This window comes from Psittacula echo (genome assembly GCF_963264785.1).
Source record: "Psittacula echo genome assembly, chromosome: 4".
NCBI classification, from domain to species: Eukaryota; Metazoa; Chordata; class Aves; order Psittaciformes; family Psittacidae; genus Psittacula; species Psittacula echo.
The window spans coordinates 65352849-65497027 of NC_137738.1; the positions used below are offsets into that span (position 1 = coordinate 65352849).

At 41.9% G+C, this 144179-nt stretch overlaps 2 protein-coding genes across 2 annotated transcripts; one reads left to right on the plus strand and one right to left on the minus strand.

Annotated features, from left to right (window-relative positions):
* The first annotated feature begins 16179 nt into the window (after positions 1-16179).
* FBXL4 (F-box and leucine rich repeat protein 4) lies at positions 16180-77830 on the plus strand. Its single transcript, XM_080616952.1, has 9 exons — positions 16180-16205; positions 21829-22001; positions 22812-23401; positions 33476-33821; positions 40776-41020; positions 49380-49593; positions 66067-66138; positions 68107-68419; positions 75939-77830. The coding sequence occupies exons 3-9, from the start codon at positions 22893-22895 to the stop codon at positions 76100-76102; spliced, it is 1863 nt and encodes a 620-aa protein (XP_080473078.1). The 5' UTR covers positions 16180-16205; positions 21829-22001; positions 22812-22892; the 3' UTR covers positions 76103-77830.
* A 22071-nt stretch (positions 77831-99901) lies between these two features.
* POU3F2 (POU class 3 homeobox 2) lies at positions 99902-102350 on the minus strand (the record flags this gene model as incomplete). The annotated part of the gene is given in 2 exon segments (XM_080616249.1): positions 99902-101263; positions 101265-102350. Coding segments are annotated over 2 exon segments (1314 nt in total). The 3' UTR covers positions 99902-101035.
* Between the last annotated feature and the right edge of the window lie 41829 nt (positions 102351-144179).

Genomic DNA, 144179 nt, shown 5'->3' on the forward strand with positions numbered 1-144179 from the left:
GTCCAGCAGCTGCTGCTGAGAGGGGCAGATGGGAGGGCAGGAAGAGGAGCTCTATCTGTGCTTACAGCACTGCGTCCCAATAAGGCAGAGCATCAATCAATCTCACTATTGCAAAATAGCTAGTGCAGTAATGGGTGCTGGACTGGACTGGAAAGAAACAATATTCTGATTTTGTCACCTTCTTAATCCTGGTTGATCTGTGGGCCACAGGGGCTCCTCCACTCCCTGCCCTCTGTAGCTGCTCTCCTTTGACAACCTTGCTCAATGGCTATGGTCTGCACCACCATGCACACTTTGCACATTAAATACATTTTCTCCCACCAGTGAGCCACCATCTCCCTCTCTTGGCTACATTGTTCATCTGATCCTATACGGCACAGGCATAAGAGCAGTACAAATGTAGGAAATGTTGAGACTGCAGCATCAGAGAGTGCTTCCCAGCTCCTAAACTTGCCTAGCACCCAACCAAAGTCTGGACTGCACAGAAGCAGGGGAGTTACGATGTCTTCCATCAGGACCCCTGAGGGCACCTGCCCTGTGGTCAAGGCACAGCTGTGTGGATGATTTACTCTTTTTGCACATAGGGAATTGCCAGAGATCATGACAGACTTTTCACTCTGCAGAAGGAGCATAAAAAGCAGGAATCAGTATCTGGCTCACTGACAAAAATATTTCAGGCCAAATGACTCACCTCAGGAGGAGTCAGACAAAGCTTTTCAGAGGACATGACTTACAAGAGAATTCATTAGCTGGGATTTATTTATTTTTCAGGGCTTGTTGAGCTTTTTTTAGCTATTACACAGCAAATCTGCATACACAAAGAACACAGACTTCAGATTCATGAGGTTTAAGTACAGACTGCATAAATGGTCGCTTGTGATTTCACCACAGAGGAAGAGAAAGCAGTTCTTTAGAATCTTATTGTTGCTCAGGTCATAAGACCCTGATGCTTGTTTATGTGAAGATGGCAAGCCGAGCACTTGCCTCTGGTTATAAACACATCATTTGTGAAAGCATCAATCCTGAAAGAAGAGTTTTCTTCTTCTGAGAACTGTCTCCTTTTTCCCTTGGTTCTTCAGTTGAAGCTTTGCCAATGAGGTCAAGTAGACAGCAGTCTCACAAAACTGAGAGTCACCTAATGTACTTGGTGTATTCATAACTCTTGACGGTTTCTAAATATACTGCTAGAGAAGGACCAGAGTGCTCAGGAAAAGACCATGGTGATAAAAATGTGAACATGCAGTACAAATAGCCAGATACAGAGTAAGATGTAATAAAATGGGCTACTTGGAGCATAACTCCAAAAGTCACATTACCTTGAAATTCTTCACATTCTCTACAATACTTTATAACTTAAGTCCTTCAAACATTTACTGCAGCACAAACTATGTATGTCAGAATAAACTCATAACTTTCTCTGGATACCACTGAAAATTAACTGGTGCATTTGCCTGAAATTTGGGATATAATAATATGTGGCATTTCCAATGAAATGTCTCCTTTTGCCATAATAACTATAAGTGATTATATTATACAGTATTCAGGAAGAACCTCCCCAGTGAATTAAAAGAATAGGAAACTGCTTAACATGTATTGATATTTTTTCCCTTTAAGAAGTCATATAACAGATTTGTTGGGTAGTTTGTTCTGTAACATTTTGTATTTTCAGAACTACCTCTTTACACTGGACAGAGAATGATTTAATATCTGCTTGTGATAAAATTGCAGGCCGCATATCATTGCTGCTTCACTAAAATATGATTTGACATAGTTGGAATTAAACTCTAAAAACAACAGTTCCAGACTGACAATTTTTGGATACTTTGTAAGTCCATTCTAATTAACTGATTTTCCTATAGATAATATGACTGCAAACAAAACACATTTACAAAAAGCATTTGTGTTTTGAATTTTAAGTTTGCTGGTAAAAACCTAACCAGAGTATCAGATTTAAAAAAAAAAAAAAGTTGAATTCTTCTGTTCTTGAGTGTTAATTGGGGTTTGCTTGTCATAATGAAGGGTAATACAGAAGGTGATCTAAAGACACTTCTCATAACCACTTGCAAAAGGCACTTTCACTACTACTGCTAGCCTGATTTACACATTTCACTAGGCTTACATAGTATTTCTATGTTTATCTGTAGCAGAAGTGAAGAAAAGCCATAAATAATGTAGGAAGTCTCCTAGTTATAAAGAAAAATATACAGTAGAAAACAAAATAAAAAAAATATATATATTTTACCAGTGGGCTACAGCTGCATTTTACAATTACAAGGAATTGTAATAGCTTGATGAGATAAATCATATAGCTTGTCTAAACATACCAAGGTGAGCTGGAAAAATAAAATAGAACTTTTTTCTGTAAATAGTTCTTGTCCTGGGACCAGATCTCATAGTCTACTACAAGGTAAAAACAGCAGCAGCAGAGGAGGATCAGAGGGGAGATGTGAGGAAGGTGTTAGGTGCCCAAGAAGCAAAGGTCTGCTGTGCACTATTTTCCTGCCAACAGCAGTGTGTGGCTGTAGGATTTGAATGGTCTCAGCTGGGTGAAGAAGAAATGCTCACGAACAAAGCTGGAAAGTTCAAAAATGGTGTGCAATTTATCTAAGCAACTTTACTTACTTGGATTCAGCTTGCAAAGCTTGGTGCTTAAACAGGATATATAGTCCCAATTTTGGGTGTTGTTATGGGCAATTATCCCTGGTTGGATAAAAATGAGGCAGAATTTGTGCCTCCTACTGCATATACCTAAGTATGAAAAGTTGGGTTCTAAATATTTGCCTTCCTGGCTCAGAACAATTATCAGACATTATAGCTTACAAATAACAGCCATGTGTTTTAATGTATTTAATTTTACTGGCCTGACTTTCATATATTTTAAGAGCTTTCTACCTCTCCTTGGCAGCATAAGAAATTTATCTTGCCAGAGGGATATAAAAGGTCTGTAAACGAAAATCAGGGCTCTGTTATTCTATTCCTGAACATCAAGGTCTCAGGTATTAGGCTGTTTGAGATTATTGTTACCTATGCAACCTTAATGTGAAAGTGAAATCATGCAATGAAGAATGTGCTAGGATGAGTGAAATATTTCCCCTTTCTGTTGTTGTGTTTTGTTTCCTTGCAGTTAAGAGAAGCATAAAATGTGCAATTGAATCCTGTTTGGTTGATATTAAGATAATAATTTCATTCACATACTCATACAAACAATGCTGCAATGAAAACTGGATACATTCCTGCAGCCTATGAAAACCTGTAGTAAATAGGCCTACTCTAAATTAACTCATAAAACCTTTCCAATTATACATGGTACAAAGGGTAAAGGAGAGTGATAGCAGGAAATTCCTTTTGCCTCATGCTACGGGTTTGGAAATGTAGTGACATCATTCCTACTGCCAAACACTAGAGGAGATCATAATGGGGTATAATTGTTGCTTGCTCATTTGATTGAACTCCAAAACTGTATCAAATAACACTTAATTATATACATAGAATACCATTACAGAAGAGAACTCGGAACTGAGAGCTCAGTGTAAGCAGAAGCATTTAATAATTATACAGCTCCTGTAGATGCAAACAGATAACTTGCTGCTAATTAGTCTGGAATTTCATGCTCACAATATCCTAAGTAAATCTAGTAAAAATTAGTTGGGAGCCTGAACATACAGTTTTACTATAGCTCCATCTGGTACGTGCCCTCCAATTACCCAGCACGTTGGCTAGCTGTTTGAGAGACGCATTTGATATCTAGCCAAGTTTAAAGGTCTGCTGGAGGTAAAACAATGCCCACCCTTTTACAAGGGGATCATTGTTGCTCAACAATAAAGCTCTCTGGCTTATTTGAATGTCAACAATTCAGAAAAGTTGATGTTTGGAGCCATCAAATAAAATGTTTTTGTGAAACAGTTTATTATTTCAGTGGTAATTATTTGAATCATTCATGGTAAAGGATGTTTGCTAATGAGAGCTTGGCTGCTGTAAATTCCAGGGAGACTGAATGCTCTTTGTGCTGACAAAAAGGCCCAAATCACTGGAGAGCAACTGACTGGACAAATCATTCATCTATGCAAATGCCAGCTGAAATGGTCAGATGCATTTATTACCCTCCTCATTATAGTAAACAAGGCAGAAATCGTGACTGGCAGTTATCAACTTGCCCTGAAGTGTGATTTGTTCTTCTACCACTATTTAAATGAGAGGAAGAAAGGCATGCCACCAGGGACTTTGTCAGTTTATAAAAGAGTAAATGTCACACAGCCCAGTGCTTAAAGACTTTTGATTGACAAATGTTTTATTTGACATATCAAACAATAATGGTTTTCATATCAAATAGTCCATATTTGTTAGCAAAAATTTAACCCTTGGAAGAGAAAGAACTCATTTTTCAGAATGCTCTGAATTCAGATGGGAAGTTACAAGTAAAAAACTAACTAGTGGGACTGGAAAAGACTCACAGTTCTGTAGAAAGATGTCTTTAACAGATGCTTCAAATGAACTGCTGTCTTTGTTGCTTCAAGAGAGCATCTCACATTGGGATGGATAATAGCATGTAACAGAAGGAAATAAAGACTGATTTATTATGATTTATTAATTTTTTCCTAAAGGAAATGCAATGGAAGTTTGGGAGATTAAACAGGACCTGCCTTATCCTAAGCTGTGCTCCTAGAACACTGATGTTTGTATTAAGAGAGGATATAGCCCAGTTTGTTAGGGGAATGTATGAGTTTAATAACCAGAAATAGTACTGGGAAAAAAAAAAAAACAAACCTAAAAAACCCCAAAATGAACAACCAAAAAACCCAAACAAAAAAGCAAACAAGAACACAAATCAGAATTCTTATTTGTATTAGGAGTATGTATTTATTGCTACTTTCCATTTTAGCGAACACATGCTTTTGTGTTGGTGGTCTGTCACTACTGAATATGAACCGATTATGATATAAATGGCTCTAAGACTCTGCATAAATATTTAAAAAATCATGCACCCTCTGGTATTAAACAAGGTAGAAGTTACATGTGATTACATGATGCTTCACATCATTAGCTGATGAAGTCTTTTCACTTCCATTAGTTCATGCAAGGACCAGATGGAAAAAGCATGTATGCTCTATCCAAATGTGAATGTACATTTTGGTTGTTTGAGAATTATTTCCTTCAGCTTTATAAAAGCGGGAGGACAAACTCTGAGTCACATCCTTTAAACCTTTTCCATCCAGAACAATAAACTGGGTCTCAAGAATGAGATCATGAAGCTGAGGAAAAATCAGAGATCATTAGGTATTGCAAGAGAAGAATAAAGCTTGGAGAAGGACTGAGGAGGACTTGGGGGTGTTGGTCGATGAGAAAATGAACGTGAGCCAACCTCAGTGTGTGCTTGCAGCCCAGAAAGCCAACCATATCCTGGGCTGCATCAAAAGGAGTGTGACCAGCAGGTCGAAGGAGGTGATCCTGCCCCTCTACTATGCTCTCGTGAGACCTCACTTGGAGTATTGTGTGCAGTTCTGGTGTCCTCAACATAAAAAGGACATGGAACTGTTGGAACAAGTCCGTGTCCTCAACATAAGAAGGACATGGAACTGTTGGAACAAGTCCAGAGGAGGGCCACGAGGATGATCAGGGGACTGGAGCACCTCCCATATGAAGATAGGCTGAGAAAGATGGGGCTGTTCAGCCTGGAGAAGAGAAGGCTGCGTGGAGACCTCATAGCAGCCTTCCAGTATCTGAAGGGGAGCTGTAGGGATGCTGGGGATGGACTATTCATTAGGGACTGTAGTGACAGGACAAGGGGTAATGGGTTAAAACTTAAACAGGGGAAGTTTGGACATAAGGAAGAGATTCTTTCCTGTGAGGGTGGTGAGGCACTGGAATGGGTTGCCCAGGGAGGTTGTGAATGCTCCATCCTTGGCGGTGTTCAAGGCCAGGTTGGATGAGGCCTTGGGTGGCATGGTTTAGTGTGAGGTGTCCCTGCCCATGGCAGGGGGTTGTAACTAGATGATCTTAAGGTCCTTTCCAACCCTAACTATTCTATGATTCTATGATGATTTTTTGGGGGGTGGGTATTTAAATGCTGGTGTGTTTCAGTGCTCCCATCAGTCCATGGTCCTATCTGGCCATCTTCTAACCTACGCATAGTGTTGAAAAGAGATTCTACAATTCAGGTAGCATGGCAAAGAAGTACTAAGTATGAAAGAAGCAAGAAAAAGCATATCAGAAAGATGTTCTGGGTTATCTGGGAAATATAACGTGATTTTAATAATTGTATGAATATGAATAATATTGCTTATTAGCTAGCATGATAGAGGGAGGAATTAAAAACAAACAATGTCTGTATAATACTTTATGGCTCTTGTGAATCAAACATTAACTGATTCATTTTCTCATTAGCTCTGTGAAGTAGCATCATTACTCCTCCTTCATGATGGGAGAGCATCTGCATAGATAGATAAGTGATAGATATGTAAGGTCACTCAGCTGGCTGGAGCAGACATAGGTGTTATTACCTAGAGCATCTGATTTGCACTTGTGTGCGTAGCTATTATTGCATGCTAGGAGTATGTACAGAGACATTTCCTATGTGCTCAAAATGGATCACCACAGCATTAACTTGTACTGCATACCTCTGCTATGAACACTTAAAGGCCCCTGCCTTTTAAAATCATGAAAAAGCACTTGTCACCGTGACTATCACTACTGCATTAGAAAAACAGGATTTTCCATTCCAACCTAAAATAATGATTCTTAATTCCAGTATCCAGTGTGTAGAAGGCACTTCTACTGCTTCAGAGGAAAATCCTTGGCCCGTCAGGCTCTGCTGCCCTGCATGTGAAAGGAAACATTCTCCACAACGACTTCTGGTGAGATCTACCTTCAAGATGCAACGCTACATTATTGCTGATCACAAAATATTCCAACAGTAGTATTTGATTTTGTCACATCATATAAAGATGACTATCAGCAGATAATTATTGCAAATACAGGGAAGAAAACATTCCCATTTTTTTCTGACATAGCTTCTACTATTAGACCTATGTGCCTGCTTCCATTCTATTCTTACTGTAATCAGAATACACATATTAAAAAACAAAAAGTCATTTGTTACCAGCATCCTCTTTATAGGCTTTTTGAGATTACCTCCTGTACTAGCACCTGGCCTGGTCTTATTTATGGGGGCCCCTGTTTATGGGGGTTCTTTCTATGCCCCCATATTCCCCTTTTATCATCCTCATGCTCCTGATTTCTTCCTCAGTCTTTTAGATGCTGGTGTGTTTAAATGCTCCCATCGGTCCACCATTCTAGCTGTCATAAATCTCTTTCAGATGCACCACATCACTGCAGAGCCGTTGCTTCTGCAGGTCTGGAGGGTGCTGTCACAGAAGGCTGATTTAACACAGTGGAAGAGGCAGACAAACAGCTAGCTGCAGAGACAGGACAGGCCAGTGAAGCTCTGTAAAAGCTATAAACAGCATTCCTGGTTTCAAGGATTTTGCAACTGAAGAAGGCAAGGTGCTAATGAGGCAGGGAGGAGCACCTGCTCTTTGATGACATTGCTGGCCTCCACCTTCTTCACTGAAGAAAAAGTTAAAGGAGTTGATTAATATAGTTCAGGAAGGTTTCAGGATTAATTTTCAGGAATGTGAAGTAATCAACATTTTCTCAAGCAGTTAGTATATTCAGTCAATAACAATGCCACCTTCAGAACTAACTATGTGCTCAGAATACATGATCATCGGGAAGCCAGGGACAGGACAACACTCAGTTTTAAAGGGTTATAATAATACAAGAGGGAAAAATATCACTAACAATGCTGAATATCTTTCATTAATGCATACTGGAAGCTAACAGCAGGCAGCAAAAAAACCCCAACCCTGTTTAATTTTACTGGTTATTCCAAGTAAGCTGGTGTCCCCTCAGTGGAGGTGAGCAGGCTGTATGCACATAAGCAGTGTTCTGTGCATTCTAAGCCTTCTTGAACCGCTCAAGAGCTGCAGATATCACTGCAGCTTCAGGCTTGGACTGATGATCTCTACCTATGTCCTCCAAACAGTAAGGAAAGTTATAGATTTAAAAAAAAAAAAAAAAAAAAATTCAAATCAAGCAGTGCTCTTCTGGTGAAAACACTGCATTTAAAAGCTAAGAATGAAATTGCTCTGCCATGAAAAACATATTCCAGTGTTTTTAACAACTGCACACTGTTACCTTGCTTTTGGATGAACTAATTAATTACAGCACCAGTAACTCACTGGCAAATCACCAGCATGATATGTTTGAGGAAAAAGCTCCAGGAAGGACTGATCTCCCTACGATTTTCCTTAAGTGACTTTAAAACGGGGTAATTCCAGTCACTTCAAAGGAGTTACCTTCAATCAGAAGTGTACAAATCAGTACAGAAGTAGGCCAAATATTTCAAATATATTTGTAGTCAAAAACTACTTAGCAGTCACAATTATGTGAAATCATTGGCAGATGTGCCAAACAGCCTGAAACTGGACGGAGAATGGAACAAATAAAACAAACTGTGAAGACATTTCTACATTTAAAAAATTGTTCCTTACACAGTCGGATCTGTATCCAATACAAAGATATTAATACTAATCTTTTCATTATTCAGAATTCTTTTAGCAACAGCATCCAAATTAATATAACCATCTATTTCCATGTAAGTGGGAATTCATGCTAATTGTACATTAATTCCCAGGATGAATAATTGAGGTATCAGATGCAACAGCTCAAGAAACTAAATCTTGCTTAGTGCTAAAGTAACAAGTTACAAGCCTTATGTTAATCAAGAAAACTATACATAGGTCTGCATTAACATACCAGGAATCAATCCACAACTGATAAAATCACAGACCATGCACATTTAACAGTGTGCCACTCTATCATACTTAACTCAGTCTGAACACATCAGTGCTTTATAGTTTAACAGTGCTGGTAATTTTATAGCTAGGACCCATAACCTCTCATTATGTTATGAGTCCTTTTTCCAAAGTGATAATGATGTGTAGATATGGAAAAAGAATGATTTTAAAATGAAGCCTATCTTTTCTTGTTTGAGATCAGATAGCATTTAATCCCACATCCCTGCATTTCTCCCTGGCAATGTTGTATGGAGAACTTATATGTAGATGTCCTGCCCATTATGTTTCCTCTGTGTACTTGTATGACATGATATTGCTTGATGTTGCTGCCTATTCACCCTCCCTTTGTAAATGTTACCTAGATCACAAACCTACTTCATCAGCTGTGGAAACCAGCCAAATTCCTGCAAGAAAATATGGTAATTTCAAAAGCTAAACCATGCAAAATAGAAGTGAGCTAGCTAAATAAACTAAGATCTAAGGGCTGGAGAACTACTTGTAACCAACAGCTCACTTGTTTCTGACTAGCCGTTAAGACAGAGCATTCAGCTCAAAAGGTAGAAAATTCCAGTACAGTTAGTAGACAAGAATAATGAAAAAAAAAAACAAACCCCACATTAAACAAAAAAAAGCCAAAAACCAAACGACCCAGATTCTTGGCTTTTATATTCTGATTGTTTGAATGCCAACATGACATCCATGCATACTTCTAAACTGACTTGGTTCAGTTGTTTCTATTACTGTAGCAAATTCATTCCTAAACAGAGAATGCTTGGGTCAAATATCTGGCTGTGTTATTTTCTATTTGCACTGTATCCGTACTTAAGGGACTTTCACAAATTAAAGAGATCAAAAATGCTTCCTGCAGTGGGGTAGAGGGGATGTATGTGTGTGTGTGTACAAATATGCATATTTATAAACATGCATACACAGTGCAATTTTGAGCTGCTGGTATAGCAGGAAAAGGAAAGTGGCTACAAGCTTCTAGTTAGAAGCTGAAGCTCATTAAATCTGTCCTGAAGCTGGCTGCTAAAAGCTTACATATTCAGGGAAGTGGCAGTCTGTTTTCTTACACATTATCTGCTGGAAACAAAAAGTTAATAATATACAGCAAGCACTAAAGTGTCCTAATTTTTCATGGGTACATTTTCTTACATTGTCTTTTAATACATCACTTTTACTTTTCATACTTGTATGATATGTTTAACAGTGGAAAATGGTAATAAATCAACATATGGTTTTACTAATAGCGTATTTACATGGCTGAAAGCACCTTTTCTGCATGCAGTGGATGCACATGCTATTTCTATAAGAAAACTTCTGCACATTTGATCCATTGTGTTGGAAGCCTAAGAAATCAGTTGCAAAGCACCACCTCCACCTTCTCCATTCATTGCCACTGATAACGATGCTCACATTGATCTGATTGCAACAGCAATATGAACTTCATAATACTTCTCATAGTTTTCCAGGCTTCTAACCCTTGGATGGAATCATCTTACTGTTTAGCATCTGTAACTTCGTCCCTGCTGAGCTCTGATTTGATGGATCATGGCATTGCAAAATGGGGCAGCAGTGGATGAGCCACAGACAGTTTTGTACTCATGGAATACAACTGACCTATAAAAAATATCTCTGGCCATATGAACATATTCTAAAGGGTTTAAAATAGTTACGTGATGCTTGATGAGAGGCTAACAACATCTTTCTGTGAGGTTAAATGACATACAACTATTGAAATCAATATGGCTCAGATGTGCAAACACTAAGGTACTGCACTGCAGCTGTATCCATTCCCTTGGGTTTTGTGATAAAAAAGCGCACAGTGTGGACGTTGCACACGTCTATCTCAAAGCTACCAGTCATCTGCTCCTTGCTGCCAGTCAGTTCATAAAGCCATTTACACAAGAAAACATGAAATGTCTGATATATTTCTAAAGAAAAACCACTGGCATGATAGAGGAGACTAGAGCTGATTAACAATTACTACCAATCAATATCATAAGCCTGATAAAACACAGTCCTGCTAACTCTTAGAATTTCCCTTTTGTGGATGATTTTCTGGCAAAGAACAGCCACATACCCAGATCAGCAAGTGCCTACGTAGAGTTCGACATGAACCAAGGGACAACTAAAGGTGAAGGAGGACAGGAGCGAGGCGCTGGGAGTAACAATCCCAGCAAGATAAGAAGGAGCTGGAATTTACTGTTACTAAATTGTGGACTGTGGACAAGCTTTGAAGGTCAGGTTCTCATACTTGTGCTTAACCAATTATATGTTAGTCGTTAAGGGCCTTAAAGACATACATCCAATCACAATGTGCCAAGTTATTGTAAGCAACTTTAAGCAATAGTATATAAAGAGTTAGTTTTCTATAATAAATGGCTTTTGTCTGATCACATTGATCTCTGACTGAGTCCATTCCGTGACACCCTTTCATCACAAAATTACAATAAGACCTTGCTAAAATGCACCTTGCAGCTCCCTAGTTGTTACGAAGAAGGAATCAATGGTCCCTGTTCCTTGAACATACATGCCCGTGACAGTCTCCTGCACTCCTAGCAGGCTGCAAGGAAAACCTAGAGACTAGAAGCAGCCAGCAGTGCACCAGAAGCACTTAGCTTTAGAAATCTGACATTCAGAAGGTTAAAGCAATGGGTCCAGTTTGAAGAAAGTAAGTAGTTTTCCTAAATTGCCTCTGGGAAAGTTTTTACCGCAGAGGCACCTAGAGCATTTACTTGTCTGCCAGAACAGAAAAATGGTGGTAGCCCAAGGGCTAAGGGAAATTCCTACTTTTTAGATTGTTATTCAGGTTCCAATTTTATTGTATATCTTGCTAAAATGTTGCTCAGGTTTTACATTCCCATCCTTAAATTTCAGTTGAATTCAGGAACAAACTGTGCAGTGTCAACACAAAAGCTTAATAAGATTGTATCTATCTCTGTCTCTTTAGATCCCTTTATGAAGCCTACTGCTGGTTAAAATTAGCGTATTATCCTGACTGGATCCTAGTGCTGCTGACAAAGGATTTGGATTTAAAACTTGTCTGAGGATTCTTGCACAACAACCTCCTTGTGTATGGTGAATTTTACTATCTCAGATTCCCTAACTCTCACTAAAAACATCACAAAGCCTTCAGTCAGCACATCCTTTCCAGGCTTTAGAATTATTGCTCATAGTTCTGCAGAAAGACAAAATAGAAAGAGGAAAGATTTTTAACCACGATATGTACAGGTAATGCTGTATTTTGATAAATTAAGATTTTCTCATTCTTTAGGCTTTTTTACCTTAAAGCTTAATTACGTATCATGTGGAGTGCTCCCACAGTTAAGGGCAGTTCTAAGCCATTGAAATCCTGGAATTGTTATTGTTACATGATTTGATACGTAGTACACTAGGTACTTCAGAGGAGACATAGCAAGGTGTTGCCCTTGTCCCAGTGAGTCTACAGTCCAAATTCTGTGTCACCTACTAAGAACCAATGCCAAGTAGCAGAGATACAAATGAAATACTGCAGCAGTTTAATTGTGCATGAAATTTAAGCACATACTTGTACTGTGGCACGTTCTTCTCTTTATCTTTTAATAAAAGTACAGCAAAACAAAGATAAAATGCAGCAAATATGATTAACTATGCAATACGGCATTTTCAGAGGGCATGTCAGAGAGACGATGCCATGGCAAAATATTGTTACATGGAAAAAAAATCATATGGAATAAAAATTTCATCAACAGAGATCAAGCTGACACAGAAACTGGCTCATGGAAACACCTACAAACGTGTTTAAATTTCCTTGGTCAGGAGTCTCATTGACTTAGTATACTTTCTTTTCCACTTCAAAGAATATATGTAATTTCACATATCAAAAAGCAATAATGCCGGTCCAAGAGGCAGTGAGATGTTTCCTATGCTGGGTTAATATCCTGGATGCAGAGGAAGCCAGAGGGAACAACTCACACCAGTAGCAACGGCATTATGCATATCCACTCCGTGCTGCTCTGCAGTTAACACTTGGATACGTTTGTTGTACTAAAGATACCTCATTGATTAAAATGATTTTGTTATTTTTAGAGATCAATTTAACACTTTTAAATATAAAGCTTTGCAAAGTGATAACAAAGTTCAGATTACTCGGAGCAGGAACTGAAGACTTACAAGCCAGGTAGTTTTTTTGCATGATTTGTTTATTTACAAAGGGTCTTCTCACTCCACACATGAGAAATAGTGACACAGGCCTTTCTGGTTTTCTGCAAACATAACTAAAGTGTTACCCTGTTTTCACGAGGAACTATCTCCTAATTAATGCTGTCTCCTATCCCAAGGCTCAGGTAAGATGGTTCTTCATTCTCACTAAAAATCCCTTTGCTACAAGTGCTTTTTTAAGGATCACCTTGCCAGAAAAGCGGATCTGGATGTCTTCTGGGAGTGCAAAATGTAAAAGAGCCTTGGAGCAACAACCAACAGACACAATAGCTGACATAGTGGGATCTTTACTTCCTCCTACAAAAAATTCCCTTCTGGACATTTTTATCAGTCATCACAATGGTGCCTTGTGGTGACAAGTGAGCTAAAATACCTGACTGTGGATCCAAGACCCACCCATACGTATTGGGAATTAAAAGTAATTGAAATGTCACTAGCCATAGAATACTCGTACGTGCCTTTGGTATACACACAGACATAACTTAAATAAATTTCAGCGTGCCAGTGATATGGCCATTCCATTCTTTATGCCTAATTTTGAAATAACAATATTCTACTGACTTCAGTAAGATTTACCCTAAAAAGCAAGCCATAGTACCGCATACCATAAGGAAGGGAAGCAGCATGCTGCTAAGACATGAATTTGGTGATTATAAAGTTTCATTAATACACACAAAAGGGAAGTCTCACTGTTAATTTACAAGGCTTCCTGTACTGTTCTGGCAGTGTATTTCCTTTCAACACAGAGGACCATTTCTGGAACATATTCTATGCCTAGTTTTACTGCTGATGTGTACATAGAAGTATATATAAAGTGTTTATGTGTTATAGCTCACTGGAAATTATCTGTCAGCTCCAGATATGGGTAACTGTTGAAAAAAAGCAGATCATCAATTGATTTTTCCAAAGGTGGTGGAATGACAATTTGACAGTAATTTGGAGCACATATTGAATGCACATAGCTTGAACTTGAGACAGCAGCCTAGACAAAAAGGACACTGTTACCCAATGTCTTCTGTCCTCTTCAACAAATACTAGTCCCTCTGCAGTTTTAAAATGCTCTCTGCTGCTGGACAACCTCTGTGAATAACAGCAGAGTTGGGTCTGTAATTTGTCTTGATTAGTAGGGATGTGTTCATACACAGCACATCCTATTTGCTGTCTGAAAGCCTGAGTATGGTCTATGCCAAGCAGAGAGAGATGTACCTCCAAACAGTGGTATCTTCCATGTATCTTGGGCACCTGTTGTAGGAGTGAATGCAATAGGCTGGATCACCTGGAGCTATCCATGTGTCCCAATGAATTATAGAATGATCCTAGCAGACTAGATCTAACACATAACCTTTACAAAGCTAAATTTAGATGAATCTGTGATAATTCCAGCCTCTGTGAGATGGCAATGAGCAGACTAAGAGAAAAAGTTTTCATATCTGTCTGTATTCTACACCGAAGCAGAACTCAGTCTCAATACAGTCTTAAACACAGGGTAGGAATGATTCAGGCAAATATAGACCTCTGTACTGATATATCCCCTAGTTGCCTGCTTTTTCTTTATAGTCAATAGGCAGAAATAGAAACTTCTCCATCTCTGTTCTTAGGTGACATATTTAATGCTAAAGTAGAAGTCTTAAATAGGTTAGACAAATTGCCCCTTACAAGTGTTCCCTTTCCCTTCATTACATTCAGAAAGGGAGGATAGCACGATATGTACAAAACTTAAAATGAAAACAATAATGTAAACAAAATAAATCTCAAAAAACCCATCTTCATGCCTAACCTATTTTCTGACTCAAACTTATTCATAGTCTTATTCTGACATCTTTTTTTTGTAGTAAGAATATAAATTTTGAGGTGGCCACTGCCTGGGAAGGTGATTATTAAAATCACCTTTATAAGCACCCTGTAGCTAGTACCTTACTGCAGGATAGAAGTGAGGTTAAAAGAGGCAGAAAGGCATAACCACCACCACCACTTAAAACTGAAGAGCCTACCTTCTTCTTCCACAGAAATAATGCCTTAAACTGCTGTTTAAAAATGGTACAGTGGCACCCTACGCACATAAAACTTGTCTGTATGTACAGGTATTTCTGTACATGCACACATGTGCAGGCAGCTATATGAATCACCTATATAAACTGTTCACCCTGGCATATCCACTTGTGGAGGGCAGCGCCTGTCTGCCACTACACTTAGCAACAGAGGGCACTATATCTGAAATATATGGAGTTTTATATTTTGAATGCATTAAAAATGTATAGAATTTGTATTAAAGCATTATACAAAAAGTATCTTAGATTACAAGTATTTTTAATCTTTTCTGGATTTTTTAGAATTAAATTTTTACCAATTAGTCAGGCAGCATCATCACTCTTTTCTACCGTAACTACACAGTCACAGGCACCATCTAACACGGAGCATTTCTGGACACATGAGGAGGCTAGGCATGTGGATAGCAGTATCAGCAATTGTTACAAGAGCTGGGATCAGAAATGGGGGTTGAAAGCACAAATGCTTGGGCATGCATACTGAATTAAAGGACATGGAAGCAAAACACACTTGCAATATGCCTGTTAGGGAACCAAGAGGCACTAAGGTTCGCTAGCTGGAGCAAGCACTCATTAAGATCAATTAAAATCAGGGCTGGCCTTCTGACACTCCAGGGACTCAAAACATCACGTTAAAAGCATGAACTGGTTGGGCTGCGACTAGGGCAGGACTTACGAACCGCTTGATGAAAAGCTCTGGGAGAAACCAGCCTAGGGCTTGCCAAGGGCAGGTGGGCAGCACCCGCCTCACCACGACACAAGCCACAGAGGGCTGGATCACAAACAATAACAAAACAATAGCCCCACACCGCCGCTCGCTTCATTTTGCAACTAAAACAAAGGGACGCCGGTCCGGTCCGGTCCGGGCGCTCCCGCCGCCTCCCTCAGCGAAGCGCACACCACCCACCGCGGCCGTTAACGGTCGCTCCTTCCTTCCTCCCTCCCTCCCTCCCGCCCGCGCTGAAGCGCCGTCCCGCCGACGCTCGCGCCCGCAGCCCCGCCCCTTCCTCCGGCGCCCCGCCCCCGCCGCCGTTGCGGGGCTTCCGGCGGCGCGTGTCGCGGCGGTGGCACGCGGCCCGAGGTGCTCCGCCCTCCGGACGGGGTAGGGTGGTGGCTGCGCTCGCGCGCGCGCGGGGTGGGAGGGGAAGGGAAGGGGGCCGCGCTGGCCACCGGGGCCCCTCCCGTCGGGACGTGGCCCGGTGAGCGCGATGGCGGGCTCGGGGGCAGCCCCGTGCGGTGCCGATCCTGGTCCTGTGCGGCGGGTGAGGCCGGCCGCAGGTGTGTGCCCGCCCAATGGCCGGGCCGCAGGGACGGCTCCCCGGCGGTGGTTCGGTGGTTGTCGGTGCCGGGGCGGGCTGCTGTCTGGGCGGCGGGGAGGGGACCGGGCGGCGGTGGGGGCGCCAGGCAGCCCCGCCTGCTCCGCGGTGGGGGAGCCCCACCGGTGCCCGTGGGTCTCGATGAGACCTGACCCTTCGAAGGTCCGTGTCGGCAGGGAGCGCGGGCACCCCGGGAGTGCGACATTAGGGGAGGAGATGGGGCACAGCGGAGGAGCCATTGTAGGAGCCGGCAGCGCCGGGGTGTCGTCTCCTATGCCTGTCCCAGTAGCGCCGGGCTCCCCACAGGTGTTCAGTGCTGCGCGGTACCTGTTGTGTTACACGAGTTGCACCTCCCTGCCCCAGTTGACCCGTCACGACACGACAGAAGCGCAGGGCGGGAGCTCAGCTGGCAGTACTTCCGTATTTGTTATTTTAGTACGTGTTTCGGGGCGCTTCACTTGGTGTGACTTGTTATTTATCGTAGCGCAGGCTGGTGATTGGACGGTGGGAGATAGTTCCGTGGCCTAATCCGCTCTGGTCAGGGCAGTGGGGAGGCGGCTGACATACAGAGTATGCTTGCATTGAGAGGTGGTACAACATGGTGAAGGGAAAATGGAAACACAGATGCACTTCAGTTGATTATTGAGAGTAGCATTGAATGGGGATATTTTTACTTTTTTTTCTGCATGAGGAGGAGAGTTTCACCATAGGTGGAAGGGCAGCTGGTTTGATGCTAGTAACTTCAGGCTCTCTGTAGAATGACCCGTTTTAAAAAAGGGGCTACCTGATGATTTACCCATAGTGAGAAACAATTACTTATATGTGAATTGTGTGTGTCAACAACGGTCACCCTTGCCGTGTTGCAGATGCCTGAGGAACTTTTGTCTGTTTTGTGCTGTGATGCTAACACTGTGCAGTGAGCTCTGCTCCTAGCAGGAAGGAATGGGCAGTCAGTGAAGTAATCTGAAATTACTGGATTTCCTATGTTTTAATGCTCATGATGGCACCACAAACAAGATTTTAAATAGATGTAATTGTCATGATGTTCCATTATTTTTCAAACTGTAAATTTATAAGTCCCAAATGGCTGCTCATAGTGCCATAACACAAAAAGAAACACAGCAAATAGGGCCTGAGTTTAAAGTGTGCTTAAAGAGCTTATTAATTTTTAATTAATATTAGCTTCTGGTTTCAATAAGTTGAGTGTAGATGTTAGTATAATCTAGGTAATTAACAGTGAGAGATACTAACCTGTGGTAAAAATACTCTGGTTTAGCCTGTAATGTACAGATCCGGTATTCCCTCTGTTCATTAATGTACAAAGATAATTGAGAGATTTACCATCTTTTATCTAAGACATGTATATTAAATTGCATTAATCTTTCTTCAGAGATAATACAATCTATTGCTTTTGTCATTTATATGTTCTTTGTAATTTGTCGGTGTTGTTGTTTCATTTATAGTCAAATGAAAGAAAACTCGGCACAGTAGTCCCAAGTGTGAGATTAGCAAAGCTGGTGTAAAGGGGAATTAATACCTCTGTGGCTTTAAAAATCAAACCTGATGTGTATACATGACTTGTAGGTACATGTGCTTTTCAAATAGTACAAATTCTTGTCTAACACATGCTTTGCCAGGGATGGTTAAGGGCATCATTTCAGGAGGAAATATAAAATAGATTTGTGTACATAAAATCCCTGTAAAGAGGGGCAAAATAGAAGAAGACTGAAAAGATCTATGGCTTTTGAATGCTTTAGTTTAATTAGTGCCTGTTCCCATGAAATCTGTACAGAATCCATAAGACATTTTCCTTTATATAGGTTTGTTGTGTTTGAAAGAAGTGAATTACAGTCTTAGAAGACTTTATGTATAGTATGAAGGGAAGAAGAGTTAATCATAATAGAAAAAGGGTATTTCCTCATGTAATTGAAATAGCTGTCAGTTAAGTAACGATCTGAATAGGAGAGACTGTAAGTAAAGTGATGGGCTGTAATGTATTTTGAAAGAAGGTGGCATCTCTCTCTCCTAGGAAAGTTTTATGCCACGCCTAGTCCGGTCTGGTTCTCTGAAGTCCTGTCTATTTTGTGAACTCAAAGGTAACATTCCATGGCCCTTTGCGCTGGTCTGACTTGAGGGTCTTGCAGTCTTACTGCCTCTTAGGGCCAGCACTCATTTTTGTTAACTAGCAGTGAGTTATTTCAGGGGAATGAACAGACTGAACCCTACACTTGCTTGCAGGAGTGGTTTGTGTCTGGGTGGGAGAGCCCTGATATTCCTCAGAATTGCTGGCTGGAGAGGTGGCTGAGGAGCGGAGAGGGATGAGTCTGCATGGGCGTGAGGTGGGAGGGCAGAGCTCAGGCAGCCCCAAGAGGCCAGGGGTGAGACACAGTCTGGAAGTGCAAAATGGGCAGGTAGGCCTGGGACAGCAACTCACAATGTTGCTGTGCATTCGTAGTGCATTGCTTTTTGTTTCTGACTGAACAGTTAACACCCTCAGTGCTAGTCTGTGGTGGCCACTGGAGTTCCTGATGTTTAATAGTGCCATTTCAGTCTGTTTAGTGATATATTGACAGAAAAAAATGATTATATGAAAGAAGCCAAATAAAAGGAAAGAAGTAGAAGGCTGCTTCTTGGGAGGAGGATAATAAGACACAGTTAAAAGAAACCTTTATTAAGCTTCAGTTTGGCATAATTATGCCTGTACAAGTAGAAATCAATAATATGCAACAGGCCAAAGACGCTGTCAGCTATTGGAAGGTATAGTTGCATAGGCCTAAATGGATGTCTTAAAAGTAATCAAGCAGTCTGGGGGAGGGGGAATTTTTCCACATAAACTTTGCATGTACATGAACTGCTCCATTCCAGCACTGTTTATCTTAACTCTTTGTATAGGCCTGAGTCTGCATTTTAATCTTTTTTTGCAAAGTTAAGTCCCTTTAGTTGGAAACCAGCTTGACCTGTGGTAGTTCCTGAAGAAATCTCTCCATATCATCTGGCCCGACTGATCCGTATTTAATGTAATTCTTGCACTGGCTTATTATCCTTTAACCTTCTGAGCAATTTTTCTTTGGTCTTTTAACTGTACACAATTTTTGACACTTCTTTTAAAATGCCAAAAGAAGAGTTCTTATTTGTATTGTAGTCCTAATGCTCATTTTCCTTCTTTTTTAATAATTTTCTCTTTCCTCTTACTGGAAACTAATCTACTAAATTCTATATTGCTTTTAACTCTTTGGAAGTAATTTACCTCCAGTTGTATTGTTTAAACTAATACGTTTTTATGAAAGCTGTATGCTCCTCCCTGTTTCTTCCTACTTACTTACTTTTCAGCCTGTTGACCAACGTTAGCCAAAATTGACAAAGTGGTGTAAGTGTCAAAGATACCAATTTTTTCCAGGCTTTATGAAAATAATTTCCATTTCTGCTAATGGAAAATTTGCCGCATGATTTCAAGTTACCTGCTCTGTTAGACCTGGCTTAAACTAGCCAGCTAGTTGATGCCTAGCTCTGAACCAGTTGGTGGTTGAGCTGCTCTTTGACAAGCTGATAAGGAGCACAGCTGAGTTTTACAACAGTGCTTTAAGAGCTCCTGGCTGTGGCCAGAGGAAGCCTGGAGTTTGCAATGCAAACGTGAAGTGTAGTGTGTATGTGAGAAGTGTAGGATGTGTATGTGAGATAAGTGATTCGTACCTGATCTTGAAATACCTCATATTCTTAAAATTGAGCTCTGTAAAGCTATAATTTCCATGGAGCAGCCTTCAAAACATGTTAATTAGTGAAATTTTGAGTTAGAAGCTGGTGTATATTCTGGTTTATATGTGATTCCAGGGTTTGACAGCAGTAAGTTTGTTGAAGTTTAATGTCTGTTGGCATATTCTGTAAATAGATTTTTCTTTTTAAGAGGGAAAAATCCAGGAAGAGGATGTATTTGTAATCTTCATTTACATCTTACAGCAGCTCCATGCTGTAAAGATAAAATAACAGTTTTCAGTTTGGAGTTCTTTTGTTTCTTGGGGTGGATTTCTTTTTGTGTTTTGTTTTTCGGTTTGTTGTTGTTTTGGGGTTTTTTGATTGGTGTTTTTTTGGGTTTTTTTGTGAGGAGGAGAGATTGGGGGTTGTGGTGCTTTTATTCCCGGTGCCCTTTCTAAAAAGTAGTTCAACAGGATGTTTGGGGGAAATGTGACATTATTGGGTTTTGGCATTTCAGGAGAGCTTGAAGTGGATCCAGCATACTGTCTTATGCATTCCCTTCTGCACTGAATGTCAGGGGTAATTCATGTTGCTGACAGCTATGTCAACATGTGAAACTGAGTGAAGGACAAGAACTAAACAAAAAGCTAATAATAGAAGAGGCATGAAAGTGAAAAGTGAACACTTTTTAGTAAACTTTCTCACTGTCACAAGTAAGAGGGTCAAATAGTGCAGCCTGTCCTTATCTGTTACCACAAGCTCCTTCTTGTTGGCAATGTTCAAGCCAAAGAGAGCTGTTATGTGCATTTTGTCATTATGGGAAACAAGCAATTTACCTAAGAAAAAAACCTCTGGGTTTATGTAGAGACATACAAAAGTAATTCTGATTAATCTCAATTTGTTCAGTTATTTACCCTACTTCAAAAGCTCTATGAAGAATGGTACCCATTGCACACATCAGTTTGTCTGCCAGGCAATAAGAGGCAACATGGTAGTTGTTGTTTGATGCATCTTTTGCAGTAGAAGAGTCAGCTCTGTTGGTTCAGTGATTTACTGCACTATGTATCCTGTGGTAAACTAACTGGCGACTCCAGTACAGGCTGTTGAAGAAATGTTGATTCTATTTTGAGACGTGCTTAGTCATCCCTGTTTTGACCTCTTAACAGGTTACAGGCATTACTTGTTTTTCTTTCCTAGTAAAGCTGATGAACAAGTTAATCAGAAGGCCAGTTTGTGAGAAAGTTTGTAGTGCTAGAGGATGTGAATTCTGGAGTGCTGTGTTATTGCCCAAGTGTGTTGTGTACTGCTAGCAGTAATCAGAGAAAATGTTCTGCATTTATTGTGTTAGTAAATCTAAAAGTTTACATCATGCAGATATGAAGTGGCTGCTATATATGGGACAAGCATATGTAAGAGGATCTTTACTAGTAGGGAATATGATACAGCCCGAGGACAACATTCAGCTATAAATATTTCTTCACACCTGTTGTAAATAGAAAACTTTACTAAAGAGTCTTGCTTTCAATTTGACTTTCTCTAATTGCTAAACCTGCTTGTATGTTTGTCTTGTGATTTGGTGTAGGCTGTGTAAACTACATCTGTACCTTAATTATTAGTATGTTTTGTGTTGATTTTTTAGGTGGCCTAGCAGCATGCAGATCTAGTACATTTTGTGTTTAACTGGGTTGTTACATAAATTAAAATATTTTCTCTTATCAGAAGTAAAATGCTTTCTATGGGGACTTCAGCTTCTGATGCCAAGACTCTTTTGAAGACTTACTTTGTTGCTTGGCTTAAACGAAGATGATGTTGTTAATGAATTCTGAGCATCCTTCAGGAGGCTGGTGATCCTTCTATTGTTGGTGAATGCTGTCATGGACAACTTTCAAAGGGTAAAGGCAGTGGTTTTGTGAGTGTTTCAGGCTAGTGCTCTGATATAGGAAGCAGTGGGTTAATTTTTTGGTTTATATTAACTGCCCAAAGCTCAACTTTTTTCACTCTTAAAACTGTTCACAAATCATGGGAACAAATTAGATAACAGTTTGCTGGAGCGGCTGTCCAGCTTTCTACATGAGCTATCTTTAAGAGTTTATTTTTTCCCCAGATTCTAGCATAATATAGATACACTTGAGCTAGCTTTAAATGAACTAATTTGGGTCTAGTGAGTCTTACTGCAAAATATAAGCAGTGAAGTAACTTAGGTTTTGTTGAGCTGTTTGCTGCTACAGCCGTACTTCAGTACTTTGTTTAGAAGTCAGTTTTATTTTAAGTATTTTGAAACTATACTATGGATAATTTTAGCTGTACCTTCAGATACTCTTCTACAGTTGTTTACTGCAAAGGCCAGATTTCATTTCATACTTGATTTCATTTCATACTTGATCTCATTTCCATAAGTTGATGCAAGATTTTTTTTTTTCCTTTTAATAAATCTCTGAAAATAATGCTTTATGTAATCATTAGCCTTTTGTTGCTTGAGGGCTAGTTTTGGCTAATGTTTCTTCATAGTCTTTTTTTTAAACACAGTAAATGGGAAGCTGCACATAATTGCCTCTAACTAAATAATTGTCTTAAAATAAAATGTAGTAGTTTATTGCTGGTTTAGTAGCAGTATTTTGTTTAAGACAATATCTAAAGGAGTACACTTTGCTTTCTAAGAATGCTTTATCTGCCTACTATGTTTATTCATTCTGTTTTATCAGCTCTTTTCCAAAACACCACAAGCAGTTAATGCACCTTATAAAGGACTCCTGACCTTTTGCATCTTCCCAAGTCAGATCTAGATGTCACCAGTGTTTCCCATGTTAACAGTTCTGAGCATGTTTTACTATATGTGCCTTCGGCGCCGAGCTAGGACAGCGACGAGAGGAGAAATGAACAGCCGGAGGGCTATTGAATCAAACACCCGAGCCTTACCTATCAATGTTGAAATAGTTCAGTATGCCAAAGAAGTGTTGGATTTCAGCTCTCACTATGGTAGTGAAAACAGCATGTCATATACCATGTGGAATTTAGCAGGTATTCCTAATGTGTACCCTAGTTCTGGTGACTTTACTCAGACTGCGGTCTTTCGAACTTATGGAACCTGGTGGGATCGTTGCCCTAGTGCTCGACTGCCGTTCAAGAGGACACCACCGACCTTCTGTAGCCAGGATTACGTGGAACTCGCTTTTGAGGAACCAGTTTATCCCACTGCAGTGCACATTCTGGAAACGTATCATCCTGGAGCTGTAGTCAGGATTTTGGCATGCTCTGCAAACCCTTACTCACAAAATCTGCCAGCTGAAGTAAGGTAATTTTTTTTTTCTCCTTTATGCTTTCCTGTAAGATGTTAAATGCTACAAATAATGCTGTGTAGCAACCTTTACTTCCTAGTACTTCTGTTTTATATCTGATCCACTGATGTTTCCTCTATTTCTGTATGTTTTTAAAACTCTGGTGACATGTTTTGATAGCAACTTGAGATGTGGGGTTTTTTTGTAGGAATTAATGCAGATCCTAATTACATTCGTGTAATGATAGTTTTTGTGTTGGAATTTTAATGAGTAATAATTATTATGTATGTACAAAAATCACTTTTGAAGTGACATTTCCGAGTTCTTCTCTTTCTCCAATAAGAAAAGCAAATGGTGTAGGAGAGGCTGAGGATTCATGATTGCTGTATCATCCTTCTCCAAGTAGCCATAAACTTTCTTCTGGCTGCATATGTTAGGTTTTATGTATAGTACAATCAAGCACTGTAAGTGTTCGTACGGAAATGGGGCGAAACACAGAAGCACAGAACAGTTGGACAAAAGGTGATGCTATTTGTCTGATCTTTATTTGTGGTATGATCAAAGGGTGTTAGCCACACATTCTTACACTTGCTTCATAAACTAAAAGAAGCCGATTTGATCTTGTTGGTTTTCCTCGTAGTAGGAAGTCATGATGCAATTTCATTTTGGGGGCAGGAAGATGGAGACCTGGAAATTGGTAAGATAATAAAGAAAAACACTGTACAGGGTGTGAAGCTCTTAGTGAGGAGATGAGGAAATAGAAATGGAAGGAGAAAGAGAACAGGTAAAAGCATAGTGGGGAAGAACACGGGGAAAAGCCATCAGTATATGCAGTCAAAGCATTCTGTATACATCAAAAAGACACTAAATAACCCATAAAAGAAAACTGATGGAAGAAAGACTATCCTCTAGAAAATAAGATGCCAAACAAATACTGTATTCCTTTAAAATGCACGCTGTGGTGGTATAAGCACTGTTAGCTTGGATACTGGGTGATTTTTTTCCTGACTTGCCTGTTACAGAGGCAACTAAAAAGCATACTTTGAGGTCTAATTTAGTATCCCATGCTTGCTAATACTAGGCCATTGATGTTTATTCAAAATCCCTAGAAAATCAGGTGTCACGTTATATATTCAAAATTCCCGATTAGTATATTTTGTGTGGTTCTGCCACTTACTGTTTTTTGGTGCTGTTGTTTTACAGCACTCTGATAAGTATGTACTGTATAGCTCTAAAGTAAACATCCGAATTAAAGGGACAGTGATAGATCAAACTAATAATAATAGGCCATCTAGCTTCGGAAGTAGGAGAAGTGTGTTTGGCACTGTAATACAGAACTTATTTATGGAATGATATGTGGTGAAGGCAGCTTTTAAGACTTTTGAACTTAGAACCTATTTGTGAAATGATTTTTGGTCAATTACTCTGTGAACTTTCATTTTACGACTTTATTTTATGATGTAGCGCAAATTTATGAAGATATTTCTGTAACTTGATAATACTGCTTTAGAGTAATAGTAAGATTGTGTGCTGCAGGATGGTATGAAGGTATAGTTCTGAGTAATAAGCTAATGCTGTTTTATAGAAATGCCTGTTTAGGTTTTGGCTCTTAAAATACTACTTCTTGTAGTTTTGTGTAAAGACCAATAAGCGTTGTAGGAAAGCTTAAGAAGTGTTAACTGAAAGAGCTATTTGGTAAGGAGCCTTATGAATAAAATAATTTCAGAGTGTTAAAAGAAGGTGAAAGTAAAAATACTTAAAAATACTAGTATGAAACTTCTTGGATGTGCTTTATGACTGCGCTTGGGGTGTGGACAGAGCTAGACCTCAGGCTTTCCGTTTTCGTTATAAATAAGGATGAACTTTCTGTAGGACCCTGCTTTTGAATTTGTAGGCAAGAGTATCTTCTGTTCTGCCTACCTACGTTAACAGTATCTTGGTTAGAAGAAGGTTGTCTCAGGGAGCCTCAGAAGAAGTTGTCTGTGCTGCATCTTCAGGACTTGTCAGTTTTGATGCTAGGAAAGTGTTAGACTTTTTTTGTTTGTTTCCTTTTGGCTTACCTTTCCTCAGCAGGGCTTGTCTGTTGAGAGCTGCACATTTGGTTTGGCTCTTTCTTCTGAAAGAGACAAACATGTCTTAATGTCTCGAAGGGAAGATAAAGGAACTCTTTCTCCACATGAGGTATGCAATACTTTTCCTCTGTTCATTCGCTCCCCTTTATAAGGGGAATATGAAGAGTTGCAAGAATGTGGTCTCTTTTCTGCTTCAGTTCTTGGACCCTTGTTTTCATTTCCAAAAATTTTCTGAGGTATCAACTAAGAATTATGTTTTTTGAAGGTGAAATGCTGCTGATAATCTCAGTTATTCTGTGTTGAATTGATGTTTTGGACTTGAAGAACTGTTGTACTATTTCCTTCTGTTAAAAAGGCCCTGTATGAATTACTAGGACACTTAGAATTTGTCTTCCTCCTCTTTCTGTTTTGATGCAAAATTTTAAATCATCTTATTCCCTAAAAACCTTAAAGTACTGTTTTGTTTTATCTGCTGACTCTGGATCTGTTTCTTTCTGAACACCAGTGTAGAAAAGGCAGGTCATTAGAAAAGTTCCTTTTCATCAGTTCTTACTTTGATATGAAGAAAAGACCATATTAATGGTGAATTCAAAAATGTTGAGAGGAAAAAGTCTCTTGAGACTTGTTTAAATGTTATGTTTAGTGGATTATACTAGTTGAGCTGAGTAGTCTTTTTATTCTTTGTTTAATATTTAAAACATCAGCTTATCCAAGACTGCTGTATGCAAAAACCTTTAACTTACAAGAGGCTCTGTAAGGACATGGACCACCACAGCCCTCACTCAAGGGGACTTTATATAATCTTGTAGAAAAGTGGCTATAGCTCACATTGGCCAGTGTGTTGCTGTTGCTCACTTTATGCTTCAATTGTCTGAAAAACACACAGGTGTTCAGAAAAAGGTTTTTAGTCATGTTCCTCGGTTGCTGGTGCACTGAATACTGCTATCAGTTACAGCTTTGTATGGTGCTTTCTCAGATCAGCTTTATTCAGAGCCATTTTTAGAGGTGGGATCAGCTCTTCAGCAGTTAATGTGAAATTACTTTCAACTAACTTCCAGCAATTTGAGATTTCTCTGTCTTCTCATAACTTTTGCTGCTTTAAACAGAGAAGACTTTACATCACTCTCTTCTGCATAAAACAATTTTTAAAAATCGTAAATGTCATAGAAACTGCTGTATTTACACATGAAGACCTGTGCTTTTCATCAGTGCCGCTTACACGTTGACTGTTGAGAAGTGTTTGGTTGTTTCTTAAACTATATTAACATTATGTTGGTATCCATGTATAGATTTGTTACATGAATTATCTGAGTGCAGAAAATTCAAGCAAAAATTAATAATCGGAAATTAAGGCAGTATTGTAGCATAGAGTCTCAGTTGTTATATGGTGAAGGAATCCACCCCTTTCTTGTGTTGTGTTCTACTATTGTTATACTAGTGTAGCCTTGAGATTTTTGTGTTGTTGTCCTGGGTTCAGCAGTAGCAGTCAGTTTTTCTCCTTCTTAGTAGCTGCTGCAGCACTGTGTTTTTGACTTTCAGCCTGGGAACAAAGCTGATAACACAGATGTTTAGACTGACCAAGGACTTTGTGAGTCTCATGCTCTGCCAGGGAGGAGGAGAAGCCGGGAGGAAGCAGAGACAGGACACCTGACCCAAACTAGCCAAAGAGGTATTCCATACCACAGCACGTCATGCCCAGGAGGTAGAACTGAGAGTTCCGGGAAGGGCTGGATCACTGCAGGGTGGGGGTGAGGTACCGGTTGGTGAGCGGTTGTATTCTCTTCCTTGTTATTTCCTTTATCATTATTACTATTAGTGGTAGCAGTAGTGATTTGTGTTATACCTTAGTTATTAAACTGTTCTTATCTCAACCCATGGGAGTTGCATTCTTTTGATTCTCCTCCCCGTCCCTCCAGAAGCGGAGGGAAGAAAGGTGTGGGGGGAAGTAGACTGCGTGGTTCTGATTTACGACCTGGGCTTAAACCACGACAGTTGTGGTGCACATTCTCTGTACTTAGGGTTTGTTGACAGCATGTGGCCCTCTTTGGGCAGTGGAAGAACTGGCTTAGAACTGCAGGGACTCTTAACTCATGTAGGTTATAGCGACACTATATATTCATGTGCTTTTATAAAAAGCTTAAAACTAGAGATTCCTAACTAGTCTGAGATGTGTGGCTGTGCTTGGGGTAATGTTTCATAGCATATAGGTGCTAGAGAGTGTCCAAAGAGGTGGGACAAAGCTGGTAAAGCTCTAGAGCACAAGTTTTATGAGAAGCGTTTGAAGGATCTGGATTTGTTTATCCTGGAGAAGAGAAGGCTCCGGGGGGACTTTATTGCTCTCTGCAACTACCTGAAAGGAGGTTATAGCCAGGTGGTGGTCGGGCTCTTGTCCCAAATAATAAGCAACAGGCTTTGAGTTGCACCAGAAGAGGCTTAGATTGGAAAATTAGGAAAAATTTCATCACCAAAAGGGTTGTCAAGGACTGAACAGACTGCCCAGGGAAGTGGTGGAGTCACCATCCCTGGAGGTTATTTAAAAGACATGTAGATGTAGCGCTTAAGGACATGGTTTAGTGGTGGACTTGTCAGTGCTGGGTTAACAGTTGGACGCGATTTTAAAGGTTTCAAAATCTTTAGACTAACCTAAAAGAATTCTATGATTCTGTATGTCCTTATGCTATGCAATGTGATTGCTTCCTTAGTAGGTTGAAGATTGTTTTGTGATTTATTTTATTTTGTTTTTAGTTCTTCCACAGATAAAGTGTAACACTAATTAGGTGGTTTCTCACAGGTGAAATACTATGATCATTTGACTGGCTGGGAACAGTTCCATTATGACTTGTGTGTTCCTCCCATTTATTTCTATTTAATTTGATTTATTTCATCTTAGATTTTTTTCTAGATGCTCTTTTGAGCAAAACTCTGAGTTTGATTTGTAGCTGAACGGCTCGGCGCTGTGTTTGCTGCTTGCGGGATTCCTTTTGCTTTCTAAAGGTCCTGAAGGCACCTAAGATGCTGCTGCTATCATCAACACATTAGAGTGTGATAAGGCACCTTCAGGGCTGTATCTCACCTATGGGTAAGATACACCTTAAGTTCTAGCCATTTGAATCCTTACTTATAACTTGTTTTGACATCTTCAGGGAAACAGCTTTTTCTTGTCCAGATGCCTGTCATAGAAGAATGAAATCTGGGTTCATGGGACATAAGCTTTTTATGGTGTTCTCAAAAATGACTATGTGGAGAGGGCAGTTATTTGAAATACCTCTTGCTATTTTAAATGCCCTGAACATTCTTGGAGTCCTGTCTGCTCTCTCTGGTATTTCAGAATTGAATTCTTTAAGTGGAAAGGAAAATCTGCTGCATATTCCCTCATAGTAATTAGACTGCTGTGAACTCTGCTTATCACGTTGATTGGAATGTTCTAACATTGTTCTTATGTCTTATGTTCATGTTTTCCCTGCATTTTGTATTTATGAACTCACAGCTGTGGGCAGGGGTGGACTTCCCAGGTTATGTGGAACCTAGTGTGCTGAAGCATCTCTGGCATGTTAGCAGGCAGGAGATGTTTTCTTGTTAGTAGCCTACAGATTATTTACAGAGCACTTGCTTTGGTAAGAGCAGATGGGATGTATTTATAATGAAACAAAGAAATACAAAATGAAGTATAATCTTTTGTAAATAAGTGAAATCAGTTCTGCTTTGTGGTTAAGTAACGTTGAGCTTGGTAGCTTTGCAACAACAGCAGTGAAGAAGTATCTTAGGTAAATGTTTTACAGTAACCAGCTAGAACCAAACTAGTGTTTGCTGTCATGACAATGGGACTTTCCAAACCTAAAGTTCAGCCAAAGGCTGAAGTGAGGAAGAAGATGAGGAAGAAATGACCACCAGGGGTCCCAAAGACCACTACCACATTATTGTACACATGTGGAAAGAATTTTCTAGAAATGTGATGTCATTGTTTAGAGACCTGATGCATATATATAACATGTAATGATTATGTATGTTAATCAACAGCATAAACACGGTTTGTTTGATGCTTGGAGGGGACACACTAGGAGGAGCTATTCCCGGTGTCTCCCAGTGCCACAATAAAGAATGCCTGCTTGTCAACTTAAACTTTGTTGGCAAGTTTTTGGAGTCTTTCTATGAATCAATAATCACTTCACGATTATAAGTGTAGCAGAAGTTGCAATTTCAGCAAAGGTGTGATCATATTATTCTCTGAGTTTCCTTACTTTTATTCTCCAAGTTTCCTTATGTTCTCCTTGTTGGTCTATCTGAAACTTTCTTTTCTTTTGGTTTTTGACACAGCTTTAAATTTCTTGGGACAGGGTGTTTATTTTTTGTGCTTGAATCGCACATAGTGCTTTATTCATTTTCTACACCAATCTCAATTTTATAATGCAAGAAATCTTAGCAGATTGCAGGCAGAGTTTAATCTTGTCTTACTGAAGAGAAATCTGATTATGTTTCCTAGGAGCCACTTTTCCAAAGAATCTTTCTTATTATATATTTTCTTCAGAAGTAACCAGGTCTACTCAGGCATCATCTTAGGCATTAAAAAGCTTTCCAAAAGCATTAGGTCAAGAAAAAAATTAAACAAGCATTAAGTATGTGCACTCATTTGACACAAACCTTGCAAGTATGTTTCTCAGCCTGAAAATCACTAGACTGTATTTTACTTCACAGCGGAAAATACAGGGTTTTTTAAATGACAGATTTAAAAGATGCAGGGTTTTATTTTTTTTTTAACCACATAGGTGTGTGTATGGAGTCTTTAGTATCAGAAATCTGAGCAGAGTGAGTTTCTGATTATTTTGTTGAGGTGGAGAGAAATCTAATGGGAAAACTGAGTCTATTAAACCTGAATGGAAAATACTCACTTAAAACCCTCATTTTCTTCAGTTGCTAGAGAAAATAATTCTGCCTTTCATTCAGGCTTTGAATGGCACTGTAAAGACTGAGGCTTTCTAGCACATTGCTGATGAAAGTTTCTTGTTGCACTAAAAGTGCTTTGATATCTTCAATCAGCTGTTACTGTGTATCTTCAAGACTTGGGGACAAGCGATGTCCTACCTTCAGTCATTTGATTCAGCTTGATTTTTTGAGAGCTGCCTAGTTAACTCAAGGGGGAGAGGAAAATTTTATGGAGTTTTTTACAGGTATGTGTTGGGATTCAGATTCTCTTTGTGTTGGGTTAAATAGTTTATGAGCACCTTAAGCTTGAAACAGTTGTAGGCAAACTTACTAGGGAAGTTGATTTTGGTACACTTTCAAACCAGGACTGACTGTCAAAATGTCTCTTATGAAAGGTTTTGGAATGGATGACCAGAACAAAAAAACGCTCCAGAACAGAAGTAGTGCAGTTCTTACTGAAGCCTCTTGGAAATTTATACTTTTCTTACCCAACTGTGAAGTCTTCGCTACCATTCAGATCACATGTAGCCCAGTTAAGTGTCAGATCCTAGATGAGGAGACCACTTCCAATTGCAGTAATGAGTGTATTAAGAGTACGTCTACACAGGAAGAATTTGCCAACCCTGACTCAGATCAGTTGCTGTGGCCTGTTCTTGTGTGTGGTGCCACCAAGGCAGAGAAGAACCATCAGATCAACCTGATAGACTTGAAGGTTTCCGTTTCAAGCAACAGCTAATTCCTTTAAAGTTAGATTAGTGGGCTGTTGATGAAAACAGTATGACAAGGACAGTGGAAAATTGTCACCGGTCTTGTTCGTCAGTACTGGGTATGTAATATGGAGTTTCACAAGACTATAAGTTCATGCTATGTGTCTTTCCTTTTCTCTAATTTATTACAAAGACTGGAATCTTGAGATGCTGCTTGTTGAAGGAGATTATTGCTTTGCAGCTTGATGGACCTAGACCTTCAGATGCCTTATTTTTTTCCAGAGCTCTGCTACCGCTAGATAATACTCTCTCCAGGGCACCAAAGGAGAAGTCAATAACTGAGATATATTCTGTTGAAAGCTGATGGTGCAGTGTGTGCTAAATTAGTGAAAATATAGCCTTGAGTTTCCCTAAGGATAGTTTCAGTGGGTATATGAAAGCGTCTAAGCAAAATGTCAAATGGTGATCTCGATGTGTTCAAGAAAGGTCATGTGCATTGCCAACATAAAGTATTTGCATAGGGAATCAACCTGTGTGAGCGGGTGTGACAGTGTGACTATATCTGCTACATTCTGCCATGAGTTGACTTTCATTTCCTAAATAGATGAGATCTCTCAGTAATAAGTCTGGCTTGTAAGACCTGTTAACTTTAGGGTGGAGTTGTCCACTCTCCTACATTGGTACTTTCTGATGTGCCATATATTCACCAGTCCTGCATGTTTAGTTTCACTCCATTACTTTTTCTTTTTCTCCTTTGACATAAGACTTGTGCAGGCCTCCTGTTCTTCTGTAAGGTATTTGTGGAAAGCGGCATGATGTAAGATAGGAAAATCTATCTGTACATATCTGAAAATGTCCATTGTGAAATGGAGGTTTCAGCCAATATAGATTAATTTTCCTATCCTTGAAATAGTAGCAACTATCAAGCTTCTAAGCCTTATTAGTATGTGTGCTGTGTTTTAATGAAAGCCCTTACATGCACTTCCTATTTTTCACTTTCTGCCATGATGGACAAAGTATTTGGTGCTGGAAAATAAAGCATGTGTTTGTGGTTTGGTTGTTTGGGTTTTATTTCCAATTAATTTTTTTTTCTCCCACTGTGTGCTCTGCAATATATGTCAGTGTTGAACAATACTTACAAATTCAGAGGAGTAGTATGTTAGGGAAAGCCAAGATGCTGAGGTGCTAAGGAGCAGATACAGCATTTCTGAGACTCTGTGTGACAGGACAAGTAGCCTGAGAGAAATCCTTGAAGCTGGAACTAGAGTCATCAGAAAGAGAGGGAGTAAATGTGGAACTTGTCTGGCTTATGCGTATGGGATGCAGAATAAAGGGATTAGTGGCAGTGGTTGCTGGAGGCTTCCTTTAGGAATTAACTGGACTTGAGGGAGGAAAAGATGGGCATCAGTGACTGAAGGACCTCTAAAATCCATTCACTGGATGAGGACCCACGCAGGTATAAAAAAACATGTGTCTGTTTTCAGGACTATGGGCAAGTTTGGGAGCACTGAAGACCTAATGAATATAGGACTTGATTCTCCAGATTACTCAATTGGCAGCAGGTTTCACTACTGTTTACTCGAGAATATTTGAGGTCTGTGTGTGCAATTAAGGTCATAAGTGTGGTTGTTGTGTGTGTGCCCTGAACCTCCTTCTGTCACTGGACCAAAGAGGAGAAAAGCTTTTCAGTTTAGCAGTTTGGAAGTTCTATGTTTATTTGCAAAGGACCCTTTCAAAAATTATTTGAAGAGTCTGCCTTTTTTGTAATTTGACAGTGAATTACTTTTAAAAGGAATAGTTTGCTTGCCTAGACAGATAAAGTGTATATTATTTTTTATATATTAAATTATATATATAAAATATATATATTAAAAATGTGCATTGCTGCTATATGAACAGGTTTGATGTTCTGTGAACAGTAGGGGGTTATTATTATTATTATTATTAAAACCTTTTGTGGGAAATAAGAGATGTCAGCTGACTGGATATTTGTGCTACATGGCAAGACTGCTGCCTGCATACTTACACTAACACACTATCATTGCAAAGTCATCTGTAATCCGTTTGTTATGATTACCTGTGAGATGTTAGAACAGCTTGTGCATGAATAACAGTACTCTATGACTATGTACTCATGACTATGAGTATGCAGCTTGGTTTGTTAGCGTTGCAGAGAAAACATGCTGAGATGATTAATCAGTTTGCCCTGTTAAATTCCTGTTAGGATACTTACAAAATCTAGGGAAATAATAATTCTCATTGTCTTTTCAACAATGTTTCTTACTAGTTGAAGACTTGTAACAGAGAAACCCTCTTACTGTATGCAGGAATTGCTTTAGTAACTTTGATTCTAATCCCTATGCTGTCTGTATGTGTGATTTTTCCTTTACAGATGGGAGATCCTTTGGGCCGAGGCACCTACAAAGGTGAATGGTCCTCAGGCACGGCAGTTCACACCTTGTATCAAACAGATAAACTTTCCCACAAACTTAATCCGACTGGAAGTGAACAGCTCTCTTCTGGACTATTACACTGAATTGGACGCAGTGGTACTACATGGTGTGAAAGAGAGACCTGTGCTTTCACTTAAGACTTCAATGATTGATATGAACGATATAGATGAGGAGGAGGATGAAGAAAGGTATGGCTGTGGAACGGACACCCTGAATAAACAGTTCAGCATTGTTACCCTCAGGGAATGGCCGACTAACGGATATTTTGATAAACTGCCTTATGAGGTAAGAAGGGCGTGTTTACACTGAATATATGTCTCGTTCGTTAAAGGTGTGTTACAGGGTACCAGTCAAGATTGTTTTTTCCAGTTCCCTACATTCTTTTATGAGTCTCCTGCAGTTATTGTGTAGTTATGCCTGAATTATGTAAGTCAATTTACTTCCATCCTGAAATAAGCTGGGCTTGCACATAATGGAAGGAAACCTTCACCTGCCGGTCAGACCTCTTGACTTGGGCATAGGCATGATTATTCCTGCTCTTCAGAGTACTGCAGTCTGCCAGAAGAAGTGTTTGTTTACTGCAGTAACTCATCAACTGCTCCAGAGTGCTTGGGGCTCGAATTGGACTCGCTTTTGAAAGTGAAGGGAGGATAGTGAGAGATGCTGTCACTGATTGTAGGGCACTCTCAGAAATGCATCATCAAATAGAATTTTGGTTTTGTCACATATTTTGTCTCTAAGTACCCCAGTGTCATATATGAAGGCCATGGTTAGGTGACTGTGTGCTCAAGTAACCTGCAGAAGTTTGCTGTGCTTGTAAAGAGGAAAGAGACAATATAACAGCTCTCTCCATCTTTCTCCTATGTGCATTTTCTCTTTTAAGTCTTCAGAGTTTGATTTTTTTTGTTGCTGCAGTGGAATAATAAATGAGGATACTGGATTCATCCTGAGTTAGCTCTAGTGATGGTTTCTTTTTCCTCAGTCCGTACAGCGTGCAACGTATTTTACTGATGGTGCTTGTATTATAAGTACTGAAGTAAAGACAGTACTTTGCCTATGCAAAGGTGCAGCTGATTCCAGAACATCTTAAAACATAAAACTGTTTGAAAGTTTAAGAATATATTTGTTCTAGTCATTCGAAGAAGTTAATTTTAGAGAAAAACTTCATTTAAATCTAGGAAATCTTGTTTGAAAAGTCTGGATAAATTGGTTTATAACGTACTAGACTACTAGAGAGATTGATTAATCTCTTTTCTGCCCACATGATTGCACATATTAAGATTATAATTTAGGAAGTATTTGTGTGGTCTTTTTACTCCTATAAACTTCTGTCTCCATGTACTTTATTGTGCTTTTCTGCTTTTCTGTTTGTGTACCTGTTTGTTTCTGTTTTTTAACATGTTTGGTTTCATGAATGCATTTATATAGTCTGTCAATACCAAGCACGTTGTTTTTTGCTTTGTTTTTTTTTTTCTTCGGCTTTAATTTAAAGAACCTGAAAATACGGATAGAAAATTTGTCAGAAAACTACAAAATACTATTCCTGGACTGGTTTTGTGACAGCAGAAATCCCAGTCTCCTATTTTCTTAGTCCAGCTGGAAGGTTTGGATATCAGAACAACAAAAATGTTGTACTTTGTAGTATGACAATTTTTTTTATCATACCAGATACGGAAACAGTACTTTGCATGCTGGCTTCAAGACTGACAAGTGTCAGATTTTACTGGGAAGTGTTCAGACGTTGTAATGAAGAAGTAAGGCAACAACTGCTGACTCCTTCCAGTTTTGATTGATACATTACATGAAAAATTGTATCTTTTTAGATGTTCATGTTGATTGTGAACATGTAACTGGCCTAAGTCTTCACACATATGCCTGTTCCTTATTTGAGCTGTTTCAGGCTTTTTCGTACTACTGTCCATAATTCACCAAATACACAGGCTGAATGGTCTTCCATGCTAATCTTAAAGTAGATAGCGGTTCCTCCAGCCTTTGTTTTGTCTTCATTGTCTTTCTGAAACTTCCATAGACTATCCTTTCATAGACTGTGTTTTTTCTCAAAATGGCATTAGGAATGGCTTGCTGCAGTGTGAGTTCTACATTGCTCCTGCTCCAAAAGAGAAAAATGCTTGGCTCCTGGGGCACAGACTTCCTTAGAAGACAGTGTAAAATCTTGGGTGAGCTAGGGGAGAGAATTTTCCTTCCCTGCTCATGAACAGTGTTAATCAGGCCTTAGTAGCTGTGATGTGCTATCATCTGTTCTCCATAACTGCCTTAAAATTGAGGGGGGATTTTCCAGGACACGCTTCATGTGTTTCTGCCCAGATATCTTTGACTGACTTGTGCTGCTCGTAAAGTGGAAGGAATAAAGCTTAGTCTTAGTTGGCTTTACAGAAGCCCTTGAGACCTGATGGCCTGAACAAGTTAAAAACCTTTGAGAAAGGTGAGGAATACCTGCCACAGCTTAACTGTTGTGCAGTTTGAGACTCACCAACATGTGCCATGTACCAAGAATTTAACTTCTGTTCTCCAGAGAGGAGAGTCAGAAGAAATCCTGTCTGCTGCAGTCCAAAAGACTTTTTTATATATATATAAATTTTTTAATATGAAAAGATACAAATAACATCTTTATCATTCCCCAAAGCCAGTTTTTTCTGAAAGCTGCCCAAAGATTTTTGACCTGCCCATGTCAGGGGAAGTGAATTTCACTGCTAAATGTGGATTTGGCACCTGTGTTCCAGGAAGACAGGTTTTGAATGTAAGATCTGCATCTCTTATGATACTTTGATAAAAGGGTCAGAGCAATAAGCAGGAGCTTTTTTAAGTGTCATACCACCCTTTTTACCTCAACGGTAAGTTTCTTACATCTTTTATACTTGTAGGCTTTCAGATAGCCAGCAAGATTTTATGCCTCTTTTTGAAAAGGGAAACTCATGAGGGTCCTTAAAAGCTAATAACCATATGCACAAGATTCCCTTCAATTCATGGCCCATATACTGCCAGCTGCTATAGCAGAGTAGGCTCTGAGCAGTGGCACATGGGAGAAGATCTCTCTAGCTTTAGTCCTCCTGGAGTCTTGATTAATTGACTGTGCAGTCTGTCGATAAGATCTTTTTTTGTTCTTTGTATCAGGAAGGGGCTTAAAACCTGTACAGCCTTCCGTTGCTGAGAGGATCAGAGCCTACATCCTTGTGATGTAAACCCCACTCCACGAAAGCATACAATTGAATAGAATAAAGAAAAGAGAGATTTAAACGGTTGTTCCGTGAAACAGTTGCAAGATCCACTTTTCATGTGTCTATGTGTGCTATTAGATTTATATGCATTTGCTAGTGCAAGCTATAGGATCATGTAAGTAGGGACTGGGTTTTCTTAAACTACATTGAGGAATGTCAGAAGCCCTAGAATGCCATCTTCTTCTTCCTGTCTTCACTCTGCCTTTTTGTGCATATAACCTTTCTTCTTTGTCTGAGCATGCCTTAGTATCAAGTCTGATTAATTGGAGTCTAAGCTGTGGCAGCTGTAGCTGCAGAATTAAGAAATTGCAAGTCATTGATTCGTGTGTTTCCGAATGAATGGTTTGCAAAGGCCAATGTATTTTCATATTGGAAGGACTTGCACTGGAGAACTAAAAAGAGGCTATTTGTAAAAAGTGCCTATACTCTAGGTATGACCAGCATCCAGGCATTATTTTCTGACCAAATCAAGTTCTGTGTTATTGTGCTCTAGGCACAGGAAGTGCTTGCTATTATTCAGAAAAAAAGCTTGAAAAAGCCAGAGAAACTTTTTGGTAGGTAAGTACCATTAGGAGTTGCACCATTAGTAAAGTTTTACCCAGTGTATTGAAGAGTGTGATGGAGATCCTTTCTGAGCTTATAAGCAAACTTTGCAGTGGGTGAGATGTCTGGGGTTTTCTTAAGAACTTACATTTTTAATTACCAATTAAAAAATATATGCATATATGTAAGACGCTGCAATCAGGGACTATGGTGATAATAAGGCACAGATCAGATATGAATCAGATTTTTTTTTTTGTGCTCAAACAGCAGACAATCAATTTGCATACTGCTGTTTGTTGAAATGTAGAGAATTATGATTTGGAAACCTTTCAGGTTTTGAAGGTTTTCAGGGTAGTGGGTCTTGGTCTCACCACATCTCTAAAGCTGGCATGCTCCGTGTTTGCCCTGGAAACAGGAAAGAAAGTTCTTTTGGTCCATCACAGCCTCAAAAAGTGATGTATAAATTCTGTTTTGTTTTCTTCTGCGCATTTCTTTGTATTTTTTTCCAATAATTTTTGTTTTTACTGATTTATAAGAAATTGTAAAACAATAACGCTTGCCATAATTTTTCATAAATGCAAAGTGAAAACAGTTGTTCATGAGAAACTGTGTTACAAAAGTAGTTTTTGAAGCAGATACTCAATTCTGTAGCATTCTTTGTATCACCATGAACACGGTGTAGCACAATACAGCACATCATGTCACATACTCATTAAGGTATCAAATTGTACTTTATGCTAGGATACACATACATAAAAAATGAATTTCTGACAGACACCAGCCTCCAGACTAAAGGTGATTAATGGCTATTAGCCTGTAGGTTTGGTACCTGTTGTCTTTGTTTAATCAAGAGCCAGAAAAAAGTACTTTACATTGTAATGTCATAGTACTGTAATTTAATTGTATTTTTTCATTATAGATACTATGAAGTAGCATAATTTTAGTAACAAAGGATTATTTTTTTCTGATCAAGACAATCCCTTCATGTGGAAGGGATTTCATCTCAGGTGTGGAAAGATTGCAACATTCTGTATGTGATGAAATACTGAAGTCATCAGTATAAAGAGACATTGGTGATACATTTATAGATTTCATTCACCATTATCTTTACTGCTCAAAAGTTACAAAATAACTTTTTTTGCCACTGAACAAAGTTTGTGTTACTTTGTTTCTATCAGGCATTGTTATATCACATTAGTTGTAGACATAAATTTAGCTAATTTGGCAGCCTTTGCTGAGCAGTCAGTCTGCTCTAGAAAACTTACTAAGTAAGCATGGGAAAAGTCTGAGGGAAAAGACCATTCATAAATATTTAGGTGTTTTATAGAGTATGGAATAGCTGAAAGATTGCAAGAATTTAAAGCTGTCTTTCAGAATATTGCAGATAATTTAAAGTTAATTGATGGTCTTAGAAAAATAGGTATATGTTTGGGTATCTACTGTTAGGATGACAGACAAAACTGTGTTTAGCAACCTTTCAGCTTAAGTATGGGTCTTAGCCAACCAAAAATCAAGATACTAATTTGGGATTATATCTATGTTAGCTCCATGTTATTTTGCACTTTCTTAGATACCAAAATGCTGACAACCTAAATGTCAATTGGGAGCAAACTTTTTTGATTAATATATCTTCATTTATTATATATGGATATATATATCCATATATTTTATATATATATGTATGTATATACTGCTGTCACATTTAAATGTTTATGCAGATCGTTTGCATCAAGCTGAGGTGAGAGTTTCAGGCACCTGCAGAGACAAAAAAGCCTTTTTTGGGGGGAAAGTTGGAACAAGGAGAAGGGAAGACTTGAAATTAGGCTGGAGAGAAACTGGAGTATATGCAAACACTGCATTTTGGCGTTGGAGTTGAAGTTACATTTTTTGAGGAGTTGTAGATAGTGTTTGAAATCTAAATACTAAATCTGGAGCTGAGTAGGAAGTAACATTTTTCATTTTGCAGGAAGTTGGATTGTTTTCTTATTTCTTCTATTCCAGAAATGAAGGGGGGAGGAGGGAAGGCGGAAGCTAACTGCATAATAAACTGGTTCATTGGAAGTACAGTCTGTTTGGTTCTCATGGAAAGATTCATTTTCATTTTATATCAAGCATTTTATTCTGGCTTTGGGTGGTTTGTCTTATGAATGCTTGTAAAGACATCAAAATGAAACATTACGGTATTTTGAGAGGGCCACAGGATTCAAGTTTAAGCTGATTTGAGGGTTTGTTTGTATTGATGGGGGTTGGTATGTGGTGGTGTGTTTTTTTGGTTGTGTGGGGTTTTTTTTGGTTGTGGGGGGTTTGTTTTTTTTTTTTTGTTTTGTTTTGTTTTTGTTTTTGTTTTTGTTTGGGGTTTTTTGTGGTTTTTTTGTTTGGTTGGTTGGTTTTTATTTTTTTTTTTTTTTTATTTACACTGATTCAGTTCACTGAGTAATCATTTCCCACTCTGCTTAAAAACACTTCACCAATTTTAGTTACATAACTTTGGTGCAGGTACTTATAGCTGTTGAAGACAGCCCTGGTAAAGTAAACATTAATTTTTAGATTTCATTTTTCAAGTACATTTTCTCTCAGTTCCTAATCTAAAGGAGATTTTTTTGCTGAGTGTTTTTGTTATTCCCTAATGTATTTGTATGTCTGTGTTTTTTGATCTTCCCTTGGAAAGGAAAACAGGACATGGTAAGAGATGGGATATTTCTTGATTCTGAGCTGGAGATAAGTAGTTACGAAAATGTGCATAGTGGTGCTAGTTGGAAGGGCTGGTGGTTATTCTGAAACTGATTCAATCTGATAAAGGTAAAAAAGCGCTTTGCCATTCAGATTTGACTTTGGCATAGAACAAAAATGCTCTCCAAGTATTACAGCAAGGACGAGATTACTTTGTAAAAGATCTGAAAATGTTGAATTTTTTTACCTAGTTGCGTAGTCCAGCATGGATGGGAGAGGATATAAGGTATTTTTTTTTTTTTTTAAGCAAGGAGCAGAGGAATAAATCTGAAATCAGTTCAAGGTGTGGGGAAACTGGGACATGGTATGGTTTTTCCGTGTACTCTGCAAACATGCTGCCATTTTAAAAACCAAATCTGCAGAAGAAAGAAAATGCCAATTTAGTGTTCTGATCAATGGCAGTGCAGACATGGTGAAGGGAAATATGTAAACATAGTGTTTACATATATATCACTGTTTAAATTAGCATGAGTAAAGAAACTTCTAATTTGAAAGCTTCCTGTCACTTTCATATGTTGATCTGCTTTTTCCTTTCTTGTTTAATGTCATTAAATTGAGAAGGCAGTGCAGTCCTATTTAATAGTTAATCAATGATTTATTCATGTTACTTTTAAGTAAAAGGATTTACTTTTCTTTGAAGCCAGAACATCTTTTCTTAATCCTTTTTGGTTTCTGTTAGCATTTCAAGTGCTGTATGACCATCTATGACTTTTTTTTGTTTTTAATATAGCTCATCCAGTTGATTTTGAGTCACCTTACAGTACCAGACCTGTGTAGACTAGCGCAAACTTGTAAGCTACTATATCAACATTGCTGTGATCCTCTACAGTACATTCATCTCAGTTTACAACCTTACTGGGCAAGGATTAATGACACATCTCTGGAATACCTACAGTCTCGCTGCACACTCGTCCAGTGGCTGAATTTATCTTGGACTGGGAACAGGGGAGCCATCTCTGTTTCTGGATTTAGCAGGTCAGTGCTAAATATACAGAAGTATTTTGATAAGCTTTCTTTGCAGAGCTGCTGCATGGTACTTTTGCTAAGTATCTGAAACATTATTAAAAGACAAGAAAATGTTTGATTTGCTATAAAAGATGTGATTGTTATGATATAGAAAAAGACGAGCTAAACCAGTAAGAGATTCTGGATACAGCAACTGAAGTGCATTTCCGTATGTAGAGTCTGCATGTTGCCAAACCACCTGTGACTGAAAGGCTTTTTCCAAGCGGGAGCAGTGTTTTGCTTTCTTCTGGGCTTCTAAAAATCTCTGCTAGAACCAAGCTGTCCAAAAGTCTATCTCAGAAAGAAAATAGGGTTGTTTTTTGTACAGATGAGTCATCAGTAGGACTGTATTAGAATGGTACAGTAATAAACTGCATGTTTACAAGGTATGGGCCCTAAGTAATCACTGGAGTGCAATGTAAATGCAAATATTTTCATAAAAATGATTTAAAACATTAGTCCTGTTGGGAAATGGGAGGTTTGCATGTGCATCTTCCACTGAGCTGGCTGTGCTGTAGGTCATTAAAATAGCAAATTCGCAGGGAATCTTCTCTGTATAACAGCTGTGTTCTCTGCTTGCTTAAGATATCATTTCTTGCTTCTTTGCTCGTTTGCATTAGTTAAACAGCATCTATGAAAGCATTTCATTTAAGCAAAAATTACTGCTTCAACTAAGAGGTAATCAGCAGTGACAGGTGAAAGCAGAACTTGACTGATAAGAAACAGAAATATTTAATATATATATAAAAAAGTTGTCTTAGCTCTCATTTGTTTTCTGAATAAAAAGGTTAAATCAAGTTTTCAGACTTTTTCTTTCCTTTGCCAGGGTGCCTTCCCTGGAGAAGTAAAATAATTTGAAGAAATACTTTGTTGGGGTGAGAATGTTGCTTTCCTAACCTTCCAGCTCATAATCCAGGAGCCCTAAGCTCTTTTGTACTTGTTGGTAGAAAAAGGAGGCAGCCACCAGCTAGTTGTTAAAGGGGATAAAATAGATAGGCATCAGCTAGCTGTTAAATGGGGTACAAACATTTCTCCTAAATTTGGATTTCATATTAGATACATTATGCAGATGATAAATATACAAGCTTTAATTGAGAATTCATCTTTGAAATCACGAAGTACTTGCTTTCTTATGCTTAGCTATTAAATCTGTGTTTTGAAAATTTAAAGTATGTGCATCTTCATGGCATGTTTTTAAATTTTTTGGGTTATTTTTGTTTTGAACATGCAGGTTTTCAAATAAATGAATTTCCGAATTCAGAGAATTATAAGCTTTGCAGTTCTGGCATTTCTGACTTCCAGTTAGTTGAAAATGGCTTTATTGCAAAAGGACTACTTTATTTTTCACACTTCAGTGCTGAACTTACAGCAGCACTTACATATAGTCAGCATTTTTTAAAATGATAGGTAGTCATTGTTTGACTATTAATAACCAGTGAATAAACATGGTCAATTTATATTCATTATAATGGTGATATTTATTTGTAACAAAGTGTTCTGGGACATGGATACGATTGTGAAGTTACCTGTATTTCTAGAAAAAGGTAATTCTTGGAAGAGGTGTGCAGTCCGGGAATGGGAAATGCAGTTCAATCATAAATTTTTGAAACAAAGTTGTAAGCAAAATAGTTTTCAGGTGTGACTTCTCAGAATTTTCACTTCTGAATCAAAAATTCTCCACTGTAACTAGGCTTGGTTTTGAAAGTTTTCTTTTTCCTTATACAGAAATTTTTGCAACTCTTTGTTCTGTAGAAGTGTCTTTTGTAGTAAAATTTCCAAACACAAAGTTTCCTTTGGACATATGTTTGTTGAATTTGCTGGCTTCCAGGAAAGGAAAATTCGCTGTTCAAATATCTGTTAATACAGGAGACCTCTTAGAACAACACTTGCTTTTCAAAAGCATTAATGTGACTTTCTTCAAAGAAGTAGCATCCTGGTAAGAGATGGTGTTCCTCAAAGGAGAAATCTGGCAAGCAATATTTAGTTCTCCTGCCCCGGCTTTCATCAAGATGCCATCACCATGTGAATATTGCAGCATCCAGAACATACAGTTATGAACTCCCGTAATTTTTCTTTTTGAACTTCTAGATGTTCCTCACCCAGCCTCACTTTTGGAAGATATTACACAAAACAGAGTTTCCAAAGAATGGAGGTACTTTGACTTTCTTAGGAATTCTGTTTCACAATTAACATTTTTTTTCATTTTATTCTTCGGAGTATGAGTATTGCAGATGATGTTCTCAGCTGGCTGGGGAGGGTGAATTGCTGCTTTTTATCAGTTACCTGCTGATGTTAACTGGTACTAAAAACTTAATCTGTAATTGTCCTTTGCAGAAATTAAATACTTATGTATTTCTATCTCTGTACGTACCAGGGGAAGACAAGTACCCCTACGTTTATTAGTGTAAGATATTCTCTTGCTGCCTACTGCATCATTGTTTCTGAATCAGCTTGTTGGTTTCTCTTTATTCTGCTCTCCTTGCTTCCTCTCTGGTCTTGGTATTTTCTGTTTCTTTCTGCAAAGGAAATTTCTAAATAAAGTTGATAGCATACCAAGCTGCATCTTTTATTCTGGATTTAGTTGGTGAAAAAGCCTTCTCATAACTTGCGGTTGAGTTGAAACAAGCCTAAATTGCTTGTTCCAATACTTCAGGTTTATAAAATTGGTGTTAAATTGCTGCATAAGCAACCAGGAGCGGCTGCCAAGAGAATTCTGCCTCGAAGTTCTAACAATTTGAAGGACTATTCTGTTTTTAAAAGCCCACCTGTATTGGTCCGTTCAAGGAGAAAAAACATTGTTTGCTAAGTGAAATTTGTAAATAACTTCACAAACACTACAAATTATGGCAGTATAGAAATTACAAAATGCTAAAAGCAAAATACCTTATCCTCATGGATAACAGCATTTCACTTTTACAGGACCTGGGTTTTTTTGTTTATTTTTGCACTTTTTTCAGCATTTGGTGTTACAGTTGGCACTGTTGAATTCAAAACTGGTAAAGTTAGTTTCATTCTTACAACTGTACAATTTAGGTTAATATTTCTGCAAGTCAGCTCATGTTTAAATGCTAGTATTACTTGAATTTTATTTTGGCAAATACGTTTCCAAACTGTTTTTATCTGTGGTTTCAAAAGAAGTAGCTTGTATAAATTTGTGTGTTCCTTCTAAAGGTATATATAGACATGATTGTAAAAAATAATTGAAAATATGTATTTTCTTGCAGAAAGATACTAAAGTAGAATTTTTTTCAAAAAAGTAATTTTAAGACTGAAGCTAATACTGTATAATCATGAGAAGATAGAATGCTTCAGGCATATGAACATCCCGAGGCAAAGCTGAAGGTATTTTAAGTTGTTGATAACATCTACTCCTCAGGGCTAAAAATGATTACTGTAAATTTTTCATTTCAGCATATAATATAAATTAACTAAATTTTATCATTTGGATTGAACTAAAAGTGTATGTGAAAGTGAAAGACAAATGAAGTTGAGTATCTGAGCAGTCTCAAGTGTCTGGAGTGCAATGTGACGGGGAATAGCAAAGATTTCACAGCAAGTGTTACATAAGCAGCACTGCATTTCTCTTGGCCTTCGAGGTATGGTGATTTTCTTCCTGCCAAGAAAGTATCAGTGTGGGAGGGTAGGACCTATATAGGAAAAGTGTGGCAAGTTGACTGAAGGTATACTAAGTATCAAGATGATGAATAAATGTTCTGAGGTTTAAACAGCTCAAGGACCATGACAGATTAAAAAATGGAGTTCTGCATGCAGATTTCTTTCTGTCACTGATAATGTCATTAGCTTGTTTAAACTCTTTTGCTTAAATATCTGAGGTATTAAGATTTTTATAATTTCTAACATTTTATGCTGTGAAAACAAATTAATAGTGTTTTATTTTCAAGTTAGTCATACAGTGTTTGCATGTCAAGCACATCCAGGAATGCTATTTCAGCAGTTTTGTTGTTAACATCTGAAGGCTTTAGTTGCTGTTTAATAGAGGTGTATTTTGACAATGTTTAACTTGATGATGCTTGCTGTGAATCAGACTAGCAGGAAGGTCAGAGAAATTACTGAAACATGCATCAAATAGTCACAGAAAATAGGAATAATGTCTGATTCTCAATTTAAGAACCATGTCTATCTCTTGCTTTAATTTCCACAGCTTTTTAGTGAAACCTGGGGTTGCTGTAACTGAGATTAAGTAATGATGTTTGTTTTGCATGATTTATTGAAATGTTTCATCTGTGTTGAGAAAAGCACAAGATCATGTACTTAATATTCTCCCTACTTGCATGTAATGTTTTAAGGTTGGCTGACAAAAAAATGTAATACATGCTAGAGTGGAAAATAACATTGTAACAATTAGAATAGCTTATAGGAAGGGAAGGCGACTTCACTTTAAAAACAAAATTACTTTACTCAGTCTCACTCTCAAGCATGCATACTTGCATGCACCAAGACACCTGACATGTGTCTCCAAGTGAATTTTGCCTAGCGTGTAGTCTCACCATCCGGTGTCACTTCTGTCATTCATCTCCTGATCTGCATGTCCTGAGAAACTGCACATATATATACGTTCAGGGATCTTGATGACCTCCTAATTTGACTTCCACCACTACACCCTGCTCTATCAGCCCTTTTATTGTCATTGAGGAGGACTTCTTACAAGGCCATGTAGTGACAGGAAAAGGGGGAATGACTTTAAGCTTACAGAGGAGAATGGCTTTTAGCTGACTGAGGGTAGGTCTAGATTAGACATTAGGAAGAAGTTCTTCCCTGTCAGGATAGTGAGACACTGAAACAGGTTGCCCAGAGATGCTGTGGCTGCACCATCCCTGGAGATGTTCGAAACTATGTTGGATGGTGGCAGAGGAGGTTGGAACTAGAAGATCTTTAAGGCCCTTTCCAACCAAACCATTCTATGATTCTGTAAGGTAACAAACGCTACAAAGGAAAGTGCTAAAGAGAAAAAACCTATCCAACCCTGTATTGCTCATAAATGGAAATTGCTTCCTGTCTCTGCCACACCAAATTCAGTGGTTTATATGTCAATGACTACGAAGTGAGTACATAACATTTGAATTGAAAATAGATTTGGTAAAATCAGAATGATTGAAAACTAGTGGGATAATTGTATTAAAGGAGTACAATTATACAAAGTAGCTATTTCTGTTTAGGAAGATTAGTAGATGAGAGAGAACTGGACTGGTCCCTGCTTGTTGAAGAGTTTTCAGTAACCTTGAGCCGTGGGATATTGACTAAGTGAAGATCATTAAGCTAACAGTGAAGTCTAGGTTCTGGATCCATGCAGTTCCATTAGAAATCACTAGAGCAAATGTGGTGTGTTTAGCACCCTCACAAGCGTTATGTCTAAAGGTATTTTGAGGTCTTATGTGAGGTCTTATTGTGAGGTCTTATGCAGCCAGTTCTGACATGAAGGGTGCTATCTCTTACCTTGGTATTTAATTTTGGATCATGTTTAGCTCATGCTTAGACATGAATTACAAGATTGGAAGTTGTTAACCCTGTGATCAAGATGGTTTAATATCACCATGACCAAACAGTGTCTCAACTCCTAATAGATATGTTTGATGTTTCAGAAAGATTTCTGTAGGACTAACTTACTTCCCTGAAGCTGAAGTTGGGGGGAGGGGAGAGGAAGAATGAGCACCTGTTCTTAAAAGCAGGTCGAAGGTGATGGAAAGTGAGATTAATTTTTTCTTTTTTTTCATTAAAAACAACCCCCCAAAACAAATAAAAACAACCACCAGGGTTCCTCAAAAAAAACCCCACCAAACCAAACACGCAAGACTCTTGAAATACTGCAGTCTGGAATGAGGACAGACTTTGAGGGAAAGGCCCAATCCAGTGTCTAGCAAAATAGATGTGCGTGTTCCCGTTAGTTTGGGTTGTTTAGTTGTATTTCATAACAAACATGAAGGGAAATAACTTCAGAAATTGTGTGTATAAAATATTGATTAAAAAAAAAAGGCAGAACTAAAAGGATGGATGACTGTGCAGAAAGGAATAGAGACTAAGAACAGGAACCAGTCAATCCTCAGTGATTAAAGGGGAAGTATGTGAAGAAATGCTGATTTGGGTAGAAGGTACTTTCTTGGGGGTTGGTTGGTTACAAATGAGCTAAGTCAGAGAGGCACCCAGTGTCTGGTTAAGTCTCAGAAGTGCGAAAACCATGCCACATTTGTTCTGAAAGCATGAGAACCAATGTTCTACCTTGCCATGTGGTTTTGGAGATCCATGTAGAAAGACATTAGCAAAAACCTCTGTCCTGAGCAGCCTGTTTAGTACAAACAAAGATTGGGATCTCTGGATCATTCAGAAAACTCCACAGTTCTGCCTGATGTTCTCTGCTCTGCGCTTACTGGTGACTTCCTCAAATTCCTCCTTCTGTTTCCATTCATCTCTTTATTCAGGCCTGTCAGCTTATTCTTGTACCCTTTTCTATGTCCCTTACACCCTTGCCTCTGTGTTAAATGTCTCCTAAATAACCTTTCCCAAAAAGGCAGCAAAGTCATGAAGTGCAACACTCATTGCTGTTACTGTGTATGCTCTGCCTGTGTGTTTCAAGTGTAATGAATTAAAATAAAATGTTATAAGGATAGTAATTTCTGAAGCTGGTGAGCCTAGAGTTCTTCTCCAAGTCTAGGGGGTTAACTGGGTGTACTGACCTGGTAATGTTAACTTTTAATAGTCCTAGAAGGAGAAAAACGTTGATCTGTACCAACATTTGTAACAGCAAAGCCCTGTTAAATTGCATGGCAGTTAACCTAACATCCATTACTGTAATGGAGTAATTCATAAAATATTTATCTGTTAGCAAATTAAAAGCTAGAGGTATAATAAGTGGTGACTGACAAGGTTTTATGGAAAATATCACCATTCAGACAAACCTGATAATTTATTGATGAAAGAAGCTGTGTGAATATATTGTTAAAGTACCTATTAAGTAGAAGAATTGGCTAATTGGTAATCAGCAATGAATCCGTATGTCTCTATGTCTCTATCTTGATTTCCATGGGATTTCGATCTTGTGTTTCTCCATGGCAGCGTTGAACTCTACACTGCTATTTTAGACTAACAATAATGTTTAAATACCTGATGTTAAAGTTGTGAATTGTCATGTCATTTCAGCTCTGACACTTCCATAAGAAAGCTTACCAGTCTAGGTAAATTCACTGCAGTCAGGATTGATTTGCAGTTTGATTGATTTACAGTTTGTGATTGATTTACAGTTTGAAAGGTTATCTTTGCAATAAAAAGGGACAAGCTTATGTGTTTGTAATTAAAGCTTGGATTAGATACAGTAGAGTTTGTATTTGTGATACGATCTCTGATAGAAAGTGTAATTCATGCACAGACCATCAGTTTCCAAAATTTTGGATATTTTGTCTTTTAATATCTTAGTTTTTTATAATTCCAGTGAAAGTCATGTGGAATAGCCCTCAGGAATCTCTCTGTGTTAGGACAGCTACAGAGTGTTGATTTTGACTTCTTTGTTAATGAAAGGAACAGGATATTTGTCTAACAGTCTTAAAACACTTCTCTTGAATATTTTGATTTAAAAGTGTTTGTGTAACCTCATTTTTACATTTGCAGATTTTTCTGAGATAAGTATGAAATTATTGTTGGAAACTTGCAGGCCATTGGCTTTGAGGAACTGTTTAAAAACATTTCAAACATTATCTATGTACTTTGCTCCATTGTCTCAGAATAAACACCAAGAATGAAGCATTTTCTGACTTTCTAAACTGAAACAGGGTTTTCAAGACTAACACTAGTTTCAGAAAAATCCCCTTCTATGCTGTTTTCACCTGTGATGATTCTTTTGCAGTTTATTTTCAAGGTAGAATTGTTTCTTTAAGATTGCTTTAGTGATATTAGCCTCCTTATGCCATATACAGCATTATATAGCCTTCTGTGTTTCTTAAAATGTAGTAAAATATTCTTTTGTACAAAGTATTGTATAACATCTAGGTTATGTACAGTATCAAGTTAATGTTGGTGAAACAGTCTTGACTAACTTTGAGTTTTTAACATTGCTCTCTAACTCAACACCTAATTAGTTTGGTCTCTTCTAGATTTGTAGAGATTTGATTCAGAAGTAACTTCTTCAGAGAGGTTATGATTAATTTACTTTGACCTAATCATGTTTTCTGTTAATTAACTGAGGTGACATAAGAGCTGTGGTCAGTAAGCCTTTCATTGTTGAAAGGAACTATTTCCTGGTTTACATGCTTAGACTCTGAATACTGTTAAACCTTCACCTGAAAGTGTTTGTTTTTCACTTAAAATATGGGGTTTTTTACAGGTTCTTGAAAGTTTGTGGCTCTGAACTAATACGTCTTGAGCTGTCTTGTGGCCATTTCCTCAATGAAACATGCTTGGAGGTCATTACTGAAATGTGTCCCAATCTTCAAGAATTAAATCTCTCATCATGTGATAAAATACCACCTCAGGCTTTCAACCACATAGCCAAAGTGGGCAGCCTAAAGCGTCTCATTCTCTACCGAACAAAGGTGGAGGTAGGAACAAGTATTTTAACCTTTGCAATAAATACTTTCAATCCTGGTAAAGTTGTATTTGGTTTTTCTTTTTCTTTGTTAATTTAAGAAGTGATTTAGAATTTCACATTCCAAGGTAAATTCAGAAAACTCAAAGGTAGTTTCAAGAAACACAGGACCTTTTTTATTTTCAAAATAGTTTCCAGGTTTAAAAAAAACCCAAACAAACCAAAACCAAAAACCCACAAAAAAGTCTGCATGTTTTAACTTGTTTAAGTTGCATGAGAGAGCAGTGGCTTTTCACCAGCGGTTTTAAGCAGTATAGTAAAATCACAAATGTGAAAGCTTTTCTCTTTTATGTTTTTTTTTTTTTCTGAAGTATACTTCAGACAGACTGTATTTGGCAATATAATTGGGAAATGATCATGTTTAGTCACTTCAGTTCTCAGCATTCTGTCCTTTAGAATGACTTGTTACTTGACACTGGGTGCCTAGTGTCTTCATATATTAGCAGCATTTGAGACATGAAACACAATTTTTTTAAAATACTTTTCATTTACAGAGTAAAAATGACTTCTTTGTCGATTCAAGCAGTGGAATATTTGTACGTTATTATTGTTTGCTGCAGCACATTTCCTAGCTGAGATGGAATGGTTTTACGTACTACAGTTGAGAAGACTGTTTTACTTTACTTCATCTACAAATGTTGTATTCTAGCAAATCCAGTAGACTGAATCAGAAGCAATTCCATTCCTTCTCACTAGCTACATTACTCATGTATGACAAACTTCCTGCTCTGGTTTACATGGAAGCTCTCATATTTGTGCTTCTCTTGTTGCAAAAGCTATTGCTTAGTAGAGCTCCAAAATGAAGGGGAAAAAAAACATATTTCTGTGGGCTAGCTTTTAGTTCTAAGTGAAACATTTTAAGAGGAGTTCACTTGTGTGTGTTATTTCTGCTTATGATTTTGGTAGACAGTAGTAAACTTATGACGCTGGATTGTGTGAGGTGTTATCCTGTAGAATAACAGAAGAATTGAATCTGGAACAGTAGATTCTGTCTACTAGATGTCCAAGGCATCTGAGTTATGATACCTTATTTTCATTTACCATCTGTGATGGTAATCTGGTAATGCAAGGTAGTTAGATTAAAGGATAGGCTACCTGGAATGATTGGCATTTGCTGTGGGGTATGCAGGCAGTCACCATGAAGCCAGTACCCTTCAATAACTTGTACTTTGTGGTGGTTGCTCTGTATATTGAAGCAATTATCATTTTCTTTAAACTTAAAAATAAATCGGTGAGCCCTGCTTTTAAGTGCCTTTTTGATAGAGCTGAATCAGTGATTTGAGTGTATCTGTTCTGTTTCTAGATCATTAGTCTTTCTGTAAATCTTTGACAAATCCACTTGCCTCATTTTGACTGTGGGCTCTAATTCAAAAAGCTTTTTGAGATCCAAGAAAGATCATTGTATCAGAGGTAAAGATTATATAATTTCAAACTATTTTTCCCTACTCTAGATTGATCACAATCTTCTTGATTCTGCTCAGGTAACTTCTAAAGTTTGAGACTTCATGCTTGTCATAGTGCAGCAGCTGAGGTGTCCTCCAGAAATGATTGGTAACTGTTATTTCTCAGCTGTCACTTTGCTGAGCAGAGCTTGAAATTAGACTGAATGTAGGTCTGACTTTAAGCCCTTAAATTGTGAAGATTCATTTCTGTCTTTTGTGTGTATGGACATGCATCTGCTTGTAGCTGACAAGAACATTCATTCATAATGAAGCTTACCTAAGATTGTCCTTCCATTTTATACTTGAGTATAAGCAAAAGGCACTGTTTCTGACAAACCATGGAAGAGAAATTTCTAGAAATTTAAATAGGTAAAACTTAACAATATACATTGTGCATCACAGGTGGAAGAGTAAACAGGAAAGATGTAGCATAGGATTTGAATTGGAGGATTAGTTACAGAAGTCACAAACTTGTAGAAATAACATTGCCTTTCCCAACATTAGTTTCTCTTGATGCAATAATTTGGTTTTCTATACAAAATAGGCTGTTATTCCTTCTGTACTCTTCAGTGGTGTACTAAGGTGGTACTAAGTGGTGGCTAGATGCAAAAAAAACAGGATAGATTGATCAAGCATGCTCTGAAGTGATTTAGATTTCTTTAAAACTTGTCAAAGAGCTGTAACACAGCTGTGTTCTTGATTTTTGTGAAATTTCTGCTACTGCTGCGTCTTCATTATTGGTGCTTCTGAGAAGCAAACAGTGAAACAATGCTAGTGCTTAATCTAGAGCTTGGCATTGTACTGTTGCGAACTGGACCTGCTCAGAGAAAAGAATATGAGGCCGTGAATCTGCTAAGGAAAACTAACTGCTAACAAGTATGTGACTATTAAACAAAAGTAAGTCAGAAGGTGAGAAAACCAGAGCTGATGTGTGTTATGGACCTCTGTTAAAGTTCTGTCTCAATCCCCTGAAAAAAACAAACCAAAATAAACATCTATTCCTTCCATTTAGCCCACAATTTTCGTGAATAAGCTGTTTGCTGTTTTTCGGGAGAAAAAACAACAAACCAACCAAAGAACAAAATCAAGCATCAAATCTCTTGGTCTAAATGTTCTTCTCGCGTTGTATTCTGTAATGATAAAGGTACAGGTCCTACTGTAATTATCAATGTGCTGTCATTTTTTTGTGACAGAATAATGGCATCCCTGTTCATCCTATGTTAACCACCTTGATGTATAAATGGGGTGATATGCTTCTGATATCACTGGAGATTTTGAGCTAATTGCCAAAATATGAAGAGGGAATGAACATGCAGAGAGCAAGTAGGTAAAAAGTTGACAAGAATGAGTTCTCAAATGGGATCTCATAATTTTCTTTGTGCATATCTTACTGCATATCTTACAATTAGAGGCAGTCACTGGAATTAACACACCACCACTTAATTCAACACTTAAGGTGTATTATTTAAGCAAAGTGATCATATTTTTATAACGAGGTAACACTAAAGAGATCAAGAAGAGCAAAACATGCCCCTCTGCATGTTATTTTGTGATGCCAGTGTAAAAAAGCGGAAATTTTCCTGCACATTTTCCTATGCCACAGTTGTTGATCTCTGTTGAAAATGCAGTGTTGTGTTAGAGCACATCTGGGTAAATACAACTTGTCCTTTGATTGTTAATTTGGGTGTGTGATTGAATAACGTAGGATATGGGATGAAGATTCATCATCCTTTTTGTCAGTGTGTGAGAAAGCTGTTTGTGCATTACGCATTATACAGTACACAAAAGGAATGGTATTTTGATTAAATTAAAACAAGCTCCCATGTACTTGCCCAGTTGTAGGGTTTCCTTACTCAGAACTGTGTCTTGCAATACCCTTTTATTTTTGGTTGTGGTTTGTTTTTTGGTTTTTTTTTTTAATGCTGAAAGATAAAAATTGTTTTTAACATTTAAATATAAAGTATTTGTTGTACTTTTTCTGTTTATATGATTGCTATGACAATAATGAATGAATCCTGAGATACTCTGAAGAAAATTGACTGCTGTTAATGATTTTTGTGTTAGGCACAGAAAAACATATTTTGAAAAAAAAATAAAACTTAATGAAATTGACAACATTTTATGTACTTATCTGAGCAATTGTTATATGACAGTTTCTTGTTACATTAGCTGGGGGGGTTAATAGGTTTTGTATTTAAAAATATTCCCATTGCCTCTGTAATCAAAGCTCCAATTTTTAAATGTATATTTTTAGTGAAATGAGCAATTATGATATTCTGCTACTACTGCACTGCATTGCTATTTTGAAAGATAGCTGTACCATCTGGAGGGGTTTATGGTCTTTGGTCCTAACCTTGCTGGTTCTTAAGGCCGTGTATAATGTTATTTCGTTGACTTACTGAGTGCAAGTTTCTGTGTACAGAATCGGTTTCAAACCTCTTAATTGAAGCTTCGAATGCCCTTGAATTATCCCAACCTCTGTGTTACAAGAAGAGAAGTCCAGTGACTTTCAGTAACTTGTTCCAGGATGAACAAGGAGAAAAACAAAAACAAAAACAAAAACAAAACCAAACAAAACCAAATTGTCCTGCATTGCTATCCTCCTCCTCACGAAGTGCAGCTCATTTTTCCAATGCTTTATTTCATTGTTAAAGGTGTCATTCTTAAGGGTTGTTTATGTGTATGCTTGAAATAATTTGCAACTTGCTTTGAGAAACTAATCTCGGCATTTTATGCATGCAGCTTCTGCTAGCTCAACACCACTATTACAGATGTGGGGATTTTTGTGCTGGTGGTTTTGGTATTTACTGATACATGACTCCTTAATATTTATTCATTGAGAGTGTATTCACGGCATAATTTAAGCATTTATTGGCATTGATACCTTTGACGAAAACAATGAACAATGGAAGTATTATTGTGTACAGTAATTGGCTATGCACATCTTTATGGTTTGTGTATGAATATTATCTTGATTCAATGCTTATCATGAAGTATTCCATTCATATAAATAATGCAGCTAAAATTATATTTCAAAGAAACCAAAGCCACAATTACAGTAGGAGAACTTGACAGTCTCCTTATTGCTGGATGTAAATTTTAATGTGAAATTATATATTTCATCTTGCATGATATTCTGGATTCTTGATAATGTGTGAAGAAAAGGTTTTTGGAGTTTGTATTGCGATTATAATTGAAATACAAAATGAACTAAATTTAACTCACAGTGGAAAAAGGACTTTGCGCACACATTTTAAAGCAAGTGTTGTATTATAAATTATCTCTGATAACTTTAACCAAGAGCAAATTTGGAACTCGAGTAGCTGTAAGAGAGGACACTGGAAATCTAAGGTACCAAGAAGAGGCATAAGAATCTTAACAGTAAATATAACAACAGTTCTTATTTTCTTATGCCATTAGCAGTGAAAGAGTTAATGTTGCCATAAAATTTTTCTGCCATTTTCAGAAATAACCTGTTATGGGTCATGTTATACTTCTGAGAGCTATTGTCTGAGGTTTTTCAGCTTGGACAGAATTTCATTGGCTTGAGTACAAATCTTTAGGATTAAGAGTTGCAAGCAAATAGTGGAGATAAAAAAAAAAAAAGTGAAAGCCTGTAGCTATAAAGTGGATTCTTAGAAGGAGGTTGAGCCAATGATGAATAATTTTGCAATACAGGGCCCTGATGGTGCCTTCTGATCTTGTGTCAGGCTCATAGGGCTGAATTTGGTCATTTGAGCCTGTAGGGCGAAGAATGAGAGGAAAGAATGAGGATGTAAAACAGATTTGGAGGCATAAGCAGGGGCATAATTTGACCAAATGAAGCAAAACCAAAATACAGTAATTGAATTAACTACAGAGACTGCCACTTTCATTGAATTAATTCAGTAATTGCCATGTTGCTGTGTCTCAGTCACTGCTGTGTCCCTGGCACTGCCAAGTAGCTGTAGAGAACAAAAAGGTGCCCCTGTATATCCTGACTTCCATCTTGCAACTGACACTGCACCTATTTGTGAGGAGGCAAGTGTTTTGACTTTTTAGAAGCTACATCTGCACTATTATTAGTAAGATTCATTTCACCTTATTTCCATGTACTCATGTTTTTCTCTTAACTGATGCTTTATTTTTTATTTTATATTACATCTGTTTTTAGGCGTGTGTTTTAATGTTTTGGAGGCAAAAGTTGTATCGCTGTCCAGTTCTTAATCTCAAAAGTGGTCCAATAATCTGAGTACATTGAGGGGGGAGCTGATTTTTAACAAATGTATTCCAATTCCAATGTTTCTTTCCATGTTTTGTCTTCCAGCATGATAGCTGATAGATGCTCGAGGGAGAATAGAATTCCTGTTCTGTTGCCAGCTTAGAGGATATGGGGTTTGCTGCCATATTTATTTTAAATCTGTAAATGAAAATTGCTGCATTAATGTCTCTGTCCAGAGGGCATTACTTAAATACATTTGTGATTGTGGTAGTAAAGGGTAGGGTGGAGGGTTACCCCCTTATACAAACATCAGCTGAAAAGTTGAAAAGGACTGGTTCCTACATCTGCTGGCAGCTTTTTTTCAACCTGATTGGAGAGGCCAGCTGAGCTGGAGCCAAGCGGGGTGGCCTAAGCAATCTCCAGAAGTCCCTTCCCAATGCTCAGCTCTGCTGTGGTTCTGTGCCTTGGTGCTGATGGCACTGATGGAGGACTTTACCTCCTTTGTCCTCCTGATCTGTGGCCAGGACAGTGGCCAGTTGTGAGATGCACTGCGTCTGTGTGCCACACTTTTCCTGTCAGTGAAATTTGCATAATAGCAACTTTCTCAGCTTGTAGCTGTGGTATGAGGATAGTTACAGAAGACTGAGATTCTCTGATATGTATGGTACTCTGCATAGGGGTGTGTATAAGGTCTTAAAATACCGTGCCTTGGTAACATGTTTTCCTAAGTTGCAGGAAGTTCAGTTAGTTACAAAGCTTAGCCTTTTTCCTCTGGAAAAATTTAGAAAAGGATTGCTAAAGAAAGCTTGCTTAAGAGGTATTATAAGCATTTCTGCAAAGTAAATGCTTGGAGGGTTTCAGTTGTTATCTCTGTCTGGGACTACAGGGGTATCTGTTGTTCCTAAAAACTTCACAAAAACTACCTCGTAAAGGATGAAGTGACCTCTTCTATTTGCTTCTTCATGAAATGACACCACATAGTACAGGGAACTGAAGGACTTAAGCATAAAACAGTTTTGGCTATCATTTACTTGTAACTGGGTATGGGATTCCCAGCCATTTTCTGTAACTGCCATTTTCAATAGTATTTTATTTAACTGAAAACTAAGTTAAAGAGAAGTGAAAATAGATGAGATAAAAGGAAGGTGAACAACTTGAATGGCTTTATAGATGTCTAGATCCAATCTTAGTTTCCAGAAACGGTATATTATGTGTTTTGTGTGTTACTGAATGTTCATGTACTACCCCAAGATGTGTTCTTTCTCTCAGAAATAAGATACTGAGGATAAGTATTTATCCTTAGAACTCAAAGTCTTAGAAATAAACTGAAAATTAGTGCTTTCTGGGAAGATAACACATATGAAAACTTTTTCTGAAAACTAAAGGTAGCTCTGCATAAGTATCTTAAATTCATTTTGTGTTCTTTTTTAACTGGTTAAACCCAATTGCTCTCATGTGTTTATAAACGCACATATTGACTCATCTCTCTAACCCTATCAAGTTCCCTCATATCTTTAACATAGTTGTTTCAAAGTGGCTAGGGATGTTAAGGATAACATCCTTACTGGGTTGATGAGGAGGCGATTCTATAGGTATGTAGCGAATAAAAAACGGACTAGGGACAACGTGGGCCCCCTCCGGAAGATATCGGGAGAACTGGCTACCCAGGATTTGGAGAAGGCTGAGGTTCTTAATGACTTCTTTGCCTCGATCTTCACTGACAAAAGCTCTGACAACACCACCCAAGTCTTGGAAGGCGGACACAGGGACTGTGAGAATGAAGACCCTAGGCGCACTGTAGGAGAGGATCTGGTTCGAGACCATCTTAAAAACCTAAACGTGCAGAAGTCCATGGGACCTGATGAAATCCATCCATGGGTCCTGAAGGAGCTGGCAAATGAAGTTGCTAAGCCACTGGCCATCATATTTGAAAAATCATGGCAGTCAGGTGAAGTTCCCAACGACTGGAAAAAGGGAAATATAACCCCCGTTTTCAAGAAGGGGAAAATGGATGACCCGGGGAATTACAGACCAGTCAGTCTCACCTCTGTGCCTGGCAAACTCTTGGAGCAGATTCTCCTGGAAGGCATGCTAAGGCACATGGAAAACAAGGAGGTGGTTGGTGACAGCCAGCATGGCTTCACTAAGGGGAAATCCTGTCTGACCAATTCGGTGGCCTTCTGTGATGGGGCTACGGAACTGATAGACAGGGGTAGAGCAGTTGACATCATCTACCTGGACTTGTGCAAAGCGTTCAAGACTATCCCACATGACATCCTTGTCTCTAAATTGGAGAGACATCAATTTGATGGGTGGACCACTTGGTGGATAAAGAACTGGCTGGATGGCCGCACGCAAAGAGTTGTGGTCAATGGCTCGATGTCTGGCTGGAGATCGGTAACGAGTGGTGTCCCTCAGGGATCGGTGTTGGGACCGCTCTTATTCAACATCTTTGTCGGTGACATGGACAGTGGGATTGAGTGCGCCCTCAGCAAGTTTGCCGATGACACCAAGCTGTGTGGTTCGGTTGATACGCTGGAGGGAAGGGATGCCATCCAGAGGGACCTTGACATGCTTGTGAGGTGGGCTGATACCAACCTTATGAAGTTGAACCATGCCAAGTGCAAGGTCCTACACCTGGGTCAGAGCAATCCCAGGCACGGCTACAGGTTGGGCAAAGAAGGGATTCAGAGGAGCCCTGGAGAGAAGGACGATGAGAAAATGAACGAGCCAGCAGTGTACGCTCGCAGCCCAGAAAGGCAACCATAACCTGGGCTGCATCAAAAGGAGCGTGACCAGCAGGTCAAAGGAGGTGATCCTGCCCCTCTGCTCTCATGAGGCCTCACTTGGAGTGTTGTGTGCAGTTCTGGCGTCCTCAACATAAAAAGGACATGGAACTGTTGGAACAAATCCAGAGGAGGGCCACGAGGATGATCAGGGGACTGGAGCACCTCCTGTATGAAGATAGGCTGAGAAAGTTTGAGCTGTTCAGCCTGGAGAAGAGAAGGCTGCGTGGAGACCTCATAGCAGCCTTCCAGTATCTGAAGGGGAGCTATAGGGATGCTGGGGATGGACTCTTCATTAGGGTCTGTAGTGACAGGACAAGGGGTAATGGGTTAAAACTTAAACAGGGGAAGTTTAGATTGGATCTAAGGAAGAAATTCTTTACTGTGAGGGTGGTGAGGCACTGGAATGGGTTGCCCAGGGAGGTTGTGAGTGTTCCATCCTTGGCGGTGTTCAAGGCCAGGTTGGACGAAGCCTTGGGTGGCATGGTTTAGTGTGAGGTGTCCCTGCCCATGGCAGGGGGGTTGGAACTAGATGATCTTAAGGTCCTTTCCAACCCTAACTATTCTATGATTCTATCATAGTACCAAGAAGTGCATAACTGAAATTATCTTGATGCCTTAAAATACTGGGAGGGTGGGAAAGACCAGAAGCATATTCTACAGTTTCTTTGATGGAGTGAATTTAGGTAAGGATTGATTGTATTTCACCTTTACTATACATTTGTTTCTGCATTAATAATGTGCTACATTCTTATTTCTGTGGGAAGAATTGCTTTGGGGATTATTGTAGATAGGTTTTTAGATGCCAAGGTACAATACCTTGAAATCCACAAAGATTTTTATTTGTTTCTTTTTTTACTTTTTAATAGGCAATATTGATTTGCCCTGTTGTACCATTCAAAATTAGTATTTCAATAGAAGTTTACAAAATTCTCACTTTGCATTGGAAGTGGTTTTTAATTTCTGTATTAGAATAGCAGATGCCAAGTAATTTCTGACGTAGTTCTTTCAGAGCCTGTGCCAAAAAAAAAAAAACCCCGAACAGTTGATTTTTTTGTTTCCTTTTTATGCTTTACAATGCCAAAGGTGTGTGTGTGGGGAAGAATTCTGTTTTTATAGAGATTTTTAATTACTTCTGACAATCTTAACAAAATTACCTTTTACATTTTCATGAGGTGCTTGTAATTACAAATATTTATAGCAGTAGTGGCACTCATTGAAATAAAATTGTCTGCTTTCATCTGAGGCTTTTGTTGTTTGATTGGTTAGGTTTTTTTACCATGGATAGTCCTAGTCTGGCAAAACTTTTTTTTTTGGTGCGGTCCTATATGAAATAGAACTTCTCTGGCTTAAGAAAAGACTGTGATAAATTATAACTGTAGATTTTCAAATAGTTGATGTAAACGCCAGTAAAAATGTTTCGGTAGTATTTTTGCTACTAAAAGCCAAAATCGGAGGGAAGAACTTTCTGAGCTGTGTTACTGGGGGAGGGGAGGGAAAGTATTGATTGTGACTGGTTTTATTTTTCCAAGGAGTCTTACTAGAACTGCCTTTTATCCAGTTTTACATACAGAAATAAATTGCCATTCCAAAGATGTAATAGCTGTAGTCTTAAAAATAATCCAGTGATGTACTGACATTAGGATTCCTTGTCTCTGCTTTACACAGGAACACATAGCAGTTGCTATTCACTAAGGTATTTCTGGAAGATCTAAAGCAGAATTAACATTTAGTTGTATCTCAATTATTTTCCCTGAAATTGGAAGTAATTTGGCTCATTTTCTGAAATGTTTTGGCAAAAGTTGTATACATCAATTTGTAGTAAAAAAAGGAGAAGCTTGCCATATGGATGAAGACAGTTCGTGATATTTCCTTTGGCTGGTATTTTGAGGAGGGGGCCTCTCTCCAAAGGGTCAGCAGGAGACCACAGCAGCCTTTTTCTCTCTGAAGGTAATGATCACATCGTATGTGACTTGTCTGCATTAAGCCTGCATGTGTCCCATCTATTAGGTAAATTCTTATGGGGAAAACTACTTTGCTGCCCATGGAATCACTAACTGTTGCAGTCTTCAGAAACACAATCCGTGGTGAAAAGCAAGCTGTTAAGTAGGACAGGTCTTACCAAAGGAGATTTGAACTGTTAGTGTGAAATTGGGAAGGGAATAAACTCATTAGTCTGCCCTTCCAAGAAGTTTGGTCTCAAATTCCGGTAGTCAGGCCATTCTAAAAATTTCCAGATAACCTTTTGATTCAGATTACTTGATCCCAATAAATAACCTAAGTGAGACAATTATCTCAATGTCAAGTAGTAAATACCACGCATGTGGTTCTGTTCGTGATTTGCCAAGAGCTTGTTTGTAGTTTTCCTTAAGCAAGTGGTGGCTTCCTTCCTCTCTGCTTTCCCATCTCTTCCCATGCTTTTATCTCCTTATTACTGGATTTAACCCTCCTCATTCAGGCAAGGTTGAATTTTATGTCTTGGATTTTCATCAGATAATTAGTTGTTACTAAATGCAACAATATTGTCAGGTGTTCTGTTGCATAAATAGGCTCCCAAAATATGACTGCATAGTATCAAATGTGTACTGACTGTTTGATGTCATATATTAATTGCCTAATTACTGTATCAAGTTTTAGGCGAATGTGTTGAGAAATGTACAAATTGTGTACAAATTATTTGTACACAAACAGCATGTGACAGCTGGTGATTGGGTACTGGATATTCAGGATTCCACAATTATTTGCTAGCCAGCTGATCGAATCTTTTGATGCCTTCCGTATTTGTCTTATGAAAAGGTTATTGTGGAATAAGCTTGTCTAAATATGTTATCCAGTACGATTGGTTAATATAGTCCTGAAGACCCTGATTCTAACCTCAAAGCGAGTATTTTCTCAATATTTTAACATAGATCTGTAAAGTAAGATGAAAATGCTACCGAGAAACCTCAGTAAATACTGTGGTAGAACCTGTTATTAAATATAACAACCTCATAAATTTATATGCAAAGGCAACTCACTACAGAGACTCTTCAAGATGAATTTTTTGATGGGAAGAGAAATAACTGAAGTACGAAAATGAAATTGTAGTCTTTAGGAACATTATTAATTCTTTGTTATTGTGGAAAAAATGCAATATTCTTATTGTGGGGATCTTGCAAATGTAGGCATTTTATCTGATATTGCCTGCAACGAATGTTATACAGTTATTTTAATGTAAGTGAAGACATCAGAGTTTGCGGGTGGATGAGTCAGGAAGGACTTGAGATTAGTTCATCACTTGGAAATTATAAGAAAAAACAATACAACTTTGTCCTCTCATATAATGCAATTGGGGGAATGGGTATTAAAGGATTTATTTTTTTTTTAATATATATGCCTAACTTTAATTTTTTAATATTTAAAAAAAACCCAAATTTAAGTCCTGCGTAATTTGGGAGTTTTCTTGAACAAAGAGGTTAACTAGAGAATAGTAACTCTATGATTAAAAACATAGGGAAACCATATTTAAAGAAGGAAGGAAGCAGTCTTTAATGAGACTTTTAAGATTACTTTCAACGTTCACTTCACTGAAAATCTTGAAGAAGAAATTGCAGGAGAATAGAAGTTTTGTAAAAGATTTAGACTCTCGAGTTGTTTCATTGAGCAGCTGGAAGAGTTCCCAACTTATGTCAGACACAGTTCTTCAGAGAAGGGGAGAAGACAGCCCTTTGTTTGTTCCCAGCATTAAAAAAAATAAAATACCCCAAAACCCCCAATTTTAAAAGCTCATTTTAAGATCTCTCTATGAAATGCAGGTTTATTAAAAGGTACAGACTGTTTCTTCCCTACCCCAACCCTAAAGGTTAAACGTTGGGGTTTTTTAGCTCTTCCTTTAGTCTTATTTTCTAGCTCTTCCTTTAATCTTATTTTCATGCCTTTTATTATAGTGCAGCCATTATGTGACAGCCATATTATAGTGCATTTATATTTCTTTTACACATTTCGCATGTTGTTTTTTTGTCTTTGACTACTTGACAATGAAACTGCAATGACTAAATAATCTAATATTCGAAGTGCATCTTTCACAGGTGAGCCATATCTGCCACAGAAGGTTTTTCTGTTTGAACGGGTATTGAGCTCAGACTATCTGTTGGATGCTTTCCTTATTATACTAACATCAGAAGTGATTTGTACTTCCTGCTGGATCATGAATGCAAAAAAGTCCTGAAAAAAAGGTCAAGCAAGATTCAGTCTTGCCAAGTGTATTACTCTGACACCAGTATTTGGTTTCTCCACTGATGGGTTGTCTGTGCAAACCAGTAACACTCTTGAAACATCTAAGTCAAAACTTACATGCGATGTCTAAAGTCTGTAAAAAGACAGGTAGAATACAAGTTATTCCAGTATCAGCTATTGAAGTGTACACAACACATAAATGTCTTCCAGACTGCCCTGTGTTACAGACACTCATGTTTGGGCAGACCTCTCATCTGGAGTGATTTAGGATCTCAATCAATGATCTAATCTCTTGTCCAAGGCAGGATCAGTACTGTTGATGTGCTTTTTAGCAGATGTTTGTCTGACCTGTTCAAAGACTTCAGAGACCCTTCTGGCAGTCTGCTGTCATTTTCTGAGGTGTAGGACTTACTGCCATGGTCTAAAATATATCTGGAATCTGCTCTGTAAGCTTGTGTTTAGCAGCAGTATCATATCCTTCTGATCAGTTTGATATCAAGAGTCTTCTCTCTTAAAGCAACTCCTGTGCTGTATGTTTTCCTCATCTGGAAACACCTTTCCTGGAATGAAGCATTTTATTTGGTCCATTTGGACTCTTCCTGCAGTCTATGCTATCTCATAAAAGTTGATTACTTTAGTAGCTTTTGTTTTGGCTTGGATGGCAGAAGAAATTTAGACCACACTAAAGTCATACATACATTACTCCACAAAAAATGGTAGCTTTTGTTTGTTTTCAGAGTGGGTTGTTTTGTGGGTTTTTGTTTGTTGAGCCAAACCTTACCTTTGGTTCAGGGAAAAGTCAGAAAATCTCCAAACTATGCACGTCTTGGCTGCTAGACTCAAGAATGGTATTGCATGGGTAGTCTTTGGTTTGACTGTCTGTTTGGCTGAGAAGGTGAAATTAGACTCCAGGTTAAAGCTCACTGATCCAGAATTTAGGTGGCCTCTTAGCTGTTCTTGTAAAGCACTCTAATATCAAAGTTTGGCCTATGTTACAGCTTCAGGGTTGGGTGATTGCCTCACTCTTCTCCTTTGCTTAAATAGGAGTGTTATCACTCATCTTGTATTGCAAGTCAGAGAGATGAATTGTACAGACAGATGGCTTGAAACAGACAAGTTATTACAATGATAGTCCTTCTATATGTAGTACATATGGATTCTGTGAGCTGCCATTCTCTTCTGCTATTTTCATGTCTTTTGCCACCTGGATTCTCAATTGACTGAGGCACAACTAGGCACGCACAAAGGGTTTTTTTCTTCTTTCTTGACATATGCAAACCCCACCTCAGTTACAGAAGAACAAACACTGCTTCTGAAAGAAATCTGATTTGTTGTGTGTAGGTATGTGTGTGCCCCAGAAGAGGAATTAATATAGCCAGTATAATTAATGTTGAGTAAATAGTTGTTTACACTTGGGCTTGACTTGGCATGATTTATGATGGCTCAACATGGTGTTCTACCAATCTTCCTTCTATTAACCACATTCCTAGTGCTTTTTCTTAAATTGTTTGGGTTTTTTTAAATAATTGTTTATGATAATACTTCAAAGTTTATGAGTTGTGAAAAGACCTTTCAAAATGTGGACTCAGTGCACATCAATACAGAAGGGACTGTCTCACATTTAGAGAGGAACTAAAAAAGGTATTCCGAGATGAATCAAGTTACTGTTCAAGTTAACAAAAATAGCTCAGTTATCTAATCAAGATAACTATGAATATTAGTTGTCTTACCTATTTCACTCCTCTCTGAAGACACGATGTATGGAATTGATCTTGCATCCCTACAAGCTGTTCACAGTGACAGTTCGCTTTCATATTGTGTGTGTTAATTAAAGAAAGATATTGGTGTTTCCGATCCTTTCAGGCCAGTGTTTAAATTCCGATCTGGAAACCATTACTAAAAACTATGATGGAATGCAGCAAGGTATTCAGCTTTCCTCCAGAATCACCTAAATACCTTTAGAAATGTGTGCAGTCAGAGACTGGTTTATTCAGCTCGGTATTTAAAGTTTGTAGAGAGGGGGATGGGGATTTTGCTTTTAATTTGTACACCTGAGTAGGTTCTAAAGCTCGTAGCTTGCACTGAGTTAAATAGTAAAGACTGTGTCTTATTCTCTTGGAGTTACTTGTTTATTCAGGTTTTAATGATCACAGTGAAGCATTTGCTCAATAAGTACATTACTGGATATTTACACATTTACTAGCTTTAAAGCGTTCTTAAGTGTTACCTATTTAATAATGACTTTTTAATGCTTGTGTTTAATTCCTAGCTATCTTTTTCTGTAAAAACATGAATGAAACTAAAGCAGACAATCAGACAGTGCTTTATAAGCCCTCTGCAAAGATACATGCAAGGGAGGCCTACTCATAGTGTCTTCATTTAGGCTGCCTTTGGTAAATCATATCTTGGAAGGCCAAGTTGGAAGCTGAAGTTCCATAGATGTTAAGTGTTGGGTGTTTCCAGTTGCTCCCTGGAGACTCATAAATTAGATATCTGAAATGGTCTCCATGAATACCCTATACTATGTCCCTGTTTTGTGTCTGCCAGCCTTTCAGTGCAATGAATCAAATATGTCTTCGCAGTGGTATGACAAAGGATCATGTTCCTGCCAAGTTTCATTAGAATATAACTGAAGAAACTAAATAAAGCATTAAACTGTAAACTTTCTGAAACCAGGTAAATTTGTATTTAAAAAAACAAAACAAAAACAAACAACCTGCATAAATTATACTACCCATGCATACAAATGCTGTTAGATAGTGTTCTTGTAGGAATTCCTCTTATTAGGTAAAGGTTATTTTGTCCCTTGTATATTGCTTGGGGTTTGTTTTTTTTTTGCTAGAAACTGTTGTGTATCCTGTAGAAATCCACTTGTGATGTTAATGTTTTGTGGAACTCACTCCTGGTTTCACGCTCATACAGATTACAAAGTCCTAACAAAGTGATGAATGTATTAAGTATGATGCATAGCTATTTATTATTTGAATCCCAGACCGTGTTCTTTTTTGCGCTGTATTTCCAACTACAAAGCAAAATATGGCTACAGACAATGCAGAAGAGTCTTTTCTGTGTCTTAGAAACACAAAACCTCATCAAGTTTCCTTTGTTGTGGAACAGAACAGCATTGTACTTTTGTAAGATGCATCTGATGTTCCAGTCCAATTTCAGGCTGAGCAGTGTGCAGTGCTTTCTGAAAAGAATGGCCATGTTAAATGGTGGGAACATGACTGTAAAATGCACATTATATCTGTTTCAGTTTGCATGCTAGTAGTGACAGGTGCTCAATGGTTGTCAGCATCCTTGTCAGCATAGAGACTCCTTTGACATTAAAGTCACCAGCTCGGTCCTGATGCTGTGCACCTCTATTGGCAGTTCCATCAGGCCATAGCTGATCAGTGAATGTCAGAGCCTCTGCTGTTCTTCTGGTGTGTCGTCAGCCTTCTGTGTTTTCAGGCTGGCCTTGCCTGTTATTTGAACTTGCCACTCTTCTTCAGCAGCTTTCCTTTGGGAAATGAGCAGATAGGTCATGAGTATATAGGTATCTTCAGGGCAATGCAAAACCACATCCAAAGTGACTTGCATAAAGGTTTGTAATGATTACCGTTGCTTTAAGCCAGTCAATGGGTAAAGTACCCAGGGACTCATTAAGTGACATTTGTGGTGTCTGTAACAGAGTTTTGAGCTGTATTTCAGGAAATGCAGTGACAGCCTTTAATGTCTAATTGACCTCTTCTCTTTGTTTCACTTTCCATATTTCCTTCTGATGTGTTCCCCCGTGGCAGCAAACAGCCCTGCTCAGTATTCTGAACTTCTGCTCAGAATTGCAGCACCTCAGCCTGGGCAGCTGTGTCATGGTGAGTACTTACACCACTCGGGGGGTGTGGGGTTGTATGTGTGTGTGCAGACACTTGCTTTGGAACCCAGGCTGGGGTTATGTTTCACAAAGACATGTTAAATGCTAGACTGATACTATACTCTCTTAAAGGGTCCAAAATGAATGCAGTTTAGCCATATGCTTAAGGCTTATATACTAGTTTAGAAGTTCTAAACAAGCTTGTAGGCTTTCTCACAGTTGTTCAACTTCTTACTAAATTTTTGGGCATTCTTTATATGTGTAATCACTTTTTCTTTCCAAAACTAGTAATCAAGACTTACTTAGTTTTATTCAGACCAAACCATCATTTCTAGCAGATTAACGCTTGTGTCTGACCCTACAGTACCACGAGATAAATATTTTCAGTAAAAGCCACTTGTCATACACTTGCTGGGAACACTGATGATTTAAAAAAAGAGAATACAGGAACAGCAGCAATTCCTGCGGGGCACTCAACTGAGCTGTATTGCCTGTACGTGCCAGAGGCAGAGGAGACTTGGCTGATCTTCCTTGTAGTTCAAGAATCATAGAATGGTTTGGGTTGGAAGGGACGTTAAAGATCATCTAGTTCCAACCCCCTGCCATGGGCAGGTGTTCTGTGTTCAGCTGTAGCAGTCACTTTTCTCCTTCTTAGGTATTAAACCATAACAGCAGGTACACCTTCCACTAGACCAGGTTGCTCAAAGCCCCCATCCAACCTGTCCTTGAACACTGCCAGAGATGGAGCAGTCACAGCTTCTCTGGGCAACCTTTGTCAGTGACTTACCACCCTCACAGGAAAGAATTTCTTCCTAATGTCCAATCTAAATCTCCCCTCTTTCAGTTTAAAGCCATCTCCCTGTTGTTCTATCCCTACATGCCCTTGTATAAAGTCCCTCTACAGATTTCTTGTAGGCCCTTTTTAGGTACTGGAGGGCTGCTATAAGGTCACCCCTGAGCCTTCTGTTCTCCAAGCTGAACAAGCCCGACTCTCTCAACCTCTCTATCTTCACAGGAGAGGTACACCAGCCCTCTGGTCATCTTCATGGACTCCTCTGGACTCACTCCAACAGATCCATGTCCTTCTTATGTTGAAGGATCCAGAGCTGAATGTAGTGCTGAAGGGAGGGGTCTCACAGGAGCAGAGTAGAGGAGCAGAATCACCTTCCTTAACATGTTGGATATGCTCATTTGATGCAGCCCAAGATACAAGGCTTTCCATGCTGCAAGCACACCCTGCCAGCTTGTGTTGAGCTTCACGTCAACCAACACCCTTGAGTCTTTCTCCTCAAGGCTGCTCTCAATCCATTGTTTGTCCAGCCTGTATTAGTGCTTGGGATTGTCCAAAGAAGCAAGTGATAAAGGAGAATTGGCTCAGCCTTCCCTGCTTTGACTCTTGGGCAGAAGAGGAAGGCGGTGTTGACTGTTTTTTCAACAATCCTTATCTTCCTATGGTTTTTGCTAGTGGATTTCATTTTTTCTGCCTGTATGTTTGGCCTTTGTTTCAGTCCCTTTGGCTTGCCCAAAGTAACTAGTAAGACTTCCATAAGAAGATGCAGCAACTGGTCAGCCTAGAATGGAAACAGACATATTCTTTAATCTGCATGTGCTTATGGTTGCAGTGCCTACGGTCATAAAAATCAGTTTTAATCATCTTTTAAAAGAAAAACAGCTGTGGAAAAAAGGGCGGGGGGGGCAGGTTTCAAAGGAAAAAAAACTTTTCATTGCCTTTTCACTGATCCTTAGTATTACGTGAATTAAAGGCACCTATATCTGGGGGTTGATAGGAAATTTATTTTATTTTTGCTGTTTTACGAAGGAAACCTCTACTATGCAATTGTTTTCAGAGCTCTTTAGAAGTGACAAATGCTTAAAACAGATCTGTAGGTGTGTTAGCAAGCAAATCTTGAAACACCTATGTATGTCTGGAAAGATGGTATAGATGACAAATTGTTTGCTTTCCTTGCAGATTGAAGACTATGATCTTATAGCAAGCATGATGGGAGCAAAATGCAAAAAGCTTCGCAGTCTGGATTTGTGGAGATGTAAAAACATAACTGAAAGTGGAATAGCAGAATTGGCGTCAGGCTGCCAGCTTTTGGAAGAACTTGATCTTGGCTGGTGCCCTACATTACAGAGCAGTACAGGCTGTTTCACAAACCTTGCACGTAAACTCCCAAACCTGCAAAAGCTCTTTCTTACGGCCAACAGGTCTGTGTGTGACACAGACATTGAGGAACTTGCTGCTAACTGTACGCATTTACGGCAGCTGGATATATTGGGTAAGAAAATGTGGGAATACTGTTTTTTATCTTACTGTGTCTCAGAATTTGTGCAGTTAAGGAGTCCTTAAGACAAAACTGTCTTCTAGACATATTTTTAAATAAATATTTCTTTAAATTATGGTTTAACAAAAAAAAAAAAATTTTTTTCCTCACTGCAGTGAATTTCTGACTCAGAATCCAGTGTATTTATACCAATCATGTAATTTGACTACTTGGTATGAATTGCTTAAACTGAGATTTAAGTGTAAGATTTTTTCAGTAGCTTTTAGTTTCATGACCATTATTTTTTACACTGAAGTCTTTCTCTTTGACTATCAAAAGATGCAATTTCTTAACCTTCTTTCTGCTTTTGTTGTTTTATTTCTTTAAAGTATGACAAAGTATATTTATAGTGTGAGTCTGTAATCAATAAACAGATTTCTGCTTTTACGCAGTACAGATATATCAAGCGATATTGAATTTCTTTGTCACTTTTACTGAGAAGTGAGTTTGACTCATTAAAGAGGAAAAGGTAATTAACAGCAAAACTTAAAATGGACTTTCTAGTAAGGTGGGAAGGAAGTGATATGGGGCAAAAGGTATAGCAAATCTTGAATTTCTAATCCTTTGCAGCTTCTATAGTTAAAAATATTTTTAGAAATGTAAATACACTTTGGGCTCTTGAGTAAGGACTTAGAATACAGCTTGCATGATACTAAATTTATTCTTTTTGTGGTGGAATGTGAGGCTTTCTTTTTAAAATAATGTAGGACAGCAGGGATATTTGTGACATCAGTGTGGGAGAAATGTCTTCGTGCTTTTACTGACTTATTTTCATAGGGCTAGTTGAAAAGGGAAGATTTAAATGAAAGGAAGTAAAGTAACTGCACTGTGTATTTTTAATTTTTAATACTTTAAATGAAAATATTACATTTGAGAGCGATGCTGTAAAGAACTGAGAGGCCTCAGATTTAATAATGTTCCAAGCAAGTTTAAGGCTATCAGCATTTCTCATTGCAAAAAAATTGCCATATGGCTTGAGATCATCATTCCAGTATAGCTAATATGCTCTTCTCTCATGAAATATGACATGGTTTAGTGTGGGGTGTCCCTGCCCATGGCAAGGGGGTTGGAACTAGATGATCTTAAGGTCCTTTCCAACCCTAACTATTCTATGATTCTATGTTTCTACTCATCTCTGAGAAAGTTGCCTTCTGACCAGCATGGGAAGAAACGATGAACAGCTAAAAGCTTAACTCCACCTAATACAAATTGTAGAGACTTGATGTGTGCGTCCACAGGAAGTAATGTGTTTTGTGTATCCTTAAGGAATCTTACTTTGTGGCTAAATTATCAACAGCACATTTCCCTCTTCTGACATGAAAAATTTCCAAACGCCACGGTGAATGAAGTCTTTCATAAACATGTATGTTCCCCTGACCACCCACTTCCATGCATTTCTGTTACAATGGCATTGTGTCTGCCCACAAAGTGATCTGACCTTTTCATTACACCAGAGGCTGCCCAATGAATAGTTTGGTTGTGTTACATCCTGTGGATGTAACAGTCTTGCTGCTTCTGTTGCCTCTCTGCTGGCAGTGAAGGTTTATTGCCACGCTTCTTCAGCATTTGAATTCACGTTTGAATTTAGTTTGACGTCTTGCTGACATTTTTGTGGAAAAATAACACATGAACGTTGAAAAGGAATTTGTTCTCTTCTCTGTGTGCTTGCCCATATTCCTGAGTCAAGTGGACTTGTAGTAAACCTTTCCCGGTGAGACAGTATGTTGTGTTTGGATAAATGCTTTCCAGGGCACATCCAATTAAACTATCCAGAAGAAGGGGTAACAGGTTAAAACTTAAACAGGGGAAGTTTAGGTTGGGTATAAGGAGGAAGTTCTTTACTGTAAAGGTGGTGAGGCACTGGAATGGGTTGCCCAGGGAAGCTGTGAATGCTCCGTCCCTGGCAGTGTTCAAGGCCAGGCTGGACAGAGCCTTGGGTGACATGGTTTAGTGTGGGGTGTCCCTGCCCATAGCAGGGGGGTTGGAACTAGATGATCTTAAGGTCCTTTCCAACCCTAACTATTCTATGATTCTATGTTACCAAAACCCCTTAATATCTGTCTTCCAGACCTCACTTTTTTCCTTCAGGGGAATATGTGGTAGAGTGGAAAGAATGTTGTCTTTTGCTGTAAATGAGTCAGTACAACATGATACGGTATGTGTGAAAGAGTTACTTAGCTTTTTTGTCAACAGTAAAGAAACTGTGTTCATCTCTTTTTCTGAATATGGGAACCATTACAGCCTGTGGTTAAAAGGAAGAGTTGTCAAGTAGAACCACACCAGGTCATCTGGAGGCAGAGTTGCCAGGTGTTCCCATGTAAGTGCAGAAATGTTTGTTGTCTGAACTAAAGAGCTAGTCTCTCACAGTGCAGGAGTACCAAGAAAGTCATAAATCTCTGTATGTGCTCTAACTTTTGGCAGCTGGTAGAGCCATCGTGTTACTATAAGCTACAGAAACGCTTAGTATGTTTTTGTCCTTTTGAATGAGTGTGACAACAGGTCTGAAGCTGTTAGAGGCCTGAGGTCAGTGCTTAGCTTTGCAAGAGTAACCTTGAACAGTGGGTTTTCTCTGTGATGTGAAAGAATGAGAAGTGCTCTCATTATATCCTTTGTCATCTCCGAAGTGCAGAAATATCTGGCTTGTACATGCCTTGTAAAGGGTGTAGGAGTGTTGCTGATAGGTTAGCAGTGCACATCATAAGGGAATTTCTTTTGCTTCAACAAGCTGTTTAAAAGCTTGAGGTTTTTTGTGCTTAACTAAGTAGGGATCAGAATGTTATACCTTGCACTGTAGTCACCAGAGTTGACAATACTAGCCTGGTTTCTCTGCAGTTGTTAGAACTTGAAAACTTGTCAGGGCAAACTTCTTGTTTTGGTTATAGATTATTTATCAGCACAATAGCTTCTAGACTGGAAGAGTCTAAGCCTCTGATAGAAATCTTGAACTCTGTGTCTTTCATTTAAGTATTACAAAATGAATGTTATATATACCCTGGATACTGTTTTCAGGTACTGTGCCTTGCTACCCATCTGTTCTTTACCATTATCATTTGGCAATTCCCTTGTTACATAATCAGAGGGTGCCATACAAGATTAAAATTGCCAGTTTTCAAGGGCTCCATAAAGTTACTAGCCCATATAAAGCATTATTTGATGGTAGCTGTGTTTGTGGTGTGTAATACATACTTCAGAAAGTAAACTTCTGTTTAAAAAACAGAAATCATGGGTTGGATCCATATCTGCTATATTATAATACAGTTTGGAAGAGGAAGCATGATGCGTGTCACTGAGTATATGAGGGTGTGCTTCTTGAAGTTTTAGTTCTGGGGTTTCTTTTACTCATTACATACAGAGCTGCCTGCTTACAAGTATCATTTCCTTCTCTGCCCACATCGTTTCCACTGACTGAAATGGCAGGTTTCTACCCTGCCGTAGAATGATCCAGCTGTGATCATCTGACAGTTTTGTGGTGATGGAGTGCATCATCCAGGGCTATCAAAAGTTGTGGACACCTCTAGGCCCGTAGTTAAAAACTAGTCTTCAAACTGTGATCAGCATTGAGCAATGTGACAAGTCAGATGACAACCTGAATTGGCAGTGCCAAAAGCTTTTCTTGTACATTATATCAGCTGCTTTGTTCTGTTGCTTTGGGGGTACTAGCTGATGTCAAGGGTGAAGAATAAGTCATCTTAACCTCAATCCCCAAAATTCATGACTACCTGTGTCCTGCACAAAAAGGGTAATGAAAAGTAGATGCCCTTGTTAACACAAAATTCATGTATTCCTATCTACATACCAACACCTCCCACACCTTCCTGAGCAACAGAAAACCCAACTGCCCCCTTGCCAGCTGTCAAAATTTTCAGCTTTATCTTGAGAGCATCAACACGTAGTTAGTCAATTCAAACATGAAAATGTGTAGAATGCTGAAATTTTGAATTTGAGTTGTGTGCAGTAGATTGAATAAAATGTAAGGAATAGAAGGCTGGTCTGGCTGATCTAAGGAAAGGAAAAGTAAGAACATTTGAGGGGATAGTGCTTGATATTTTTCAGAGTCTCTACTCTTAAATATCATTTAATGTGTAGTGATATCCCTTGCCCTGGAGATGAGGGCTGTAACATGTTTTATAGCCGTCATACGCAGGTCTTCTGAACAGCTTTACAATTTGAAGACTTTGATATATGCTATAAATGAAATCATTTACAGGTAATAAACATAATCATTCTAGTAAACAAATCATTACTCGGAAGTGCCTTTATGCCAAACAACAAAATTAAATAACAGGTTTTAATATACTGGTTATGTATTTATTCTGAGAAATGGCCGATTAGGAGAAGTTGTAAGTAACAAAGGTCTAAAAGCCTCCAAACTCTACGAAAATGCACTATATGGGTAATGAGCAGGATATGTTGTCAGTCTTTCAAAAGCAAAGGAAAACATGTATTACACTTCAGAAGTGCTTTTGAATGTGCTTTTAAGAAACCACATCACTAATTGTACGTTGTATAAATAGAAGTAAGACTGCAGATGATGCTTGCTTATCCTGTGGTGTGACTAGCCAAACCCCAACCAGGTTGCTGGGCTTTTTAGCTTTTAGAAAAAAGATATTCCCTAACATAAAATTGTAAGTCTGAAGAGGAAAAAAGAAACAGGTGCAGTAAAACATGCAATTTAGGATGGCCTACTTAGACTGAGATCTTTAATGGATTTGTAACTTAGATGAAACGGTAGGAGAACTGTCGAAGTTCAGGTAGGAAGGGATGAAGAACATCCTACACAAAAAAATCTGTGGCTAGGCATCTAGATCTAGCGTTTTTTGTAGAAACACACATTTGGATCTTGAAGCGTAAAAGCTGTTATGTGTAAATAAGACTGGTTTTAAATGAAGGTGCTGATTCAGTAGCAATTTTAAGGCTTGGTAAAAAAAAAACCCCAGGAGTAGCATAATATGTTGTTCTTAGAGATTCAGTTGGAATGGTAGAGCAGATCCTGATGGTAGGACAGTGGTAAAATTTATGGTCAAGTGAGTAACTGCAAGTGTATTACAGAATTTCTGTATATGGCCATAGGGACTGTTACATCAACCACCAGGCAGTTGTGGTGACAGTGATCATATAATGATAAAGGAGTTAAAAGTCTCAATAATAATGACAAGCTTTGATTACCTCCCTGTAGGTGAAGTAAAATTTGGGGGCATGATAGGAAAGATTGTTTTTTGGGTGATGTTAAATGATGTCTCAAAGCAACTAATTTAAGAGCCTATTGTAGAAGTGAAGACTACACCTAGATACCCTCTTGCTTACACAGAAGAGTACAGGAGACTACTAAAACCAGAGGCATCTTTCTGGAAATAAATCCTGTTCAGAGAAGGAGAATAGGAAGATGAACTTTAAAAAGTGAAACAAAATCACAGTAAGGCAGTATGAGATATTAAGGAAAAGGAACTATTGGCTAAAGGTAAATGCTAATATTTTCAGATATGTTAAAAGAGGTTTACAGGAGAGTTACTGAGGTTGGTAGATACTCCAGATGTGAAGGATTACTCAGACCAAGAAGGCCATTGCAGCAGAACTGTTGTCTGTCGTTAGGGTTCATGGCAAGGAGGATCAAGTAGGCTGCTACATCAGAGTCATTCTTTCCAGGAGATTAGCCTGGAAAGCTGCTTTAAATTGGAATGCCAATACAGAAAGCTTTTGAACAAATCAATACATTGAACAATAATAAATTGTTAGGGCTAAATAGTATTTATGCAGCAGTTCTAAATGAGCTTAAATACAGAGCTGTGGCAATCTTATTTTTGATGTGTGTCTGTCACTTAAACCAGCCTTAGAGCTAGAGAAATGAAGGGTTATGAACATGGGACAAGCTTCTCTAAAAGGTGCAGGTTAGAAGCTGCAAAACAGTAAGATCACCTTTTTCTCTGTGAAAACCGGTTGCAACCATGAAGTCAATCAGTTGGTGGACATGAAGGCCATTATGATGTTTTGAGGGGGAGCTGCATCCCTGTGAGGATAGCGTAGTTATGCTCTCCAGTCTTTTAGGATTCCTTGGAGTTCCTTATGATCCTGATCCAATCCATAAAGGTTTGGATTTTCAAAAGCTTCAGTCAGGGTTGTCCTGCTTTTGTGACTTAGCTGTCTTCTTCTGGGTTATGAGTGTTTCAAAGATAGCAGAGGACAAGAACAATGAAATTACGTCATTACTGTAGTCACTGAGGTTCTGTACTGACCTGCTTATAAGTAATCCAGGCAAAGGTGTGGATAATGCATTACCACGCAGCCATTTAGGGTAGAAAAATCTTAAGCTGAAGAATTTAACACTGAAAAATTACAGAATGATTTTTATCCTGCGTTATCATCTGATACTCAGTAAACAGATGATAAAGCAGGAAGAAAACATTCCATCAAATGCAAAGTTATTGCATGAGGCAAAATAACATTCACTAAGAATATGGGGGAAGGGGACTTTATGTTAGTTACTGTTTAGTAGGAAAGAGATCCTGTGGACAATTTTTGGAAAACATTAGCTCATTGCTTAGTATCATTCTGACAGGCAAAGAGAATTTTAAGATATTTTAGGAAAGAAATGGAGAAAACACTGTAAGACCTCATTTAGAGTTACTGGCTCTGTGCTTAGTGCACTGTATAGCTCTAGTTGTCTAATTTTAAAAGTACTAAATTAGTGCAGAAAGAAGACAACAGGGGTCATCTGAGGTGTAAAGGAGTCTGGAAAACAGGCAGCCTTGAGGGAACAGAAAGATGTCCACAGGGTTATAAATGATGTGGAAATAGTTTAATGGGAGTGATCTCTCCCTGCTTATTTGTGATTCATTGGCCCTTAATTATTGCAATTAATAGTATGTTTAAGGTTTATGTGGGGGACGATTGTTGGTTTTGGGGTTGGGTTTTGGTTTTGGGTTGGTTTTTTTTTGTTGTTGTTGGTGGGCTGTTTGGGGTTTTTTTTTGTGGGGTTTTTTTGTTTATGTTTCTTTTTTGTTTTTTTTTTTTTTTTTTGTTTGTTTGTTTGTTTGTTTTTTGTTTTTTGTTTTTTTGTTTTTGTTTTTGTGGTTGTTTTTTTTTTTTTTCTGTAAATAGTATTGGCCTTGACCATAGACAAGATCCTGGGCTAGGTGGCTTTTTAGGGTGCAGTACAGCTCAAGGTGGAGCTGTGTAAGTTGAAGGTCTACTGGCAGGTGTGTGCAGTCATGTTGGATGTATAAATTATAGAGCCAGGAGAGCTTTTTTTTATCCCACTATAGTCATCCAGGCTTGGTTCACTTGCCCAGAGTAGCTGCCTGGCTTCCAGATGTTCCATTAAGGCATGGATCTCCTCCTCTGGGTTCATCGGTCTTAATAAAAATTGTGTTACAGTAGCATTTTTTTCATAACACAGTATCAAGTAACTTTAAGGAAAAAAAGTATTATTCTCACTAACTTTACAATTTACTTCGGTTTTTTTTTTGTTTTTGAACAGGGACAAGGATGGTAAGCCCTGCATCTTTAAGAAAATTGCTGGAGTCTTGTAAAGATCTTTCTTTACTTGATGTGTCCTTCTGTTCGCAGATTGACAATAGAGTTGTCCTAGAACTGAATGCCAACTTTCCTAATGTGTTCATAAAAAAGAGTTTCACTCAGTGACTCACTACTTAAGCTGCTGTGAAATTCATTTGACAGAGTTGTTTCCTGTGAATTTGTGCTGACTTTTTTCAAGAAGACTATAAATCTGCTATGAAATAGTGGAAAGTATTAATTATCTAAAAAAAAATAAATGGGTAAAATACATGTAAGTAAATTATGCGTTTCTTAAAGAGTTGATATTGCACCTAAGAATTGTTTTACTCTGTATTAATTGGTGGCACTGCATGTTTTTAAATACCAGCCATCTATGTGGCTTTAATGAGAAGAAAATTAATAACGTCGTCTTAAATGTCCCTTTATAGAATGTTACACACAATAAATTCTGTTTGTATCCAGATGAAAGCAGAATTTCAATATTTAGCGGTAAAAAAAAGATGGGTGCTTACTTTTTATGTATAAGTGTTTGTATGTGTATATATGAATGGATACAGATGTATTTGTATATACATAGATAACTGTAGCATTCTCGCTTGGTCTGCAGCATAAGATGTTATATCTGGCCTGTAATTAGTCGTTTGAAAACCTATTTATGATTGTAAGAATGGATTGGAAAGACACTTTGTCTTCAGATTTTTGGCAATGAATTGCATCTGATACGTTTTTCTCCCTTCCTTCACCTGAAATAGATATTGTGATGCTTTACAGTCCAGCCTAAGTGACACAACCAATAAATGAAAGAACCTTCCACGTGAACTTAGAGCAGAAGCAAAAGAGAAAATTGCCAAATTCTTTTTGATATTGAATATAAAGTTGGAGCCAGGTACTTAGTGTCGTAACTGGTAATGTGTAGAAAACTCCAGAGCAATTTCCATTTCAAATTTCTGTCATGGTCAAGACTTGATTTGTGATACATCTGGTTATCATGCAGAGTACCGTGAAAAATAGACTTAGGGTAATGCATTACACTGGCATCAAATCTATTGTCAAGTGTAAAACCAAACATCTTTGTTCAGTAAAACATGAAAATGAAAATTTTCACATGAAAGTGAAAATATAGTGGGTTTGAAACAAGGGCAATGTGATTTGATGATTTAATAATCACCAAACATTAGCATTGGATTTGGTTTGGTTTGGTTTTCCAAGAGGTGATCACTCAAAGTACTGTTACACTCTCTTTAGCACTGTTTAGCCTCTGAAGACGGAAAACTATCAATGGATAAATTCTGGAGGTTTCTTCCTTTTGCACTTTCTTGGATGAGGATTTTCTCCTTTTTATTCCCTTTTTTTTTTTTTTTTTTTTTTGTCCCTTGAGTACCACTGCTACGATATGTTGCTATGTACAGCTTGAGTTTAGAATTTTATCTTTATAGCCACTGTTGATGAATATGGACCATGAAATATAGCCTGTCATTTGATATTAATTCCACTATTCTTGTATTGACGGCGCTTATTACCTACTGGAAGAAGAAGAAAATTATTTTGTCTGGCAAAAGAACATTATTGCACTGAAGATCACTGGCAAAGAATGCTTCAGTTTATGCAGTAAATAACTGACTGCTACTAGAGGGCTGCTGCGAATCACTGAAGATTTGACAATCTCCGTGACTCCTGAATGAACGCTTTGAACTCTTTGTGCTGGTGCCAATACTTTATAAACCATGTCATGAAACAGCTACAGAACATTTATCTAATCTTATAGAATGACCTTTTTTGTCAGATTTTTCAATTTTACAGAAACTTTTGGGAATTCCAGATCCAAAGAAGGGCATGCACAGTTGGCTTTTTGATTTTTCTTCCACACAGATGGCACTATGGGATTTCCAACTAGATTATGCCATTCCATTATTTTTTTTCCCCAGAAAACTGGACATTGTCAAGAGATCTTTAGCTTGATTTACATTTTTTCCACACTGACAGTTGTCAGCTTTGGTGTGCTTCTATATGAGACCTCATTTCTTTCAATCAGGTTTGGGTTGATTTATTTTTCTGGAAACTTAAGCTTTTAACTTTTTCTTTTCTACAAGTAATATTTTTCCTTGTAATTGAGTATTAAACATTATTGTTCTAGAGAGCACAGATTCAGATAATGGGTGTTTACAAAGAACAATGTTTCAAAACAAATGTTTTTGTTGTGAAATTTCACTTCTCAGGGTGCATCTGTATTTATCTCCTTTTTTTCTTAACGATCCTTGTTTTTCTCTGTAAATAGAATGGGATGTGGATGAAGTGATAGCCATTGTGCCTTCGAACTGGTAAACTTGGTAAATAATACAGTTTCACATCTACAGCATCAGTGAATCAAATAAGAGTTTTTGTAATCATGTATGTGTAAAGGATTTCATTCTCTATTGCTTTTTAGGCAGTATAAAGGAGGTTTAAATTGATGTTTTGTTCATACTAAAGGATTATTTTTTTTTCTTACATTGTGCCTTCAGTTTGAAATTGGTTTTGTCAGGAATCCTCTTGTCACTTGAAAGATAAATTGAAGTCTTCTTTTTATTTGGACTATTTAAAACTCAGCTACTGCTAACACAATTAATTCAAATAGCTGAGAAATAATTGGGAAAGACTTCCATCTGTAGTTGTAGACTTTAAACCTCAAACAGTGGGTAAGAAGCTCTGTTAGCTGTGGCTTTATATGTCTTCCAGCAAAGAGAGCATAGACCAGACTTGACATTTCTAGTATTTCCAGAGCAAAGACAGTAACATGCTTTTAGACCTTCCTTATACATCACAAAGAAGCAAAAATAGATCACTATCTTCTTAGTTGTACTATTTTATACTTGTGTGTGTGTATGTATACATGTGTATGTATAAATTATGTATACACACACGTGTCTAGGATTTTTTTGTATGTGTGTACGTACTTACACATATAAGTCTCAAAGTTTTTCATGTAGGAATTACTTTTATGATGTGAATGTAATAGTAAAAGGTGTTTCATAGAAGTTCTGTTTTCAGCTGTTGTTTTACTGTACCTAGAGACTGAGTTCCTCTCCACCCATGCAGCAGGAGAAGCCTGGGCAGGAGGTGTGCTAGATTTCCTGTGATGCTTTGCCGAAGTGCCTTTTGGTTTGTTTACATGTGAAAGGTATTACAGGGTATCATAGAGTGTGAGTGCGAAGTCCGATAACTACTGTGGACTGTCTCCTTGTGAAGTAGTCATATAGAGGAAAACTTACTCTAGTTTTATTTAATCCAAACTGAATGATGGCGATTCCTTAGTTGGAGGAATTTAATTATTTTGGAGTTAGGTCATCATCTCCAACACTAGACCATCCCTCAGTCATGTTACCTAAATTGTGCTTTTAAGGATATTACATTTCCTTTTATCTTGTCCTTTGATCTTGTCTGTGAAGCATTGTAAAAGATGCGCTTTGGCAGCAAATGTTAAAAAATCCATTGCAAACACACCAAAAAAAAAAAAAAAAAAAAAAAAAAGAGGCCTGTTCTGAAGTGCTCCTGTTCTTAAACTAAAGAACTAAAGGGGAGCTTTCCATACTCTCTGTATGAAGTTGGTGTGGGATGGCCTGTAGGCAGAGATGTCACTCTTTTGGTAATTTTAAAATGAATATGGTAATCTTATCATTTAAAGCAACTTCCCAATTTTTAAAGGCTTCAATTCAGTAGTGTCCTTCCTTATATTCAGAATTCTGAGCTATCTGACTAGATATCTCTATGGAGATGGATGGGGTTTCTATTATTTAGATTATGCACATGCTTAAGTACATTAGTGAGCAGGACTTGCATGGAAAACCAGTTTTGCCTAGGAGTTCGTACCTTACAATCCCTGTGTACTCAAAAGTCCAAATCACATACCGAAAGAGGAGAAAAACAAAAAAAGGAAGACCCTTGTTTCTACTGCCTGATTCTTTCATTGGAGCTCTCATGCCAACTTTTCCAGATACAAGATGTAATTATGGTACACAGTGAGTAGAATTCATCTCACTGAATGCTAGCTCTGTGAAAGTTAGACATCTAGTTTAAGGGAGGAATCTGGGCACCTCTAGAGAGCTATTAATCTCCTCCTTAGATAGATATTTAAGGAAAGTAGAATGAATCATGTTCTGGAGAGCATCTCTGGAGACTGTGGAAGCTGTGATTTACCTGAGGTTAGATACTCGGCTTTAGAATACTAAACTGAGATTAATTCCATCCAGCGCTGTACTACGTGTCCTGCAGTGGCAAAAAACAAGATTGGAACAATGTTCATTCCCAAACCTCAAATCTGTCCAAAATCTATCCAGAAAGAAGCAAGTTAAAGAGATGCTGACAACTTCAAAAGTCATTGTTTTAAATGCCAGGATTTACTTCCGCACCTGAGTCCCTTGCCAATGCCTGTGGTGTGTCTTTGGGGGCTTGGGGCTTGTTGGTTTTTGGTTGGGGTTTTTTTGGTGGAACTGCATCCCCTTTCCCTGTTGTGAAATCTCATGTACCTAGCTGGCTGTATGTATAGTTATGTGAATGCATGAAATTAACAGGCAAACATAATTAATGTGTTGCAGCTATTTTTATAATCTTTCATATTGCTGTAATTAAGATTATGACTAGTTTAACTTCTCCCCTGTCATCCCAAATATTACCAACTGTGCATTTGCAAAAATTGTGCGTGTAATCCTGGTTCTGATTCTGTGTGCTTATTTCATTTTACGGGATATGTTTCCCACGTCACATCTGCAGGACTACTAAATTTACAAAAACTAAACAAAATGTAGCGTTTTATTATATATGGTATGGGGTTGACATGCTCATTATTACTCTTTTGCAATGATTCCGTAAGTTGTAGCCTTTGAAATTACTAGGCTAGAAAATTCTGGTTTAGTGCATCTGCATATGCTATGTTAGACACAATGTTTTTCCCAAATGGAGGTATTTGTCCTTCACTAAGATTATGACTTCTGTGATTTTAGATTTCTGACTTGATAATAAAATCCAAGAAGGGCTCTTTATTAAATATTAAATATTAGGGACAGGTTGTGGTAACTGACATTAGGAAGGGCTAAAGCATGAGTCCTCTGTGTTACAGATCCTCATGATCTTCAGAGATGGACCTCAGCAAGAGCTAGCTCTTTTTAAGAAGATTCAGCCTCAGTAGTAGCAGGCAATGTTAAGATTTTCCTTTTTAACTGATGGACTAAGTACTGTTATTTTAGTTCGAGTTATGTACCTCTAGTTTCTCCCTGTCTTGTTTTCATTTAAGAATGATATAAGGTACAGTCAGGGCACACACATCATAAATTGGAGGGCATCCTTTATAATGATAAAATTACAGAGAGGAATGTTTTATTCCTCTTTTTCTAAAAACAAATAAAAAATCCCCCAGCTATTTGGAAGCTCTTTCCCCTTGGATACTGGAGAAATGCAAATGTCAAGAAAGTTGAGAAAAGAAACAAAGGGACTTACCCAGATTTAAGTGGAAACTCATGAAGGGGTGGCCAGAGCTATTTACAGACAAGAGGAAAGTAGGTGCATTGTTCTAGATCAGCTGTTACCTTTCCCAGAAATTTAATATCCCATATAATTTCATATGCTCATATTTCTAAGTCATGTTTTAGCATTTAGATGCTCTTAATATTCATATATGTGCTTATGCAGCGGTTCCTGATGTCTCTTTCATTTTTATGAACTGCATGAAGATTCTGGTTTTTTCACTTACCACTGCCCAGCTGCATTTTTTGTTAAACTCTGAAATAATTTTGTGCATGTACACACGGGTGCATGTAAGACTTAATTGCTTAGGATTTTTGCAGTAGGTCCTTTTTTGAGGACAAACTGCAGGTTTCAGGTACAAATGGTAAAGAAAAGGTTTGATCTGTTTGCTCCAGTGTACTGATTGCTGCTGGTGGTAGGGAGAGGAAAAAAGGAATAATATCTATCTGAAGAAACTTGTGATGTTCAAAACAGTCACAACAATCTTATTTGGTTTTTTTTCTTTACCAGAAGTAACACTTTCCTTGGTTTAGGTTAGTAGGAAACTTACTAAAATTTTGGTAATGGTTTTGACATACAGTTCTGTAATGTACAAAACAATGTTCAGACTGCTTTAAACTAACCACGTTTAGTTTACGTATTCTTAGTATTTGTTTACATAGATCTTATAACAAACTGGGATTGCCATGCCTTAAGTGCCAGTGGTTTCTGCTTACTCTATTGGAACCTGTTCATAGTATCAAAACATGAAAATTTGAGTTCAGATGAAACAGAGGACAAAGTTTATGAAACACTGAACTGTGAGCATTTTAGGGAGACACTGTATAATTGTGGTGAATTCCCCTTTTTTTTGTGTATTTATTTACTGTTATACCGTTGTAAAGACCTGTTGGGTCGTACAGTCCTCTGCTCACTTTCAAGAGATGAGTTCTCTCTATCACACCTTTGTCTCTTCAGATTTATTTTCTTCAGGGTAGTGCCATAGATTTCTGCGCATATACACTCTTCTGAAACTAATAGAGGAAAATTAAAAATAGCTGTTTTGGTTGTGATTTGGAAACTAGCCTATGCTTGGAGTTATTTTGGAATAGTTACTGAAAGTGAAATAAAATAACCAGGAATTGGTGTGTTCGCAGGGGAACCCTGCACTTTCTGATTTAACTTTTGACAGACAAGTCCTAATTGCCAGCAGTCCCTTAAGGCATCTTAGTGAAATCGATGTGATGGTCTCGCTCTAGATCTTCCTAGTGAGCATAAAGCCATTACAGCTCTTTAGCATCTTGTGGCATTTTGAATTCATCTCCTTACCTGGCACAATGTGGAGTTGAGGTATGTAGAGATTGGCCTGATCTCTGCAAGTGAGGTCTGTGAATTGCCTGGGGAAATTTCCTGCTCACATTTATTCCCGGCTGTGGATGAAAATGAAGAGCGTCTCCAGGTCTTGAAATACAAATACCTGAACACACCACCTTTATTCATTTTAAAATAATAGGTCTCTCCCTGCCCTTCCTCAAATAATGAGCAACAAAATACTTGCACTGTATTTATGATTTAGGTGATATGGTTTAGCATTGATCTTGGCAGTTGTGGGGTAACAGTTGGACTCAGTGAAATTAAAGGTCTTTTCCAACCTAGCTGATTATATGATGTAATAGTATGCTCCATTTTCTGCCCAGCAATAGGAGTTCATGTAATGTCACAACAAACTCCTACTGTGTTACCTTCTGAAGGGAATGATTTCTATTAAAGGTGGAAGAGCAGCAGTAGAGCGAACAGTTCGGACGCTATCTGTAAATAGCTTTGTTATGCATGCTATGCCAGTAAGTAGCCGAAGCAAGTTATGCCTTTTTTTAATAACCAGTTGAGAAGGACAAAAGGGATAATTGCCTCTAAGCACATTTTCTATGGCTGGAGGACATTTAATTCTAAATTATCTAATTTTAAATAACTAGGGTAGGTGCTAAAGTTAGGAAACTAGTCTCCTAGGATGCCTTCACTCTGGGTGGATGGTTCTTCCACAAGGTAATTCAGACTGGGAGATCAATCTTAAACTGAGGTGTTGAATTGACCTCTGGAGAAGCTGAGGTCCATGTAGACCACAGAAAACTTCTGTTGGAAACCTCCTGAGCTATGTGTGCTATCCGAACCTGTGGATTCTGGGTACCCCTCAGTGCGCCGTGTTACTCCGCTAGCTTCTCTTGCTTCCACTGAAGGAAGGCCACTGCATTCTGTGCTCTGTTGTTGAACTGTATCTGATTAATCCCTACAAAATATCTTGGCTAAAGCTGGAAAACGTTTTGTTTCCCAGTAGTGGAATGTTTAAAGTTGTGGGTTTATTTTTACCCTCCCAAGTCATAAAGAGTCAGAGAAGGCTGTGTGGAGACCTCATAGCAGCCTTCCAATATCTGAAGGGGTCCTACAGGAATGCTGGGGAGGGACTCTTCATTAGGGACTGTAGCGATAGGACAAGGGGTAACAGGTTTAAACTTAAACAGGGGAAGTTCAGGTTAGATATAAGGAAGAAATTCTTTACTGTGAGGGTGGTGAGGCACTGGAATGGGTTGCTCCATTGTTGTGAATGCTCCATCCCTGGCGGTGTTCAAGGAGCCTTGGGTGGCATGGTTTAGTGTGAGGTGTCCCTGCCCATGACAGGGGGGTTGGAACTAGATGACCTTAAGGTCCTTTCCAACCCTAACTCTTCTATGATTCTAAGTCAGGTATTAAAGCCAGCAGAAGGAAAAGGGCATTTAATTTATGTGAAAAGAGTAAGCAGCAAGTAAGAGCGTGGTGGTTGTGCATATGTTTTAATTCAAATTAGCATAAACAAGGATAGCCACTCTTGATTGTGTTCCAAGGCTCCTTAACTTTTAAATAGTGTGTCACAAAGATGTGCAAACTGAGGTTGTTTATTTTCACCTCATAATGGTGCTTCAAGCCCTCAAGTATGAAATGCTAACTGTGAACATATGAGAACATGCAAGTCCAAACTGGCTCTAATAAATTTCTCAAGGTCCTTTGAGAAATACACGTTGGACAATTAGAATTAGGCTAGTAAGAGCATATTTAAAACATGGTGAAGGCAGTGGTTAGCAAGACCAAAAGTGAGAGGTGGGAGCAGCAGTTCATTGATGTGTTTTTCAGGACTGCTTCGTGACATGAGGCTGCATGGGCCCACGAAGCTAGCATCCACTGCTTTGTACCATTGCAGTCTTGAATATAGCAAATATTCCAAGAGCTGCGTCTGTGTGTGCAATCTGCAATACCAGATCTGTTCTCTGTGCTGTCATTCAATGTCGTACACATTCAGCATTAACCCCATTTTTCATTTTGTGCTTCTCTTAGTACCCTAGCAGTGTTTACCTGAGCATCATGTGTGTATCTGTTTTTAATATTCCCCTCTGAGGCTTGTGCATTTCTTTTATACTTATGCAAGAACTTGATTACATTTCAAAGTTACATTATTTTTTTCCCCTCTTGGTATTCTGCTTGACCAATAGTAAACAGAAGGGACGTTACTGGTGTATTACTTCTGTTCAGACTTAACTGCTGCATCTTCTCTCTCTGTGTAAACTCGAAGGTGTCTGCATATGCAGACACAGCTCAGGCATAGAGGCTTGGCTCTTCCTTATTTGAACACCTTTGACTCGTACCGCATAATATGTTTTGGTGGTATAAGGCAGGGGTTTACTTGAACACACACAAAACAGAGATGTTAGCCCTGTATTTATGAACAATTGAATTTATTATGGAGAAATCATCGAATGCCTTATATTGCTAACTCAAAGATAATTTCTTTTTATCTAAAAAAGCTAATTACATATTTACACCCCAGTTATTTCCGTTTAGTAAATTAAGCCTGTTTTATTCCGACATGTTGGATCATTTAAAATGTCATAATACTGTGTTGTATAGTTTTATTCTGTTACTGCCAGTACAAAGAAATTAATGTCCTCGCTGAGTTGTCGGTGTCTGCTAATTCAGAGATGACAGAAATGTGCTAAAATATATTCAACCTATAATATTTATCTTGCTTTGCACTTAATTTGTTTCCCTTCTACTGTGTTGAAAAAATACCAAGTGTACATAAAATAAGGAATAAATAAAGCAAAAAAATTAGTATTTGTCTTCGTTCATTGACCTTTTGTGCATTCATTTTAAAAAACAGTGAAATAAAACACAAAATATGATGCACTCAGAGGAATAGTTTGGTCATATTTTTATCACTGTTCAGTTTGAAATAACTTGCCCCAGATGTTTTTAGACACAAATTTGTGAGCTAACTTCTTTTTTTTATAGAACAGTATTGTTTAATATTTAGCTTACTGTAGCTCTGCGAAAGCACATGGAACTTAGATACCTTTCATACAATAGATGCTTAGCTGCCTGAACCAGTTCGTGATCTACATACACAGCAAGAGACAACAGATGTATATAGACAGACAGGACATAAAGCAGATGTACCAGGAGACACCTCCAAGGGGAAAAAAAAAGTTGAAATTCTTACAAGAACAATTTCCTACTCTAGCTCAAATTATGTTAACATATTTCTTAATCCCTTTAATTATATAGGTAATGATGTAGTTGTGTTTAAATGTTGTAGAACTTAAGTAATATGATAAACTCTAAACTTACCAAAGATGCTACAGCTTTCTGGAGCTTTGAAAATGGGTACCAGAAGGGGGCAGGCAGTGATTGGACTTAATTTGCCCAGAAGAACCCGAATACTGACCTTTAAAGGTCTCTTACAACCCAAGCCATTCTACAGTTCTATGAAATGAGTAACTGCTTTGTTAGTCTTTGTCCTCCTGTTTTTGTGAATTGTCTAAAAGGTTTATTGGTTCAGAAGCTCGTGTTGGTCTCATCAGTGCCCATTTTGTTGTAGGCAACGTTTATTAAGCGTTACATTTGCCTGACACTGCTGATTACTCAAGACAGCACTCCTACTGAAACAAATGCAAAGCTTTGAGTTGCTTTCTTGCATCTCTAAGGAAACTTTTATTAAGACTTTTTATCTCCAGCACCTACTCAAGTGTTCAGCTTTTGTACCACAACTTTGCTCAGGCCAGTATCATTTCAAATGTGCTAAAACTGCCTTCTAGCACCAACTTACAGCTGCTGGTGCTTCTGATTGTTGAGAAGTGTAAGGACAAGACTGGACCCAACTTCTGTGCATCTTGGACAAAGCGCAGCTGACGTTTCAGAACTGCCCTGGTTCTGATAGATACCTGTTTCTTAGTGCTGCTTTCTCAGTATTGAAAGTTCACACATACACCTGAAGATTACCAGGTGTCTCTCTTCCTCTGTATGGCACTTCTGATCATGCAGATGCTATAAAAACCACACAGATACAACCAGATGACAAAATACTCAAGGATTTCCAGGCTTAACGCCTGAGAGCCTTTAATACACTTTATTACATTATTACTTGGCAGGAGTGTGTTATTATTTGGGAAAGTGAAAGCAGTTACGCGTTCTCTATACCCATGTAGTTTTACGTATGTCCAGAGGGAGGGAGAAAAGTTCAGTGTTCTATGAAAATGTTCAAAACCACAAACTTGTCTCTGTTGCTTAAAGACACGATTGGCAATCCTCACTGAATTTAAACAGAACAGTGCAGATCTGATACCATGCGTGCTGCAATTGCTTATTCACTGGTAAAATCAAATGTCATCATATACAATGCAGACATTTATTACTACAAACGGATTTTAACATAATGCTTTTCCTTACAGTTTTGAAGAGCTAGAAATAAAAATGCCCTGATGCAGTAACCAGGCAGTTTTGAGTTGCCAAATAGCTGTAGGAGTGAAAATAAGTGCAGCAGCATTTTTGTAAAGAGGTCATGCCCATCTGTCTGGGTACAAATCAGAATCACAGAGTCATTTGGGTTGAAAGGGACCTTAAAGCTCATCCAATTCCAGCTGCCTAGGGCTGGGGCATGGACACCACCCACTAGACCAGGTTGCTCCAAGCCCTGTCCAAGCTGGCCTTGAACTCTGCCAGGGATGGGGCAACCACAGCTTCTCTGGACAACAAATGCACAAACAATTTTGGTTCAAACTTCAGGCCAGTAGGTCTTAAAGTGCGGTAGGAACCCAGTGGTGCAGTCTGCATAGTTCTTTTGTAAGAAGGATAAATCAGAACTAGCCTTGTTTATGGGCTAAAAGCTCAAGGCCCAAAGTGAAAAATAAAACAAAAGGATAATACACTGGATGTGACAAGGATGCAATTGGCAAACTACATAGGTAATTTTTTTTATAGTATTTTAATCCAATAGTAAACATAACAATTTGGGCAGCTGTTTGTGTAGCACAAGAGGCTTCCCTCTCATAGAAGGATCAAGAGCACCTTGTCTAAATTAGTCATTTAAATTATCAAAAGCAGCTCGGAGCTGATGGAAAGTGGAATGGGAAATACGAAGTTGCATTACCTCTAAGAAAGTGTGATTGATGCAGGCAATTCTCAGTCCTGCTTCAAGATGCTGCTGAAGATGGTTGGGTCTGGTGTCTGCTATCGCTTCCCGACACCTGTTCCCGGGATGCTGCTGCTGGGAGCAGCTGTTCCCTCACAGTGACTACGGCAAAATGTCAGAGTGCTAAACTGCTTAATTGGGCATTTTGCAGCTGAGTAAAACGAGCGTGTTTGGGATGAACTTTAGAGGACTTCCTGCGCAGTATCTGCTTGGAGAAATCTTCACTGCGTTCTATCAGTCGCTTCTGTTCAGTAAATGCAAAGGGTTTGTGTGCAAAATTATCTGACCATCATATGGGGAGTTCACTGAAGGCGATGACGCGCTGCCTTCAGCATTTGTGTAGTTATTTTTCCCATACAACACACTGATGATAGAATGCTTTGCAGTAACTCCCATTCCTCCAGCAGACATCTTTTCTTTAAGGTCTGCAAGCACTATCTACAGTTGAATATAAGAATCTCATCTATTTGAAGTGACTGGGGAAGGGGAAAGAAGTGGTGGGCAGGTACAGAGCCTGTGGGTGGGCAGCCTGGACTGTGTCGCTATCAGTGCTGTGCCTTCTGAGTGACCTGGGGAAGAGCTACAGAGCTTGTAATTCACTTTCCATTTGTGTGTGATCAGGTAATATTTACTGTATCTCATACCAATGTGATTCATGGAGAACGTAATCATTTGCTCGTGCATAATATTTATCTTTGAATTATCTAAGGTAAAGGATTTGTAAGAGTAAAATGCATGGAGTGCTGATCAAACCTAGAGATCTGCAACTCCAGTCTGATTTTTTTATACATATACTTCTAAATAATTCAGTCTTTTCAGAGAATTACAGCAGCTTTCAAGTTAAGTATTGATCCAGGGGTGTTCTGCTGCTCTCCAAAAGGAGCAGAGGCTTTCACATCTGTGCCTCCCCAGCTCAAAGTGGCACATCTTCGGAACAGAGGCAGGCATTGAGATTAACGATCTCCAGCTAATGATCAGGTGCTATCTGCCACCTGACAGCAAGCAGTCAGTCGGGAGGGGTGGGGTGACAGCCCACCCTTTTGTGTTTTCCTACACATACAGTCCTTAGGCAGCTTTTGTGTCTTCCAGTTGGCAGGAGCTGAACCTGAGTTCTGACAGCTCAAGCTGCCGTGTTCAGCTGCAGCTCTGGACTGGAGGAGTTTAATAGATGGATCACCTTTGTGCAGTGCATGCAGTTGCTCTGTGGTGCGTATCATACTGTACTTTCAATGTTACAACCGTGTGTCACGTAAAATTGTTGAATGCATTTTTTTATTAATAGACTCTTTTTTCCTTAAATGCTGCAAGAGACAAAGTAAAAATGTACACTCTGTTCTTTGCAAGAAAGAAGGTGTTCTGCCTTGCTCCCCAGCATATCTTTTTCCTCAGAACAACACTGTCTCCTTGAAAAAATCCCAACACATTTTCCCCAGAAATCTCCTACAAGTCATGAGTTTAAACTTGGAAGAGTGGGGGAACTCCAGCTCTTTCTTACCTCTATCTGCTGGACAGCTGGTACCTGTCATGGCCGCACTTGCACAGAGCAGCAGGACCTGACCAGGGAAGACAGAAAGCCTGTTCCTGCGGTTGAGAAATAGCAATGCTATATTTTGTCTCAAAACTAACAGCAAGGAGAAAATGGGTCATATTCACTCGGAATGCTCCTCCATATTGGGTGGCAGGTTGGGATTGAGGCATGTCGATGAGAATGTTACTCATGTTTTACAGCTGCTGCCTCTAAGTACTCCTGCAAACCCCTCAGCATGTCCTTCTTACCCCAGAGTCTCTGGACAACACACTTAAATAGAGCAGCTTTGGGACATTGAAACAACAGGGCTCCCCACTGCCTGTAACAGCCGTGTGTTTAGGCTGCGTGTTTTGGACTAGTAGGTGTTGAACAGCTCCTGAGCTAACCTTTTTGACCCGGTAAGCATCAGGTGCGGGTCTGGTGGAAGAGCACCGCTAGGATGTGGGAAACCTTGGGCTCACGCCAAGGAGAATAGCAAGTGAAGCGGAGGCTTAGCTGCTGGGGTGAGCCCCCTGCTGCCCTTCCACTGGAGGTGTGGTGGCAGGACGGGAAGAGCCACAGTGCAGGGCACGGCAGAGGGACAGGGACTTCAGCCTTTCAGCCTTGCGAGTAGAGCCTGTGGAAAGTGAAGTGAAATCTGACCTACCCCTGGAGATACGGGACTTCAATGTAATGGGCACAAGCTACTCCTTGGGAGATTCCCGCTGGGCACAAGGGGAACATTTTTCACAATCAGAGCATCAGCCATTGGAATATTCTCCCCAGGGAAGTGGTGGATTCCCCAGTGTTGGACACTTCAGATTCGGCTGGGCAGAGTGCTGGGACATCTAGACTAGGTCATGCTTTGTTTAGAAAGGTTGGACCAGATGATCCCTGAGGTCCCTTCCAATGTGGGGCTCTATTTCATCCTCAGTGGCCTGTCCCGTGCTGTGGGTGGGCCTGTTTTCCTCAATGGTCAGGTGGAGAGGTGGCAGCATTGAACCCGAATGGACTGGCTGCCCCTCACTTAGCTGGCTACACAAAGCATGTGGGCAGCTGGATCCATGCGTCTATCCTCCTCCTTGCCCAACTGAAAGGGTCAAGCATGCAAAATTGTAACAGGCAACTGCTCAAGGTAAAGGCCTGGATTCCACCCACAATTACAGCTGTCTGATTTGAGATATGATTTATACGCCGAGGGTGTTCAGGCAAAATTAGTATGCAAAAGGTCAGTGTTCTCCAGCTCCCCAGACCTATTAGCAAATACATCAATCCTCACTTCTCTGCTGGTTCAGGAAGGGTCCCTGAAACAAAGCCAGCTTTTCCCTTTAGAGGCTGAACCTTTGTCATGGCTTCCTGCCTGCTGCAAACAGAGCTGTCTCCACAGCTAGGACTGACACAGGCTTGGTCTGTAGTGAAGGTGTAGCCACTGCTTACCTTTCCAGTTCCAGCCGTGTGCACAGCATCTTATTTCTGTTATCTGAACAGGCCCAAAATTGATGTTCAGCTGGAAAACAGGTTATTTTCTCCCATGTCTGCTCCATGCTACAGCACTGGCTGCCTGTAGTGTGATTAGCTCTGTGCAGAGCTCTCACTTCTTTCCAAAACTGAATCTTTCTTGGTTTTTTGTTTTGTTTTGTTTTGTTTTGTTTCATCTCAATTTGCTTGTTGAGTTAGCAAGAGACTCTGAGATCGTGATATGTCACTCGTCTGTTTTCAGCGCACTGAAGTCTGCTGTAGCAGAATGTCTGAATGGCTCGGGTTCTTGATATTCACAATATTTTAACGTTTTCAGCACCTACATACGCAGCATGGCAAATGGTAGCTACGGAACCGGTAGTGCTGAAGTAAACACAAGATGTAAACCTGAACAGTCTTATCTGTGGCCCGTGAAGACCCCCACTGGCTGTCAGGCAGCTTGGTAAGGGTGCTGGGTGGAAAAAGAGCGCCCAACCAGCAACAAGCGGCCCCGTGGGAGACCAGGGCTGTCTCTGGGTCTCTGTTCCTGGAAAACAGGGGTTTCACTTGAAGGGGAAGGGTTTGGAGGGAGTGTTTTGGGGAGGCCTTTGGTGATGGCCTGGCATCTGGTGCAATGTGACTTCAGCAAGAACAGAAGCTGTTTGGTGACACAGTGGGATTTGAAACCAGACGCAGAAGAAGGGACCTGGGTGGTGAAGGTGCTGGCAGAGGTGTGCACCCCTCAGGGAACCTGGAGAGATGCTGCAGCCAGTGGGGTGGGGACTGCCTTCTCACAGATGAACCAAAGGTTGGGCTTCATGGTCTTAAAGGTCTTTTCCAACCTCATTGATCTTACGAATCAGGGAGTTGTTTTTTGGCTTGGGGTGTTTTTGTTGTTTTCCTTTTTTGTTGTTTTTTCTTAAATCCGAGCAGGAGAAGCACCACGTTTAACACAGGACTTTGATGCTGCTCTGTGTATATTTGGGAAAATAAACAAAACCAAAAGAAAACTCGAGGGGAACCAACACGCATACTCACTTCTTCCCCTCACAGAGGCACGGTGAGCTCCACCGACCTCTCTCCCATCCCGATCGTCCTTGCGTCCAGGGAAGGAGAAAGAGAGAGGGCTCGGAGGGAAAAGGGGAGGATGCTCCTCTGCCATTCCCGGCGGAGACTCCGCCGCGATGGCAGCGGCGGCCGCTGGGGGGCGCCCACACTCCACTCCCGGCTCCGGTTGCGGCTCCGGCTTGGCCTTGTGCCGGGGCAGGGGCCGGAGCCGCAACCGGAGCCGAGGTGGGTGGCATCTTCCGTGGTCCGAAGCGCTGCCGGCTCCGAGACCGGTCCGTAGGGCAAGACAAAGCTCTGCGGGAGGAAGAAACAGGCCCTCACCACCCTAACGCACTCTCCAAACCCTACCAGGGTCCCCCTTCTCCCTCCCTGCTCCCGTCGACCCGACCCCAGACGGAAACTGGGTCCCCAAGCCGCAGCAGCGCTGGCCAGAGGCGATGGGAAGCCGTCTCGCCCCTTTGTGCGTGTTGCAGAGTTTCTCCTTGCGCAGGCAATTGGCAAAGGTTAGGAAAGCGTCTTTAGATACCCTGTAATCCCAGTTTAAATATTAAAAGCATAAGCAGCCTAGGCCCAGTATTTACCTATGTAACTCCATAGATTTCCCTCCAGACCTGGACTTCTAAGAATTTAAGGGACGCTTTGCGTTTCTTTTTTCCTTTCTTTTTTGTACACCCCTTCGTATTTATTTAACAAACTAGCGGGAACAGGAGGGGGGAGACACCAACAATAAAACCAATGTTTTTATGACCGAGAAGTAGCCGGTTTCCCTGTGCCTGTAACGTGAGAGGAAGGCGAGATTCCGGCCTCACCGCCTGCTTTGTCACCGCCTGAGTTTAAGTGGCCGGCACAGCAACACAAAAGGGAAAAAACACACACACAGACATCCCCAAAACTCCACACAAACCCTCTATTGGCTCAATAGTGAAGATGGGTATTTTGATAACGAAATAACCTCCCTGCCCTGGTGGAGTCTGGACTCCGCTTCGTCCCTCCGCTGTTCTGAAAACAGCAAAAAACACGGAAAAGGCGGGGGGGAATCCCTCAAGGAAGTGTTTAAGGAAAAAAAAGAAGTCTCAAACGGGATTACGGGTTTAACTACAGTTCCCCATCGAAGTAACATGTTTGATGAACTGATCCTGTCAATTAATAGTAAACTTCATCAAAAACTTATGAAATAGACTCGCATAAAATATACCTCTGACACTCTAATTTTTTTGCGTACTAGGAATTAAAAAAACCCAGCCCCAGAGGTAAATGCCTTAAGTACCAAAGCACCAGCAGGAGAAATTGTAAAGCAGAAACGTGCTGCTTTGGCTAGAAATAATTGTTTGCGAACGTTTGGGAAAGGACGAGGAGAGAAAGTGTCGATCTGAAGGGGGGGAATCTGTAAAAAATGGAAGCTCTTTTAAAAAGGGTAAATAAATCACTCCTTCTACCCGTCGACGGTATCATTTCATCATATTTTTGGCTCACGCTATATTAAACAGAAAAACAAGGTAATTGGAGCATGCATCAACAGTTTTCCATGAAATAAGAGTTAAAAGAAGTAATAGAACTAATCACTGTCTCCTCAAATCAAGTAGAAAACATTTCAATGCACTAATTAGAGTAATTAGAATAATAAGACTGCCTATATGTGGTAAGACAATGTGTACAAACAACTTTATTTAATGTATACTGGTAATCAGCGATGCGTGCGTGTTTGAATGCTTAGTGCAATAAAATTCACCCCCGTCCGCCCAAACAATCAAATACAAATTAGTTTAATAATTGTGCCTGCTTGAACGTCTTAGAAATCCACAGGCAGAGGGAAATAAATAGCACCATCCTTGTTTGTACGTCTCCCCTACTGACCAAGGAGCTGATGCCTCCATGGACTTGGCAATGAATGACTCTAAACATGAATGAATCAAGGAGGGAAAGAGAATTAATGAATGAGTCAGGCTGGCTAAAAACAAGTCCTAACTTTTAGACGAGCGCCTCTTACAACTCCCGGGACGGAACGAGGAAGAGGAGGGGAAGACAGGTCTAGCCATCACTTCTGCGAGCTGCCTCTGCTCGGGTTTTCCTGACAGGACCTACCGCCCTGAGAGGAGGAGGAGAGGAAACACCGGCCATCACCTTCCCACCGGCCTACCCTCTTCTTTTAATCCTTAAAACCGGCATCTGCGCGGGCATGCCCGCGGACAGACGGAGCGGAGCGGCCCAGCCCCGCCGGGATAGACGTTGCGGGGTCAGAGCTGGAGCTCGGTCACGGGGCCGCCTCCCGCCCGGCGGCTCCCCGGAACAGCCCGCACCGCCCCGGCCCCGCCGTGGGGTCGCCGGGGTCCCCCGGCCCGGCCTTTCTCCCACACGGCCCGCGCGCCTCGGGGGGGCAGCAGCGGCTCTGCCCCGCGGGGACTGCCCCTGTGCACGGACGGGGCCAGGCAGACACCAGCCGAACTCGCCCCATTCCCACGGCGAAGGGATGCGGCGGCCTCCTCCCAGCCGCCCGCCCGCCCGGGCAAGGCTTAGGCAGCACCGGCAAAGAATTCCCGCCGCTCCTCCACCGCTGCCCTCTCCACATCCCACTCCCTTGCCCGCAAGGGGGGAGGGCAGGATCCGACCCCGCGGGGAAGCCGGGGAGGAAGGGGGTTGCTAGGGGAAGGGGCCTCGCGCCTGCATAGGTGGCACCCCCGGCCCCGAGGCTGCGTGAGACCCCGGCAAACCCGGGGCGCTTGGCAGAGTGTCGGAGGTCGCCACACGGACTGTGCGGGAGGGATTTGCTGGTCGAGGAAAGAGACTTGCAGCAGGGATCAGGCCACGGGCTGAGGCCGGGTGTGGCTGGGAAATCCACTCACTGGAGCTCGGACTCGCAGGCCGAAAAGCCACTTGTTTGTTTATGATCTGATGAGAAGTCGGGTCTGAGAAAGAGTTCGTGCTTTTCGTTTTAGCATTGCAGCTAAAGCATGCCCTGGGGTTGCTCTATTAACCCCCGGAGAAGCACCCGCTCCTGCAAAGAACCGCCCGGTGTCCCGGCCGAGCCAGGGTGAAACCCGTCTTCTCCGGAGCATCTCCCTACCGCCCCGACGGCAACCGGGCCATGCCCGAGCACAGAGTACCAACTGGGCGCCAGCAACCACGAAAATTGTTTGGTTCTTTTAATCTTTTCCATCTCGAGGTTACGGCCCAGGCCCCTTTCCTTCTGAAACACATCATAAATAGGTGATCCCGGTAGGATGCAACGCTTTCCAAGACAGACCGCAACGCCCAGCCTCTATTTTCGAGGCAGGAGGAGGCCGCCACTGCCCTCTCCGCCCGCTGGAAAGCAGCGGACAGCTTCCTGCTGGCTCGGGCTGGGGGACCCCCATGTACGCGACCCCCCCCCCCCCCCCGCCACTACCACCGTGGCTCGATCTAAGCCCGGAGGTTTAAGCCGGATTAAGCCCAGAGCGCAGGCCCGCCTGTGGCCGCTCTCCCAACGCCGCCGGGCTCCATGGCCCACCGGGGGCCATCGCTTCCCCTCGAGGGCGGGTCACCGTCCTCCTCCTCCCGCACCGGAGAATCTCCGCACCGACGGCACCGGAACAAAGAGCCATCAAACCCCCAGCAGCGCGGCTTGGGACAACCCTGGGGCCTGGGGCCGCTCCGGCGGGCAGAGGCAGGCAGCATGAGGGAGAAAGAGAGGTCCCAGGCTTGGGGCAAGAGGGCGGGAAAACGCAGGCAGCCGGACCCTTCCTGCCGCACCCTTGCGGACCGGCGCGGGCCAGAAGCGCGCCCGGGAGACCGGGCACTGGAAGGGGAGAACCGGGAGCTCCCCACAACAAAACCCCGAAGGGGAGAGAGAGACAACGGGGCAGAGCTGGGGGCAACAGGGGCCTCGGCCCCTTCGGGGCTCTGCCAAGTCCCCCACCTCAAGAGCATCACCTGGCGAGGTACCACCCCGGCCTGCCCCCCACCTGCGGGATTGGCCCGACTATTTCCTCTTCTACCGCTTTTCTCTTTCAAAGCCCCGTTCCCCGACCTGGTCCCTCTATTGCCCGCTGCCGGGAGAGCTGTTGGGGCTGGGCGGCTACGGGAGATCTCGCCCGGGGAGAGCAGCATCAGCAGCAGCCTGTCACCCTCTGGAGCCGGGAACACGGAGGGAGGCAGTCACTCAAGGGTTACGGGTTATACAGTCTCCTCACGCCTTCCAGTTTCGGCCTTCGTCAGAGGGAGCGAGCCGAGGAAACGGGTCTTTTGTTGTTGACATCTGAACTACGGCAAAGAGCCCCTGCTGGGAATGAGGGTGGGGGAGCCGGGCGCCGCCGCGCACCCTGACATCCACCTGCAGAAGGTGCATCTTACTGCCGCGCCGTTTCCCCTGTTCTTTCTCTCAAAAGACAGTTAAAAGGAAAAAGGGGAAACGACCCCGCAACTGCCTGCAACCCGCCTGGAAGGGCGAGAGAACTGGTTCCCATCTGGCCAGCTCCTCTCTGGACAGATACCCCCGGAGGAGCAGCCCGGGGGCCTCCACAGCTTGAGGCCAGGCCCCAGCGCCGGCTCCCGGCGGCCATCCCCGCAGCGCCAGGCCTGCCTCGCAGAGCAAGGAGCCATCCAGCCAAGCTACCACCTCACGTCCCCCAGACACGGGGAGCAGTCCCCGACAGCAGGGCCTTGTCGTCAAAGGCGAGCTATTCCCCCGGCGTCCACCCGAGTGTCCTGCAGAGGGCAGAGGCTGCTCGCTTTCCGCAGCCCGTTCCGCGGGCTATTGACCAAGGACTTCGAAATCCATACCCAGCTTCAACATTTTACCCGTCAGCACGTCTGCGGTCACAAAACACTTCTTCTTTCTGTCACTTCTCTTCGAAACTATTGATAAGATCATTTACCTGAATCTGTTCGGGATGAGTGTAATATTGACTAGGAGTTAGAAAAGATGATTCAATCTAATAAGCCCAGAAACTATCCCGAAGGAGGGGAGGGGGAAGAAGAACAGGACATTGCACCTCGAAAACCGAGCCAGCCAAAAAGGACTTGAAGACACCGCCGCATGTGCGAACGAACACTCCTCAGCTGGATGCCGCTCCCAGGGCTCCAGCCCCGCTGGTCCCGAGCCGGGACCCCTGCCGCGTAAAACCGATCCGGGTCGTTGCACACACGGAGCCACAGACCTCTAAGGAGAAAGCCTCGGCCCTGCCGGTGCCGGTGGCCCGGCGGCCCGGCCGGGGGAGCGCCCGCCCGCTCCAGGGGCGCGCAGCCCCTCTGGGCAGCAGCATCATTCCTCCCTCCTCTATACACACACAGCATTCCCCACAGTGGAGCCCAGCCTTTCTGGTTTTGTTTTTCCTTTTCTTATAAGGACTCAGACCTTAAATTATCCAAAGGGACAGAGAAGAGTCGAGTGTCCCGCACACACCTTCCGCCAGAGCATGCAACTACCCTGAGGAGCAGAGCTCCCCGTCAGCACCGAAGGCAGGACCCCACGGCCCGCACAGAAACCAAGGCTCCAAAACACACGGCTGCGGGTCATCTGCGGAGAGACGAGTAGAGCTCCTCCTGAGCCTCTCCTTCAAAACACCCTGGAAGTTATGAGCGTGGAATCTCTCGGTATAGGCATCAAATTTATTCCAAAAATTCCATGAAATATAAAGGAATGGCGGTGCTTTTACACAGAACGCAACTCAGTATAAGTACTGGGGTGTTCTCCCTCCAAATCTTAAGAACTATGCAAATCTGTGCTATCTTTAAAAATAAAATAAAGATATTTCAATAATTAGAACAAACTATGAAGGTATTGTGCATTTCTGTTTTATGTAGATAATAAAATATTACTTTAACATAAATATATAAGGATCTCTGCGTTTTTATTTTTCCCCACAAGCACATCCAAATGTACCAAAACAAAGTATTTTTTTAAGAGACTGAACCAAAAAAAAAAAAAAAAAAAATTACATCCCATATAGATTTTGTTCACCTACTCATTTAAAGCTACAGAAAAACAGTTTCCAGAACCTGTTTGCTTCAAAAGAAATAAATATACATTGAGGCAGGCCACTTAAAAATGATATGAAAATATTTCCCTGGGTAGCATTTAAAAAAAATAAAATAAAAAGAAAGAAAAATAGACAAAGAAAACATTGAAACTATTTCTGCATTTCAAAGGACAAATATTAAACATATATACATAGTGGTAAGGTTTGCGTGGTAACTTCTGTGTTTTGTTTTTTAAGTAAACCTATTTGGAGTTTGAGGCTTCTCTCAAACATCCTCTCGACTCCGTTTTCTGACCTTACGCACGTATTAATAAGTGTCTGCAAGTTCATTTCCTCCCTTTACCACTGGATCTGCCCTGATCTGCTTCACTTCACTAGGCGCTAGTCCTCAACGCTTTAAATAACAAGCAGCTCAATACATCCAAAAAAAAGTAAAAAAAAAAGAAAAGGGGGGGGGGGAAGAAAAGAGAAAAGCTTGGTGCCCGTATCTTTGTAACAATTGTTGGAAACCTAGGAAAAAGGCTAATCATGTGCCTCTTAGAAATCATCATCTGTCTTACCAAGAAGAAAGAAACAGAGAGAAAGAAAGAAAGGGTGAGGGAAAGAAAGAAGGAAAGAAAACCCAATGTCACAGGCGCTTTGAAAGACAATGAGAAACATACTCTAAAGCCTTAGCTACTGAATGCAATATTTATAGGAGAGTTCTGCGAGAGAACGCTTCACTGTTTCTTTTTCTCCACAATTGTCCAACACTCAACTAAGTAAACTTTTCGATTATAAAAATGCTCTGTCTCTGTTGCACCGGTTTGTGCTGCCTAAATGATCCCTTTATGAATTCAGAACTATCAGAAAGTTCCTCTCCTGTGGGTGCATAGCTGTGTGTGTGCAGAAGCGCACAGACGCGCACTCAGGCACACGCACATCCATGCGTTGCTCCGAGGTCCCGCTCCTCCGCTTCCCTTTAGAGCTTTGGGGATTGCCTTTTATTTCCCTTTTTTTTTTTTTTTTCTTCCCTCCTTTTGTCCCGCTGTTTGTTTTTTCTTTTTTTTTTTTTCTTCTTCTTTTTCTTTTTTATCTTTTTTTTGAAAGTTAACCGTTTCCCATCAAGATAATGTCACGAAATGCACTTTAAAACTATTAGCGAAGGGGGGGAGGGGGAAAAGACGGCTTGAAAAATGGCATATTGTTTTCCCCCCACTTCATTTCATTCTCCAGTGAAAGACACAAGGCTGCCCGAGTTAAAACTGGTCCTTTCCTTCAAGAAATGATACCGCAATCTGACCGCAGGACGGGTGGGGGTGGGGATGGGTAGGAAAGGGACTAGATACAAAACAGAAAAATAAAAGAAATATGGGAAGTAAAAGCGGAAAAGAAGCGCGCACGGTCTCTGCGGGGAGGAGGGGGCAGCGTGTGTTTACACGCAGGTGTAAGCACACACATACACACACACCTCCCCCCGGGCCCAGCAGCTCTTCGTGCTCTCCCTGGCTCTGCCTTGATGCGAAACTCCTCAAGGAAAGGAAGTTTGGAGGCGGACATCGGCCCGGGCGGGGGACCGGGATGCCCAAGGCACGCTCGGGGAGCCGGGGGGAGGAGGAGAAAGAAGCTGGAGGAGGTGGAGGTGGGCAAAGCTAAACAATCCCCTTTCCCTCTCAAGGAAGTGCCACTTTCTCCGGGAAAACTCTGGAAACGTGTTTTTTCGCCTCCGCCTTTCCCACTCCGGGCCTTGCTCGCCCTCACTGCCACAGTTTGGGAAGGCTGCATGGGATTTTGTTTTCCTCCCTCTCCGGCTGCACCTCGGCCCCCGGTCACACTGCCTGAAAATGAAGTTTACTTTGTCCATTCTCATTATTCTCCCTTCTCCAAGCTCGACTCTTGCCGTTGAAGGCGTATATTAAGCAATTACGAGAGTCACGTCTCTGGAGAATGGAAGCTTGCGGTGCATATATATATGTGTATATAGCGAGATTAAATATATGTGTATATATGTACGTCTATGCACGCATGCATAGGTGTACATACATACAGATATACTCATTCTTTCTGCTACGGTAAAAGGAGAAAATAAGCGTTACACATATTTAAGAAGACTTGTTTATAACAAAAGTTCACATATACACATAAAGCAAAGGCTAGAACACAGTAACATATTGTAGACCGGTCACTGGTTGACTAACGCTCACCGTGGAAAATGCAAGTCATTTGCAAAATCAAGGTCGGAAAGGAAGGGGGAAAAAATATAAAGAAAAAAATAATAAAAGAATTTGTTTATGTAAACTTCGATTTTCTTGCAGTGCAAATTGTACGGTTAAATACTGTCTACATCAAAAGGGAGAGCTTTTCCGTTCTCTTTTTTTTTTTCTTTTTTTCCCTTTTTTTTTTTTTTTTTTCATATATTCCTACAGGGGATCCACAGAAAATAAACACAGCAGCATGTGCCAACACCGAGCGACATTCCACAATGCAATCTGCCTTTGTGTAGCGGAAGGGGGCTGCGGACGGGACCAGAGGTGGCTGCACCCCCCGCCCCCCCAACCTTTCCCATCTCCCCTCCCGTCCCCTCCCCGGCCGGGCAGCGCCGGATTTTGTCTCCAGAGGGCAAAGGAGTTTAGCGCGAACAGCTTCGCTCCGCCGGTGCCCAGCCGGTGCCTGCCGCTGCCCTACCGGTACCTGCCTGCCTGCCTGTACGCGGTACTCACTCCACTCCGGTGCACGGGCACTCGCCTGGAAAGGTCAAAATCCAGCATCGCACCCGCTACCGTCTAAGGGATAGTCCGGTGCAGGTGCTTTGTCTGTCTGTCTGTCTGCTGTGATTCGCGCTCGCCCTTTCGCTCGCTTTTTGTTTTGTTTTTCCTTTTTTTTTTTCTTTTTTTTTTTTTTCCGCGTTTTTGTTCGTTTTTTGTTTTGTTTTTGTTTTTTTGTTTTTGTCTTTTTTGTTAAAGATAGGAGAAAATTAAAACAACAACAACAACATAAAAAAGAAAAACAAAAAAGAAAAAAGGAGGACAATCAAAAGTTGGGGGAAGGAGGAGGAGAGGAGGAGGAGGAGGAGGAGGGAAAAGGAGGAGAAGGAGGAGGAGGGGCCGGGCGCCCCCGCCGCGAGTTCACTGCACGGGGGTCTGCACCCCGTGGTGCGGCGGCGTGTCCCTGCTGGCCCCGTACACGTCCTCGGCTCCCGGCAGCGTCCCTCCCGGGGGAGTCATGCGCTTCTCTTTCTGTCTCCTGTTACAAAACCATACTCTCACCACCTCCTTCTCCAGCTGTAGGCTGTCCGCGAGCGAGGTGATCTCCTGGGCGGAGGGCTTGGGGCACTTGAGGAAGTGGCTCTCCAGCCGCGCCCTTGACGCTCACCTCGATGGAGGTGCGCTTTTTCCGCTTGCGGCCCTGCGCCGCGATCTTGTCTATGCTGGTGGGGCTGCCCGAGGAGGAGTCCGCCTCCTCCAACCACTTGTTCAACAAAGGCTTCAGCTTGCACATGTTCTTGAAGCTGAGCTGCAGGGCCTCGAAGCGGCAGATGGTGGTCTGCGAGAAGACGTTGCCGTAGAGGGTGCCCAGCGCCAGCCCCACGTCCGCTTGGGTAAATCCCAGTTTGATGCGCCGCTGCTTGAACTGCTTGGCGAACTGCTCCAGGTCGTCCGAGGTCGGCGTGTCCTCGTCCGAGTGCGGGTCGTGGTGCGGCGGCGGCCCGGGCGGCGCGGCGGAGGCGGCGGCGGAGGCGGACGCGGGGCCGGCCGCCCCGGGGTGGGGGCCGTGGGGCGGCGGCGGGTGCTCGGGGCCGTGGTGCGGCGGCCCGGGCGGCCCCGGCGGCGGCTCCTCGTGGGCATCGCGCAGGCCGTGGTGGTGCAGCGCCGGCTGCGCGGCGCCCAGCATGCCGTTCACGGTGAAGCCGGGCGGCTGCGAGTACAGCAGCCCCGCCTGCGCGCCGTTGGCCGCGGCCATGCCGGGCGGCAGGTGCGCCGCGCCGCCCGCCCGCCACGCCGCCGCTGCCGCTGCCGCCGCCGCCGCGTGGTGCCCGCCGCCGCCGCCGTGGTGCACCAGGTGCGGCGCCCGCCCCGGCGGCGGGTGCTGCGGCGGCGGCAGCTCGTCGCCGCGCCCGCCCGCCTGCACCACCGCCGGCTTGATGTCAGGCTGGCCCAGCGCGCCCGCCGACCAGGGCGCCTCGCCGCCGCCGCCGCCTCCCCCGCCGCCGCCGCCACCGCCGCCGCCGCCGCCGCCGGGACCGCCGTGGGACAGCGCCGCGATCCACTGGTGAGCGTGGCTCAGCGGGTGCCCGTTGCTCTGCAGCGCGTAGTCCGCCTGCACCAGGGCGCCGGCGTCGCGGTAGCCGCCGCCGGGCTGCATGCCGCCGGGCGGCTCGGCGTGCACCATGGGGGAGCCGGAGGCGAGCAGGCTGTAGTGGTTGGAGGCTGCGGTCGCCATGACTCGCCGAGCCGCACTGATCGCGCCGGTTAAAGGCGCCGCGCATTTGACAGCTACTTTTTCGCCTCGGGCGCCGCGCGGCGCCCGCGCCCCCCCGGCCCGCGCGGCGGGGCCCACTGCGAAGGCACGCGCGGCCGCCCCGCCCCGCCGCCGCACGCCATTGGCTCAGCGCGCCCTGACGGACGCGGGCGCTCCTGGCGACCGCCGCCGCCGCCCGCCGCCATTGGCGAGCCCCGGCTAAGAAGCCCCGCCCACAGCCCCGCCCCTCGCCCGCCCCCTGGAACCCAACTCCGAGGGGGAACCGGGCGCGGGGCGGGCATCGGGAGGGGAGCTCAAAGGGGGTTGGGGGGGCTCTGCCGAAGGCCCGCCTCGACCCGCCCCGCCGGGCCAGCGCCGTTACTCTCCGCTGGCGGGAGGCTGCTGCTGCCGCCGGTCCGCCCGCTGGCTCCTGTTGCGCGCTCCGGGCCGCCGGTCCCTGCGCGAACCTCGGCCCGACAGCCTCCAACTTTCTTATACGGGCCGAGCGCACTCAGCCAGCCCCGCCGGCGGGGCCGCGGAAGGCCGCGCCCCTGGGGCGGGGAGCGGGTGGCCGCCTCCCTGTCCGCCGGGTCCGGGGCGCCCGGTGCTCCCCGGAGCGCACCGCTTTGCCGGGGGTGTCGGGGCTTCGCACCTCTATACCACCGGAGTGGCATTGTTCCGCTTGTCCCGTCCCGGCGGGAGCGGGTGCCTGCCGGGGGTCCGGGCAGGCCGATCTGCATCTGTACAGAAGATTCTGGGGGGGGGAGGGATGTGGGCGAGGAGAAAGGGGGGGGTGGGGGGGTGGAAATGGAGAGAGAAAGAAAAAGAAAATAGGGAAAAAAGAGGGGGAAAAAAATATTAAAAAGAGAAGTTGCGGCCCGGACAGGAAGGAAGGAGTCCCTGGAACTGGATCCGGATTTCCTAGGAATGAGCAGCACCCGGCTGGCCGCCCTGGAAAGAGTTGGGTGCCCATTTCTGAGCTGGGAGCCATAGCTTTGTCTCGAAATAAACCGCTCATGAGGGTAGGTGCGCGCCGCAGGCCCCCGCTATCCTCATCGAGATAATACACTAGGGCGGACCGGGGAATTTATTACTGCTAACAAGAAGCAGCTTTCTTCTGCGAGTTGTTTATAAATCATCGTATTTAGCGTGAGCGCTGGAAAGGCTCCTTGCCTGGAAATATTCCTCTGCGTGGGGGTATGGAGGAGCGGGGGGATGGGCTTCTGCACATAAACATATACACAGCAGCAGCGGCATAAACAGGATATCCAGTGCCCTGAGACAAGGGGCGCAGCAGGAGTTACCTCGTTTCGTTAGTTTAGCGACGTATCAAGAGCTCCTTCTGCCGGGGGGTGGGGACGGAGGAGGAGGAAGAGGAGGAGGGGGGATACGGACACAAACTTTGTCCATGAAAGAGTGGAGATTCCTCCTAAGGGGTTTTTTCCCCCCTTTCTTGAGGTGCAAGCGAAGGGAAGAACAATACTCCCTGTTCTGCCAGTGTGGAGGGGAGGGAAGTCAGTGCCTCTGAAGTGAAGCTCTGTCTTTTGTTTCCCGTGTGGAAACAACTGGGCACCCAGGAATTTTATAATTTGATGCTCATTTTCCCGTCTCCTTCCTACCAATTAGGTGTAGACCAGTGAGCTGAAACAAAACAACCGCGCAAGTCCGCAGCAGGCTTCCGCCAAAGCATCGCGGGACCGTCTTGGGAGAGCCGCCCCGCTCCAGAGCCAGCCCTCCCTCCTTGCTCCCGGGAGCCGCCGAGGCTCCCCCGGGGCGGCTTTCCTTCCAGCCCGCATCCACGGCCGCTTCTAAAAGTTCGTGCTTGGACGCGACACGCGGGGCCACGCCACAGGTCATTTCCAGGGCTAGGTTTTCACGCGGGTGCCTCCAGCGTGCGGCCACCAGCTACGGTGACTGCCCAAGGAAACTGCCTTGTGCCCAGGCCCCCAGGGCATGTGTGCGCCCCACGGAGAGCCGGTGCCCGAAGGGTGCCTGCAGCACCGCGCTTCCCGGCGAAGAAACGGGACGCGGGGGTCAGAGAGCTCCAGCCATCACTTTACTTTTGGGGGAAACCGCTCCCCAGCCCTACTCCGGTCGTGCAACCCCCCCGGCCCTCCGTTCGGGCCGGGCGCCTGGCAGGTGATGCCTGTGGTCACCGTCCTGCGTGCCCCTTTTTTGCCCAGCGGCGGAGCTCAGAGGCTAACGGTAACCAGACAATTCCCGAAGCAGCAGCATGGCATTAGGAGGCGGACAAAACCTGAGCCCGGCAGCAAAGCCCCTCGCCACCCCCCCTGCTCCCTCCTCGGCAGAACGCACGCCCATGGAGTCGCAGCTGGGAACAGCAAGGAGCGCGGCCGGTGCATTCAGAGCCGCCGCAGACTCCACCTCCTCGTCCTCCCTATCATTGTTAGCCCTGTCATTAATACCGCTCCTTAAGCATCCTTCGCTCCCGTCTCCCTCCGGGGAGGGGAGAGCCGGGGAGCGAGCGCCCGACCGCCGCTGCCCGCCGCGGGCTCCGGCGGCCGGTCGGGTCCGGGACGCTGGGGATGTGAAAGAGACAGTCATGCGGCCCCTTTCTGGCGGAGCTGACCCCGCGGGATTAGAGGTCTCACCAGCCTTTCTTTCCTTTTCTCTGCTCGTATAAAAGCAGGTTGAAGGTGATGCGGTGTCTTGGGCAGACACTGCAGTGTTTTGATTCAGCTCAGCCCTTTTCACTGTTCAAAGCAGCTGTTCAAATACTAGGGCTGCTTACTTTGACGTGAAGAAGATTTTCAAACAACCCCAAAAGCTTTGAACTGACAGGCCTCCTTGATATCTCCTTCATTGCAGTGCAGCTACTCGAGAATATTCGCTATAAAATACATAGAGCGCCACTTCACTGGAGCTCTCTCCTGGCTGGGAGGCGAGGTGCTGCATACACATCAGGTGCATGCAGAGGGACGGTGGCGGGCGCCAGGTCCCCCCGGCACCCCACGCCCCACCACTCGCCTCATCTCCCGGGAGTCCCTAGCCCGCCACCCGCCTCGGGCTCCTGCAGCGGACTCCGGCGTGAGAGGTGCGGGGCTTCCTGGTGCTTCCACTCCCTGCGTGCCGGAGAAAGCTGCATTTCCAGTAGCAAAACAGGAGCACGGCTCTTTCGCAGCGAGCCTCGGCTCCCGGGCACCGCTCAGCAGCATCCCGGCTCCGGGGGCTGGAGGAGCGCTCTGGGTGCTGAGTTCCTAGGGTGGACAGCATACATTGCATCTGCCTGCTCTCTTAGAGGTGAAAAGCTTATTTGAAACTCTGGTCTCCAAGCCTTGAGATATACTCAGGCAGCTGAAATGAAAGGGGGGGGGGGGAGGGGATCCCCGCGCCTCCTTTCTGCGTCTCTATTATCTTCCCATTAGATGTTGTTTTAGGAGGAAATGCGCCAGGAGTGCAAAGACACGGCGAGTCTCTCGGAGAATTGCTGGGTGCAATAAACGTGAGGCTCCCGGTGCTCCCTTTAAAGGCCAGCTTGGAAGATTTGTGCTTATTGCTGGGGCTCATTTAATGCACCTTTTGTGAGATCGGATTGTTTTGATCTCTGCTTTCCTTTTAACCTTTCTCTACGAGGTATTCAAGCCTGCGCTTTCGTGTGGCTCTTTCCAGTGTTGCTCCAAGGAGTCTGATTCGGTGGAGAGACCCAAGGCATGAATGAAACTTCAACTTTAAGGGCCTGCGGAGAGACAAAACTGAGGCCGGGGCTTCACAAGTGATTGCTTAAAAAAAAATCCAATCTACACAAAGAGGCAGCTGGCTGCTTTAATGAAAACTGCTTAAAGCTGCAAGAACCGCAGCCTCAGGGATGTATTTATAAGATGACTCAAAAGCTACACTTTCAAGTTGCTTCTCCTCGGGGTAGATATAACAAACACATTTAACTAAGAAATCTAAACAAAAAGGACAGAAATTGATAACTTTGATTGCACAAGCTCACATTACCCATTGAAATTAAAATCTGCCATCTAAATAGATTTCTCCACCTATCTCTAGAGGAAAGAAATTCTCTTCCCCTGCACGTATAGATATACACATGCACACGTGTAATACCATATACATTTTTGCCCTGCTAGAATACTGATTATCCCAGAAGATAGAAAAGAGGTAAAATTAAAAAATAGGGGAAAAAAACTTCTGGTAAAGTTTGCATTAATGTTCATTTCCAACATTCCCTGCAACTCTATTCTTCCGGCCACTTCATTCATCTGAGGCTCTGCTATTTTATCTGCTTCACTGTTTAAACTAGTGGGATATAATGTTCTAAGTTCAGTATTTGAAATTAAATTATTTGAATTCACGGATATTAATCTTTTCCCTTCATCCTCCCGTTCTGAATCTTGTCATTAAAAATGATCCACCCTTTGTAGTCCGCAAGTGAATATTTTATAGACAGATACCGCCATGAAGACTTCTAACACAACGTCAACCAGTCAGACTTAGCTGTTGCAGGGATTACTTTGAGTAATTTATCAAAGGCAGGCTGCTAAATTTTGAGTGGTGAATATGAGGCCTGGGGGGGGGGGGGGGAAGAAGCAGAAGAAGCAAAAGGGAGAAAAAGAAAAAAAAAAGAGACAAATTACATCATCCTACGAGATAAATTCTGGTTGGAGTTAATGCAGCTTGTTTATTGAATTCTCGCAGACAGACCCAGATGCGATTGGTGCTGCGGAGTTTGGAATTTAGTGCTGGGAAGCCGGGCTGGGAATGACCGCCCCGCCATGGAGACGGAGGGCGTTTCTGCTGGCGGGGAAAGCAGGTGAAGCGGTCGCAGAGGGGAGAGGGGAGGCGATCTGGCCTCTCTGGCACGGGAAAGAGGTTTCAGCCGGGACTTCCCAAAGCCTGCGTTGTCCAGAGAAATGCAGGACGGAATACAGCAAAAGAGGGAGTTAAACAAACAAACAAACAAACAAACAAAAAGAAATAAAGGGAAAAAAAAAAAAAAGGGAGAAGAAAGTGCCCACAGCTTTCTGTGACAAATCTAACAGTTCCTTTCTTGTCTCTTTCGTTCAGTGATCACGTCTGACGGAGACAAGCAGGCACCCCGGGAAGAGCTCGGATAAATCCTGTCCCTGCTTCACCGGGGACATGAGTCTCCCTCCCCGCTTCCAGCTTTTGGGGCACTTTTGGGCGCAGCTCCCACTGCCCTTCCAAAGCGCCTTCCCTTCCGGCCGCCACTGCCCTGCTCTGCCACCCCCGGTGCGAGGCAGAGGCCGTGCCAGGCCTGGGGTGCTGGTTCTCGCCGCCGAAGAGGCGAGCCCGGGCGCCGGGAGCCGGCGGGGCGCTGAGCAGCGCCGGGGCTGCGGGGGGCCCCGCTCGGCCCCAACACAGACACGGGGCAGCCCCCCCGCATCACCCTCTCTGCATCACCCCCTCCAAACCCTTGCACACACACCCTCCACCCCCCCCAAGGCAGGGCAGGAATCTCCGGCCCCGCTGGCAGAAGCAGGGTCCTTGGTTGGGGGTGACTTGTGTGTCCCGTTCTTCACCCACGGGGGGGAAACCACGGCCCGGGCCCGGGGGGGGGGGGGTTGAGCGTGGCCCGGCCTCCCCGAACCGGGATTTGCGCAAGAGCTTGCCCCGAACTGGGAGAGGGGAGAAAGGAGGGAGGGAGCTGGAAACTTTCTTTTGCTCGGCGAGGAAGAAGAGGAGAGAGGCGAGCAGGAAGGCTGGGCCATTGTCCACACAGAGGGTGCATTTTTGTCAGGCTGGCGTTGGTTGCTATAGTGAGGAGGGAAGGGGAGAGAGAGAGGAGGGAAAGGAAAAGAAAAAAACACCCAACCCTAAACCAAACAGAGGAGCACAGTTCGCCTCCCTCTGCTCTCCCGGCTCCAGCCGGCAGAGCTGCTCGCTCCCAACCAAAATAAGAGCGCGGCCCGGGCCGGCCCGGGCTCCCGGCGGGGTGGGGAGCCTCAGCAGCCTCGGCGGCCCAGGCTACAGCCCCCCGGCCCCGCGGAGAGGAGAGGAGCTGCCGTGCACGTCTTCTCGCGCAGCCCCGCACATCCTCCGCCGGCCGCCTGCGGGGAGCAGCGGGGTCGGCCCGGCGGGACCCGAGCGCTTCTGGCTGCAGACAGCAAAGCCTTAGCGCTGCGGGACGCCCCGAGTCACACAGCCCAGCACCACACCTGATGCAGCTCCTACTCCTGCGGCCACAGTGGCTTCGCACCCTGCAGAGCATCGGTGGCACTGATCCTGACACCAGCTGCGTGGGGCTTCTTGAGGAGGGGTTTGGGTTGGTGGTATTATTTTGTCCCTAAGTAACTTAAAGGGGGGAGGAATAACTTCTTCTGACGCAAATGAACAGCTCTTTAATTTTAAGAGACTCTTATTTTGCAGCAGTGTTTTTTGTTGCCTTGCTATTGAACTTTGAAAATAGTGTGGCGGGGGGAAGGCAGTAATGAAGGGTCTTGAAGGCTTAAGATTTAGTTAAGTGAGTGACTCAAGATGGCACAAAGAAAGTTACTTAGTTACTTAGTTAATTGAGAATTATTCACCTTCTGAGATCGGCGCAGCAGTTTGTTGCGATAACGGTGCGAACCTGGGGCGGGTGGAGGCAGGAGGCAGCAGGGGAGGAGGCAGATTCCACTCGTTGGTTTTTTTTTTTTTTTTTTCTCTCCAGGACAAGTTAAATTGCAGCTGAAGGAAAGAGGTCAGTATCTTTTCAAATCAATCTCTCTGTCTGTCTGCCTAAGTCCCCATCTATTCCCTGTAAAGGGAAAAGCTCCAACTTTGTTTCTCCATCTGTTCTGTATCATCTGCAATCGACAGTTCTTTAGATTGCATGCACTTTTGCTCCCGATGAAGTGAAACTTTAAAGGTGTACAGTCACTTATGTGAAATAGGGAGAAAAGGCGAGCCGTCTCTTCCAATCTTAGAGAATTGTTCTCTTCCCATGCAACTGTTAATTTTCCCTCCCTCCCTCCCTCCCTCTCTCCCTCTCTCTCTTTTGGGTCTCATTTTCGAATTGTAGTTGACAAGTTTTATTTAAAAAAACACTTTACAAGCCACCACTTAATGCATTATTCACATTTTTTAAAAAATGCTTGAGAGAAATCACGTTAATGAAGAGAACATTTGTAGTAATTTGGTGATAATTATCAGAATCACCAAATATTCGCAAAGGCTTTAACGTTACGTGTTGGAAGAAAAGCAAAACACATTACTTTAATAGTCTGATATGCAAACTATGGACCATTCAATTACATGGCTTAATAATGCATACATGATGTGATCTTGTTATTGGGATAGGAAGGGCTGCAGTAATTCACTCCAAAGACCAAGTGTGCTCTTACATTCAGTAAAATCCATTGCCATGGATCAGGGGGCCCTGCCAAAATACGTTTAAGAGAATAAAAATTAATGACTGAGAATTTGAGCGTTAAATTAACATTAATTATATGACCTGCCTGCTGGAAAGATTAAATTTCTTACGCCCTAATTAGATAACGTCTCCTCATACATCAAACAATTTCCATTTCCAGATTTCAGGATTAAAATGCAGACTGGGGCGACCGGGCTTGTTCGGTCACCGGCCGCACCGAGCGCTCCAGGTCCGGTCCTGCTCCTCGGGGCTCGCCGGGGGCTGGCAGCGGGGCCGGGAAGCGGCTCCGGGGCAACCTCTTCTTTAACTTGGATGCCTCTCACCCACCTCCCCGGTCGGGGCGGGAGGCCGCGGAGGGTGCGCGGGTGCGGGGTGCGGGAACGCCTCGCCCGACCCGGGGGTTGCTCCCACGCGGGGCCTGGGTCCCCACGCTGACCCATGGGCTGCCCCCGCCGGAGGGTAGGGACACAGAAGCAGGGCTCTGCTCCCGCTTGCATGAGAGAAACTAATTGTCGTTTAATTGCTTCTCTCAAGAAGGAAACGTCAGCGGTTCCCCCACGCAGACACGCGCGTTCCTGCCCGTGAGGAAATTGGTGAGAATCACCCCCCTTCCCTTCCTCCTCCACTCCTCCAGATCCGCGGCCAGCCACACGTAACCCACACGGGCACCCCACGCAGCGCCAGCTGCTTACGCTCTTTCGACACCCCCTTCTCCCACCTTATCCCTCCCTCATCCCGACGGCGCCCGGGCCACGGAGCGGACACGGGTGTGTGTGGCGGGGCCGTGCCACCGGCGGGGCCAGGCAGCTCGGTTTCAGGGCTTCAGGTTTCAGGTTCTAACCTTGACTTTCTGCACGGGAAAAATAAATTAAAAAAAAAAAAAAAAAAAAAAGAAAGAAAAAGGAGAGTTGGGAGCATGTGCAGGGAGCCTGTGGGAGCGGGGTGCGTGGATGTGCACCCGTGGGATGGAGGATGCTGGGGGCTGCCAGACGCTGTGGCAGGCAGCATCCTGGGCTTGGTAGGGGGATGCTGGAGGTGTCTTGATGGTCTTTCCTCGGGTCTGTGTTCGTGCTGAGCCTCCAGGAAAGCTCCCGAAGAAAAGTCCAAGGAAGCCAGGGTTACACCCAGCATTACTATCCAGAGGCTGTTTTGAGAAGAGGAGGACCACAGCAGAGCTGGGATGGCCTTTGGTGGCTTCAGAGTTAAACGCAGAGGTCATGGCAAACCCCCCCCCCCCCCACTGCTAGAAAGCTGAGAAGAAGAAGAATCATAATATCATAAGATGTTACCTTGTTCTCACTTCATCCCATAGTACCAAACAATTGGTTTTTCAACTGAAACTCAGTTTCCGTTATTGCGATGTTACTGCTCCTCCCTGAGCTTCAGCATTTGTCTAAAACAAAAATTAGATAATCATGTCTTGTCTATTAGAGTCTCTTGCTCACTTTCTGGACTGGATTGATAACCATTCACGTCTAATGCTATGTTAAGTAACAGCTTCCAGAAATTGAGTAGGTGAGGAGGCTGTGGAGGAGATAAGAGGAAACTGTCTTGTTCTTGAGCTACATCCCTGAGCTCCAGAAGCACCTCTCCTTCAGGTACAAAGCCTAGGCTGCATGGCCAGACCAATGCTAAAACCAAGTCACCCCAGGGAATTAGGATTTCTGATTGAACCCAGACACCTTTTACTTTTAAAGAAGAGACATTATTTTACATTTGACGGCAAATAAAGTCAGATTGACAGGGGGTAGGAGAGCCCAGGGCAGTGGAAGTTAGTAGCACACAGGCAGCCTGTGAACTTGAATAACATCTCCAGCAACATATCCACACTCCAGCAACAACAACCTCCAGCCAGAAACAGTTGAAAAACACATGTAAAGAAAGCAGATCCAGAAACAACACAAAAGAATATTGTGGCAAGCAGCGAAAACCCATAGCAGCTTGTAGAACTCCTGCTGCTCGTCACTCCTTCCAGCTTTACAGCAACTGTTTCAGTAGGAGGTTACTTTTTCCCCTGGTCAAACTCTATGTCTGTCCTTCCATCTCCTCTCATCAGCTGAAAAATGTGTTGAAGAGGACAGAAGTGAGTGGGTGATGTTGTGAAGTTGTGGTCTTCAACTAAAATACACCTGCACTTGGCTAGTTACCCAGTTATCGCACTGGGACTATAACAGCCTATTCATTACAATAACCTAATAAATGGTCTAGAAGTTTTGTATTGAAAGGAGGCTGCAGCTGACATGACTGTTTCTTCCCTGAGAATGCAAACGTGGATGTGGTGGGATGTCCCTTTCCCTTTGCTGTGGTGAGTGATAGCTCCAAGTTTAATTTTAAATATAGGCAGTCCAGCACATTTTCTCATATTCATGCAAATTGGTGCTTTGAAACAAGCTCAATCACTCTTGTTTCAAGAGCAGGCTAGGCAGGAACCTCGGCTTGAGCACTGCTATCGTGAAATGATGGTGCGCTTCTGCTGCGATGCTTGACTGTCTGGGGGTGCTGACACTGGTTAAAGCAGCAGGGATTTCTCTGCTGCTCCCACGCACAGCCCGTGAAAGGCAATCAGTCTTTGCAGGGAACAGCTCAAATAATTCATGTCCCATAATAATTGTATATTCCTACTAAAGTGACACCGAACAGTCAATTCTTCAAGAAAAAAGATTTGCCCATCACCCTAGATGATTCCTAATGTTTTACATATCTAAAAACAAATCCCTAAAACCCCATGATGGCATGTAAGTATGGACAAATTAGTGATGATTCCCAAACATGGCTGAAGTGGGAGGTTCTCTGCACGTGAGCTGGGTGGTAGAAAGGAGCCTGGATCCCTCCCTTGTGCCTGCTAGAATCTTCATACCGTGACGACTGGTTTGTACAACTCCCCTCTCTTCACTGTTGTCTGCTGTGCAAACATATAGTTGGTGTTTCCTCAGTAGGGAACCCCCAGCTGAGATTGCACCTGTGGTATAGTCAACAGTAAACACAACTAAAGAGAGTTAACCTACTTATGCGCACTTGAGAGAGGTGAATTTACCCACTTTTATTTACTGCTATGCCACAGGCCTGCGCTTCAGCATAAATTGGTTCAAGGTGCCTTGTCTCAGCAGTCATACAGAGAACTGGCTTCTTAGTGATGCTGTAACTCAAAGGTGTGCAAAATCACTGCCTAACTGGAAATAAAATTATCATAAGCACAATTATGCCTGTGCTGAAAGGACAAGGTCAGAAGAGAGAATCCAAAATGTCAACAAGACTAGTTCATGATGGATTGTCCCAGACAAAGCTGTCCGATGTTATACATCACAAAAAGTTAAAAGATGATATAATTTATATGTTAGACTCATTGTCAATTCATACCAGAACCCGAGGAACGGCAAAATCAGTTGTAGTACTTTCAGCCATATGGCACGTTTTGGGATGTGTGGTGAGGGTGGTTGGCAATACGTGATTTTTATCTTCAGCATGTCAGGAAAGCATTTTCTGAGCTGACAGTAGCTTTTGCATTTGGCGCCAATAATCCTCGGGGACCCTGTGTCAGTTTGCTTTCCCCTCCGTGGCTTCACAACAACTTGCTCTACTTTCAAAAGAAGTCTCTATGCAGCCAGAAGGGTCTTTGAGTAAGTCCTTCTGCTCCAGAGTTTTGGCATTGATTGTTCAAACCTCTTGGGGTGGTGAATCATGGTTAGACTGAAATACTCAAGAGCAATTTGGTAGCATTAGTGGCTTCTACCAGATCTCAGATGTTTCTTGCAGGGCTTCTTGTACTCCTCCCCTTATATTTCCTTTCTTCCTTTTTGTTATAGCCACCTTTTACACTAAACCCACATATTTCTCCAGTAAACATCCACAAAAGTCTGGTCAACTTCCAGTGTTCACATATTGTTTTGGAAGAGGTCTATGCTCATGGCTGCTGAAAAAAAGAAGTAGAAGATGAAAACCTCACTCTTTTCCTTGCTTCCAATCTAAACACATCCTGGTCATTACAGGTGGGAATGGAAGAGCTGCCTCTTGTTGTAGCTGCCTGATATTTCTATGAAAAAAAATATTGATTATAATGTTTCTAGATTGTATGAACAAGGGAAAAACCTTCTGTTGTTACCCAGATCTTTAGGAGTGAGAACAAAGATCATGGCATTCAACTTCCAGGATGCAAAGAAAAGCAGTTATGCCAGTCAAGTCAAGTCGAAAAGGGTCTGGAAAATGCCCAGGTTGCACGTATGCAGCAAAGCAGCAACAGACATATTTGAAGGTTCTCCCCTCCCTGAAAAACCTTAATTTGCTCACTTTTCTGAATGCACGCAGGCACCCTCAGCAACTGAGTGCAGCGCTGCCGGAGATGAGCACAGGCTGCACCTTCCCTTCCTGCCTGCTCTGTGCTGCTTCCTGGGAGACTTGCTATTGGCAGGTACGTGGGCCAGACAGCAGATCTCCCTGGCGCAGAGGTGGGGGGGAAGCGATAGCATGAAAAAAGAAGGAGAACATGGAGGCACAGATTTTTGTTCCCCTCTGGAAGTTGGAAGGGGGAGAGAAACTATGACTTGGCCTTCAGATTAGGAGTGAGAGCTGAAAATGAGAAAATTGGAGTAGGAATGGTTTGGCAAAGAAATCAGAGCTGGGTGAAGAAGGCACCTGGATCTGAGGATTGGGAGGAGGATTCTGCTGTCTGAAAGGAAAGCTTAATGAGGGCACTCCAAGTAAGTGAGAAGCTGTGTGGAGAGCGGGAGTACCTGGAACTGGCTGGGTAAAGGAGTCTCAGACTTCTTAAGCCATAAAGTGAGGGTTGAGACATGGTGGGAAAGCAGGCACAGGCAGAATTTTCATCTGCAGTGGAGCAAAGAGAGAAGTCCAAAGAGCGGGGAACAGATTGAGAGGGACTGGCTTCAGGTGGAGTAAGCAAGAGAACTGTAAGTCTCTTGGACCTTGCATTGGACAATATTTATTGTCTTAGGCTAGCCTGCAGAAGACAAGATCATAGATAGCGATTTGTGATTTTAATGTAATTTGCTATTATATTCCTAAAGAAAAAAGGTGCATGCTACATATATAAAAATATACATATATACATTTCTTTATTCAGGGACATACAAAGATGGTATCTGCACGCTAGGTGTTAGATGTGATGTGGTAAAAATGATAATTAAATTGCTTAGGATAGCCATAAGCCCCCTTCCCTCCCATGTGTTTGCTGAGAGTACAGAAAAGAGACCAGAACAACACTTTAGGCAAGATACCTAGAAGGAGGCTGAAGCTCAGGGCTGCAATGTCTAATTTTCAGATACTTGGATTTCCAAGGGAATCCTCAGTCTGTAACAGCGCTCCAAGTTATCGTAATTACAATAGTGAAAAGTGGGCACCTCTGGAGGGGCATGCTGGCTGGCCTCAACCTGCTAATAGAAAATGGTAAACAATGGCAGTTGCTCTTCTCTTATCAGGAATTGTTCTCTTCTGTTACCCGTGTGGTTTTGGAGAGCAGGATGCAGGCAGCGAGGGTGAGAATTGTGTCTCCTAACTTGAGATGTCTGCAGTGCAGGGATCATTTGCAATCATCAGCAGGCACAGCTCATCTGCTGTGTCTGCTCTGGGATGAAACGCAGTGCCTAGGGTAAGTAACTCAGATATAACTGACTACACCTAGGATGCTAAAGTTAAGCAAAATTAATGTGACGCCTTAGTTAAAAAGCTAGGCATTTCCGGTGATAAATAACAAGCTTTGAGGATGTAAGTTTTGAATGTGGTGGTCTCCAGGGATAATTCAGTGCCCAGCCATGTGTATCTAGAAAGTTGAGGCAGTGTAGTTTTCCTTCATATCTAGTTCTGTTGACGTAAAAGATCAGAGCTCCTGTTGGTGTTTTCATTGTGCTTCTCCATTTTCATCAGGGTTGGTAAGCAAGCCAAGGCTGCTCTTTTAAAAACCTTGAAGCAGAAAGTGAGTCCAGTTACTTTTAAATAATAGTTTTGGATTCAAGCACCAGAACGAAGTGGCTGTTTCATATGGGTTCACCTTTGGCGAGGCAGGAGGAAACTACTTCTCTTGCTATTAACTTATTTGAATGGGATCTTGTGAAATGTCTGCTGAAAGGCAGTGTTCACATGATTGGGATAGTTAAAGTGGATTTTGATGAGAGGTAAATGAAGGAATATGTATGCACATACATAAGAATACGTATCTCCCACACCTGAGATGCTTTCCTCTATTAGTTATGGGTGAGATGTCTTTTCTGCTTGACTTTGCCGTCACTTCAGAACATTTTTGGGCAATGGGTCTGTGAGGCATACGAATTAAAAAAAAAAAGCCTTCTACAGCTATATTAAGTGTTGGCATCTCTCACAGGACTTTATCACCACTTTTTTCCCCCTTAAATCTCCTACTCCTGGATTTATGTAATTAAATGACAATCTCGGCTCTTGTGAAAAATAAAAAATATCGTTTCTATATATCATGATTCTAGAGGGATGCTTTAAAAAGTGATTTGAAACTACCCTGAATGTGCAGCAACCAACATAGAAATGAAATGAAAACCACATTTATTATTAGGAAAATCCTGAAACTTTTAACTGTACTTGTCATTTTTAAAGTTGACTTATGATTTAGATTAGACATTAAGAACAGATTTCTAACTTTCAGTTGCAAAGCACAAGAATAGATTGCCTAGAATGGCAGTGGGAGGATTTTGAAAATAGATTGGACAAATGTCTGCTGGGAATGGTTCAGCTACAGTTGATCCAGCCCGAAGCAGAAGGATGCGCAAGTGACCTCTAATTCTGAGCTGCAGCACATTGTGCTCTGAAGGCTGGCAGTGGTCCCCTCTGCCAGTGCTGCAGCAGAAGCCTGGCTGGGTTATGCTGAGGTGCAGTGGCCGGCAGGCGCAGGTGGATGAGCCGCTGTCCTTCCCGGGACATATACTGTGATGGGGAACACCAGCTCTGATGGGAGGGCTGTCATGGTTGGGATCAGCTGCCTGCCCACCCTGACCTTTCCGCTTGGCTTCTCCAAGCATATTTTTGGTTATAAGCAGCTCCTCTGGGCAGCCAGGACCGAGGTAGGGAGTCACCTTCTCTGCAAATGTTATACATGAATAAACACCTTCCCAGGCTTACTTAACCCCAGTCCGCTGTGTGTCTGTTTCCCTGCTGACACACCATTAGCTTCTGAAGCATCTACATTTCCTGAATCACAACTGAGATAACTTATCATTCCAGCTGCTTATCTCAGACCTGCCCTGTGGATCTGGTGGGAAGATTTCCCCTTTAGCATGTAACAACAGGCGCCTGATACTCGCTTTGAAATGTTCCCCTTCTTTAAAAAAAGAAGATTTAGGATTCTTGCCCTGTACATTTTGCATCTCTCCACCTCTATGCACATATAGCTTGGTTTATTATTATCGGACCACTGCCCTATATCTTGCTGCCTGTGATATCAGTTCCATCCAATACATGCCCCAGGACGTTTTGAATGCATTAGGAATATCCTTGCCTTGCAGTTGCCAAAGTTAGTGTGCCTTTTAGAAAGTGGGTGGGGAAGAGATTAGGTACATATTCAGGAAACTCTTCTGGAAGCTGCAGGAATATAGGAGTGAAGGAACAAGTGTCTGTTTAATTGTCTTTTTCATGTCTCTTCTTCTCTTAATGAATCCTTTAGATATCAAGTCACCACATACTATGCTATGCATAGGTTCACTTTCTGGGGAAAGAGTCAGCAGATACAAAAGCACCTATAGCAGCTAGTGTGATGACCCCATAGATAAGGAAGGATGGGACCAGAGAGAAGTGTTCTCAGGAGACATCCCTTTGTGATCCCTCTTCCATGGAGTTTCACCCTGCTCCCCAGGGCAGCCAGATGTGGCATCGATGGAAGCTGCTTTTTCGGTAAGCTCCTCAGCATCCTTTCTTGCAGACACGGCAGACGGGGGTATGCTTCTTGTCCCCACTGCAGCTGGAGCTGCCAGCGAGCCCCTGGCATGCTCGTAGTTGCACATAGGTGCGCTTGCTGCTGCATGCATCTCTGCAGAGCCTGACCCCCAACAGGTGTGACCCATCTCAGGTATTGCTCATGTAAGCTGCTGGCTCAGCTTTGATCCCTGTGTTTATGCCCACCCCTATAGACTTCACTGGGACTTTTTAGGGGAGCTGCCATTTAGAAATGTTATAATGTTTTCTTATTGTAGCTTTAGGTAAGAAAATAAACACGCTACAGGATAGGAAGAAGATCAGAGCAAGAAGTTGAACCTCTTCTTGCTATACTGAGTACCACTACCCCTAAATCACTTACCACTTATGTAACCTTATTCAAAGTGGTGGAAAGGAACACATAACTAATCACAGAGTCAGGATTAATTGGCTGGAATTTTATTATAAGAGAAATGAGGAGTATGACGGACACACTGGTGGTATCATCTATAGATATGCTCCCTGATGCTTTTCACCATAAGATTCTGCTTCCTCTTGCTTATGTAGTTTTGCCATCTGTCTTGATTTGAGTGTTTCAGCGCTTGATGTTTTCATCCAGATCGAGATCCAGAAGACAAGTGAAAATATAAGCAGCCCATCTTTCATTTCAAACAAAAAAGCATCTTGTTTTCAAAGTTGCAAAGTTTGAAAGGGAAGCCTTGCGAATGCAATGAGAAAGCTAAACCACCTTAACTGCAGGTGCCTGCTTCTACTACTATTTGAAAAACAGTTTTACAGCTAATCTATGAGACTTTTTGTGCATGGCCTGATTTGTAGTTTCTTAATGCTCAGGACTGGCAGTATTGTTTATAGCTTTGCCAAAATTACAACAATGAAAGAGCTTTCTTTTTCAGCTAGTCCCTGACTCCCGGCAAACTACCCTGTAAACAGTTTTGTGGTTCAGTCATTTCAGTGAATGAAATTAAGGGAAAATGATATATTTGAACATCCTAAAAAAATACCACAATTACTTCATTGGGAAGATCTGGCACAATATGCTTTGGTACAGAAGCTCAGCATTCTGTAGGACAAGGAAGTGCCTTTCACCAAGCTCTAATATTTCTGAAAATGCCACTTTACAGCTGCTTGTTGAGGCTGGGCCAGATACAGTCCTTGCAGGCTCCATATACATTTAACATGCTTCACCCTCTCTCCTCACCCTGTCATGATTAGATTGTAGATGGAGAAAGAGATCCTAAGTGAGTGGGTTGGGGAGGTTTTCCCTGCAACCTCTCTTTATGGTGACTTTGTGTTTCTGGGTGGGGAAATTGCCAGTAGTGGTCACTCTCTTGTGATCTTATGTGTTTCATGTTCTGGGATGCCTCTGGAGTATGGAGAAGGGGAAACTCCCAGAAGTGCAGAAAGATGGAGAGAGGATGCGGGTTCAGACAAGAAAAGAGGAGAAAGGGGAAAGCAGAGCAGGAGTGGGATGAGATTAAGAGAATGAGGGTAACATCAGAGCCTGGAGTAGGACAGAATATGATGCTGAAAGGGGGTAGAGAAAGAGACCAAAGGGCTTGTAGCTCCCTAAGGGACCTGGGGCAGGATCCAAGAGTGTTGCCTCTCAGCTCTTGTGTTCTGACTTTCAAGTAGCAGTGGACACGCTAGCCTTGGACATGCTGTCACATACTTCTGGTGAGCATCATTTAGAAGATAACAGCCTGCTACTGCCATTATTTCAAGCAAGAAATGGTTCCACAGAGCTAATTGTGAGTGGAAGACTTAATTCTTCTACCCAGTGATACATTTATTTTAAAACAAGTAATAAAGTTCTCCTCCTCCTGAATTCCATCTGTCTGAGGGGTATGAAGGTTGAATAATTGAGCCTTCAAAAGTTGCAGCATGCCAGAATTAAGTTTCTCTATATAAATTAAAAAGGGCTTGTGTGATCATGTATCTGGCCCCAGTTGACTAGGACTGAACATCCAAAGTTGAGTGAACCCTTGTGAAGAGTTTGATCAAAAGACCAAACGCTTTTTAAAAGGTTTTAGTTGCACATGGCAATGACAGATAATAACCACACATTGTGCATGTATTATTTTCATCCCAAAGCCTCCCTCATAATGTGGGTGGAACACTTCATTTGTCATTGAAAATTAGCCCTCACCAGGAGAGGAAATCTGACCTGTTATTTGCTGGAGCACAAGCTCACTACACTCTTTCTTCTGGCTGAAAGTGAAAGAAGCCATCACCTTCTTATTTTGTTGGGGAGAACAGAAAACAGCATTCTGCAGTGCAACTTTGAGTTGAACGGCATTATGCAATGCAACATGGAGTTATCCTCACCGGATGCCCTAAAACTTTTCAGTGATAAGCCACAGACACCAGTTAAAGTTATATTGTTCCCTGTCATGATGGCTAGTGCTCACCCTGACCTTCCTGGCCCATCGAGACTTGATGTTGCTGGAATAGGTTGCAGAAGTTTCCCATGGCTCAGCTTGGCCATGTGAATGGGCACAAAGCAGCTGCAGCAGCCTTATAGCCAGGGCCTTGGTTTGACTGCTGTTTTCTTCCTCCTTCTCAGTCACTTTTCAATCAAGCTCCAAAAAGGTGAGTAGAGAGAGAGTAACTCTTGGAAACAGAGGTTTATTATTTTTCTGGCCTTATATGCTTCATAATCTTCAGTGATGACACAGCAAAGGCAGAAGTCTTGGTTCCACACTGAATATGCAACAGACTGTTTTTTATCTACTAATTCTTGAGTAGACATGAGCCATTGCTGCACCAAGGAAAATTAGGTTTGTCAGTTCATTCCCATTTTAAAAACAATCTTACAAATCTGCATGCTTTCCATCCTACCTATAGCTCCTCTACCTCCATCTTTGCAAGGCATAAGACCCAGGTTACCTGGGTTCCTGCAGTACCTGCAGAACACATAATGTTCTCTTCAATTTTAATGAAGAGCATTTCCAAAATTAATTACCTTGAAACAAATATTACATGACTGCTCTGTAAAACATAGCAAGAGGAATTATTGCAGAGGAATGAAGGCTGTTATGACTGTTGCTGTTGTGCTCTGGATTGCAGCCCCCATGTCCTCCCCCAGCCCCCCACCCCAGTGGAAATGTAATAGCAATGGGTGTGATGCTCCTTTCAGGATTTAGATCTGTGCCTTATTTCCAGCAGGTGGGTGATGCCAGTGATCAGATGTGCCCCGAATTAAGCACGTCTGTAAGGGTATTTTTTAGTGAATTGAGACTTCCGGTTGTATTATACCGAGGACAGCAGACTTCAGTTAGCTCTGCCTCTGAAGCACCTGGATCTCCCCAGCTCTCCAGCCCCATGCCCCCTCACAGGGTTTGCAGAACTGCTGCCTGTATCTGACTGCTCTCATGTTGGAAGAGCTCTTGTTCCTCTCTAGTAACTCTTCAACATGCTGTTTAGGGTTTGAAGTTATAAAGAGCTAAATAGGAAGTCACCGGTAAACATAACATTTTAACTGTTTCCAGTGTTTTTGCTTTCAGTAAAAAGATACCCCTCTAAAATAAGAAACAGTTCACTTTAAAGTGTTTATGCAAGAAGCCCAGATTTATCATCTTTTACCCTGATGATTAATACATCAGTTAGGGTGGGGATTATATCTGTGAATCTTGCTCCTCCCGAAAAACGAAGTAAAAAAAAAAAGAAAAGAATGACAAGGAAAGAAAAATTAAAACCTATGCGATGACAGGTGTAAATGGGCTCAGATAACAAGGATTATATTGCAAAATCTAATATGAAGATGGGTTATAGCTAACCCTTGCCAAAATTAAAAAAAGAAAATCTGATCAGCATGGAAAGTGGCTGAGTTTGACCCAAAGACTTATGGAATAAAGTACCATTTGCATGCTTTTTCTTTTCAGCAGTCTCAAAGCAGTGATAAATAGTACAACAGAGAAGAAGTGGCAGTGAAATGCCTCATTTAAAAACTTTTTTATATATTAATCTCTTTTCAAAAGGAATAAAATAAGAAATTGAAAGTAAACAGTTCTGTTTAATATATAAAAAGCCTATAAAATGCGGTTTAAGATTTATGTTTTTATGTATATGTGTTTATACTTCTTTGTTGACAGTAAAAAACGTGAGAATGAAAGAGAGATCTCCATTTTTTTTTCTCCTACATGTATTCATGCATCTTTTTTCTAAGGTATCCAGGTGTCAGAAATCACTTGCAATATACATGATACAGGGGTTTACTGTGAAACACAGTTTTACCAAATAACAGTGTAAATAGGAGACTGTATGTACAGTAAATGGAACCTAAGTATCATATCATGCAGTAGAAAAAAAATGAATAAGCCAGTCTGTGTCCTTCTGGATGCCGTGTTTTAATTCCACAGCAAAACACCTGGTTACCTGTCTGCCTGCCACACTGACCACACCAGGTAGTGGGTGTCCAGACTGGCTCCCCCTGCCCCAGAACTCATCATGGCCATTGAGGACATGGGTTCAGAAGTGTTTGGCCAACCTTTTGAGACAGATGTTTTAGGAGAATTTGACTTTTACATATATACTGCAGCCAGTGGCTGGATTTTCGGAAGAGCTTAGCTACTGGATGCTGGGCTGCTTGGAAATAAAGATATTTCCTTTGGGCATTCATGGAGGAAGAGACAGGGGCAGGCCTTTGGAGAGCTGCAGTTCAGAAAGTCACCTCTCTCCCTGGGGGACACTTCCAAAGCAGCAGTTCCAGCTAGGATGGTAGACACACATGGATGTGGCTGTGTGTCCTACTGGCTGAGCTTCCTTTGGGCACCACTCAGGAATGCCAGTGGTTGTCAGAAAGAAGCAGAGCAGTAAAAATATGCGTAGGGTCTAAGACTACCCTTAGTGAAGGCCATGGGAGTTTTGCTGCTACTTTGGAGTAAGGAGATACTTCTGACCAAAAGAGTCAACACTCATTAGTGAAAGCTTTGAATTAATCTTTGGTTGAAGCCTAGTATGTCAATAGCTAAGAGTTAGTACATTGGTCTACTTGCCATACTTCTGTTCATATGTAAAATAATGAAAAAGGCTTGCTCTTAAGGACACTTGTAGGCTGTACAATGCTGTGCTGAAGCTTTTATTACATTGATCCAACTACTTTCTGCAGGTTATGTAAAGTAATCTTTCTGTATCTCACAGAATTTGCATCCTGGGAGTGATTGATACTGTAAGTGTGATGAAGATGACTGCCATCCCCAACCACACAGGTGTGTGATGAATCCTGGTTTGAGGTGTGCTGTTATTTACTGCCAAGGTTATTTTATAAATTCAGTTTCACACTTCTAATTCAGACCTGCATGCTTTCTGTGAGGAGGGCTCTTATTAAGTCTTCATTTCCTGAACAAACTAAACCAAACTAAAAGGCACTGGTAATAGATTGGTTTTATTCCACTCCATAAATATGTGAAGTATTGTTTTATTATACATTAAAGGTGTGATTATTTGTGGTGGCATCTGTGGATTATGTCAATGGATGAGCACCACTTTTCGTTTCTAGCTTTAATCTCGGCGTAGATCACTTTCAGTTTTCTAGGTTTGTTAATGGGATTGTGAAAACTAATACATAAGCTGGAAAGGGGGAAAAAAACCCCCTCTAATACTGCCCAAGAGGCTAGTACTAATTTTCAGACTATCTGAATATCGTGTATGAATATCACTTGCCATTAAAAAGCCAGCCATCCTAAGCAGCAATTATTTTCTATTCTAGGAACAGGGAAACAATGAATCTTCTTCGAGAGCATGCACTATTACTGTTGGTTATTGATGTGGTTTAAGCCCAGCTGGTAACTCAGAACCATGCAGCCATTCACTCACTTCCCTCTTAGCTCCAGGCTTTCAGTCAGGATAGGGAGGAGAATTGAAATAATGTAAATCCCATGGGTTGAGATAAGAACGGTCAAATAACTAAAGTATAATATGAAACTACTGCTACTACCAATAATAATAATGATAAGGGAAATAACAAAGGGAGAGAATATAAAACTAAAAGGGGAAAGGGAAAAAAACAATAAACACAAGTGATGCACAATACAATTGCTCACCACCCACTGACCGATACCCAGCCTGACCCAAGCAGCGATCTGCCCTTCTGGGTGACTCCCCCCAGTTTACATACTAGGCATGATGTGCTGTGGTATGGAATACCCCTTTGGCTAGTTTGGGTCAGGTGTCCTGTCTCTGTTTCCTCCCAGCTTCCTGTGCCCTTCCTCACTGGCAGAGCACGAGAGACTGAAAAGTCCTTGATTAGGGTAATAAGCATTATTTAGCGGCAACTAAAATATCGGTGTTATCAGTGTTGTTCTCAGTCTAAAGCTGAAAACACAGCACTGTGCCAGCTACTAAGAAGGAGAAAAAATAACTGTCCAGCTGAACCCAGGACAGCTGTTCAATGGCAACCAGTGGATCCTCTGCCTTTGCTTTACAGCAGAAAAGGTAATTGCAGTTGGTCGGGTAGTTGTAGAATTCAGCCTTTCTAATCTCTGCCACGCATGAAAACAGGGCAGACCTTTCAGGAGTGGGAAGGATGTCTGATCTGGGACTGCATTTTGGATTTGTGCTGGAAACAGTGTTGGTAACACAGGGATGTTTTAGTTATTGCTGAGCAATGCTTAAACAGGGTCAAGGCCCTTTCTGCTCCTCATGCTACCCCACCAGTGAGTGGCTGGGGGTGCACAAGGAGTTGTGAGGGGACACAGCCAGGATAACTGACCCCAACTGACCAAAGGGGTATCCCAGACCATATGGTGTCATCATCAGCATACAAAGCTGGGGGAAGGTGGAGGAAGGGAGAGACATTCGGGGTGATGCTGTTTGTCTTCCCAAGTAACTGTTGCATGTGATGGAGCCCTGCTTTCCTGGAGATGGCTGAACACCTGCCTGCCCATGGGAAGCGGTGAATTAATTCCTTGTTTTGCTTTGCTTGTGTGTGACTGTTGCTTTACCTATTAAGCTGTCTTTATCTCAGCAGCATAAGCTTTCTCAATTTTACTCTTCTGATTCTCTTCTCTCATCCTGATGTGGGAGGGAGTGAGCCATGCTCACAGAGGATAGTTCATATGGGTAATGAAGTGGGGTCAGACACAGACATGCATTTTCTGTGCAGATAGCGGGAAACCATATAGAAAAAATCAGTGCAAAGACCACTCATTCCGGAGATGTGAACATTGCTAATTTGCTGTGTATTTTACTCCTTTTAAAATGAGGATGTGTGTGGCACTTGCTTAGAATGGATGCTTGGCATTGATGTTGGAGTAAATCCATATACTTCCTTTATATTAGATCACTGTTTTACTTCAAGAGTTACATGCATACAGGATGACAGCAAGCTGATTTTCCAAATTGCTCTGCTTTGTCACTGTTAGCTTCTGGCATTAGGCCATTGAGATACTCTGTTTTTGAGATGTGCTCTGCCAGTTCCAGAGTTGTCTCTCCAACTATATCACCTTTCCAAAGGTCACTTATGCTCCTACAGTAAGTGGTACATTACTTTTGTTTTTTCTCCATAAATAATGATTCTGTAGCTGTACAAAGAAATAAAACCACCCTCTCTCCCAACATAGTGCTCTATTGAGAAACAATGGATTGAAAACAAATTATAAAGGACATGGGGCTTATCACTGGCTGCAGTTTCTCAACTCCTGTGAATATTCCCTACCGCAAGGATCCTATTAAATAAAAGGGATTTTTGAATAAAATATTTCTCAGAATCTTTTGCTTCTCAATGTGAACTCCCTGGTGTACGAGGAGTCACCTACCAGGGTAAGTATTTTCCAAGCAACAGTGTGGGAGGTTTGGAAGCGCTGAGGAGGCAGAAGTACCAGGGAGGGGGAAAAATGCCGTTCTGTTTTGCCAATACATTCCTGGCTGCCAATTTCCCCATAAAGCTGCAGATGCTACACAGGAATGGAAACTTTCAGATAGTGTCACACAACTCTTGAGATTCACTGCCACTGAAAATATAATTAGAGATCTGGTTATCCAGCTAGAGGTCAGGAAGCTAGAGTTAATTGCTAACCTGTTTATCCTACTCAAGGGATAAAGCACATAAATACAGTTAGAAACTGCTGAAAGCCTAAGAGACCTCTGCTGAAAGCCTGCTGCAGGCTTAAGGCAGCAGCTTCAAAAGTGCCTAAGGGAATGAAATATGAGGGGGCCCCTGTATGCCACCCGCGCTGGTACAGCGAGCTCTGCGGTAGCAGCCTGCAGAGGTCCTGCTTGGCCACAGTCTCATCAGCAGACTGTCTCCCTCATCCCTCCTCCTATTATCCTAGGCAAAGACTATCTATTAAGCAAAGCTCTTCTGGAAGGGGTAGATAGATCCTCACTGACTTAAGAGGGGAAGGCCCTTGAAGAAACCAGACTTAGGGACTCTTGAAACAGGTGCCCCAGACTTTTGTTTAAGCGGCTGAAGTTTACAAGCCCAGTCCTCCAAAGCCTTACTTGTATGAATAGTCCTTACTCTTCAGCCTAGTGTGGCTGAAATCAATGCCTCTTCACATGCCCCTTTCATGCTTAAATGGCAGGAACCACAAGTTGTTTGTTTCCTCTCCTTTCACCACCTGATTTCCTACATCAAAACCCTCACATCTATCTATTCTGAGTAGGAAATGAAGTCCCTTATGCTTGTACAATGCAGCCCACTTTCAAATGGAACATTTTTTGTTACTCCTTGTTCTTATTAAAAGAACTCCTGTGCATATAAAGACTTTGATTATCAAACCACATAATTCAGCCAAAACCGAAGAGGACTTCCGTGGGGCTGAGGAAAGTCACTCCGTCACTCCCTAAAGGCAATCTTCTTCCCGAGTCCCTCCTCTCTCCTCTGGAATATTTCTGGCCTACAGCACATGAAAGAAGCCAGAAGAATTATTTTTGTATCAAGGAAATGTCATTTTATTTTTACTCTCCCCACATTGGAAAAAACACCCTTTTTTTATCAAAGTTTTCCGAAACATTTTCCTTCAGCACAGGTTGAGCGTGGTGTATCTCTCCCCTCATTTTCACCACTGAAAAGCCAGCAACCCAGTTCAAGCCGCTCGCCTGGGCTCCCTCAGCAGCTATTAGATACTCTCAGAGTGAAGTGCCCTCTCCCCTGGAAGAGGTGGCCAAGAGAAAGGGTAGAGTGCCCCCAGCACTCTGCTGCATGGTGGATGACAGTTCAGCTGGGGAGATGAGTCTCACCCAAACCACGAGGATTAGAAATGATTGCAAAGCAGAAAGGTTTTGATGGCTTAAATGATGGCCCTCAGCTGTGGCAATGCTTTTGACCCTGCATTCAGAGTAATACTTAGGTATAAGCCCAACTTTTAAGTGTGTGCTCATTGGCTCCAAAGAAAATTAAGAGTGTGCTTTAGCCTTGTCCCCTTACTGGCATGCTCACCCTAATACTCTGTCAGGAAGCACATTATTATCGCCTGTTGCTTAATGCAAACATGATGGAGTCGTTGATTCATATTATTTAATAAGGAGATGACTTACTGTTCTGCATTGTCTGTGTCTTAGGAGCAGTAAAATGAATCCATTAACTTATTAACTTTTATTTTGAAATCTTTCATGGAACTGTCATGTTATTTTGATTTGAGTAAGCGATTCATCTTTTTTAACAACTGTTCTTTTGGTCCATGGAGACTCACGTACTTCTGTTAATAGGTCAGAATTATGAGATGTATCACTCATGCTCAGAATCTTTTTGTAGTGTATAGCTTATTAATAATAGATTTGAATATCAAAAATAATGATATGCTGTTTCAGCATTTAATTTTGGGGAAACATTCAGAACATTTCCCCCTTGTACTGGCGCAGTCAGTGATGAAGATAGAAGGAGACGAACTGTACTGTAGGTGGGAGCAGAGACACTGCAGCAGCTAATGTGAGGTTGAGCTTTAAATTTTTATGACAATTCATAAACTATTTTTCTAGCTGAGACGCTGGCTAATCGCAGACTCTCCCTGACAATTTCCTTGTTCTGATTCTCATGGATTTAATAGTGTTCGTGGGGGGTGAGCTGGGTAAGATAGCTCGCTCTTGTAAGCTGCTTACGTGTATGTACATTTTTCTTCAGGAATGTCATGTCTTCAGCAAGCTGTTTGCAGGCGAGTGATTTTTCTCTTAATTCCTGTCTGTCTAATGGTTTTACTAGTGGAGGGTGGACATGTAGATTCAAAGTGATGGCTCAGAAGCATTTATTCTTGGCAAAATTGTACTGGGTTGTTATCTTTTACATCTGGTATCTCTCCGTGCCTCTTTCCTCATCTCCTTTCCACCCCTGGCCTCACCACCCTGGGGCTTTCTCCAGCATTTGCCATATCTTCCTTTTCAGATTTACCCTGTGGGCACTGCCAGAACTCTTCTCATCTACCATCTTGACTAACGGCATCTTTTCTTATATACATCTGCACAGCAGCTCTCAACACCTGCCATGTCCTCCCCTTGCCCTCCATCTAACTTTCCCACCATGTAGGGAGAAAGATAAGACACAACAAATGTGGTTTAACTAGTTCCTCATCTCGCCAGCAATAGCTCTTACACTGTGGTGAGAACTCCTTTCCTAACCCCTTTCACTGGTGGGAAGATACTGGCAGCCTCCTAAGTTCCTGCTCTTCCATTTTGAGGGCAGAAGGGACCTTGCTCATCACCACTGGAACTAGATTGAGTAACTCAAGGGCTTGTCTCTTCCAGTGTCAGACTGTTTGTTTTGGTCATTTTTGGCCCAATTTTTTCACTTCCAGCTCTGCTTTATTCCAGAACTGGTGCCCTGTGTGAAGGGGTTTGTTGTTTTACCTTGGGGTTTGATGTTCCTTTCTATACTATGTACCAGCAAGACAGTGAAGCAGAACCTAATTTAATAGTGAACATAGTTTTTTGCCCTTGTGTAGTGATGGTGATCCTGCCTTTGGCAATGTATCCCAGCTACTCCTGTTAGGATCATCTTTTTGGCTGGTGGCTCACGTCATGTTTAGTTTTCAGCTCACACCTTGAATCTCTTCGCCAAAGCCCCACTCTCCATCTTATTGAATACAACTTTTCTCTCCTGCTTAGTAAGATTTAGGGCAGCTTCAATCTCTTCCTGATTGCTGTTGTACCTTACTGTAGCGGCTCCAGCTTTGACAGCATCAGCAGTCTCATGGTCCTGTCCCTGTACATGGGTTGTCCTTTCCGAACCAGCTAGTTCACACATTACCACCTTACCCCTGCAATTCCCTGTCAATGTCATTGCAGCTGAAATGCCTGCAAAAATTGCCACCCACTCAAGGCTAGGTAAGGGACAAATAAATACTTTAAATATCTCTTTCCTATGAATATGACTTTTAAAGATGCTTGGAAAAATTTCTGGCTGACTCTACCATCCAGGGGAGTCACTCCAGCACCAGTTCCTGCTGCTTTTCCCTGCATCTTTCTCTCTCCCATCATTCAGGTTGCCTTGTTGAACCTGTTAGCTGCAACCTGCATGAAACTGGTGCTTTTCCTCTCCACGCTGATGACCTCCAACTACTTTATTCCAGCGGTTATAGACAGTCTCTGTTGATATGATGGAGTGGCATGGAAAGAGAGCATGCTCCTGCTGCCTCTTCCCAGAGGAGCCGGAGGTGAGGATGCACCTTCTCTTCAGCCGGCTCTGTTATAGGGGCATTCAATAGCGGGAGATGGATTGGGAGAAACCCCTCTTAAAACGCTGCAGGGTGGCATTGCTAGAACACATCTGCTGGCCCTTTCACCTTCTGCAGGGCCAGGGCCAGCAGCCGTGTGGAGGGAGAGCACATTCATGTGGAGGGGTTGCTGGCATAGGTGGACACTGAACTCATGCAACAAAATGTGTCTGCAGTGAGCTCCAGCAGTCCTGGGACTGCAGTGTGCCCGGTTTGGCAGGAGTCATCTGCAATTTAGAACACCTCTTACTTGGAGCAAAGGATTTTGGCATGGACAGGAGTCTAGTTAGAAGCAAAACACTTCTGTCCAGGGACTTTTCTTTCAGTGAATTTGTGTTCTGCTCCCAGAGCAGAGCTTCAGGTTTATAGTACATAGTATAAAACCCTCAAACCCAAAAACTTGACCTATGTATAAAGCCCATGTAATAAATACTGCTGGCACTGAGATAGAAAAAATTAAGTTAAAGGCAGAACAGAGCTTGTCCTTACAGCCTTTTCTCCACCTTACAGCCCCTTTTCTCCACCTTACAGCCCCTTTTCTCCCATTGCATTTCTGCCCTGCGCAAGCAGTGTGCCCAAATATTCTCAATGCTTTCCCTCCTCATGTTTTACGCACATTACATATATGCCTTACAGTAGTGAGCAGCTTTAAAATTGTCGTGTGGCTTACCTCATCCTCTCAACCAGGAATTTCATAAATAAATCACTGTCTTTCAAACCTCTTTTGCAGATCGCATCTGTCTGAAGCGTGTGCGCTTCAATAAGTGTGCCTGACAGAGAAATTAAAAAGAAAAATCATCTCCCAAACAGAAACTGTAAGAGGCATGTTGAGCTAAACACTCGCTGCACATTATTACAAGCTGCATATGATTTGAGAACGAGTGTTTAGAAAGTAGTGTCCCTGAGCTCAGTGGGGCAGAACTTCACCTGGGATAAATTGAAGTGGTTCATTGAAATCAATAGCTACTTTTCACTTGCTGGGACCAGTTCTGCTGAATTTTAGCCATTGGTTATTGAAGGGGTTATTTTTTTCTAAAGGAACTAAATATTTCTTCATAGCGTGCCTTGCTGTTAGGATTTATTCAGTTTTCTGGGAGTAATTCACAGAGATTTTCCATTGAGACAGTTTTTCAGTAGAAATATGGATTCCTAACTCAACAGATTTTTTAAAGCAATTTATATATATGCTTTTCTTGGAGAAAATTGTCACATAAATAGATGATTATTAAGAAAGCCCAATTTTTTTTTCTTGTTTATTAAAATTGAAGCAATTTTAACAAACTGAAAGTGACCCCACATTTGATCTGGAAATACTGTTCCGATGCCTTATGGGAAGTGTATTTTGGGGATGTAAAGCCTTTATTTCCCTCATTACGCTGTATTTCCCTGCTTTGCAGCTGCACTGTGAAAAGGACAGGAGCTTGTGAAGCTCCTTGAGAGATCATGGTGATCTTAAGGTCCTTTCCAACCCTAACCTGTGATTCTAGGATTCTATGGTCTGTGAGAGCAGCTCCCAGGGGAGTGTGAGGCACTGCTATGTCCACGAGGCTTTGCAATGATATGCTTACCTTGAAGTTTTTTTGGCCATTTTCCCTTTAGCTGAAGAGTCACGGACTTGAAAAATCCCAGAAAAAGAATCCCACCTCATCTTCTTTTCCATCAATGGTTTTGAGGCAAGGGAGTGATGGGAAGAAGAAGAAGGAGGGAATCCCTTTCCCATCTCTCATGTTTTCTCAGAGGGACCCTCCCTCAGTCTCCTGTTGAGTGCTCTCCTCCTGAGAGCATTTGGACAATGATTAATGGTCCTGATAGAGAACCCACATCTTCACAGCCTCTAAATACCTCTCTGTTATGGAGCTGGAGACATGTCACATCCAGTGGGAGTATCAGAGGAAGTACTGTGAGGCAGTTGTGGCTGTGGAAATTGTGGGGTGGTGGTGTTAGGGCTCTGGTGGAGGCTTTGCCACCACACATCTCTTAGCCAGCCAAAGCTGCTTCCTCCCACCAGTGAGACCTGCCTGCCTGCAGTGCACATGGGCCAAAGGGCAGGTTTCCCGTGTCTTGTAGTGAATAATAAACGTTTACGCCATTCCTGTTTTCATTTGAATGCACTGTGGATAATCCCAGTGATGCTTATTTGCAGTAAGACCACTTTACACCAGGACCTTAAAATGGCAAACTCTAAATTTGCCCTTTATTTAAGACTTTTGTTTGTTGCCAGAAGGGGTTAAAGTTGTCCTTGTGGAAAGGAGAGTTAATTTATGCCAAAGGCAGTTTCACTTCAATCCTGCAGGAAGCTTGATTTTTCTATACAGTTTTATGTTTGGATTGTGCTCAGAAATAGCAGTATAAATACTAAATGCGTACCTAAAATGTACATACAGGCTTTTCTTTGTTTTTCTACTGGACACAGCATAGGATGGCCCTGCCTGCTTCCTGCTGGACTCAGCATCCCTCTCTGACTCTCACCTTGCTTCAGCTATGTGTGAAAAACTATTCACTGCAATAGCCTCGAGATCATCAGAGAAACAGCATCATTTAAGGGAGGCATATGCATACTTAGATGGAGCTTTATTGCATTTTAATCGCTATTCCCTTAAACCTATAAATATACCCTAATGCTAAAATCAGTTTTGAACTTTTAAACTTGATTTTAAGGCCGTCTTTTTTTTTTCCTTTCCTTAACTGAAATGGGAAAAAAATACCCAAACAAAAATCTGCATAGTGATTGTGCACTGTAAGTTGCTGCGCTCTTTTGCATAAAAGATTTTCCATATTACAGCAGGGGGCTTTCTCCTGCTATGTCAGTAAGAAGAAGAAAATTCATTTCTTACACCCGCCTGTCATTTGCCCTTTTATGATCGAACCGTATACCATCAGGCAACCACAAAAATGACAAAAGCTTTTGCAACTGAATACATCTGATAATTGCAGTGTTTGGCTAAATTTAGGACTACAGTGGCTGATACTGCAGTGTTTGGTAGAGGAAGAAAATGAAGATACGATGTGTTATCCTATTTTACAGTCTGAGAGACTTCAGTAATTACCTTATATGATCCATCACCTGAAACAGTGTTTCTATTTTGTTAAACTTCTAGATTTTAAGGATTATTATTTCTTTTTTTAATTTTAAGGATTTTTCTTTTTTTTTTTTAATACAAACCAAGCCTCTAAACACTTCAAAGAAGCGGGTACCCATGGGGTTGCCTTTTCAGTTTATGAATTTTGAGGTTAAAGCGATTCACTTTTGCAGAGACCCTGCAAGGCATGTTCAACCTCTGAGGTTTGTGAGCTTTGGGGCATGAGGGCTATGAGACCTTCCCAAGAAACATGTTGCTGTACTGGTACTGTAGGAAGTTATAGGAAAGTCAGGGAGGTTTTGCAAATGGAAATCCCACAGATTTTTTCCTCTATATAAGGAAGACAATGTCTATGTGCTGCCTTTGGAAGCATCCTGTGCAATGTGCTTGTGTTAACCAAGAATATTGTCTTTACTCAAATAAACTGGACTTAGCAATTGATACATTTTGAAATATAGGTGGGAGCCATATGGCCTAGATGACCTTTAAAGGTCTCTTCCAACCCCAACAATTCTATGATTCTGTGATTTTATGAATCTATGACTGATTCAAAATTAAAAAGGACATGGAACTGTTGGAACAAGTCCAGAGGAGGGCCACGAGGATGATCAGGGGACTGGAGCACCTCCTGTATGAAGACAGGCTGAGAAAGTTGGGGCTGTTCAGCCTGGAGAAGAGAAGGCTGCGTGGAGACCTCATAGCAGCCTTCCAGTACCTGAAGGGGGCCTACAAGGATGCTGGGGATGGACTCTTCATCAGGCACTGTAGTGACAGGACAAGGGGTAATGGGTTCAAACTTAAACAGGGGAGGTTTAGATTGGATATAAGGAAGAAATTCTTTACTGTGAGGGTGATGAGGCACTGGAATGGGTTGCCCAGGGAAGTTGTGAATGCTCCATCCCTGGCGGTGTTCAAGGCCAGGTTGGATGAGGCCTTGGGTGACATGGTTTAGTGTGAGGTGTCCCTGCCCATGGCAGGGGGGTTGGAACTAGATGATCTTAAGGTCCTTTCCAACCCTAACTATTCTATGATTCTATATGATTCCATGGACTGTTCCGAAGGTGATTGGCATGAACAGGAAGATTCAACCAAGTCTCTTTTTTACAGAGTACCAGTTAAAAGCAGGTTCTGACTTTGAATTTGGCCAAATTGTGTTGAAATTTGCAACTTTGAAATTTCAACTGAAGAGTATGAGAAACAGAGTTGTACAGTAGTTCAAGGAAACTCAAGATTTTGATGTATCAGTGAAACTATTTCAATCAGTCAAGACAATTTAAAGCAATATAAGCACTCCCTCTTAATCTGTAGTAATTATTACATGACTTGATTAAACACAATCTGGCAAAATATACACCACTTGGGGGACCCTGATCTGCACCTTGCCCAGGCAAAATCTCCAGTGACTGGTTTTCATCAGCAGTGCAATGCTAAGGCTTTAAGAACTTCATCAGTCTATAGTCTAACATGAATCAATATAACTATCAGTATTATACTGATATTACAAACAAATAATTTCCTTCCAGAGCAGAAAAATCTTTCCATCAGATCATGAGAGGATACTGAAGTGAGAAATGATTTTATATGAAGTTTTTTCCGATGGTTATAATTTGTGTATGTAGCCATTTAGGGTTTTCTGAGAGTAGGTTTAAGTTCTTGTTATTGATTTGATGTGTTTTAATATATTTTCATGACCTTTCAAAACACGTTATTAAAAATTGTATATTTACTTTGTTACTGTGTAAAGACATTGATACAATTAATATTTAAAATGTGTACCTCCAGAATGAATCCTCCTTTCCTCATCCAGATCATATACATTGCAAATCAGGAGATTTGCCCCCTTCCTTCCTTTCCTACTGAACTGGAGAGAAACACCACAATCAAAGAGAGGTACAGTAAATAAAGAAAGGGGTGATGGAGGTGACAGGCACTGGTCACATTGGAGGAAGGTGCTTAAATAGTATTTTTCAAGTTCCAGCTATATCTTTGTTTCATGTTTTATAGTTATAATTTATCAGGAAACCTGGGTGTGGAGGACAATGAAAAGATGTGTGTATTGTGTACGATGGGGGAAAAGAAAATGAATCCAGAGCATGGTGGGTGAGGTCTGCTCCTGATTCAGTGGTACCAAGAAGGACCAGGGATAGCTTCCAGGCATTTGTCCCAGTGGGACCTAGTGGGTGTTGAGATTTTCACTCTGCCTCTAGCACTTGCAGCTTTTAGTTCCCAATGATAAGAAATGATGAAGTGGACCAAAATGTTAACTGAGGAAAATAGAGATCTTCAGCACATTTATCAGGATAAAGCCATTAATGGGACTGTAACTGTGATGAAAACTCAAGTCTTTGACTTTAATAATGGCTGATGATAATATTATTAATACAGACATTTCACACTTCATTTTTATTTCAGATTATATTTTAAAATATTTAAAATGGTCTTTAAAATATGGCTATTATTAGGACTTATCTGATGTTATGCTAGACTGCCATGTCCTTTGGATATAGTACATACATGCAGGAGCTGTGGCATGCACTCCATCAAATAATCTCCCTGGAATTCAATATGCAAATTATGGGACACTAAGATTTGAAGTATGATGGTTTTAATGTAGAGTATGTAAAAATTATTGTTTGGGCTGATACACAGCTTTAATGAAGGGTGGATGATATTTACTATTTCTATGTTAAGATTTTGATGTCTTGGTACTGGAAGCCTGGGGTGCCTCTGGTTCCCAAGGAGGCTTATTCATCTGTATGCTGAGAGCTTTCCTACCTGGTGTGCTATTGAGCACAGTGCTGTGGCACAGGATGAGTCCCCAGGATCAAGGGGACTTAGCACAAGGGCTTTGCTGAGCTGAAGTTTTAACCTTGCCAGAGGTGACATACATTACAGAGTGGATTGATTCCCTCCCTTGGTTGTGGTTGCGTTTGTATAAAGGCGCTATAGGCAAGGACTGAACGTGCAGTCCTAGCGGCTGCAATGAGCCTGTTGGGCTGCAGCAGCTGGAGGACTGGGCTACGGAGTTGGGGGAAGAGGTGCAAAGGGTCCCAGGGGATCCCATCTCATCCTTGCAGCAGTTGCACTATGGTTTTGCTTTCTTCCTGCTCATGGGCTTGGAAAGCCGCTGGGAGCCTCATAGACAGTTTGGATTTGTGGGAGGAGAAGGCCCAGCTACTACGAGCTGGCTGAAATGTGCCTTGATGCAGCTTGTCAGCATCAAAGGGGTGACCAGCTGCTGTGGCTTTGATGAGCTAAACTCAAATTCAGCATCTCTGCACTAGAGTCACTTCTGCTTGTCTTGCAGCCAGCCGGAGTGGGGCAGATGGAGGGCACGTGTCTTGCTAGAGGTCAGACAGTAAGTCAATAGCTTTACCAAGCTGAGATACCGGGACCTTTTATTTTCTCAAAACCATATGCTGCTCTCTTTTACATCTTCTGGGGGTGGCAGATGGGTAGAAGCCACTTCCTTTCACAGCAAAGTTGGCTGGTGACAGCATAAATGCCACTACACCTTCCCAAAGGGTGCTGTGCTGTCTGTGTTACTTACACGATAAAGTGAAGTCTGGGGAAGAGGAGAGTCATTGGAAACATCCATTTAGCTTCTCTTCTATCCTTGATGGCACTGCTTAGCCTAATGCAATGCAAACTCCTACTTCTTACATGGTGAGGTTTTCTGGAGGGCTGGTTTAAGTCCATGGGTCAGTAAAGCTGGTAGAAACCAGACACTCGTCTGAAGATCCTGGAGCATACTGAGGGGGTAACCAGAAGATTTTGTACTGTCAGATCAACAAAGCTCCCAGCTGTCTGGATAGACACAGTCTCTTCCCTTCTCTGGCTGACATTCAGTCCCCTTGCCGCAGCCCGGGATGAGACAGCACTGGGAGGTAGTTACCCTCAAGTTCTGCCTGACTGGGGAAGAGGAGTTTTCCCTTTGAACCAAAACTTTGTGTCTCGATGAGCCCAGCTCCCCCAACGCTTCATCTCCTTCAGGATCCTCCCTGCTCCTCTTCCTCGAACACCGGCTCTGCTGCTGCTACCAGTCCTGTGCCTTCTGCAGCCTCTTCAGTGGAGCCACCGCCCCAGGGCTTGCAAAGCCCCTGGAGCCCCATGGGCTGATGGAGATGGTGTAGTGAGTGTGTCCAGCACAGTGTTTGGAGTCACCTGAGGTGGCTGCAGCAGAGCCTGGAGGGGGCCCTGGGTAACCCCTGCTAACAGATATCCTCCTGGCATGCCCTGGCTCAGGGCACAGGCACGTTCATTTGCAGAGACCGGCAGGGGAGCTTTTGTGTTGTGGTACAATGGGGTGTCACACCTCTGAAGAAGCAGGAACCCTCCTGCCTCCTGAAAACTAACAGTGTCTTTCCCTGAGAGGTTCGTATTTTACAGGAGGCATGTAAACTTGCTGTCCTGATTATACAGCTGCTAGCCTAGTTCTGGGAAACGAGCGCATGAAAATGAGCGCAGAAAATGAGCCTTCTAATAAGGCTCAAAGACTTTGAACTTCCCCCTATTGTCACCGTAGGTCTTCCCCTACTTGCTTAGCAGAGGGAGAACTATTCAGCTACAATCAAATAATGCAAATGACCTGAAGGAAATTCATCCTGGAGACACTTGCTGGATACACTGCTAATATGGCTTCCTCTCTTTCACTATTCAACCAGAATCTAGGATGACCTTTCCAATGAAACATAAAACCTACAATGTGCACCCTTACTAATGTATTCTAATGCAATTAGTTCATACAAAAGGCTTGTTAAATTTGCAGTATCTCTTTTCACCTTTACAATAATTGCTAGTGATCCCAAACCATAAGTGTGTGTCATTCTGCAAGGCTCCTGAACTGTAAATAAAATGGAAAGTTTATTTGATAACTCTCCTGCCTGTCTCCTCAACAGTCCTGCTTTCCTTGCAGAGGTGTTTTTTCATGAAGCCTGAATCTGGCTCAAGAGAAAGGGTGAAAAGAGAAGATGTAAGCTGTAGTGAGGTATTAGGACTGGAGTGATACTGCCAGTTTACATCACCGTGTTTTTTGGGGGGCAAGAAAAGAAATGCTAAGGCTAATGAATACATTGCTGGGTAGTGGCTCCATTTTGCTGAGGAAATAGAGGAATGTACTCCTCCCTCGGAGTGTTTATCATGCTGCAATCCCTCCTAAATAGTTTTGTCACACAGAGAAACCCATGGATAGTTACCTCCTTATGCCTCTTGAATTGTGCAGGAAAGTTGCCATCCCAAATAAATGTCCACTCTGCCATTAAGTTTCCAAGATACCGAGCTGTAAGGGCTTCTGGAGGAGTGTGACACTTGAGTGGGTGGGATGGTGTCATAAGCAAGTCTGGCCCAATGACCAAAGTCAACCCATCAAGATCACTGGGATAAAGCCAGCCTCAGTGGCTAAGGCAGCCCTGGCTGGCTTCTCCCTGGTGGCAGAAAATCCACCTGGGGTGGGATGACAGTACTGCAAAGTACCCTGAGCATCTGGGTGCTTCAGAGGGGTTTGAGACAATAATTTTGGCCCATAAAATTAATGAAAGTGGCATTAGATCAGTGATTGTGCTCCACATTTTCTCTTGTTGGTCAATGTTCCCCGGCGTGTGAGAGACAGAAGAAGGTATGATCTTGCACTTTTGCTCTGAATTGTTACTATTACATGAATTGCTGCTGTTATTTTGGTAAACCTTTCTTACCCTGAAGCCTTTTTTCTCCTCAAATTAACTTTTCACAAGCAGAGAGTCACTGTGACACACTGAAACAATGCTGCATTTCCATTCCCCCACTCTGGCATGTAAAGTCACAGGAAATGAACTTTTCTAAGTGACTGAGATGAGGTCAGGGAGAAATAATTATTTCTTTAATTTAGTAGCTTTATGTGCTCAAGGAGGGTTGAACCAGGGTCTCTCACCGTCCTGTGAGACCGAGCTAGAGCATCCACAGATCTGTCTGGGAAATTCTTTGGCACTTTCTGGAGCTAGGAAATCCAAGAGAAGGTAGCTAACTGTAGGAGAGGACTCCCACAAAGGATGTAAGGACACACAAAGATGGTTACTCTGTGGTTGGTTCTCTTTCCCTACCCAGAAAACTTTTTAAGGAGGACTTTGTGGAGGTTTTTTACATTTGCCTAGGATTTCCAGCTACCGCACAGCCCTACCACTGCCAGGGCTGCAAACAGTCTGTGGGTATGTATATACATGTGTACATTAGCATCCTCTGCGGCACAGGCTCGGGAAGTCCAACACCAGACTGAGTGATGGCCAAAGATCCACCCTGCTAGTGTAGCTATAAAAGCATTCATTTATGATGAATCACAGTCCCAAAGTGCTCTGGGGCTGCACAAGGAGCTGAGCTGAAATACTGTTACGACCCCAGCAAGTGGTTTTGATAGTGCTAGACTTGTCCTAGTGCGGCTGTAGGAGCCGAGGAGCAGTTTTGTTGAAACAAGAGCTGACTTGGTGTGCCTGTTGTGTAAATCCTGCCCCTTTCCTTTGCGTTCCAGTAGGTTTGGCTGAAGCATTGGCAGATTACAGCTGATATCAAGGTATATGTTGGCTTTGTATCCCATTTATTTGTATAGGTTCTCAGTTACAGAGAAATAAATGGATCCAGTAAGCACACAAAGAAGAGTTTATCCTTCTTTGTTTTGAGCTTTTTACTATTCACATTCTCACGTGTCCTGCATTTTTTTGATGCAAATCCTTCTCCTTACTGTCTAAACAGGGAAGTGCTGGTATGTATTTAGTTTTTGACATCAATATTTACTTGTGGGCAGTTCCTAATTATCTACTGCTAATTTAAAATGGGAAGATGAAGTCCTTGATTTGACAAACTGCTTTCTGAAGCCAAGGGGAAATGCTGCTGTGCAAGAACTGTGACCTGCACATGATAAGCAATAGTTTTTCTTTCACATTTTCCTTAAGTGTAGTATCTGCAATGTAAGACTTAAAAACCCCTCCTCAAATATATTGTCAAACAGCAGTAACACCAAAGTATTTGACTTGGCTTTCTTTGGTTGTTGTAACAAAAAGGGAGGGAGAAACAGGTTTTTCACAGGTATAAATTGTTGAAATCAATGCAGCTACACATCTGGGGATCTGGTCTTGTGGTGTCTGATGAGGAAGAAACTAACTCGACTTTTTATCCCTGAGGCAAGTTGTGTTGTTAGTTGAAGCTCTGTTTTCCTGAACCACATGTACCCGTGCAGGTGGTAGAAGCTGCTGGCACACCATGCCCAGTCTCGTGCCTGAGTTTCCCTGCTTGGCACTTTGATAAGCTTGTCCTAAACTACAGCTGAGGCACTAGCCAAAATACAAGCAACCCTGGAGTTTGAGCTTGAATACAAGTCAGAGCTTGCAGGTCCGTATTGGTCCTGAAAGCATCTTAGTCTTGATTTGCAGGAAAGATTTCCTTGTTCTGATTTCCGTGCAGAACTGATGGGATCGGGTTTACTGTCTATCAAGTGACAAGGGAACCCGCTAGCTCGCAGAAGGTATGTGATTAGAGAGGACCCTAGGGTAAGGCGATTCCCAACGGGGCTTATAAGGGAGTGAGTACTGCTGAAGCAGCACACATTATTGGCTTCCACTGTCGGGAAGCCAGGGCTGGCATCACTGCAGACACTCCCCACCAGTGGATGTTGCTGCAGGCACATCAGAATTTCTTAATGTAGTGAAGAAGAAAGGGGGAAGAGGACAGCAGGGAAGAGAAATCAGGGGAAAAAAATGTATAAAAATTCACTACATAAATTAGCTGCGCTTCTTGCAGCAAAACTAACAGTTTCTTTTGAATGTGAATTCTGTTGCTTCTCTTAACTAAATGCCTAAAGGAATTGTATCACATAATATACAAGGGTAATTATTAAAAATGCATAAATAGTCTTGTAGGTACAAAAAGTTGCAACTTGTCTCCAGCAAAACATTAAAAGGTTTGCATATGTCAATGAATTACAGGCTGTTTGCTTTTAATCGCTGCTATTTTGGGAGATCCCGTAAGGATGTTTTTAGAAGAAACACATTTGGTAATTGGAGGAGGCCGCCCCTTTGTAATGGGCAGTTGAAACCCAAAGGAGGCCTAGTGAGGATTATTCAGGGTGTCTAACGGTTTTGGCTCTGGCTTTGGGTGTTAAGTATCGGCTAACATGTTTATGCCTGGCCTTCAGATGTCCAAACACAAAGGGTCTTTTCTTTTGCTCCTGGCAAGAATCCAGGCCAATCTTAGAATATTTGCCCATCCTCCTCTTCTGTATCCGACCCATCATTGAGGACAGTGTTTCTCTTGGAGTTTCATCTGAAAAACACTACAGCAAAGGAATGCTCACTGACCCAGAAGCCCAGTGACAAGAAGAGAGAATTATATGTGTATGAATGTCTGCCTTTGGGAAAAAAAGCGCATGGAAAGAGAACCACAACAAACCCAAAGTTTCTTTCCAAATTGAGCCACCTGGATTTTTCCTTTTCAAAAGTCAGATCTGGTGGAACATGCTTGGATTATTTTTTTAATTATTTTTTTATTTTTAATTTTTGATCAGAAAATATGTTGACAGCTTGCTTAATATTACAACTCTGAGATTCAAGAAATAGAAGATGTATGTTTGTGTTCAAGAGCACAGGCATCAGTTCAGATTGATACCTAGAGATTATCCTGAGCTAGAATAATGTATTTATGACTAGGGTCAAAGGGATTACCCAGATGAATAAGGCCTAGCAGGATCAGGCTCTGCTGCTTACAGCCAGCCAGGAATGGATAATGTGATACGAAAACAGACCTTTTTGGATTGTTTTCTGCAAGCTTATGCATCTGATTTCTGTCTCTGTGTTTGAAGCATTTGATGTAGTCCTTAATGTTGATCAATATTTTCTTTTTTATTCTGTATGTTTGACACCAGCCTGTAGTTCCAGCTGATGGAAAAAGATGAGTGCTTCTTGCAAGCAGCAAGAAGCCAGTTTCTGACTTGGGTTGTTTATAACAGAAAGGATTACCAATATGAACACTGGGAGATCAGTCGCAGGGTTTGTCATCTGAGTGCTCCAGTGTTTATATTAAAAAAGATCAGACAGAGAAAACCTACATTCAGCTAAGTCCTCATGTTTCTCAGTTTCCGCAGATATGCACAGTATCTGTAACATATCTTCTCAGTTTAAAATCTGATGCGCTACAATGAATGGCGACTATAGATTACAATAAATGCATTTTGCTGGCTAACGAGACGAGAAAGAAAACAAAAGGTATTCTTATGTCTTAATTACTGGCTTCTGTATTCAGGCTTTGTTTCAATAAGCGCAATTCATCAACTGCTTACAAGAAGTATTTAGTTATTGAGAGTATTTGCATATTGTTGGTCTCCTTCTGGTGTGGTTACTGTGTTTGTATTTATGACTCACATAAGGACCCCAAATCTTTTGATATTCATACCACTCTGTCTCTGATGAAAGAGCCTCTCCTTTCCTTAATCCAGATTGCCAGCCAATGCTCCCAACTCCAGCTTTTCAGTGAGGAAGCGCAAGGAAAGTGAAGTTAACTGACAGAAAAGAACTGGAAAACAGATTACTCTAATTATGCAGGTAGCGATTCCAGCGCTGTTGTGTTTGCCTTCTTCTCTTAGAGTGTGATTTGGATGGAAAGACTGAAGGACCAGTCATCATAATGCCCTTACAAAAGTTGATCTTTTCCCTCTGCTGCTGAAGCAAAGGCAAAAACTCCAACAGATTTCAAGAGGATCAGGATTGGGCCCTTAGGCTGTACATAAGTGTCTGTGTTGGAAAAGAGAGCGTACAATGTTGGATGCTTCTTATAATATAAGATTAGATCAAATCCTTTCAGTGCCCTGAAGCTTTATACCTTAATGCTGGGCTACCTGTGGCAGATAACGAGTGAATGCCTGTCAGCATGGATCATCCTCTCAGCATTCACTAAAAACGTACAATTCTCATTTTGCAGCATTTGAGATCTTTTAAAATACAGAGTCTAGTGGGAATAGAATGCAACATCGGGACAAGTAGCTCCAATTTTTCCTGATCACTGGCATACCCAAGGTATTTTATATATAGAGATGCCTGACAACCAATCAATGGACAGCCAGAAAATCAGTTAGTTGTTAATCTTCTTGTACAGGTGCATGAAAATTATATGTAGCTAGTCTGAGGGAGTGGTTTCCCAGGCAAATGAACTGGTATTTTCAACAGAGGCAGAAATATGCTGATGCTTGTTGGGTGAAAGGAATTTCTTCTGTCCATTTCTAATCTGCTCATGATGGAAACATACTTACTGGAGTGTGACCTTGTCTCATAAGCATCTAACAGCCACAGCTGTGTGGAGCTCCATAACTCCACACTGGTATTCAGCCTGGGTGACCGACCCTACAGCCTTCAGCACACCCAGGCTCCTGGGTGGTAGGAGCACATGTGGCCTGTCACAACCCCAGTGGGGACACAGCCATAGTAGGAAACCTGGAAATATGGTGATTTGACCTGACTAGGTCAAAAGAGAGCACAACAAAATAACTACACATTAGAGTACATTGTAGGAGCTGCCTTGAAGTGCGTGGCTGCCCAAATCCTGCTGACTTTGGACAGTTGACTGGAGCTTCCCCATGTGCACTTCTGTGTCTGAGGACAGAGATTTGCCTTTGCGTTAGACACACCATCTTACCTGAACTGCCACACTGTAGAGATCTGAGACTTCCGAGGAAGCAGGCATGCCATCATAGCAGACCCCAAGCCAAACCCACCACCCAGTGTGGTGGGCTGGGACACATGGCACAAGGTGGCTTAAAGAGCTGTACTCCCTTCTCCCCCCAAAACAGTGTGCCTTCGTCTGTCTTGCCTTCACATCCCAGGCTGCCCCTCAGGCACCGGGTGGAGAGTGTGCTGCTGCCTGCAGAACTGGCAGGCAGTCTGGGGCATGGTCATGCCAACAGCAAACACTGCAGAGAGCTGCCCAGTGGCACGCGTGCTTTGCCCCCACCTAATTTGCAGGTATAGGCACTTCACTTCTTGGTGCCCAGATGCCCTCACCAGCCCCTCCTTTTGCAGCACAGGACAAAACTGCTCAAGCCTGATGCTTCACTGTCTGAGGTTATGGAGGTGAACTCTGAAGACCTCTGGCTTTCTCTCTACCCTGCTTTTTATGCAGGAGTTGGGCAGTGCTGAAATGGGACTAAGCATTTCCACTCCACACTTTCATGACTGGAATTTTGAGCCATTCATTTTTTTTTTAATTAAAAGCTGCTTTTTTACATAAGTAATATACAATAAGTGGGTGAATACCAATTAAAAGCATATTTCACAAAATTAGACTTTCGGTTGCCTGTTCTATTGAATATTAGTTGGTAATAAGCTTCCCTCATTTCCCTGAGCATGTAATTTTTCCCTTGAATTCTTGAGTCACTGCTTTGATCACTTCTTGATTGCTTAAAGGCTGTGAGTCAGTAATGTTTCCCAGTTTTGTTGTCACATCAAAGATCTTTGAGGGGCTTTCTCCAATAGAAGGCAGCCAGGGTTCCTGGTTGACATAGTTCATCACCATGCTGAAGCTAAGCTGTACAAATGAAAATAGGGAATAATGCATCACTTTTAGCCATTCTTGTAATCATTTGAATAATATGTATCTCCTCCTTAAATGGACCAGCTGCTATGCAGCATTTTTTTTCCTGGAATTTTTACACTTGAAAATATGGAGGGCAAACATTAAGCAGGAAAGGTGATTTTCATCCAGACATGCTGATGAATGGAAGCAAAGGAAGTTGCTTTCTTCCGTTTACAGATTTTTGCAGTTGCTTTATTCAGGCATTTATGACATGAACAATTCAGGCACTGAAAAGCCTCACGTTTTTACAGAAACATCA

Bases quoted from the DNA above. Each gene is read 5' to 3' on its own strand.
- FBXL4 (XM_080616952.1), top strand. From the start codon at position 22,893: ATGTCACCAGTGTTTCCCATGTTAACAGTTCTGAGCATGTTTTACTAT. The intron at 23,402-33,475 runs GTAATTTTTTTT...TTTCCTTTACAG, and splicing joins AATCTGCCAGCTGAAGTAAG to ATGGGAGATCCTTTGGGCCG. The intron at 41,021-49,379 runs GTCAGTGCTAAA...GGTTTTTTACAG, and splicing joins TCTGTTTCTGGATTTAGCAG to GTTCTTGAAAGTTTGTGGCT.